We start from the raw sequence: 143,247 nt of genomic DNA, 5'->3' as shown, positions 1-143,247 counted from the left end.
TATTAACACACAGTATGTCAAATATTACATTAGAGGATAGTAAGGTTGAAAGTATTCATAGATAAAGTACAGAGATTGATAGTAATACATACCATTTTATATTATGATAAAAATCAATACAAGAGGGCCCAGGAAATCATTCAGTGAGTGAAGATGCTAAGTCAGATGACCTGGACTCTACCTGGTAGAAGGAAAGAATAGACTTCTGCAAGTTGTCCTCTGGCCTACACATGAAATAAGTAAATAAAATGTAATTTAAAAGCAATGGAAGAAGAAATACTGTTAGTAGCAGCAAGGAGACATGACCCAGCACAGACACCAGCAGCTTGAGAGTCCCCTTCCCCCTTGGGGACCTCCACTCAGGAAAAGATAATGTATTAAGTGTTTCGACAGAGTCACGCATAGGAAAAGGATAATACAGCCCTAAGAAATGGGTGTGGGTTTCTAGAGTCAGGCTTGGGTGTCTCTGTAATGGCTGTATATGACTGCCATTTCATTCTTTCTTTTAAATTGAAATTTCTATTAGGCATTTAATTACCTTCCTTCCTTCCTTCCTTCCTTCCTTCCTTCCTTCTCTTTCTTTCTTTCTTTCTTTCTTTCTTTCTTTCTTTCTTTCTTTCTTTCTTTCTTCTTTCTCTCTTCCTTTCTTTACTTACTTACTTTGTTTATTTGAATGTATGCCTGTGAACACCCACGTCACATGTGGAGATCAGAGGACTACTTGCAGAATACAATCTCCTCCTTCTACCCTATCTGTGGGTCTTGGGGATGGAACTCAGGTCTATGGGCTTAGCAGCAGGAGCCCCATCTTGCCACCTGATCCTGCGGCTTTCAAAGTGACATTCCTCAAAGGATGCAATTTACAAGGTTTAAAGATTAAGCAAAGCTTAAAGTTTAAAGAGTAAGTAAAAATACAGGTGTTGGCTTAAATCTGTTTCTCCCCTTAGTTTCTCTTTGTAAATGAAATTGTAAGGTGGTTTTCACGAGGAGTACTTTTTATGTTTAGGGATGAGAGAAGAGACCTAATACAGGAAAATTCAGGGCCACAAACACTCTCCCCCTAAGTAAGCATGGATCCATTGTCTTTAGCAGACTTTTTTGAGGTATAATTAGGCAAACACACACTATCTCTGGAGGTATGTCTTAGAGTTTCTATTGCTGTGATGAAACACCGTGGCCAAAAGCAACCTGGGGAGGGAAGGGTTTGTTCCTTCTTACAGCCCCTAAATCCACCACTATCGGGGAAGTCAGGGCAGGAACCTGGAGGGAGGAGCTGATGCAGAGGCCATGGAGGAGGACAACTTACTTTCTTATAGGACCCAGGACCACCAGCCTGGAGTGGCACCACACACAGTGAGGCCGGCCCTCCACACATCAATCATTAATCAAGAAAATGCTCCACAGGTCGCCCATAGACCAATCTGGTGGGGGCAAATTCTCAGCTGAGGTTCTCCCTTCCCAAAGGACCCCGGCTCGTGTGGAATTGACATAAACGAGCCAGCACAAGGCAATTTGGACTTTATAAGTGATGTTGAAGTTTCGTGGCTGTCAGTCATTAGGATAGACTGACTAGATCCCATGGCGAGGGTCCCCATTGCCTTCCCATGCCCCCTTCTTTGCCCCTCCTCAACAGGAGAACACATTTACAACACACCTTCAAACGCTGAGAGGCTGAGAAGCACATTGGTAATGGAGCCCGTGCTAGAAGCTTGGAGACGATCTGTCCCATGCAGGCCACAGCCAGACAAGACAAACAAGAGGAAGACGCAGCCTGTCCCCTCAGGCAAATGATTTCTACGGTGGTGAATGTAAAACAAACAGAAGGATTCAAGACCAGAATAGCATTCTCTTTCATAAACCTTGTTTACTATACCCTCACAGGTTCGTGTAAACCGCGTGTACTTCTTGTACCAAGAAAATGCTCTGCTTTCATTAAACAAAAAAAAAAAAAGAGTAGCCTGGTTCTTGCGAGGAAAGGAATTGTTTCCACATAGAAACTGTCACCTAGCAACCAAACAGCGACTCATCACACCTTGTTTCCAGCCCGTAGTCAGCACGGCCCCACCCTCTTGCAGGCTCATTCCTGTTAACCCACAAATCCGAAGGAAGATCTTTTAATGGTTGCTGTTGCTGGATTTTAAGTTTCTAGTTTAAAACACCAACCCGTGTGATGTTGTGCCAACTTCTCCTCATGCAATCCTGTCGCGCTTCTGGAAAAGCCAGGGCAAATCAAGAAGGGAGGACCTTTGGGCCGCGTTCCTTTTTCTGTCTTTTTCCTGTTCAGGTGTCACTCTTTGCTCTTCAGCCTGGGGGCTAGGGGTCCTTCCTCTGGCTTCCTTGCTTGGTACGGAAGTGGAATCTCACACTAATAGCATTCCTTTTTCAGAGTCTAAGCCCACGTCCCTTTCAGGGTCACATCCATCGTCTCACTGCCTGGTGCTACGTCAAAAATGAGTCGCAACCCATGTCCCTTTCAAATGTTCTGTGTGACAGAGCCGTTGGACACGATGTTTGGAAGTGAGTTGCTAACCAACATTCTATAGAACAGAGTGTATCCAGCGATGTGACTCACAGATAAAGTCACTTCACCCCATGGACCTCACACTGGGTGTGCCATTTGCTGTAGGCTGACTCAGGGCTTAACCCTTCCAACTCTGGGAAATTCCTCTCATCTTCTTTTTCCAAGAAGTCTCACACACGTCTGAGCGGCCCTGAGGGTATCCGTAGGAGGCAGAAACAGCCAGCCAGGGAAGGTGGAAGTGGTGGCTTGTGACTTGCATTGGTTACTCCTCCATAGGCTTCAGCTCTGGTAGGGACGCTAATGGAGGGGAAGTGCACATGTGAGTAGTTCAGCAATTAGGCCCAGCAATTAAAGAAAGTGTGACTCTCAATCTAGCCATGCAGGCAGATTTAGGTTCAAGAAGAGTTCAATATTCCCTGAGATTACACGAGTCATCCCACTCATTTATTACCTCTTTGCTTTGCCTTCCCATGTGATAGGCAAGCACTCTATCACTGATAGACACTCAGTCTCGATGGCTGTTTTTATTGCCATTGTCATCATCCTACTGTGTGTGTGTGTGTGTGCACGCACATGAGAGTGCAATATGTGAGCGTGCACGTGAGCATGCCTGTGCGTGAGCATGCAGAGATCATAAGAAGACATTGGATGCCTGCCTTCACTGTTCTTCCCCTTATTGCCTTGAGACTCTCGGCCAGGCGGCAGTGGTGGTGCACACCTTTAATCCCAGCACTCGGGAGGCAGAGCCAGGTGGATCTCTGTCAGTTCGAGGCCAGCCTGGTCTCCAAAGCGAGTTCCAAGAAAGGCGCAAAGCTACACAGAGAAACCCTGTCTTCAAAAAAACAAAAGTCAAGACCCACTCCCCTCCCACCCTCCTCCCGCCCCCAATAAATTTATCTACAGGCTAAGCTGATGCAGAAAATTCTTCAGCTGAGGCTCCCTGCTCAGGTGATTCTAAATTTTAGCAAGTTGGTATTTAAAGTCAACCATCACAAAAGGCTTTGAGGAGGCTCCATGCTGTGAGATGTATGGCAAATGTGTTGCTAATTAATCAATAAAACACTGATTGGCCGTTGGCTAGGCAGGAAGTATAGGCGGGGCAAGGAGGAGAAAAGCTGGGAAGTGGAAGGCTGAGTCAGAGAGACACTGCCAGCCACCACGATGAGGAACAGCATGTGAAGATGCCGGTAAGCCACGAGCCATGTGGCAAGGTATAGATTAAAGGAAATGGATTAATTTAAGCTATAAGAACAGTTAGCAAGAAGCCTGCCACGGCCATACAGTTTGAAAGCAACATAAGTCTCTGTGTTTACTTGGTCGGGTCTGAGAGGCTGTGGGACTGGCAGGTGAAAGAGATATATCCTGACTGTGGGCCAGGCAGGAAAACTCTAGCTACAAATGGCGCCCAACGTGGTGGCAAGAGTTTCCACCTAAAACCTGAAAAAAGATTCTAAAACGGAGCTAAAAACAGCTTCCTAATTGTCTCTCTCAAATGAGCGGCAGCTGCTGGTTTGAGCTATTGGCGGGTTCCTAGCTCGTGTGCTCGACCTGCAGTTTGGCGGGAATGAGGTCTCTGCAAATGGCACATTAAGCTGCGTGGTGGATTTAGCCTTTGCAGGTACAAAACAAAAAAAGAGGTTTTTGGGCTACACGCTGCTTGGATAAAAGCATAGACCCACGATAGCTCCCAGAGCTGGCGGTAAACGTAGCCATGTTGGGAAGCTGAGGTGGGCAGAGCCAGCAGCCACAGCTGATGCAGTTTAAAGCAATAATAGATTCACAATAAGACAGATTCAGATGTAATAGTTTACAATGTGTGTAAAATATTTGTAGGCTTGAAAGAGACAAAAAAGGTGATATATACAGTTATATAAAGAAATAAATAGTTTTTAAAAATAAAGTCTTTAAAGAGACAGTAAAGGTAGTATAAAAAATAAGCCACGTAAAAATGGATATTACACAGAGAATCTGGATTGTGTTGTCTTTGGGATTTTTAACTGCAGAAAAACATTTGATTATAAAAGATGTTGAGTTAAACCAATATATATATTTTAAAGATACCTTGACTTCAAAATTTGGATATAAGGATATGTTGCTTTGGAAAAGAGTCTCTTTTGTTCCCACAGAAAGCCAGAGGCTATGGATTTGTTCAAGATTAAGATACATCAGGTTTGACCAGCCAAGACCCCCTGAAAGGTCTCCGATGACACCATGGCCCAGATGATCCAACATCCAGAATGGTTTGAAGGCATCTGGCTCAGACGATACAGCCTCATGGACTATTCCATAATTCTAAAATTTTCTTTGTTTCCCCATAAGATACAGCGCCCCCTTCCAGCAGGAAGTAGTAAGAGAAACTACGCCCAAATTCCCAAATTATATGTAATTTTACTTTGTTAAGGTTAAAACCTTCCTTTTTGAAAAAAAAAAAGGGGGAAGTGCTGTGAGATGTATGGCAAATGTGTTGCTAATTAATCAATAAAACACTGATTGGCCGTTGGCTAGGCAGGAAGTATAGGCGGGGCAAGGAGGAGAAAAGCTGGGAAGTGGAAGGCTGAGTCAGAGAGACACTGCCAGCCACCACGATGAGGAACAGCATGTGAAGATGCCGGTAAGCCACGAGCCATGTGGCAAGGTATAGATTAAAGGAAATGGATTAATTTAAGCTATAAGAACAGTTAGCAAGAAGCCTGCCACGGCCATACAGTTTGAAAGCAACATAAGTCTCTGTGTTTACTTGGTCGGGTCTGAGAGGCTGTGGGACTGGCAGGTGAAAGAGATATATCCTGACTGTGGGCCAGGCAGGAAAACTCTAGCTACAGCTCCAGGGCAAAAATACACCTTTCTACCAGGTCTGTCAATGACCCGCCAAATGTTTAGTGGGCTGTGCTCAGATAAGGAGGATTATGAATCCAGAGCCTAAGCCTAGAAGAGTTCGTCATCTACCACGGCACACACGTAAGTGTAAACGAATCCTACCGGCAGCAAGATAAGTACGTAGGAGCAGAGGAATGTGCAAAATGCCATCAGCCGCACACAAGCAATGGAAATAGAAGGGCTTACACAGCTCCCCCAGCTCCCCGCCTCCCAGCAAGGACTACAGCTGGAGGAGAGAGAGAGAGAGAGAGAGAGAGAGAGAGAGAGAGAGAGAGAGAGAGAGAGAGACTTAATTTGCCCATTGTCCACCAGCAGAACAATTCATTTGATTTGGCTTTGCTGACTTCTGAGGAAGACATGAGTTGACAGCCCCCAAGTGCTGCCAGCTCTGGAGCAAATGGCACCCCTGGTCGTCCCATGCCCTAGTACTTGCCCCTCCTGTGCCCACCAGTGTCTCCCCCAGGGCATAATTCTTTCCTTTAGGGATGGTCTTTTGGCATTAGGTTCCCCAGGAGAGATGGACTGGAGTTCCCTAAATTCTCTGACTTGATTAAATCTGCCGTGATTTCTAACTTTCTTAAAACTGCAAAACAAGCCGGGCGGTGGTGGCGCACGCCTTTAATCCCAGCACTCGGGAGGCAGAGCCAGGCGGATCTCTGTGAGTTCGAGGCCAGCCTGGGCTACCAAGTGAGTCCCAGGAAAGGCGCAAAGCTACACAGAGAAACCCTGTCTCGAAAAAACCAAAAAAAAAAAAAAAAAAAAAAAAAAAAAAACTGCAAAACAAAACAAAACTCTTTTTAATGTTGAGAGTTTGTAGGCAGTAAGGCAATCAGAAAACTATGATAAAAGCTAAGCTTTCCCCTTAGGTTTTGGCCCACGTGATGCAGTTGTTTTCAAAATCTAGAAAACCAGGCATGGTGGCACAAACCTGTACATGGGAAGTGGAGGCAAGGAAGGGGACCAGAAGTTCAAAGCCATCCTTGGCTGGGTAGCAGGTTAGAGGTCGACCTGAGATCCATGAGACCCTGTCTCAAGAAGGAAAAAAAAAAAGGTAGAATTTCATGTTATGCCTTGAATTAACACCACCATCACCAACAACAAATGTCAATTCTAAAAGAAGCTGTGCAGGTGACCTGCAAGTGGACGGACGGATGGAGCCTCTTTGGTCACAAAGTCCGTTTCCTTAGGCCACAGCAGTGACTCCTCAGTAGGTCATCTCTAGAGTTATAGAGAAGCCAAATCGTCGTCGTCGTTCATTCATTCATCTCATCGATGCTCACAATCGTTGCTCACAATCATCACTCATTCACTCATCTCATCGATGCTCACAATCGTTGCTCACAATCATCACTCATTCACTCATCTCATCGATGCTCACAATCGTTGCTCACAATCATCACTCATTCACTCATCTCATCGATGCTCACAATCATCACTCATTCACTCATCTCATCGATGCCCACTGAATGTTTTCTGTTTGGCAGGAGCTGACTGAGGCCCTGGGGCGATGGCCAAGAATTCAGCAGGCAGGGGGCCTACTTTCATGGGGTGTGCATTCTAAAAAACAACACAGAGCAAGGACATGTGAGCAATTCTATGCTCCATAAGTCTGAAGGCACTGAAGCAGAGAAGGGGTCGGAGCTGACGGAAGTTGACCTGATCGGAGGAGCAGGAGCTTCCTCATTGATCTTAATCAAGCCAAGAGCAACATCATTTCATCTCAGAAGGCATCGACTCTTACTTCCCAGCTTTGGAATGGCTCATTGCAGCTACACGGGTTCAGTATGGATTTGTCAAGGCAGAAAAGTTTTGAATTATGTATTGTTTACACCTTATACTTTCTAGCATCTGGGATGTGTGTGTGTGTGTGTGTGTGTGTGTGTGTGTGTGTGTGTGTGTGTATGTGTGTATGTGTGTGTGTGTGTGTGTGTGTGTGTGTGTGTGTGTGTGCTGGGTAGAGAATGAATGGAGATAGATCAACCCAAGGAAATAAAATTTGCTGGATGGTGCCCTGGGAAGATTTTTTCGAAACAGACAAAGTCACTAAGCCTGGGCCATTTGCCTGGTGCCCCCACCCTACTCCCCCACACCCTGGCCCTAAACGCAGATATGATACTGAGGTCACAGCATTTCTCTTACGTAAAATGCTGTGCATGCCTTAGGCATCAACATTCCTATGATGATCCAAATTTACAACCAGGTCACAACTGGCTACAGTGAGCTATAATTAGTTGAGTTTTTTAAAAATTAAAATATAGTTATATTATTTCCTCCTTTCTTTTTCCTCCCTCCAACCCTTCCTGTGTGCCTCCCCACTTGCTCTTCTTCAAATCTGTGGCCTCTATCCCTCCCTCCCCCTCCTTCCTTCCCTCCCCCTCCTTCCCTCCCTCCCTCCTTCCCTCCCTCCTTCCTTCCTTCCTTCCTTCCCTCCCCCTCCTTCCCTCCCTCCCTCCTTCCCTCCCTCCTTCCTTCCTTCCTTCCTTCCCTCCCCCTCCCTCCTTCCTTCCCTCCCCCTCCTTCCTTCCCTCCCTCCTTCCCTCCCTCCTTCCTTCCTTCCTTCCTTCCCTCCCCCTCCTTCCCTCCCTCCCTCCTTCCCTCCCTCCCTCCTTCCCTCCCTCCTTCCTTCCCACCCTATTTCCTTACTTCTTTCCTTCCTTCCTCCCCTCCCTCCCTCCTTCCCTCTTTCCTTTCTTCCTTCTCGTTTGTCTGAGACAAGCTCTCTCGCTCTGTGGTCCAGACCAGCCTCACACTCACGGTAACCCCCTGGCCGCAGCCTCACCAGGGCTGTGATTCCAGCTCTGAAGCATCGCAGCAGACCCACTTAATTTCCAACCGAGCTTTCTACCATATGGCATTTCTTGGCATCACCAAGCTGACAGCTTAATACTTAGGAGACTATTTCTTTAAAAAAACAAATCCACCACCAAAAACACCCAGTAGAACTGAGTCTCTTTGGAAGAGCTAAGGAAGGCTGCTCAGTCAGTGTCTGTGCAGCAGGATCCCATCAACCACAACTGGGTCACTTGTCCAAAATTAGAGCTGAGGTTCCCTTCAGCTCACACAGTTCTTGGACAGAGACTGGTGGGTAGACAGGCAGTCCAAAGCAAACACTATTTCAGAAAGAGGGGGGAAAATACTGGTCAACAGAAAACAGAACATCTCTGCAGAGCAAGGTGTGCTCAGGACCTCTGTGGTTTGACACTGTTTCACCAATTTTCTCCCTCCATTCCCCACTCAGTTGAAAATTCTTTGAGAGAAGGGGATGGGATTCTTTGACTACAGCCTTTTCTGCCTCAGTTCTGTGTGGAGCAATACCTTCCAAGCACTTGGCTGGTTCTCTTTGAAGGGCTCTTGAATGAGTGCTAGTTGATACCAGCAACAACAATTACTTACAGCAACAGAGAGAGATTCTATTTAGAGGCCACCAGCTTTCTATTTGAACCACTTCTAAAGCCCTTGGTCCTCTTCAAGGGAGAATGAGTGTCTCAAGTGATCTTACCAGAATCGTGTGTCTCTAAGTTATAAGGTTTCTCTGTCTAGAATTGTTGTAGTTCGCACCCACAAAACATAGGGCAATTAAATTTGCCTATTTTTGTACTTAGTGACAGAAAATAGACAAGAAAAATAACAATTAACATTAGGGGATTATTGGTTTATGTTAAAAAGTGTACAATACAAAATTTGTCATCTTAACTCTTGTGTGTGCGCGTGTGTATGTGTATGTGTGTGTGTGTGTGTGTGTGAGTGTGTGTAAACACAAGGGAGTACATTGGCACTTGTGTATGCACACATGTGGAAGACAGAGGTCAGTCTTGAGCATTGTCCCTCAGGCACTGTCCACCATTTTTTTGATATAGGATCTCTCACCGAGTGGGCTAGGCTGGTGGCCACTCATCCCCAAGGATGGATCTACCTGTCTCCGCCTCCCCAGGGCCGGGATTACAAGTGTGTGCCACCATACACAGCTTTTAAAAACAGGTCTTAGTCAGTGTTCGATTGTTGTGAGGAGACACCATGACCACGGCAACTCTCATAAGAGAAAGCATTCAATTTGGGCTCACTTACAGTTTCAGAGGCTTAGTCCATTATCATCATGGTGGGGAGCGTGGACGCATGCAGGCAGACATGGTGCTGGAGAAGGAGCTGGGAGTTCTACATCTGGATCCACAGGGAGCAGGCAGAGGCAGAGAGAGAGACAGAGACAGAGACAGAGACAGAGACAGAGAGAGACACTGGGTCTGGCTTGAGCATTTGAAACCCCAAAGCCTACCCCCAGTAACACCCTTGCTCCACCAAGGCCACACCTACTCTAATAATTCCACACCTCCTAATCCTTCTCAAGTCGTCCCAATCCCTGATGACTAAGCATTTAAATATATGAGCCTATGGGGGCCATACTTATCCAGACCGCCACAGCCTTCCTAAACAGCAGCACCAGTTGGGTGCCAAGCATTCAAATGCCCATCTCAGGAGACATCTCATTTAGACCAAAACACATGAGGGTTATACAGAACATGCTATGGCAACCTTTTTTTTTGGGGGGGGGGGAGGTACATATTGTGGGGGTCAGAGAAGAACTTGTGGGGCTGGTTCTCTTCTTCTACCATATGATATGAGTTTCTGGGATTGAATTCAGTTCATCAAACACATGAGGATTATACAGAACATGCTATGGCAACCTTTTTTTTTTTTTTTGGTACTATGTATGGGGAGGTACATATGTGGGGGTCAGAGAAGAACTTGTGGGGCTGGTTCTCTTCTTCTACCATATGAGTTCCTGGGATTGAACTCAGTTCATCATGCTTGGCGGCAAACTGCTTTTCCCACTGGACCATCTCACCAGCCCGTGGTCTATATTTAACTGATAGCTACTTAACTTTAGCCCTCTACAAAAGCTCCCTCCCTGCATATTTCTCCTCTCCACTACTGTCCATATCATAAATTATATATTCTCATATTTTACATTTATTAACATACCTTTATGTAGTTATTTTTAATGTTTTAACTTTTATTCATTTATTTTTTTGACTGTCACAAAAGTTTATTTAAGCAAGAAGTTCCGTATGAAAATGTACATGATCCAATTCTACATCACAGTGAAACAGTCCCTTTGGGGAGAGATATGGACTCCTTTGCTGAACAGCTATTGTTTAGACTCTAACCAGGGCATCATCTTCCAGGTGTCTGGAGGTTCTTGCTGGATTCCCTCCCCCACAACACAAACCTAGTCCTTGAACTCAACAAAGACATATCCCAACCTTCCTGTATTCAAAAGTTGTAAGAGCTCAGAGCTTTGAATGAGTTGTTTTCTCTGTAGCTAAGGCTCTCTGTGGCCACACACTCCCGAGTCCTGTCAAAATGCCACACTTCTCAAGATCCTGCTGCAGTCAGCCCAACAAGCCAGCCACAGCCCTCTCTGTGCTGGCTTGTTCGTTCCAGAAATCACCTGAAAGACTTAAGCAAGCGGATGGCTTGAGTCGTTGAGTTGGAGGTTGGCCTAGATAACACAGTGGTAACAATCTCAAAAATAAATAAATAGAAATAGAAAGAAGAGACGGAAAGGAAAGGCAGAAAGGAGAGAAAAAAGAAAAGGAAGGAGGCTGGAGATGGGTTGTGGCCCAGTTGGTAGAGTGCAATTCACATGGAAAACCCAGCTTTCTCAAAGCTGAAAGCCATTATGTTATGCAGACAATAAGAAAATTTACGATCAATTTTTTTTTAAGTTTATTTCAGACCTCTGTGTTATAAACAAACACAAAGGCTTGGTGATAAAAATATATTGAAACAGTTTTTCAAAGGAGTTTCCATTCGAAATGTCACAGTGCAGCTGGAGAGAGAACTCAGTGGCGCATCGCTTGCCTAACATGCACGAGGCCCTAGCTTCAGTCTTCAGCACCAAACCCTGAAACACAGTGATGTTAAGAACTTTATAAGTATGGGCATCTACTAAAAGTTACATCTCACCCCTTGGTGCCACCCAAGGCACAGCTGAAGATTTGGATGCTTCTTAATCTACGAACTGAATGCTCCCCATAGCCTCTCATTGGCGACATTATGGGATGGCTTTTGCTCAAACTCTCCGGGCTTCTGAACTTTGAATCCAGCGTTTTTACAGCACTGTTTTGACTGCATTGATTGTGGAGTTCACTAGATAATAGCGTGCCCTGTGGTGCAGCGCTCCCTCGCCTTGAAAAATGCAAACACCTCAAATAGATAGAATACAGACATTTTTACCTTATTTTGTTTTTATTGAGGTCTCTCTCGCTCTGTAGCACAGCCTCATCCTGTGTGCAAGAGATCCTCCTGCCTCAGGCACCCAGCAGCTGGGGCTATAGGAGACTGGGAAACTGAAGACAACCATCGGTATGTGAGGGATGGCTTTCCTCCCAAGCTGCTCACCTAAGCTTTGTCCCTTTCCCCTTATCTGGCTGCATCTCTCCCACAACAGAAAGGGACTTTGGGAACACTCTTTATTGCCCTCAGGAATGTGCGCTCTTTATTCTTTGACCTCACCATACTTTGGACCTCTCTCAGGATTATCTGTGCGCATCTGTTCCTTAGCCCTCACTAGGTGGAAAATTTAAATTCAATAATAAACTTCCTATTCTCCAGGTGGATTTATGTTGCCTTGCAGTGGCATTTCAGAAATGTGTGGTTCCCCATACCATATTCTTTCCTTCAGTGTGTCTACGTTTTTTATTACATTCACTTATGGAGGAACACAAATGCCATGACATGTATGGAGGTCAGAGGACAACTTAGGGGAGCTGGTTCTCCCTTCCCACCATGTGAGTCCCAGGGATCCCACTCAGGTCCTCAGGCTGAGTAGCGAGCACCTTTCCTGTTGAGGCATCCTGTCAGCCCCAGTGTGAGATGACTGCTACCACCGAGGAAAACGTCCTATTCAAGGTGTAAGGAGAGTACATGTGGGGTCAGAGTTTGTGTTTAAGGAAGAAGCAAAAGACTTCAAGGGAGAGGTGAGTAACTTGGGGTGTTAATGAAGCATGGAAAGCTAACAGGTGACCAGTAGCAGATTAATACCAAGCCTTATTCCCTTACTTACTAATTCCCTTACTAATTATTTCCAGCAGTAATTAGTAAATTAGAAGATTACCCCCCCCCCTTCCTGGTTGTATCAGTGAAGACCAAGGTGAAGCTTGGGGAGTGCTCACTGGAGTCCTTGGCAGACTTTGGAAATGGACCATCAGTTGGCAACAACTGAACATCAATATTAACAGCTGGCATTTGCATCGGATTCTCTGATAGGGCAGATTTTATCAACCCACGCGACAGAATAGGACTGTTGTTGAGGTCACCAGCCACTCAAAGACAGATCCAGGTCTCTGATTCCAAATGCTGGGTCCATCCTCACCCCTTTCTGCAAGAGACTCTCAGTCTCCGCGGAGAGCAGGAAGGCTTCGAGCTGGAGAGTATACTTTGGTGCCATCTTGCAGTCCAGCCTGAGACACATTCCTTCAAAAGAATGCCTGGTTCTCCTGCCCCAGTTTTCCAGGCGCACACACAGACACAGATGACAGACAGACAGACAGAGACACACACACACACACACACACACACACACACGCACGCACGCACGCACGCGCGCACACACAGAGGCACACCTCACCTCTGAGAATAGACAATAGAGTGTGGAGTCTCTGCTTGTCCTTACCTTCACATTTCCACAGAGCCAGCCAGGATTCCATGCTGTGGGAGTGGGAACCAGAATCTCAGGGCCATCAAAGTAGGGACGGGCCGGTCACATAGCGACCTCAGGGATTCCCACGGTTCTGGAGATGGGAAAACATCCCTGGGGCTTGCTGGCCACTGCTGTTTCCTAAGAGCGCCAAGCAGCTGCTCAGGTGTTCCGCAGCTGCCCACCTAGGGTCAATTAGCGGGAGTGACAGACATTTAGTCACTGACACCTGTCGCATCCAGCATAGGACATCAGGAAACAGTACTCTGTCCTGGGGACTCGCTGCGCATGAATGGACGCTAATAAATACTACAATAAATCCAGGTACTGTGGTGATCTACAGCTGATAAAAGGCAGACTGCTTAGGGACCCTGCTCAAGTGAATACAGGGGGAAGGCAACTCCACATCTGTCTCGTTCCGAAGCCACCTGGCTGCAGTCAAGGACTTTGGTGCTGAGACGGATCTAGACTTACAGAACATAGTTAACTAAAACCAGATTGGGTGGTGGTTGAGGGGGTGCATAGGGAACTAGCTCAGTCAGTAAACCGGAGTTCAACCCCCAGAATCCACACACCAAAAATCTAGGCATGGCGGCACACACTCATAATCCCAGTGGCAGGGAGGCAGGGACAGGCAGATCCCTGGGACTTCCTGGTCAAACGACCTAGTCTTGGTGAGTTCCAGGACAGTGAGACAGCTGCTCTAAAATCAAAGTGGATGGCGACTGAGAAATGACACCTGAGGTTGTCTTCTGGCCTCTACACACACGTGCACACATGTGTACAAACATATCTGCATACACACACACACAAATAAGTAACTATCAGGTGTAGGCTTTTTTTTTTAAAAGAAAAACTTTTTTATTTTATGTGCATTGGTGTTTTGCCATGGGTGTCAGGTCCCCTGGTACTGGAGTTACAGACAGATGTGGGTGCTGTGAATTGATCCCAGGTCCTCTGGAAGAGCAGGCGGTACTCTTAACCACTGAGCCATCTCTCCCGCCCCGAGGTGTAGATTTAATTGTGTTGCTGGCTTAACCCTCAGGACGTCAGACTATGTATTTGGAAACAGGGTCACTGCAGGTGCTAAGGTGCTGTGAGGTCTCCCTAGAGTGCGTTCAGCCCTTAGTCCAATTGTTCTGACTTACAGAGGCACAGAAGAGAGGTACCAGTGAGCCGCAGAGGCAGAGAGTGACTGGAGCAATGACTGAAGAGCCCAGGAGACTTCTGGGGTTGCCAGAAGCTGGAAGAAGCTAGCCAGGGTCAATTCTCTCCTCCAGGTTTCAAGGGGAGTGTCACCTCCCGACTCATTGACTCCGGACTTTAGGCCTCCAGAGCTGGGAAAACATAGGTCTGTTGCTCAAGCCATTCAGCTTGTGGTACTTTGTTATAGCCATGCTGGAAAACTGACAGGCAGTAAAGATGAGGGGTGCCTAGAAAGAGCTACAGAGCAAGAGTGACAGGAACTTGGGGTGGCCAGGAGGACAGGCTACAGTGGCAGGCAAGATCTGGAAAGAGAAGAAAGCATTTGTCTACAAGAGCAGCCAGATCCTGGATGGGGAGAGGCCAGGTCCCACGGTGTGCAGAGCACACCTAGGTGGGGGAACGGTCCAGGAAAAGTAGAGCAGCTGGACTGTCCATAATGGCTGGGGAGAGGGAGGCTTGTGTGACTCAGACAGAGGAAGGGGGGAGGCCGAGAGACAGAGGGTAACAATGGTCACAGAGCCCTGGGCTCTCCACAAAGGACTCTGGCAGGACTAGGCAGTCAGTGGGCAGTTGTGAGGTTGTTTCCTCCTCAACACGGGCTGGTACGTGTTCACTGTGCCAGCTTCAGACTGGACTACCTCCTTTGGTTGCAAGACCTGTTCTGTTTGTTTGCGCTCTCTCTCTCTCTCTCTCTCTCTCTCTCTCTCTCTCTCTCTCTCTCTCTCTCTCTCCCCCCCCCCCCCCATCTTCCCCCTCCCTTGAATGGGAACCAAACCCAGGAGCTCACACATGCTGGTCAAGCAGTCTCCCACTGAGTCCATGCCCCAGCGGCAGGACCTGCCCTTCTCGAAGCCTGCATCCCTTCTGCTAGACAAAATGAAAACGACCCCTATTTAACCCCCATGAGGTCTGGGCTCCCTGCCTCCGCTGTGTTGCAGGGACAGCAGTGTGGTCCAGGGAAAGGCCCTCCATTCATTTTGCCAGTCTTCTCAGAGGGCCCACAAAGAGTCCCGCCTCTGCACTAGAGGGCTTGACCTTGACCCCCAGCCTATCGCTGAGCCTCTAGACACCACACAGCCGCATAGACCGCTTCCGTGTCTGTGTCCTTTGCAGACTGGCTAGGCCTCCATGCTTGTACTCCTTCAGTTCCTGAAACTCTGCTGGCCCTGAGCCTCTTTATCTCCGGGGTGGGGGTGGGGGTGGGGGTAGGGGAGCTCTCTATCTCCAGGGGGGCAGGCTCCGTTGCAGGCCCCGCCTCTTCCCAGCACCTGCCCGGCTAGGCTGCCCCAGCAGGCACTGGCCTGTGAGATATTACTGGAGATCAAGTAATATCTGCTGAATCAGGGCTGTTCTCAATAATAAGTCACATGGAAGCCAGGCCTGACCTAAGTGAGCTGCTTAAGGATATCTGTGGGTTAGATGAATGGATCAGGAGGGGGTATGGGAAGATTAATGTGGTTACCCAGGCAGCGGCGACCAGAATCTCCACATAGCCGATCCCCTTGCCGAGACAGTCAGGGTGAGGTGGGAACTTCAGTGGCTGGCTCTGTGATGGTGATAGAACCAAGGGCTTTGCTGATTGACAGGCTAGGTCCAATCTTGGCTCTCTTGCTCCTCGCCATGGGCCTAGCAGAAGTTACTTAACTCTGTGTCCCAAGAGATGTTAACATCCACCTCTCAGAGCATCCAAGGAGGGCAAATGAGGAACGGGTGACTTTCTGGAAGTTCACGGTGATCCGCAGTCGGGGCATGAGTCATCAGCTGCAAGGCTCTCACCCCAAACCCTGGTTCCTGGAAGAAGGGATAAAACGTAAGCCAGCATCCCCCAGTCTCTCAAAGCCCCAGGGCGCCTGGGGACTGGACTGACCTGGTACACACCCTTGTGTGGCCAAGAAAACCAAGTTCCCATAATCAGGACCATCCGGTACCTCGCACAGAATTGGCATCTAGTAAGAACGAGGAACACCTGTGTGAGAACCCAGGCCAAGAGGCATGAATGACCAGATCTGAGGCCCAAGGTGAGAACAGAGGGGAGGGCACAAAGGCAAAGCTGGGTCACCCTGGTGCGTGTCATGGGGTTAAGTCCCAGGTGTCAGGTTCAGGATGGTCCTTGGGGTCCTCATGGCTCAAGCTAAGGGATGGGGGTTTGGGTCTATGGCAGTCTGGGGAAACAGCCGTGAGGGAGGGGCTGGAAAGGAAGAGACATGAGTGGAACAGTGAGGGATCAGCTGGAGGATGTGGGTGGGAGAGAGGGGAGAGAAGCTGAGAACGACGCAGAATTGTGTAGCCTTCCTGAGTGCACAGCACCTACCTGTGTGCCTTTGGGAGTGACTTGGCTCTGAGGCCTGCTTGGCAGAGGCCTCGAAGCAGAAACAGGGATTCTAGTACACCTTGAGAGGCTGCACTCTGGACAAGCTGCATACATAGCGCAGGATGGGTAGGTACCACATGACTCCATCACAGGGTCTAACTGGGTGGGACCACTCAGCAGCACACAGGCCCTTTTCAGACAGCCCAGAAGGCTCCATTCACTTTACAGAGGTCTTCATTGAGAGTCTTCACAATCGTAATGGCCGAATAGAAACAAAATGGCACTCTGAATTCTACAGCAGACGCTCACAATTTTATTTATTTACAATTTTATTTATTTACCTATTTTAGAGACAGGGTTTCATGCAGCCCAGGCTGGCCTCAGACTCACTGCGTAGCTAAGGATGATCTTGGATTTCTGATCTTCCTACCTTCACCAGTGCTGGGATTATAGATGGACACTCACACATTTAAAGGCATTCTTCACACTTAGAGCTTAACCGATAATCATAATACTCCATAAAAGTATTATTTATTTTAAGACAAAAACCATCAGCTAAGCTGCTCGGTCTGCTCTGGAAGTGTCAGGGCAGAGAGCTGTGAGATCTGTTTGTTTACAGCGGGATCTCTGAGGATCCATACTGAAAAGGGGGAACAAGGGAGGAGGAAATTCTCCCTGTCAGCTTCAGATCGCCCTCCACAGAGCCATGGGCTGTAAAACTTCAGAGCAGAGCAGCAGGGGACAGAACCCAGGGACACAGGGGAACTTCAGATGCCACAGAGTGACACCAGAACCGGATGGGAAGGACTGGATCGTGGCAAATGGGCTGGGAAACCCCTGTGCAGAACAACAAGTGTGCTCCCTATTTAATTCCACGTGACGATGATGGGCTTAGAGTCCAAGATGAGGGACGCAGAGCTAAAAGCTAATAGAAGGGAATAGACAGTATCTTCCCACAATAGGGAAGGGAGAAAAATACTTCTAAAATTAAAAAACAAAAACAACCCTCCCCCCCCACCAAACTAGGGGGTTGGAGAGATGACTCTGCCATTAAGAGCATTTTTTTGCCGTTTTAAAGGATCCAGGTTCAATTCCCAGCACCCACCACATGGTAGCTCACAACCATTCATAACTACAGTTCCAGGAGATCCGATGCCCTTTTCTGAACTCTGCAGGCATCAGGCAAGCACATGGTATATATTCATACATACATACATGCAAGCAAAACACTCATACTGAGAAAAAATAAAACCTAAAGGCAAAAAAAAAAAAAAAAAAAAAAAAACCCAAAACACCAAACTAGGGATATTGAGATGACTCACTGGATAAAAGCACTTGCCGCACAAGCCTGACAACCTGAGTGCAATCCCCAGACCCATGGTGTCAGGAGAGAACCCACTCCCGAAAGTTGCCCTCTGACCTCTACATTCCCTCCGTGGTAAGTACCCTCCCAACACGTATACCATGTACACAATAATAAATAAATTCCAAATTTTAATACCAAACTATAAGCCAAACAAACCAATGAACTTGATTAGAAAATGTATGTGAGAAAAAACGCAGCAGGCAGAGATTTGCAACGACTGAAATTCACTAAAGACTCGTCACTAGAAAGTAGATGAACCTCTTGCAAATCAGTGAGAAAGTCCCAGTAGAAAACGGGACAAGGATCCAAACCATCAGGAAATCTGAATGGACGACAAACAGCAGAGATGGCAAGCCTGTTAGCAATCCGAGGAATGCAGAGTGAAACAACACAGAGCTTTACTGTAGCTGCCATCGGGCACAAAATAATAATGGCATGGGGCTTGGGTTTGGCTCAACCAGTCACAACCTTGCCTTGCGAGCTTGAGGACCGAAGCTCCATCCCCAGAAATCATAGGGAAAAAAAAAAAAAAAAAAAAAGCTAGACACCGTGTTAGGCTGGTTTGTAATCCCCACACCAGGGAGGCAGAGCCAGGCAGATCTCTGGGACTTGATGGCCAGGTAACCAGTCTAGCCTACTTGGTGAACTCCAAGCCAGAGAGAGACTCTGTCTCAAAAAGTCATGGTGGGGCTGGGGAGAAGCAAGGCAGATGAAGTTCTCGTTGTGCAAGCGTGAGGACTGGTGTTCACATTCCCAGAAGCCACATGAAAGAGCAGCAGGCATGGAGGTTCACTGCAATCCCAGCATTCCAGAGGCAGAGACGGGGAATCCCTGGAGGAAGCTGGCTAGCTGGACTAGCTGAAACAGTGACTAATGTCAACCTACAATATACACCGCCCCTCCCTGCCCTGCCCCCACTCACACAGACCAGGTGGACAGAGCCTGAGGAACAACAGCCACGATTGTTTTCTGTCCGAATACACACACACACACACACACACACACACACACACACACACACACACAGAGGAAAGGAAATGTGGTAAGATATGGAGACATGAGGTGCTATGGCCTGCTGAGGGAATGTCTCCATCAGTTTACACATGCTCACAGCTCTTTATCTGGGACAGTCTTTGTGTCTGCCTCTTGGTCTCATATTTTCTTTCACTCTGTTCTGGTTTCTGTTTTAAGTCAACTAGTTTCAAATGAGTAATCCTCCTGTCTCAGTCTTGTGAGTGCGGAGATAGGCCCTTGCCATCATACCCAGACTTGATGTAAGTTTTTATTTTCAAGACAGGCTCTCATTTGTCTCAGGCTGGCTTTGAGCTTAATAGATAGCTAAGGATGACCTTGAATGTATGACCCTCCTCTCTCTACCTCCCAAGCAGCACTGGGAATCCCAGTGTGCCCCACAATAATGGGTTTCTGTTCATAGCTTTTACCTTTATCATTTACATAAATCAAAATATGTGCATAAAATACAAATTGTAGAAAATGCTTATAATCAAAACAATCATTAAAGACATTAAGTAATTACAACATAAAGATCTGAATTCAATTTGAATAGGTGGGCTTTTCCAGAAAACATCTGAGCTTCATGCATCCTGGGCAAGCATTTACCAACAGAGAACATCCCTACCATCTATGATGTAATCATTAATAGTGTCCCCATTCACTCTCTAAGTTGCCCTTGTTTGAATGATATATGGCTATCTCTCCATGACCCATAATTTACTTGTGGCCATCCACTCTAGGGAAATTCTCAGGTCCTGAGAGACATGCCTGCAGAGATGGTCCTAGCATCAGTCATCAGGGGAGTTGGAGGTAGACCTGACTGTGGAACTGGGAGGAAGGACAGGTGAAGTGTCATAGGTACACACACAGAGGTTGATGCAGGTATGAGAAACAACGAATCCCATAAGCCCGCGGCACCATGGGTGGGCAATGAAAACAGTGATGAGTCAGGGGTGGGGAGAGCTGAAGGAGACATAACCCATTACCTTTATCATTTCTATAATCCAAAATATATGTATAAAATACAATTTGTAGAAGATGCATTAAGCAAACATGCATTAGATGCATTAAATAATTACAACATAGAGAGCTAAATCCGGCGTGAACAGGTGGTCTCTCCCAGAAAATATCTGTGGAAATAGACACTCCTGGGTTAGCCAGTACTCTATCTCAGTTGCTAATTCATGTTTGCTGTTTTGTTTCACTGAGTCAGGGTCTTGCTGTGTAGCCCAGGCTTGTCTACAACACTAGCTACTTCTGCCTCGGCCTGCCACATTGAGCTGCTGTTTGCTGAGAATTCTTGCAGCTATGAGGAGTCCCAGAGGAAAAGTGACCACAGTGATGGGCTGAAGAGGACGGAACCTTCTCTGCATCAGACACACATCTTCCAGGAGCCAAAATCTGCCTTGCCCTACAGAATCTCTGACACACGTCACTAACAATACACAGGGAGATTCAGACCAAGTAAATCTGGCCTGATAGGATTTGAGAGCCAGTGGAGTATTTAGAGAACAGTCCAGTGGAGGGAAGCTTGGCTCCTGAGTGGTATTTTAAGAGTGGAGAGGTAGTGCTGAAGGTGGTAGTCCTGACTGAACATACCACCAGGCGGTGGTGGCACACGCCTTTAATCCCAGCACTCGGGAGGCAGAGGCAGGCGGATCTCTGTGAGTTCGAGGCCAGCCTGGTCTACAGAGCGAGATCCAGGAAAGGCTCCAAAGCTACACAGAGAAACCCTGTCTCAACAAAACAAAACAAAACAAAAAACAAACAAACAAGATGCCAGAGGACAGGGAGGTGCAGAGGGGTCCTGGGGAAGCCAGTTTAGATAAATCAGAGATGAGACTCTGAGATACCAGAACATCTAGGTGAAAAGCCTTATTGTCGGAGAAAGTCTTGAAATCTTTAAGAAGTTTCTATTTTCTCTGGGATACCTTGGTTGGCCTATGGCCTGGACACAGCACTCGATGGGTAATAATCTTTCCTTCCAGCTCCTGGGTGAAGAGCCAGACAGAGGCGAGTGTGTGCGGTCGTTTGAAGAGGCGTAATAAAAAATGCTTCTCCCCGTGACGTCTCTTTTTCCATCCGGGCTCCGGGACGTGGCCCTAAGCCTTCACTGCTGATGCGGCTGCCACTGAGGAATGTGTGCAAAGGGACAGCCTCAGAACTGAATGGCAGAATGGATGAGGGTACCTCCCGGTCGGCGGCAGCCTTGATCTCCTGCGTCGCCTTGAGGGATGTAGCAGAGGGCTGGCACTATGAAGGCTCGAAGAAGCCAAGCAGTGCTGGAAGGGGCTAAGGGCCCTTGGTGCTGGCTCCAAAGGGTAAGGACAGCCTACAGGTGCCAGAGGAGTCCTCCACACAGCCAGCATGCTGTTCTTGTGGGCTCCTTCACAGTGAATAGTTCATCTCCCTGACAGGAGTGAGGTCTCCCTCAATTAGAAGGTCTTCTATGTTGCCAGTTCTGAGAGATGATAGATAGGCTGTAGAAGTGCTGGAAGGAATCGAGGCCACCAGAGCTTCAGGGTCCCATGACCCAGTCCGGCCACATTCCTATGGGCTTCTCTACCCACCAGTGTGTGGAGGTCCCATCACTGTCTGGGAGGCAGAGCAGGCAGGAAACCATTCTGAGATGCAAAATAGCCTTTTGTTTGTGAGTGACTTTTTCTTTTTTTTAAAGACACATATAGTCAGGCAGTGGTGGCGTGCTGTGGGATGTATGGCAAATGTGTTGCTAATTAATCAATAAAACACTGATTGGCCGTTGGCTAGGCAGGAAGTATAGGCGGGGCAAGGAGGAGAATAAAGCTGGGAAGTGGAAGGCTGAGTCAGAGAGACACTGCCAGCCGCCACGATGACAAACAGCTTGTGAAGATGCCGGTAAGCCACGAGCCATGTGGCAAGGTATAGATTAAAGGAAATGGATTAATTTAAGCTATAAGAACAGTTAGCAAGAAGCCTGCCACGGCCATACAGTTTGAAAGCAACATAAGTCTCTGTGTTTACTTGGTCGGGTCTGAGAGGCTGTGGGACTGGCAGGTGAAAGAGATATATCCTGACTGTGGGCCAGGCAGGAAAACTTAAGCTACAGTGGCGCATGCCTTTAATCCCAGCACTTGGGAGGTGGAGGCAGGTGGATCTCTGTGAGTTCCAGGCCAGCCTGGCCTACAGAGTAAGTTCCAGGAAAGGCACAAAGCTACACAGAGAAACCCTGTCTCGAAAAACAAACAAACAAAAAAACCAAAACAAAAAAGACACATATATATGTATATCATATAAATATATAACATATAAATATATGATATTTATGAGTGCTTTTTCTACATGCATATATGTGTACCACATGTATGCCACATGTATGCCTGGTGAGAGGGTGTCAGATCTCTTGGAACCACAGCTACAGGTAATGGCAAGCTATTATGTGGCTGCTAGGAACCAGAACTTGGGTCCTTTGCAGGAGCAGCAGTAAGTACTTTTTAACCACTGAGCCATCTCTCCAGACCCAACTTTATCTTTTTTTTTTAAAAAAAGAGTTTTCAAAATGAAAGCAAGCCTCGGGAAATGGGTACCTAAGGCCCCCAGTTTGTGATTGGTAGGTCTAGAAGGAAAACATGTTCTAAAATGCTTAGGTAGGCCCGCCTTGAGAAGAAGCAAGCTGCCCGGGGGTGGAAACTCTGCCACCCTGTGTGAGTGTATTGGGTGGTCACTGCCACGGGCTCTCTGAAGAGGTTTCATCGCTCTGCAGTGAGGCAGGTGGGTGGGACACACAGCAGTCCTGGGAGCAGTTATCCATCGAGGCCAGTCTGAGGACACAGATCAATTTGCTGGCAAGATATTCCTCCTCATGTAGAGGTGGAGCAAATGAAGGGTTTGGGCACGCAGCCCAGATGGAACCTGCCAGATTGGAAGACCCATGGCCAGCCGTTCAGGCTAGTATACACCACAAACGAGGGGAAATTCCATCCTCGGATATTCCTAGGTCTACGGCCTAGAATGACCAACAGTCTTTGTTCATGCAGAGAATGGAGAGTCTGTGTGCACAGGCCGGCAGCCAGCCTGTCATATCCCCACCTCCCCAACCCCCATGAGGAACAGCCCCTGCTAGTGGTATTGCCAGGGAGTGCCAAGCATGCCCTGAGAGACAAATGTTGGACCCAATCCACATGACAGATGCTAAGGCAAAGGATGTACACACAAACACACACACACACACACACACACACACACACACACACACACACCCCTAGTCTGTGCACATGTTTCATCTGGCTTGAAGAACGTTTTGAAGAAAAACCCAAAAAGGTTCAACTCACTGCCAACATTTAACAATTGAGAGATTTCATATTAAAAAAAAAATCATGGTTTCACGACTTTTTGGGGACATGGGACATTGGTAAGACAGGGTCCACATTCTAGCTTGACAACAGCCCTCCAGTCATCCTCCTCCTCCAAGTCCCCAGGCCCCTCAGTCCGCCTGCATCCTTGTCTGTTACCAGGCCAAAGTCTGAAGTGACTGCCAATACTCAGTTACCGATGGGGCAAGGGCCAGACCCAGTTCCTGGAGTCTTTGGGCTCCACCACCCACTGTCCATGCATTCCTGAATAAAAGTCCCAGGGTCACCTGAGGACCCAGCCTGAGGAATTGGCTTGGAAATACAAATCGGCCAAGTGACAACGGCAATTTCTTAGACATGCAGGGGAAATCTGGTAAACTCCAAACAGCCAGAGGCCAAATTGCAATAAAGTGTAGATTTCAGGGTCTTCTCCTTGTAGCTGATCCCTTGCTTAAGAAGAGACCACGTAGCCCAAAAATATTTGTCAACAAAATACGCGGTCATATTCAGTCATGTTTCAGCCTAGGTTAAAGCAGTGCTTAAGATGTTACAAAGAAGAACTCATTCTGGAGGGAGTCTTTAAGACCTAGCACAGCACACACAATACATACCACAGAATCTTATTTGCTGATGTGTCAAAAAAATTTTCTTTTGAATTAAAACAAATTTTAAACCTGGTGGTGGTGAAGACAGAGGCAGGTGGATCTCTGAGTTCAAGGCCAGCCTGGTCTATAGAGTTGAGTTCCAGGATAGCCAGAGCTACACAGAGAAACTCTGTTTTGAAAAGAAAAAAAAAAAAAAATTGGAAAACTGGAAAATCTCCAAGCCTGTATGTCAAATCTCAGGATCCAGACAGCTACATTATGACGCGCCATCGTTGGCATCACAAAGAACACACAGCTTCACTTCATCTTCACTGAGCTCTCTATCTTTTGTGAGGGAGGCTCCATCCCAGGCATCCAGACACCAGGACTGGAAAACGATGGCCTTTCCTTGGGGGTGGGGGCAGGAGAGATTCACGATTTTTTTTTTTTTTTTTTTTTTTTTTTGTTTGTTTTTTGTTTTTTGAGACAGGGTTTCTCTGTGTAGCTTTGGAGCCTGTCCTGGAACTCACTCTGTAGCCCAGGCTGGCCTCGAACTCACAGAGATTCACCTGCCTCTGCCTCCTGAGTGCTGGGATTAAAGGCATGCGCCATCATCACCTGGTGAGACTCATGATTTTAAAACGCCTAATGCTGGGGCTGGAGAGATGGCTCAGTGGTTAAGAGCACTGGCTGCTATTCCAGAGGTCCTGAATTCAATTCCTAGCAACCACATGGTGGCTCACAACCATCTGTAATGAGATCTGACATGCAGGCAGAACACTGTATACATAATAAATAAATAAATCTTTAAAAAAAATGCTTACTGTTTATGTTTGCAACTAAACAATTAATAACTTTTTTAAAATCTGGAAAATCGGTTGTTTCATGTAAACAGATTTCTTTCCATATGTATCTTTGCACAGTAAAGACAGGACGTCTTTAGACTATTGATTGTCCTGGTGAGGGCTAAGTAGGCTTTATCTAGAATACTTTTCTTAAATTCTGAAGATAATGGGATGAAATACTAATATTCATTAAATCTATAAACAGTGGGCACACATCTGTAGACTGAATTCCCTCCTGGAAACTTTGAAACATTAAAATCTTTACATAGCAAAATAGGGTCCGGAACGACGGCTCAGTGGTTAAAAGCCCTGGATGCTTTTCTGCAGGGCCCGGGTTCAATCCCCAGCACTGTCTGTAGCTCTAGTCCCAGGGGATCCAATGTCCCTTCTGACCTCCAAGGGCACTGCCTGCACATGGTACACAGGCATACAGGCAAGCAAAACACCCATACACACAACAACAAAAATATAAAAAATACATTTAGATGAAATAATGTATTTTCTGATCGTATGCAAGGGTATATGTCCTCGCTCTGAGACATCACCGCTGTGATTGTCAATCCACTCCCAAGCTGTGCTGCGTGCCCTGGGAGCTCCTGAGGAATGTGCCCGTGCCTGTGAGCCCAGGTGCCGAGCTCTAAACCCGTGTCTGTTTAGTATCATCGGCTGCCTTTGTGACCAGCTGTTACCTACCTGACACCTGGTCTTCTGGTCTGCTATGCAGCCCATCAAGCTTATTGGAACCCAGTGGTGGGGCTGGGACTGTAGTTAAGTTGGCAGAGTGCTTGCCTAGTGTGCAAGAAGCCCTGGGTTTAGTCCCTGGCACTCCATAAAACCAGGTAGGGTGGCACAAGCCAGCAATCCTGGCACCTGAGAGGTGGGGGGCAGGAGAATCAAAACCTCAGAAAGTCAGTCTCAGCTGTAGAGCAAGTTCAAGGCCAGCCTGAGCTTTGTGAGACCTGCCTGAAGGCCACAACAACAGGACAATCAAAACATGAAATGAGGATGGGGAGGCGGCTTCACGGGTAAAGCACTTGCCATGGGAGTGTAACGGCCTGAGTTTGGACCCCAGATCCCTGGTAACACTAGACAGAGTAGCATATATCTATGATCTCGGTGTTTCACAGGAAGATGAGAAATAGAGAGAGGAGATTCCCCAGAAGCTCACGGGCCAGCGAGCATGACAGAGGCCAGGGTGCACAAGAGACCACGCCTTGAACGAGGTGGAAGGTGAGGACCAACACCCGAGGCTGTCCTCTGATCCTCCTACCACGGCACAGCCACTCCTGTACTCACACTCCTGCACACACCATCATATACACACTCACACGCAAGGGCCCAAAGAAGCAGCAGAGAACACAATGAACACTGTAAGGCATGGACTTCAAGGGGAACACACATGTAAATTGTTGTTAGTATTTTGGTTTTGGGCAGCGCTTTGGGAAGTCAAGGTGGTTAAGGAAAAAGACTTCTAGGTAAACCATATCATGGCTAGTCATCACCCCAGCAGACAGGCGGGATGGCGTAAGGAAGGTAACCTAACCTGAGAACCCAGCTTTGGCAGTAACTAGTAGTGACTGTTCATTTGCTATGATACATTGCCCCAACATCTACAGGGCCCCAGGCACTGCTCCAGTGCTGATGGCCTGGTCAGCAAACCAGCCAGGCAGGAGTGTTGGCTTTTGTTGAGGCAAACATTAACAACTACAGAGTAACCATGAGCTGGAAGGGAGCCCTGCAGATGAAAAGCTGGCCAGGGGGGTTGGGGATTTAGCTCAGTGGTAGAGTGCTTGCCTAGCAAGTGCAAGGCCCAGGGTTCGGTCCTCACAAGTGCAAGGCCCAGGGTTCCGTCCTCAGCTCTGGAAAAGCTGGCCAGGAAGTGTTCCCCAGAGCCAGGCATTTAGGTAAAGACCTGGGGGACAGAAAAGGCAAGGCTGCTAGATAAGGGTGTCCCTGAGAAGGGGTAGGGGAAGGCTTTGAGGAATGGGGACCCCTTTGAAACAATCAAGAGCCCTGGGGAAACCAAGGTCAGAGTTGGATATGCGACCGAAGCCCTGGGAACTGATGAAATGACCTAGGAAGGCAGGCAGTGTACCCAGATAAGGGCCTGGTCTAGGCTACCCTAAGGTGGGAAAGGCTGGGTGGGGGGTGGGGGTGGTGGGATGAAGGCAGGGCAGAGAACACAGAAACCCTAAGAACAGAACATTTGGGGTGGTGTTCAAATGTGTCCTAGGCGAGGCAGGGAGGTGTAGCCCTGGGAATCAGCAAGCCAGACGTAAATGGCAGTGTTGACAAGGGAAGTCTGCTATTGGAGGGAGAACAATTCATTCAAGTCCTCAGCTTGCGTTCTCGTAAAACGGGGGTATCTGAACAGGTCTGGCTTGGGATTCCTCCTTCTCCTACTTGTACCACAGGCTAAGAAGCTAGACATGTTTCTTTTCAAGACAAAGGGAAAATGATTAAAAGACAAGAGAATATTATAATATCAGAAGACATGCTATCTGGGAGTTATTAGCCAAACAACTAGTATGATCTTTAGTACTTTTCCATAAAACCTTTAAGGATATTTATGCAAATTGTTCAATGAGAAAAACTGTTAAAACAGCTATGGGCAGCATTCTTCTTAGCAAGCTGTGCTGTCAAAACTGCCCCTGGGCCAGGCGGTGGTGGCGCACGCCTTTAATCCCAGTACTCGGGAGGCAGAGGCAGGCGGATCTCTGTGAGTTCGAGGCCAGCCTGGGCTACAGAGTGAGTTCCAGGACAGGCACCAAAACTACACAGGGAAACCCTGTCTTGAAAAACAAAACAAAACAAAACAAAACAAAACAACAACAAAAAAAACTGACCCGGACACACCCTGGCTTACTGTCCCGGAGAACTCCTTACCACGCTTTCCAGATGTAACACACAGCTGGACACAGCCGAGCGGCCCCCTTCGGGCTGCTGAGCCTGTGTAGTTTACCCACCCTCACCCACTTGCTTAGAAAGGACCCGTTGCCCTTCCAGAAGCAGGAAAGGGAATTTCAGTGCTATCAGGAATTTACAGGAGCAGACTTTATAAGATTGTGTTTCTCCAGACAGAGCTCCCTGTCTTTAATTTTCACGCAAGGTTAAACGCCGAAGGAGCACCCAGATTCCTGGTTGGCCAAGGGCACTCTACATAGATTTGTTTCCCTATCATTTATTGATTGTCCTTTCAAAGCTAGAGACTGGCAGTCTTGGCAGACTTGTCTTAATTGGTTGAGATTAGCCCAGCACCTGTGTGGAGACAGGCTCCCAGGTGGTCTGATAGCAAGGCTAAAGGGTATGTCAGAGGAAGTGACTTCTCAACCTACCCATGGCCAGGGAGGCCCGTCTGGTTTGGGTTAACCTTGCCCCAGGAACTCCAAGCAAGGCGCCCAGAGTCTTTCTCCTGGCTCCAGAGGAAGACATGTGATCATGCTCCCCTGCCTGGAGAGCAGAAGACCTAAAATATGGTTTCGGTCAGAGTAAATGGCCAGATGAAAAGCTAGCGGGACAATATCCATGAGCCCCGGCTACACCGCTTGGTTTCTCTTTGCCGTTAGAGACACTGATCATCCAGTTAGCAAAACACTACTTTCTGATAACGGGTAAGAGCCTCACAAAGGGTAAAGAGACATACAAGGTAAGCAGCACACATCAGGGTCCTTCTGTTAATACTCCCCAAGTCAGACGTTCTCAAAGTTACATGTGTATCGCCATCAGCGGGAGTGGGGGGTGGGGAGGGGTGATAGGAGGGTCTGCTAAAGACACAGCTTTCCAGACCACTGCCCTGGACAGTCTCATAGACTGCCTTTGTAGTTCAGATTCCTGCAAGGTCTGGGCTGAGGGGTTTTAAGTCGGAGAAAAAGAGATGACCTTTGAAACATCCTCCTAAAGAACTCCTTAGACGTAATATATGCGGCTTTATTGGAAGGAGGTTTTTCACTGTACAGAGACATCTAAGTGTAAGTTTTAGGGTTTATAGTAACGGGAGATGCGTGAGAAAACCATATACAAAATATGGCTTTGTGATGCTAATTTATGCGAGAAAGAGTGTGTATGTATACGTTGAATATACAGTGCTCTCCTTGTCTGACTCAGCAGCATAAGGATTCTACAAGATACGTACTATCACCTTTACTTTAGGGAAGAGAAGATTGGGTTGTATGGCTTGCCCAGTGACCAGCTGGAAAGAGCTGGAGACAGAATACAGCTTTTGTTGTTGATTTCTAAACCCTGTCATCGTTTTATTTTTATCACACCACACAGGCTATCTTTCAAAATTCCTCTGTAGGGCAAGGTTCAGAAAGGCTTCGAAAGGCCTCAGGCCACCGCTATTTCAAACTGTAAACGGAGTGAGATCCACACTGGATTAGATGCCTAGCTAGGCACTGCCAAGGTATGGGGGAACAAGGCAGCCAGCGAGGGTGTTAGGAGTCAGTCCGATGTGAGATCTCTTGCTGTAGGTAATTTGAGCATCTTCCATACTCTATTACTCATTTTAAGATTTTCATTTTAATAATAATAATAAAAAAAGGAATTCCATCTGTCAAGGGACTAGATTTTACTGATGAGAGGCTGTCTCAGCCACGGCCTCACTGGGCCAGGCCCCTGACATGCCTAGACATGCAGTTAGGAGCCACGTGACCCACAACTGCCTCGGTATTACTATTCATCCAGCACTACACTAATTTCACATGTGTATTTCATTGAGGTCTACAGCTGCGTAGGCGTTGCTTCTGCGGTTCCCTATTCTACAAATTAGGATACGGAATCCCAGAGGAACTTTTCTCGGTCACTGGTTATACTCTATCCCGGAATGGAGCTAAGTGCGTTTCACATTCAATCCCTCTAATCCTCATTACAAGCCCTCGGAACAGGTGCCATAAAATCGGGCAGTTTTGCCGATAAGGAAAGCCAGGCATCAACCCATCCAGTCCCCCACCCCCGCCCCAAGTCCGCACGGGGAAAGTTACTCCGGAGCAGCTCAGACCTCAAACCTTCACCCAACACCAACCACCATCTCAAGTCCCAGGTGGGGCTTAATGCTCTGAACCAGGCTTTGAGAAGCAGTATCTTAATCACAGCCCAACAGATTTCACTGATCACCAGGGTACACGTGCCCTGAGGTGTTACGGGGGGGCGCGCGGGGGGGGGGATCCCTTTGAGAACTATTAGAAAAAATAAACCTTCAGAAGTATTTCTTAGGTCTTCAGAGGCGACCCCCTCGGCGGGGGGGGGGGGCTTTTGCTAGACTAGTCGAGTAAAACTACAAATTAGTTAACAACTAAGGCACGCGGGATGGGGGTCTTCCACGCGCGGCTCCGTCTCGGAGGCTGCGCAGGCCACGTGCACGGAGACCGGGGCCGTGACCGGAGTGAGACCCGGCAACCCCACCCACGAACGGCCTGGTGGCCGCCGCCTCCACCACGTGGAGTTGCATTTGCTCGACTCCGCTCAGGACAGCGCGGAGCACCAGCACTGTCCCTCTCCGCGCTCGCCCGCTGCACCCGACTCGGCGGAGTCGTGAGCCGGGGGCGCGCGGAGGGAGGTCCCGGGGCCCGTCCCGTCCCGTCCGGTCCGGTCCCGAGCCCGCCGGGCCGCGGCCATCTTGGCGGGCGCACCGCGGGTCGTGCGAGCCTGCCGAGGGGAAGGGGCGCGGCCCCGGGACCCCGCCCTGCTCGGTGCACCGCCACGTGCGCTCCCCGGAGGGGCGGACCACCCGTGCACGGATATGGGGTCCCCACGCGTGGGGGGCAAGGGGGAAGAGTGGAGCTCAAGCCACTGTACGACCCTCTGCCCTGGGGCGGGAGTGGGGAGGAGGTTCCTTCCCGAAGCCGAGGCGCAGCGCGGGCCGCGTAGACACGCCCCCTCCCGGCCGCTCCCAGTTTGTGATGAAAAAAAAAGGGGGGAAAAAATGTTTCTCAAAAAAAAAAAAAAAAAAAAGTCCCGCGGTTGCGGTTTCAGCTCTGGGGCAACGGTTGCTACACGAAGTGAAACTCGCCGGTGCTCGGCCCCGCTCCCCGCGCGCCCCCGCGCCCCGCCCCGCCCCGCGCCGGGCTGGGCGGTGACTCACCCGGCGCCGCCCGGCCGGTTCTTAAGCTCGGGGCTGCGGGGCGCGCTCAGGGCTTCCCTCCGCCTGCCAGCTCCGGACGCCTCTCAGCTGCCGCTTGCACAGCCGACTTTCCCGAGGACCCACGCAGCCACCAGCCAGCCAAAATGCCCAAGCCAGTAAGTCGTCGCTGTCGAGGAGCAGGGGGGCGTGCACCAGGCTGGCTTCCCCCGGGGAGTCACCTTGCAGGGGCTGCTGCGAGGCAGTTCTTTTTTTTTTCTGGTGAAGGGCGCCGGCTGCCCTCTCAGTACCTGTTGACGCCTTTGTGGCAGTCTTTAGTCCCCTTTGCCAGTGTTTTTGGGTCGCTGGCTCCCCCCAACCCTCTCCTGGGTCTTCTGGCTGCTTGAAAAGTGTCTGCTAATGTAACTTGGAAGTTTCTTAACTAGTGCAGATCGCACGGAGACTGGGTGGCTTCTTATGACCTACACCTGCCCGCCCAGTTCCTCCGAGCGACCGAAACCACTTGCAACCCACACCTTCCTGGGCGATTTGAAGGGCATTTGAGAGAAGGGAGGCTCTGTGCCTGGGGTAGCCTGGTCTCAGCCCTTTCTGGAGAGGCGCGGCCGGGCTAAGCAGGGTTTTTGCTGGTTGCAGCAGGATCCCTATCTCGGAGAGGGTCAGCCATGGACCTGAATTGCAGATGAGGCAGTCCCAGAGGCTTGATAAGGAGGTTCAATGGGCCCTGGTCGTGAACTTGGGGCTAATTAACGTGCTGCGTGCTTGCCTCTCCGTTCTTGAATCTGATTGTGTTGAGATTGCTGGCGGGACGAGGTTGGGGGGTGGGGAGAAACAACTGAAAAGCAGGTCCTCAGCGTAATATATTCTACCTGCCTTAACACGGGGGGGGGGGGGGGCGCGGGGGGTGACTGGATAGAGGGAGAGTTTTATATCTATATTTTTTTTTAGTTGAGATGAAGAAAATAATCAAGATTAATAAAAACCACAAAGATGAGGAAATTATTCCTTCTCTGTTTTTACTACTTTTACCTTTTATGTTCTCTGAAAGGAGGGTCTTCCCTAGAAATCTTATTACTCTTAAAATGATAATAGATCCAGACATCAATATAATTTTTGGTCTGAGTAATTCATGAGAGAGTATTTTGACCCTACGCAAAATGCATTTCAAACTCAAAAGTGACTCATCCGCACAGTGCCTGTGGTATAAAACTGGCCCAGGATGTCTTGCTCAGGCGCCGCGCGGATGCTGGGGGGTGGTCAGTACATTAGTTCCGGGTGTGGTTTTCTTGATTTCATTGAAACACACAGAGATAATGCCCAGAAAAAAAAAAAAAAAAAGCCAGGCGCCTGTTCCCAGTCGCTCCTTTTTCTTCTCTCTTTACAAACTGTAGTTTCTCTTTTCTTCGTTTTATTTTCTTAATTATAAGATATACCTAGCATATAATTTATCTTTATAACTAGTTTTAAATGTGTAGGTGAGTGGCATTAAATATATAGTTAATCAACCGTCACCGTCCATTTTTCCAACATCACTCACGGTTTTACACCGCAACAGTCTCCCTTTCCCAAGACCCGGCAATCACTGTACTGTTCTACCTCTGGGAATTGAGTGTTCTGGGGACCTTATTGTGGGTGGAATCTTGTTATTTGTCCTGTCTCGTTTCCATGAAGATAAAGTGTTCATAATTCCAGACACTGCACTGTGTCAAAACTGCGTCATTTTTATGGTTCTCTCTTTGTCCCTCTCTTTTAAATGGCTGGTGTGTTTCAATTCTGTCCTGGTTTAAAGGTCTCCTGTGGTAAGAACCTCTACTTCTGAAGAGGTAGAGAGTCGATCAGCTGTCCAGTAAGCTGTGTGCCGATCAGCTTCAGTAACAGACTAACTTTTTTGAAGTCTCTGTTCCACAAAAGCCAGAGTTAACAATTTCCAGACTGCTGAGAGGGCTTCTTCCAGGTGCAAGGTGCACGCTTGCTGAAGGAAATCCCTTCCTGTCCCTTTGCAGCTGGGGGGGTAGGATGTTAGGGATGGACCGTTGATAGTGGCCATCTCTAAGGCTGTTAATGAGAAACCAGGTTTGTTAGTTTAGTTTATTGTTGTGGGGGTGGGGTTTGTTTATTTCCTGCCTGGGTAAATGTTAAATGAAGCATCCACCAGCAAACTGTAGGTATGTCCTTTAAACAAAAGGTTATTGATTGTATTTAAGCCTGAAAGGAGCCTTTGCTTGGGTGGCTTCAGTGAGACCGGACGCTCCACTGTTCTAAGAGGCGACTGAAGTCAACAGAAGACACATCTGAAGTAGTTGGTTTCCACCTTCCACGTGGTGGTTGAGTTCTTCTCCAGACTGAGCCAGCTTTGTTCATAAGAGAGTGCACATGACATGATAGTTAGACCCTGCTTGTTAAAAGGTTGGATGTTTGTTTATTCACTCAGCAGGCAGGGTGCCTGGCACAGAGGTCAACGTGGTCCTTTTCCTGTGGAGATTCACAGTCTGGTTCTCCAACTGAGACACAGACCAGAGCTTGGCGCTCCCGTACCGTGTTTTCAAAGAGGGAAAGATTCCCCAGTAAAGCGCAACAGTTAAGACAGCCTCTGGGTGGGGTGAGGCGCAGGGGAAACCTGTGATCCCCTGAAGAGGACCAAATTTTGACTGAATCCTGCTTGGAAGGCTTTTGGGGAGGGGGCTGGTATTCAAGGAAGGACAGCTGTGTCCTGTTGTCTGCTCTTGGGTTTTCCATGGTCACTTTGGAGCTCTGTCTGTTAGGACTGGTGGACTTCCAAGTAAGGCAGTCCGGTGCTCTGGAGTACACCTGGGCCTCTGCTCGCCTGCTGTCAGGACTGGATGCTGTGTGGTCTCCTTGGAGACCCAGGTGGGGTTGGGGTGAGGAGCCGCTTCAGGAAGCAGTTGTTGCACAGTCTTTTCAGGCAGGGTAGCCCGGGAGGGAGCTCCTCTCTTTCCTTCCCTTCTCTCTGTTCTCCCCAGCCTGCTATCCTGGTCTGGTGGGAAGCTGCCGGCTAGTCTCAGAGAAGGGTGTTGCCTTTCAAGCCACCATCTCAGATATCTCAGAGCTTCAAGGGGAACTGCCTCTCTGTGGCACCAAGATGCCTTAACCAGGCTCGAGTCCAAAGTGGTGGTATTGACCTTTCTAATGGAGAAGGTTTACCCTTTGTGTGACCTCGAAAGTGTGTTTGAATATCTATTGTGAACTAAAACTTTCTGTTTGGCCCTACTGCTAGGAGCTGAACCCAGGGCTTCATGCATGCTCCAAGATAATTTCTGAGACAACCTTTACCTCTTTGGGAATATTGCTTTTCACTTGATATTTTAACAGGGACAGATTTTTAATGAATATACCGGTAGGCTTTAAGTGCATATGTGCGTGCATGCACACACCCCTTCATTGAGAAGAGCACATGCATGCTGCTCCCTACCCCCATCCCTTTCACCCAGGACAGATGGTGAATTAGGTAGCTAAGGTTTTGGCATGGGGCAGTGAGAAATGCTGGCTAGGGTTACCGATCTGCCGTCATCACACAATAAGGCGTGATGAATATTTATAGCTCATCCAGGAGTTCAACAGACGTTTGCTAAGTTCCTGGGAGGTGTTGAGGCGCTGGATGGCAGACACAGACGTAACCCCTGTTATTGGGATTCATAGTCTGGTTTCGGGGCAGGCAGTAATCACAGGAAATGCTGAGCTGTGACTCTGGCAGTTGTGGGAAGGAGTGCTGAGCAGTGAGGAGCAGAGGGGGTACCGAATGGGGGTAAGCACGCACCCTGGCCCGGAAGTGGGAGGAATTAGGGTTCCAGTTGGAGCCTGGTTGCTGTGCCTTGTCAGCCATGCTCTGGCATTTTAATCTTGACTCAGGTTTTGACCTTCTGGCCGGAGCCACATGGTGAGTGGCATAAGAGAGTGTGGCAGCCTGGACCAGGGGAGGAAAAAGTGGAAAGCATTGTTGGTAGCTTTGGATACACAGGACCACAAGGGCTGGGTCAGGTGGTTCTGACTTGCACAGATGAATGCGTGCTGGGAAAACCAATGATTGGACGTTTGAGAACTTGCTTTTGTATGTGTTAATAAAGGTGAAAGAAAAACAAGTTTTATTTTTTTTAAAGTCTGACCTCGACCTTATATTGCCATTTTGGACTCTGGCTTGTGACTGAGGTGGGAAAGGGGCTTAGTAGGGTGGGCCTCTAACTCTAGCTAGCTCTGATGCAAGGTGATGCAAGCCAATGATTTGGCTTCTCTCTACATGGGGTCCAGGAGCAGAGCTTAGTTTGGCAGGGGCTCTTTGTTTTTGGGGGTGGTGGTGGGGGGAGGAGCCCTTATCCCTGTGAGACTGCCCCTTTCTCTCCTTATTCCTTCCCCACTGGTCTCTGTCGGTAAACCATAACATTGCGATTTCTCAACAAAAGTTAGTAGACTAACTTGATTTCTAGCTAGGGAGAAGAAGACAGCACCACCTAGTGAGTTGTCATTCTTAGTGTTTGAGACCGAGACTTTTGTGACTCTTTGGCCATCCCTAGTGTGGCTCAGTGTGCTGGGTCTCCTTAGTCATTGGATGAGTCCACTGTCCTGTATGAAACAGCTAAATTTCACAGTTTGCTTCCAAAATCACGAAAACATACTGAGTTTTCTTTCTTTTCAGCATTAACTACACGTGGACTTCCCATTGATTCTTAATTAGTTTTTTTTTTTAAAAAAATAATTTATTTAACTTTATTTTATGTGCATGAAGGAATCAGATCCCCTGGAACTGGAAATGCAGACAGCTGTGAGCTGTCATGTGGGTGCTGGGAATTGAACCCAGGTCCTCTGGAAGAGTAGCCAGTGCTCTTAACCACTAAGCCATCTCTCCAGCCCCTCTTAATTAGTTTTTAATTTGCGCTATCACTATTGAAATATGAAGTGCTTGCGGAAGAGCCCAGAGATCTATCTTGTCATCTTCCCTAACATGCTTCCCCGCCATAGCTGTTGGCCCCGGAGTAAAGACGGTATTTTAGATGTTGGTGGAGAGTTCTCTTGTAGCTCAGGCTGCCTAGAACTCACTTTGTAGCTGAGGATGACCTTGAATTTCTGCTCTTCCAGGTACTGACTGGGGTTTCAGGTTTGTGCTATCACACCCAGTGTATGCTGTGCTGGGATCAAACCCAGCGGTCTGTGCGCACTAGGCAATCACTCTGCCAACTGAGCTATATCCCCAGCCCAAGAGTTTTATAAATAACCACAGTAGGGCTGGAGAGATGGCTCAGTGGTGAAGAGCACTTGCTGCTCTTGCAGAGGACCTGGGCTTGGTTCCCAGCACCCAACATGGTAGGAAATGTGACAGCCTCTTCTGGACCCCCCGGGTACTGTATGATATGCAGGCTCATACATATATAAAAGAAAGTTAAAGGACCAAACAAAACCATTCTGTTACACTGTGACTTAGAAACTTTTGACTAAGATATTCAACAGATGGCTAATGTACATTATTTTCTAATAAAATGCAGAGAACCACAAAAACCTCAACTATACTGCTTGCTCTTAGACAAGACATTTAGCATCCATAGAACTCCGTTTGTCATCTTGAGTAAAAAAGGATTTAAGTGCAGAAGGTCTACTGAGGATACAGTGAGGCAAGACTTGTATCTGCGGAGTTCAAACAGCTAATCTCACATACTCCAAGCTTTGTGGCTCTTAGGTCCACTTCTGGGTGTAGACGGTCAGTGAAAAGTGGAGCTCTTGGTCAAGCTTGTCCATGACTTCACAGGGAAGAGCCGCAGGAAATGTTCAGTCAAAAAGCCGAACCCCCTGTCTCTCACATCGCCTGTTATCAGAATCCCCTGAGATTTCGGGTTCCTGGGTGTGGTGAGTTGTCGGGTACCACTGTGGGCCTGGTACAGGGGCTTTGCCTGGGAGAAGTTCTAATGGAGAAGGTGAATGTGGGCAAAGGTCATACACGGTGAGGTAGGAGAGTGACCAGGAGCACACGGGGCCAGGGTCCCCCCCCCCCTGGCCAGTTGCTAGGGGGCAGATAAGGGATCCGGGTTGAGGGCCGAGAACATTTCTGGCCTCAGGCTGGTTCCATTTCTTTCTTTTTTTTTTTTTTTTTAATTCAGTAAGGTCCAAGGAAAGGAAAACTTCATGAACATATTACCCTTTTAGTTTAGTGTATTTGAGAGAACAAACTTTAAAGCTGAAACCAAAAAAATTACTAACTTCAACTCCACTTTCTCTGATGGAAGTAAGGGGCGGACGGGTGTCACTGAGTGGGACCACACAGGTCAGCACAGGCACAGCAGATTTTGGCCTAGCTTTTTGGGAACTTCTGTTTGTTGCTTTTCTTTCCTTTTGCCCGAGAGAAAGTCACCCAGCCTTGCTTGGGGGATATTCGTCACAGTAAGTAGATGGTAGAGGTCTCTGTTTTCATTTAAGGAAGGCACAGGTGACACATCACGTAGAAGCCGGTGTTTTTTTCTGAGGTATCGCAGCTAAGAATGTGTTTAGGTTTCTGAAGCCATACGTGTGGACGCCAAATAAGGCCTTCAAAGCCCAAGGTATTTACCCTCTGGGCCTTTACAGAGAAAAGGGCCAATCCCTTGCTTCCAGGATAAAGGTAACTATTGTTGAGCTTTTGTTAGACCTTGTGTGTGTTTTATGACTAGGCCAATATTTGGAAGGAGGAACACTCCTTTTGCTTCTGGTTTTCACAAAACTGTTCTCGTAAAACAAAGACTCCGTTTTTGTCAGTAGACTCTCAGTGCATGTCCTGAGCACAGACCCCTGCTGGGAAAACTGTCATGGGGTGCAGGCAGGGTTGGGGCTGAAGTTCTCTTTCAGCGAGGCTGCTGTTCGTGACGGCCCCGTTGTTTCACAGGGAAAGTGGCCGTATCTTGTGTCACCTCCTAAGCCATTGTCTAATGACAGACTTTTGGCACATGCCGAGAGCAATTTGTACCTGATATTTGAGTTGGAAAGAGAATGTCTGTAAATGAGTTGCTTTTTTATCCTTGAAAACTTAAAAATGAAACCCAGCTGGAGCGACACCGACCCCTCGTCTTCCTCATTATATTTCATAGACCTTAGCTCTGCCCGTCCTGATGTTTGATACCTGTTTGTTTATGCCTTTGCTGGCTGTACAGTGAGAGGTCAGACGGTTTAAAAAACAAACAAAAGCATCTGCTTGCAGAAAGACCTTTACATTCTTGCATTATTGACTGCTAGGGAATGGTAGAGTCAGTAGGAGCTTGTCTCTCACTGGGTGCTTTCACTTCCTCTGTGCCTGTAAGCAAGAACCTACCTGCCGATTTATACGGGCCGGCTGAGGAGATAGGGGTGTGTGTGTGTGTGTGTGTGTGTGTGTGTGTGTGTGTGTGTGTGTGTCACATACTCGGCCTTGTGCCTGACCCTGGTGGGTTCTGCTTGCAACTACAGAGTTCTCCTATAATTGCGAGTGTCCCTGTCCCTCGATGCCCATTCTTTTCCCTCTGATTTAGAGAGCCCACTGAACTAGGCAGCAGATACAGTTTGCTTTTGCTCCTTCGCTCTCGTGGTCAGTACGGCTCACACCCCTCCAGCATACAGTGTTTGTCTACCGGGCCCGGGGTTTCAGGTCCTGGGAGTACACCAGCTAACAGTCACTGGCCCTCTAAGAGACTGGATCACTGTCGCCTTCATACCCCTACATAGTCACACATCACGGCTGACCAGTTTCCATCTGATGTGCATTCTAATGCCTTTCCGGAATATGCCCCACCCTCCCTCAGTGGCCAAAGGCCAAGGAAAGTTAGCATAGGCCTGAGATAGCCTTTGTGCCAAGAGGCCTCAGGGAGCAGTGGTCCCTCTGGCCCTCCCTAGGGGAAGACCTAGCTGTTCTCAAGAAGGGTTGGTACATGATAGGGGGCGAGGGGTAGAGAGGGGGAGTCTTAATAAGATGTGGAAAAGCAGACAGACAGCTTCTGCCTGTGTTCAGCTTTATTCATTTGTTTGATTTTTGTTGACCGAAGTGACCAGAGTGGGCAAGATGTGATGTTGTTTGTTCTTGTAAATCACTTCTGTTGTCAGTGAGCCTGTACAGAACACTGTCTTGAAGGACATTCCTCTAAAACTTTGTTTTCACGTAGATTTGGTGGTGGGTATACACCAACATCTTCTGGGTCCCCTGAGACACGTCTGTCATTTCTCAGGTGCTATGGGTCAGAGAGATTGGCTGAGAAATGTTTGCCTATGTCTCCATGGTGGCTCTGTAGGTTCCTCTTCAGTGTGTCTTGGCAGGGGATCCAGCCTTGCTTGGTCTCTATGCTCCTGAAGGGAACACCGGTCTGGAGATGGTCTGGAGATGACGTGGTCTGCACAGCCTAGAGTGGGATCCGTTGGCTGTTAGTGCTCTCACTGAGATGCTGCGGTACTGGCGTACACAGAGCATTGCTGTTTGGGTGAGCCTCCTCAGGAGGCCTTAGCCAGGGAGGTAGTGTTGGGACAACTGTGCCTCTTCCTAAGAAGCTGGCTGGAGAGGACAGTGTGGAAGTAGTGAGAAGCAGGGCAGCAAAATGTATTAGTTGGACTTGGACAGACCAACCATAAAAGGACCCATGGGGCTGCAGGCTGAAGTGGATGGGTGGACGGGATTGGAGGTGCTTAAAATATACAAGATTCATCCTCCCAGTAGGTGAAGCATTCTAGGGAGTCTGGTGTCACAATAGGAAGGAAGTGCATGTGGCGTCTCACTGTAGCTCTCCTTCTATTTGTTGTGACTGTTTCAGTTGTCTATAGGAGAGTTTACATCTTTACAGTTTGTTATGGGAAAGGAGGCAAGATGGCTCAGTGGGCAATGGAGCTTGCCACCAAGCCTGAGGGTCTGAGTGGAGTTCCATCCCCAGGTTCATTGGTGGAAAGAGAGGAGCAGTACACAAAACACGCATGCACACACGTGCACACACACACACACACACGCCTGCACACAGAGACACAAACAGGCACACAAAGCTTATTACAGATGCAAAAAAGGGGAGAATTCTTCACTTCATTTCCTCACAAAATGTATGCACCTTCTTCCAGTTGGAAATCCAAACAAGGTGACGCCCCTGATTTGGGGAGCCTTTCCCTGGCCGGAGACTCAGTGGTATGCTGAGGGGTTCTCCATGAAGTCTTGAAGAGGTGTCACAGTGCTTGGGTGACCTGTGTGTGCTGATCAAATGAATAGCTGATGTCATGGCACCTGGGCCTTCACCCTCCCCTCAACACACATGTTTTTAAGGTGATCTCTCAACAGAAATTGCAGTTGACATGGGAACCCACAAACTGTTGATTCCCAGCAATCCCACTGCTGTTAGTCTGTAGTTTGGAGATTTGGGGTGGGAGGGGGGTGTTATGGCCCAGGACGGTGTCTTTACCAGCAGCTTTGAAAATGAACATCATGAACTGTGAGGTGTGGCTGAGTGGAGAAGGGGGTGTCCTGGTGCTGGAGGCAGGACAGGTGGGGTGGGGAGGGGAGGGAGCACACCGGTGGTGGTGGTGGTTGTCAGTGGTAACAAGGGCTGAAAAGTGTACAACCCCGTGTTCTTACCCCCCAGTCAAGTACTTGTGCACATAACCCCTTTGTGGTATTTGGTTGTGACAACATGCAAATGGAAGAGTTTGGGTTAACCTAATATAACTTCAGAAACAGAGAAGTTTTAAAAATAGAAACTTTTTTGAAGTCTGTTTATTCAAGCAGATTTTACAAACATACCAATTTACAGTGGATTTTTTTTTTTTTTTTTTTAGAAAAGTAAAGCTGTTGGGAGACTGGCCGTAATTGCTAAAGGCTAAAGAAAAGACTTCATAGGCGTAAATTCAAATAACCCTCATCTAAGCCTCTTATAGGAAAAATGTTCTTTAAACTGCAAAATATTCCTGCTCATGTGGTCTTAGCTAGGGCAGATTTGTCTCAGAAATCACACTGGATTTCAGCGTGGTTGGCTTTATGGTCCGGTCCCTAGAACAACAGGTTAGCAAAGAGATCGCGGCGAGCTGACACTTCCATTGTTCCCCGGCCCCTCCTCCTCCGCTGGGTTGGAAAAGGAAAGTCTTCACAGACTTCTAAATTTACAAAGAAAATAGTACATTCCAGGTGGGTTTAGTCTACAGGCCCTTCGTGTCCTATGTTCTGTTCTGTGAGCCGAGAATTAAAAATCAGCGTAGCGTGTAGTAGCCATCTTGGCCGTCCCTACCTTTGTCTCTACGGGCCTCTCCAGTTTGTGTATCTAATTAGGCAGGTATTTCAGTGAGCTGCATCCGAGCCGAAGTATGTGTGATACAGCTAGTGAAACTGAAATCAGATGTCATGGGATCCAGACTCCTGGCTTATTAGCTAAAGAGAAAGTGCCCTTGAATGAGAACTTACATCGTCTGCCTTGGTGGGCAGAGGGGTGTGTGAGTTATTTGTGCTTCTCCTTAGCAGCAGGTAAAATCCTTTGCTTACTTCTCTCCCCTGCCCTGTGTGAGGTGGTTTCTGAGAATTCTTATTTGATTCCCATGGAAATCCCAGGCTGGAAGAAATGGGTACCCACTTACAGACAGGCACACACAAAGCGTGTGAGAAGTTACAGGTGCCGGGCACTAGGCAGCCTTGCCATAGACTCGGCAGTCCAGAAAGGGTCCTTTGGGTCGCTCTGCCCACGGTCCGTCTCTTCTCACTCTCTGCTGTCTGCAGGTCCGTGGGGAGGGCTCAGCACTCCCTGTTCCCAGCCAGGTTTTGAAGCAGAGGGAGCTAGCCCTGTTTTGAATGTGAACGCTCAGAAAGTTCCTTTCTGGTTCTAAGGTCAGATTTTTTCCCCCCTGATCATAATGAGTACAAACAGGACTGGTTTGTCCGCTCTTTGTGTTTGTTAAGCAGCCTTGGTCTGACAGGAAGTGGGTCTGGGGCAGGAAGTGGCTTACTTTCTGAGGCAGAAAGGAGCTATTGAGAAGAACTTGAGATTTCATTACATGTTCTCGAAGTTATGGGAAAGTATTAGTTCATCTGAGCTCTTCGCCATTTTCACTCTGGAGTTGAGTAATACAGACTTTTCTGTTCAGAAGCCTAAAACCGTTGGCCTAGAGACAAGCTTAGAAATAAAACATAAGGACTATACAAATAGAAGAAAAATTTTTTGAGTATAGGAAGTTGAGAAAGTTGCTTAAGACAGCTGGGGCTCAGTGGCCTCGGGTATTAAAAAGATTTGACTACCAGTCCAGGCAGGTGGTGTCTGCGTGCTGCCCAGGAGGCTGAGGCAGGTGGATTGGGACTTTGAGGTTTGACTAGGTACTTAAAGAGACCACCACCATCTTAAACAAAGAGATAGGCAGATATATGCCGATGCTCATGCATGTGCATGGGGGGTGGGCTGAAGGATGACAAAAAGACACATGCATACGCGCACGTGCACACACACTCACACACTCACACACACTCACACTGAGTGAGGTCTAGGAGTTCCTGGGCAGGAAGCGGTAGCCATTCAGAGTCACCTACAGAATAGTTAACCTTGTCACTGTTGTAGTGTAGTGAAAACACACACGTTTACGTTACAGGGTGAAAACCTGCCCGGCGAACAGTTACCAGGTAGTTTCCAGGCCCATCACCTATGGCAGTATATTAAGGATTTAATGTTGATAGTGTAGTCTAGTGGTGGCGGCAGGGTAGTGAGAACAGTTTGGAAAGAGAAGTGAGGAGGACGCTATGTTAGCTTTCGTGATCAAAGTTACCCACGGAGTTCCTTGAAGTGCACTTGGCATCTGTAAAGCGAGGGGTGTACCTGCCATGTTCCTGGGAAGCCACATCAGGCTGGCTGTGCACACACCAGGGATAAACAAGGCATGGCTTATTATGCTTCACACTAAATGGGGAGAAAGCTGTCCTAGTCATGTTGAAATATACTGTAAGTATCCAAGTATCCCAGGGTGCAGGTATATGTGTTTGTAGACAGCTGTGAATGTGGACATAAGCAGAAATGAATCTTGAAAAAAAATGTGTCAACTTCCATTTTGCCAGACCCGCTTGTGATTTAAAGTTGAAGGGATGGCTTTAGACGCTTACTTGATTTAGAATTTACACTCACATTTTCTCAACACTGAGGAAGAGCTGTGAACTGGAGCGGGAACTGCCTGCTTCTTCATGCAGTCAGGCTGGCTCCATTGGCTCTGACCTCTGTGGTCACCACTTCTCCTTAGTGATTAGTGCAAGGGCAGGCACTAGCCAAGACGCGCTGATAAAGAGGCATCAGCCTGGTGGTGGGTTAGCCTTAATCCATGCTACCACCAGGAAGTCTGCCCTTCCACACACACAGCCCCGCTTGAATCCCCCTGCCTCTTGACCTTATTATTGGGAAGCCACAGCTGCCCCCAAGAACAGAGTCTTCAGTGGAACTGCTGGCCCTGGCCAGTGCTCCAGATGTTGCCACCAGGTCTTAGTGACTTCATATTTCTGTGAGTGGGGTGACTGGTGCTCAGGGTTCCTGGGAAAGCCAGGCAGTAGAACTGCTGACCAGCACTTTGACCTCTGTGGACTGTGTGGTTGAGTGACAAGTGGACCCTTGTCAGCTCTGACATTGGACTTTATTATTGTTATTAGGCAAGAAAAGATACATACCCTAGTATCTTGACTCATCATACGGAAACAATGTTGTTATTCTGCAGACATGCATCCTAGTCAGATGTCTTTTGCCTTGCTTTGCTAGAGACAGTGATGTGTACAGATTTCCCCGCTTGCCTGACGGACGGTTTCTGTAGTAACTGACCCAAGGCTGAGCTTCCTTGTGCATACGGCAGTCTTCCTTCCTAAGAGCACCGACGGGGCTGCTAAAGCTCTTAGACTTAGAGATGGAGAGCTTGGTGTAAACGGACTGCAGCTTCTCCGAGGGGCTGTTTCATCCCTACTGTGTGATAGTCCTGCTGTCCCCACCTTCTGCACACAGCAGTGAGAGTGTTCAGGATGCCTGGCAGCAAGAGCTGGAGCTGAGATGTCTGCCAGCCTGCCTTTGAATGTCCGGGTTCAGCTCTCGCTGTGGGCAGGAGGTCTGGGGAAGAACCACACTGCCAAGGCTAGATCAGCAAGCACGTGAGCGTTGTAACAAGTGTGAGGTTCCTAAACAAACAGCCCTGTCTTCAGGACCCCATGTCGTGGTACTTCTTTTCATAATACTCTTACAATATTTCGGTCAACTCTGGTTCAGCATAGTAGTTCTTGCTTTGGCCCTCTCCAAAAGAAGGGGTAGCTTCATGGAATTAAGGTGGGGGGGGTATTACAAATAATTGCTTTCCAGAAATAGTAACAGTATAAAACACTGTCCCGGGAGTTGCCACTGCAGAAATTTTATAGACCTTATGCATATATAAACCGTAGCTAGCCCCAGTGCAGATGTGGGCAGTCATGTTGTTACAGATGGAAACAAGGTTATCTTAACAATTGGCCCTTGCCGGGGTGTGTGCGAGCGGGGAAGGTGGCTCTGTGTGTGTTGGGGGGGGGGGGGGCGTTGGCTCAGCAGGTAAAGGTGCTGTGCACAAGCTTGGCTATGTGAGATCACTCCCTGGAGCCTACATAAAGGGGGGGGGGGGTAGCAAAAACCAGCTTCACAGTGAATGGTCCTGTGACACTGTGGTGGGTCCGGGCACACATTAATAATCATAAATAAAAAACCAAAAACTTTTAACTAGCCATTGCTGTGATGGCTTCCGAAGGGGCTTGTATTCGGAGGGAGAAGAAAAATCCCAACTGTAAGCCACAGAAACGGCCCCCCTGCTGTGGGCTGCAGTCTGCCTTCCACAGGAGGGTGGTTAAGGTGTGCTAAGTTACTGGTAATGTTTTACAGAATTTGGTAACTTGTTAGTCAGCATTTGTACAAAATGGCCACTGTGTCTTAGCAGATGCTCCAAGATGACATTGCATTCGCAGAGACGGTAGTTTGTATTGAAGATGAGAAGGTACCAGAATCCCGAGGACTAGGATATGGGCCCCTCTGTCTCATCTCCCCCCCACCCCTTATGCAGATCATGGTTAGCAGGTGCTTTAGTCCCAGCTGAAGAAGTTGCAGCCTTCACCATGTCAAGCTCTCTCCCGTGAGCACGTCATTGACTTCACCCCTGAGCTTGGTAGAGGAAATAAGTTCACAGACAGCCCTGTCTCACCCAGGGCCTAGGAAGCAAGTGTTTCATTTGTTGAGCTAATACCTGCTACAATGTGGCTAACATCCCAGAGGAACACCCAGGTTAGTGTTCAGGTGTAGCTGGCCACACTTGTTAGACCATTAGGAAAGGTTGTGGCTTGGGTTTCCTCCTCAGGTCGGACAGAAAGTTTATTTCTGCATATCTCCTTCAGCAGGAGCAGGCCCTTAGGGGTGGGGGGTGGGGTGGGGGTTCTGTTAATATCAGAGTGTGATGTGAACAGTATCATTGGAGTGAGATACAGACGGGAGGACTGAGTCTTGCTTCTGTCTAGGGAGACAGGACCCAGGGAGAGCCTTTCACCTCTGCCCTGGAGGGCCGGACCACAGCTTAACAGCTCCCAGCAGCCCACTCAGTCCCAAGGGCTGACCCTGCCCACCGCAGAGGGTGAAGTGGGGTGGGAGTGGAGTGGGATTATATGTTGCTATGGTCAGGCCCGTTTGTTTGATAAACTAGTCTTGCCATCTCAAGAACATGGGATATTTTGATTTTAAAACTAAAAAAAAAAAAAAAAAAAAAAAAAAAAAAAAAACTTAATTAAATGTTTTAGTTTTTGAAAATCAGTCTCCTTTCATCTTTGTTCCGTCAAGCTGACCATACATAGTCTGGCTTGAGTGACATTGTGTTTTAGCTGTCCTGTCTGTAGTCATTAAAGCAACAGGGAACAGACTAACAAATAAAATGCTTACCCAGTCATTCATCAAGTGGACTGAGGAAGGGATGGGTCCACACAGTGGCACGCCATGTGGCAATAAAAAGGAATGAAGTACTAATACATGCACAACAGAGGTGACCTTAAATGTGCTGAGTGATAGACAGGAGATTTCATTTATCTGATATACCCAGAATAGGCAAATCATAGAGCCGAAAAATAGGTTATCGGTCAACAAGATTTGGGGGCTTAAGAATGGTGCGGGGCGGTGATGCTAATAGGCACCATCTTTCTTTTTGAGGTGGTTGAGAGCATTCTAAAACCAACTGGGTATGACAATGCACACCTGAAATCCTTGACTGAGGCAGGGGGATTGTGAGTCGAGGCCAGCTGTGCTACGTAGCAATACCTTGTCTAAAAAAAAAAACTAAAACTAAAACTTGACAACAATGTTTGTGTGTCATTCTGTGAATGATAGAAATCCCAAATTGCACATTGCAAATGGGTTGATTTTTTTTTAATGGCATGTAAATTATATTTCCTCAAAGCTCTTAAAAAAGCATTGACTCGACATGAAAATGAAAATACAGACCTGACTCCATTACCCAATCAAGTAGCCTGAAGCAGCAGGTGAACATTCATCTGACGTCACCTGTGACGCCCCCTTCCTCCCTCTGTGGGAGAATGTTACTACGTCCGCTTCCTATCCCGACAGTTTCCAAAGGTCCTCCCCAAGTATGTGCAGGTTGCTGGAAGTTGCTGAAGTGGCACTCCTGGCTGGAATGTTGGGAAACAGCGCTGACATTTGCATTGATAAGGAAGGCTGGCCTCAGCACAATCTTGGGCCGAGACGACAGGTGTGATAACTGGGTGCCGTCTTACCACCGCATCCCCTGCCTGAAATCCAGACATTCAGATACCACTTTCTGAATTTCCTTTCTGCTCCATGGCATTCCTGATACTTGAAGAGAGGTTCACCTGTAGTCTGCTCCCTGAAGGCTGTGTCACGTGACTGTGTGGTGGAATCAATCTAGAATAATCCCTTTGTCAGAGCTTGTATTGATGTGATTGCACTTAACTCTGTAAAAGTGAGTGTAGAAACTGGCCATGGTGGCACACGCCTTTAACCCCAGCACTCGGGAGACAGGTGCAGGCGGATCTCTGTGAGTTCGAGGCCAGCCTGGTCTATAAATCAAGTTCTAGGGCAGCCAGGGTTACATAATATAGAGATCCTGTCTCAAAAACCAAAACAAACAAGAGTGAGAGAGAAATCTTAAGCTAAGTTCAAGTCCCTCAGTGACATTACCCAAAGGAAACTTGAGCAACAAGATTGATTTACCAAGGCCAGAGAAAGCGCCAGGAGATAATTTGACATAAGTCAGACTTGGCAATTACACGTGGGAGAGAGAGGAGAGACCGTACAAGGTTTCACCGTCAGGTCCGTCTGCTTTTTCCCTTAGACTCTTAGAAAGTGTTTTAGATACCATTTTGATAATTAAACTGTAAAGACCCAGAAATGGTGTTTTTCAAAGTGCGTTCTGGAAAACCTTGCATCTTTGAGATGCCCCTAGGCAACAGAGTCTGGGAATACTAGCCTGGGCCATCGTGGAATTTTACAGTTTGCCTTAACTAAACAAAGGAAGAAGAAAATCACTCCACACTCACATGACCTTGGGACATGGCCCCATCCCCGTGTCTTCCTATTCTCTTTAAAGTCACATAACTCTCTAGAGGACCACACAGCCACTGACGTGGCCAGAAGATGCACAAGACATATTTCAGACTATGTGCATGGTTCAAGGTGGGGAACCCCTCTACGGGGGATGACCTTCTGACCTTTCCGCCCAGTGACCGAGGGACCAGTAAAGGGGAGGCGGGTTTATTTTTCTTTAACAGGGTAGCTACTACTGGTTTATTCAAAACAAAACCGGCTTGGGTTGGGTTGGGGGATTAGGTCTTTAATCTCTGAGGCACAGAAGCAGGCCAGCCAGACATGGATAGCCTGTCTGCCCAGAAAGGTCATTCTGAAAATTAAGTAGGTGTCCATGAACATGTTCCCCTGGCTGCTTGTTACTATCCTCTGTTGTTCGTGTCCTCCCTATGGTCAGGTGATGCTATTGGCTGTCCTGTGTTCCATCTGCATGCCCCAGAGAAGGCAGGCCATCTGCACCCCAGAGCCATGTCTCTAGACAGACCCTATTCCCCTGGACCAGCCCCAGCCAGCTGAGAACATCGACCTAACTTGGCATCTAGCCTTTCAGACCTAAGGGAGGCAGGACTCAGGACTGGCCTTTTTCAGATCAGGTGACTGAGGCCCAAGTACAGAGCATCTTCTGCTCTGGGTTCAAGGACTTGGTCCTTCGTTTTTTATTTTATTTTGAGATAGGGTTTCTCTGTGTAGCCTTGGCTGTCCTGGAACTCTCTCTGGAGACCCCCTGGCCTTGAATTTACAGAGATTCTCCTGCCTCTGCCTCCTAGTGCTGGAATTAAAGGCGTGAGCCACTGCCTGGCAACACCTGCCAGCACTCGAGAGGCAGAGGCAGGCGGATCTCTGTGAGTTCAAGGCCAGCCTGGTCTACAGAGCGAGATCCAGGACAGGCGCAAAAACTATAGAGAGAAACCCTGTCTCAGGGAAAAAAAAAAAAAAAAAAAAAAAGTCATTCAAAGTTCTTACAGCAAGAAGATACTGAAAGACTCCGTTATTACCAACCTAAAGGATGCTACATAGTTGGACTTACATGTACGTTTCCATCATAAGCAGTTAGTGTGATTATGTCAGGTTGTTTAGGGATTTTAACATCTTAGAACCCTAGGTATGAATTATCTTATATCAGCCTCACAGTTGTGTGGGGGGAGGTGCACAAGAGGCACCTGTGTGTCCCCCACCACCATCCCAGATAGGGATGATGCTTTAGAGTACTTTGGCACCCCTGAGGTAAATCCTTCTCTTTTTTGAATGTTGGGATTGGATTTTAAGTGACTGAGAGGAGTGTGTGTGTGTGTGTGTGTGTGTGTGTGTGTGTGTGTGTGTGAGATGCATGCATGCATATACAAGTGATTATGCTGACATCAGTCTTGGCAATTTTGGGATGTGTATGTAGGACCCCAAGTACTAAGAGCTCCGAGCTCCACTGCCGCCCTTCAGCATTGCTCTTGACGAGTCTGAGATGTAAATTATCCAGACAATAAGAACTGCCACAGGCCCTCTGCTCTCCCATCTTTGCAGGCAGTTTGGAGTTGTGAGTCCCTTGAGTTCTTTGTGGAACCGCCCTCCTGTCAACGGGACCACTTAGTTCTCCTTTATTTCTGTGACATCCTTGCCATTCAGGCTCCAGATGCATCCAGATCCTCCAAGTTCATTAAAAACCACCATTTACCATGCAAACCCATCATCGGGGACACATGGGGAAGCTGGAGTGGCTGCAGTTGTTGCTGATTTCTCTCAGGCTCCCTCCCATAATGTGTATGTGAACGGTCCTGTTAAGTTACTAAAGGTTGCATTTAAAGTTTGATGGACGTTTATGCTGCATTGCAACACGTTATTAAAGATTTATACACGGAAAACAATCCTGCTGGTCTTTCTAAACACGAAATAGTCCACTGTGCCGTAGACTAGGGCAGTGTGTGCCGTATTTTGGAAATGTGTGTCATTGGGAAGTAGTGCTTTTTATAGGTCCAGTGATGTGGAACGCATGTGCTTGGGAACTGGCTCCGAGGGATACCGAAGCATCTGTGGTGCTTGGGGTGGTCTTGTAGAAGGATCACCATGCTGTCCAGATGCCAGCAGCTTCCTCAGCTCCTGGGCCATGACTGGTGAGCAGCACATGCCCACCAGCTGAGAACAGTGCGGCCACGGACAAGGTCGGTTGTCTCGGTTGCTTAGCACGCCTGTATCGGTCTTATCAAGGTTGTGGAGACGGCACTGTGTATATGAATCTATACTTATTGACCGGGCACCTTTAGGGAGGACCTTTTGGTTTGTTGGCTTTGCTTTGTGTTTATGGTGGTTTTTAGAGACAGGGTTTCTCTGTGTAGCCCTGGCTGTCCAGGCTGGCCTTGAACTCAGTGATCTGCCTGCCTCTGCCTCCTGGGTGCTGGGATTAAAGGCGTGTGCCACTACACCTGGTTTAGGAAGGATTCTTAAAATCCTGGCGTATGCCCAGCCAGACCTAGGGATTGTCCCTTCTGATAGGGCTGGTGGAGAGCAATCACCTTGTCGCTGCAGCTTTGGAGCTTAGGCTCCTGCAGTGGAAGGTATGGAGTCACAGCTTCCCACAGACCTGAGCACGTTTAAGGAGTTCACGCCCCACACTCGACCGAGTGATAATAGCCTACGTCAGCAGAAGTACTTAGGGAGTCACTTGCTTTTACCTTTCAGAATTGTCTGAACTTTGGCTAGAATAAAACCTAATCAGAACCCAAAGATAGCACATAGCTGGGTGTGTTGACACTTGCCTAGAGTCTGGGCCGAGGCAGGAGAATTGCCCATGAGTTAGAGGCCAGTGTGGTCTGCATAATGAGTTCTGGTGAGACTACTATCTCAAAAAAAGCCTCAAAGGGGAGATGGGTATTACATTTTAAATTTCTAATAACGTGTTCCATGTAGTTTTCAGAACGGTTGGTATCTGCTGTGTGTGCGCGTACGCGTGTGTAAATGTGCCTGTAAATGCGGGTACATACATATGGATAGATGCACATGTGCATGTACGCCTGCTAAGGCCCGAAGTTGACGCTGGTACTCTTCGTGATTGCTGTCCTCTCTATTTATCGAGGCAGGCTTTCTCCTGGACCCCCAGGCTCTCCAACTCCAGCGGGTCTGGGTACCAGACTCTGGTCCCCACACTTTGTGTCAGGCACTGTGTCAACTGAGCCGTCTCTGCAGTCCGCACAGCCGTGATGCCAGCTCGCAATGCTCTGGGCCTCTGGGGTGTCCGTTAAAGCGACCCCTGGTTTGTCCAATCTTCAACAAACCTTCTGTTTTTTCCCCTCCCTCCTCCTCCTCTTCCTCCTCTTCCTTCTTCTTGGTTTTTGTTTTTGTATTTTAGAGGGGTGTCTCACTGTGTAGCTCTGCATGATGAAACTTGGTATGGAGACCAGGCTGGCCTCAGACTCAGAGGTTTGCCTGCCTCTGCCTCCCTAGTGCTAGGGTTAAATGTGTGTGCTGCCACGCTGGAGAGAAAGCAGACAGATTCTGTCTCTGGCGAAGGAACTCGCATCTGGCGTCTGCTCTCTACTATTATATCTAGTATCTACTGGATACTGAGCTGTGTGGACTAAATACTGTCCTCACGACAGGGCCCCTGTGCTGGGAAGAGACCCCTCTGGCCCTGTCTGAATCCCAGCCGCTGTGTGCTGTGGTCTTTCCCTGTGGGAGGGTGACATGGAAAAGCCACCGAGGTGGTTTCCTGTACTTAAAGCCTGGGTTTTCTCAAGCGCAAGGTGTGAGAACTGCCTTGACTTTATTTTTAATTAAAGTTTTTAAAGTTCTCACACACACACACACACACACACACACACACACACACACACACACACGCCTGGTGCCCATGGAGGTCAGAAAAGGGCATTAGATGCTCTGGAACTGGAGGTATAGCTGGTTGTGAACCACCCTGTGGGTGCTGGGGAACTGAACCCGGGTCCTCTGCGTGAGCGACAAATGCTCCAAACCGGTGAGCCACCTCTCCAGCTCCAACCTGTTTACAAACAAAGACGAAGAAACCCTAGCGGGGTGAGAGTAGAGCCTGAGGGAGAGCACCAGCCACTGCCTTCCTCTTACATCTAACACGTGCTAGCACTGATAGACTCCACACTGTTTGTCACGGTTTTCATTTTAGACGCCGCCGTTTTCCCTTCTTCTGCTTCCTAATTAGCATCTTAAAGGGCTGCGTGCTGTTCTGTCCTCCTTGGTTTGATATTTGCTCATTGTACCCTTTTCTCTCAGCTTCTAACGTCCCCCAAACTGTCCGGCACATGGCCCCTCCTCCTCCTCCCTTTTGCCTTGCTGTGAACCTCTGGCCAGTACCTCAGGAGCCCCGCCGGCCTCACCTGACCCTTGTGCAGACCTCAACACGAATGTGCTTTCTTGAGGCAAGAAGGCCGCCCGCATATGAACCCAGACCCTGAACTGGCTGAGGCTCCAGTCAGCTGTCCCTCATTTAGGACCTGCGGCAGGTGTTTTGTGATTGGCGCGAGGACAGATGTTACAGAGGCGTGTGTGCGCGCCAGCCCCACTGCCAAGCAGCTCTGGGTGTCGGTGGGAGGCCCCTCCGGGAAAGAAGGCACAGGGAAATTCAAGTTTCTCTTCCTGTTTTCCAGATCAACGTCCGGGTGACCACCATGGATGCAGAGCTGGAGTTTGCCATCCAGCCAAACACCACCGGGAAACAGCTATTTGATCAGGTGAGTCTACGACGCTGGGAAGGGGAATTGACCACTTAGGAGACGTCCGTCAGAGGCTGACCCTTTGCTCTTCTAAGTAGATTATCTTGTGTGGTTCACTCCGGGTAATGGATGAAAAGGGCTTTTGAGAAAGTAGAAAGTGCTGTTTTAGACCTCAGTCACGTCTACCGTGAAACACCCATGAAGTCGGGGCTTTTTGTTAAGTAGCTGTTCGTTGATAACACTCCCTAGATATTGGGGTTCTTCATAGCAACACTGCTCCAAATACAGTTTTGTTAAATGGTTCAGCCCTTCCCAAAGTGGGCTAGAAAACGTTATCAACCATTGTTTAACAACCATGTGTCACGTGTCAGCAAGCTCTTTCTGCAGAGGGCCAGATAGTCACTCTTGTAGGTTCGAAGACCATGTGGTCTGTGTTATAACTGCTCATTCTTTCCACTGTTACTGAAAAGCAGCCACAAATCCGTGAATTGTGAGCACGTGAATTGATGACCTTGTTCAGATAAAAAAAAAAAACGATACGGGCACCACATTTTAAAAGGGATTTCCTGAACCTTCAAAAACCAGAACCCTGTTCTTACCTTGGGCCACACAGGCAGTCAGCAGGCCAGATCTGGCATCCGGGCTATAGCTGGCCGCCTCTGCTTTATTTAGAATCCTCTTCTGTGGTTGAGACAGAAGCAGCTTTGCTAATGTGAGCACCATGACAAGGGTGTGGTGGAGCCATCTGACACCTGGGGTGGATCTAAGAGCATCAACCCTGTGGTCCCGCTTGCTTTCGTGAGGAAACAGAATATCCTATATTCATATTCTGTTTCTTAACAAAACACTTCAGGTAGCCAGCTCCAACAGGTGGTTTCATTGCAGAACACTTGGTTTTTGGAAAGCAGCTTTTCCAGAATGTTCTATGTGACTCTCACGTAGAATGGGGAGAAAGGGCACCTCTTGTTCCCATCTCGTGGTAGGTCTTGGAAAACCCTCCTTACCTCTTTGCTCTCTGCCCAACTTCATAGACTAGATGGGCCCAGACGATGGCGAGGGATATGTCAAAGATACCTGTGCCATGCTGGCCAGCAGCTCACCCTTGGCATCCAGGCCCTGAGTGGGGTCTGCACGGGCTTTGTCTGAAGGAAGTAAGGCAGGTGCATCTGTGTTCCTGTGCCTCCTGAGGCCTGAGGTGAATGGGAGGGAGATGAGAGCAAGCTCTAGATAGTAGACAAGGGTCTGGGGCACAAGGCCAGAGCAAGGTGAGTCACGCAGCACCTGATCCGGGACTTGCAGTCCCAAGTGGCCCCACCACCATGGGGATGGCACTCTGCATTCAAGGTCTAAGCCTGAAAATGAGCACTGTTGCTGGGGAAACCCGGGAAGGGGATCTCAGCACTCCTGCCCATGCTCCATCCAGACTTCTCTGGATAGTGAGCTCAGGGTGTAGTGCCAAGTGGCTCTCCCAGCAGCAGAACCCTGGCTGCCAGGGCGTGCCCAGACCTGTTCGGCAGGGCTGGCTGCCGGTCACCATTGTTTGAAGGTTGCTCTCTTCTAGTGAGATTTAAGATACTTTCTGCTCTGGGGTGAGGCTAGGTTAAGGATGAAATCTAAAGGTCACCCTGAAATTCCCAGGGGAAGCCGGACACAGCCACTGAGAGCCGAGTGGTGCCATGTCCAGGACCTTAGCCTGATCACTGTAGACTTCCTTACCAGCAAAGGAGTGGTGGGGCCACAGGCAAAATGGCTTCCAAAGCAGAGCAGGAAGCTGTACTGTGATCGGAGAAATGAGACCAGAGAGTCACAGGTCCAAGCACCCCCGTGGCATCACCCCACCACCCTGCCTCTGCAGCGGCCTCTTGCCTCTCAAGTCCAGGCTGCAGCGTGGCAGTGGACTCTAGCTGGAGAGAGCCATGTGGAGCAAGAACTGAGATTGGATGTTCTGTGGGGACTGGAGGGATGGGGCACAGCACTTCAGCTGCTGCTCGGTTGGCTGAATCAGGCACCCCTGTCCTGTGTCATAAAACCTGTCATCCCAACCCTTCCCAAGGCAGAGGCGAGGGTCAGCCCCCAAGCTGTCGAGACGCTCCTGTGGGTGAAGCTGAGAGGGGAATCATAGGACCTTGAAGGCAGTGGAAATGGATAGCTTTGTGGGAGTGTGGGGTTCCCCTCTAGGGAGGACCTAGGAGCTAGGGGGTGGCTTCAGAATGTACCGAGGGGAGGCTGTTTAACATGCCCCTGGGTGGGGGGAGTCCATTCATTGGGAACAGTAAGGAGGAAGTGGCGAGTCAGGGCAGTGGGGGCAGCTCTTCACTGAGAGAGGTAGCCTTGGCTACACGGGATGCTTGCAGACTGACCTGTCCATCCACACAATGCAGGAGAGAGGACTCTTGAGTGGTGGCACTTGGACGTCACTGGAAGCCTAGAGCCATGGAGAGGGAGGTCGAATGGACAGGAAGTTCTCACTAGGAGCTCAGGACCAGGCTGAGGCTGCCTGCAGTCGGGCAGGTGAAGGGGAAGGGTCAGATTAGGGCCGACACCCGCTCGTTACGTGCGTAGGACTTTGTTGTGCAACCTCGGGTCGCCTCGGACGATAAGGCGCTGGTTTGTGGAGAGTAGGAAGTCGGCAGGAGTGGACATCGAGTCCTGCTGCAGTCAGTACGAGGGCGTGGGCTTCACAAGTCCTAGGAGCAGTGTGTGGAGGAAGCCACATTTCCCTCACAGCATCCCGTGGTAAAATCCTGGATGTGGTGTAGCTCCACTGTTTTGTGGGGTGGACAGGGGGAGAATCGGCAGGGCGGCCCACGGCGGTAGAGACTGGAGGGGCAGCGAGCATCTGCCCCTCCACAGGTGAAGGCGACAGGCCTGGCCAGTGTTCCTTGTTGCCCTGTGTGTATATGGTTTCTCTTTTTAGGAAAGATGCCTTTAATCCCAGCACTCGGGAGGCAGAGGCAGGCAGATCTTTGTGAGTTCGAGGCCAGCCAGGGCTACAGAGTGAGTTCCAGGAAAGGCGCAAAGCTACACAGAGAAACCCTGTCTTGAAAAACCAAAAAAAAAAAAAAAAAAAAAAAAAAAAAAAAAAAAAAAAAGAAAGATGAGACATTTCACTGTGTAGCCTGTGATGGCCTCCGACTCCTACCCTTCCTGCCTTGTACCCCCAAAAGCTGGGATTTGGGGTCTACCATCAACAGCTGGCTTCCCATGTGGTTTCTGGTGTGTCACATGAAGCATCTCGGGAACTCTCAGGAGGACAGCGGTAACCTTTTTTAAAGGTTTAATGTTTCCTGTCGTGGCGTTTAAAATTCTAAGATTTGGAGACTTAGTTCTTTTTAGTGTGTGAGGGGTTGTGAGGTGTGTGTGGGGTGGGGTGGAGAGTGTGAGCGTATGTGTGTCGTTATTTCCGTGGGCCGTGTGTTGTGCCAGTTCTTTTCGGCCATCCCCCACCTGAGCATCCTGATGCGGGGCGGTGTGCCTGGACACTCCTGGAGGTGGGCTGTTGGTTCTGTGCGCTCATCACAGCCTGCCCCGCAGCCTGCAGTGAAGGGGGAGGGGTGAGAGTTCGTGGAACTTAGCGATAACCTTGAATCTGGTCAGATTCAGGCTAAAATATGCCACTTGTGCTTCGACATCTGTGGGTCACAGGTTAAGCTTGAGACTGCCTGTTTGCTGTACCAAGCAGAGGCCCAGTCTCTCTCTGGGGACTGCTGAGCACGTGGGGGGCCACCGCCGGCTGGGCTGCCGTTGCCCGTGTGAGGGTGTTTCTCATGGTGGCCTCTCACTCTCTCACAGGTGGTAAAGACGATCGGCCTCCGGGAGGTGTGGTACTTTGGCCTCCAGTATGTGGACAATAAAGGATTTCCTACCTGGTTGAAACTTGATAAAAAGGTAAGTCGGAGTTAACCATTTGCAGGCTGTTAACTGGGAGTGGATCCTCTCTGTGGGCACCAAAACCAGAATGCCTCAACTGGGTCTTTGTCTGCCTTTTTGTGCCTTGTTATTTGTGTAAAGATTTTTATAGACAGAGAGGCTGCAAGCTTCCAGGAAGGGAGACTGCGGACTAGAGTTAGATCCTCCATTCCTCCTCCGGCTGCCCTGTTGGGGCAGGTGATGGTTAACTGCCGAGTGGCCTGAGTTGTTGTTTTTTTTTTCATGAGATTAACCTAGAAATCATGAGTCACCCACCATATTGTCAGATCCTGCAGTTTTGTTTGAGTCGGCAGTAAATTATCTTCTAGCTCCGAAGATTGGGCAACCTCGCTCATAGTAATGAAAACACTGGCTGAGTGTGTTTTCTTCAGACCCTGGGCAGGCTGTGCTTTTTTCCCTCCGCCTCATTTTCCATGTCACTGTACGGAGGGCGAGAGTGGAGACATGGCCAAGTGTGGGGGTCAGTTCGTGGTCCGGGACAGGCTGGCTCAGGGCAGGTCACAGCGGGAAGGACATGGGGGTCCTTCCTAAATGAGTTCTCTGGGATCGATAGCACTGTCCCAAGAAATGGTGATGTGGCGATTGGTCCTGCGGTCCACTAGCTGGGTTTCCAGCAGAGCCAGGATGCTTTGGACTAACTTATTACATCACGTGCTACAATGATGAATTTCAGGGCTAGGGAATAATGTGCCTGAGGTGGTAGAATGCTTGCCTAGCATGCATGAAGCCCTGCATAAACCAGGCATGGTGGCTCATGCCTTTAATCCCAGGACTCAGGAGGCAGAGGTAGGCATATCAAACTCAAGACCATCCTCCAAGCGCAACAAGTTTGAAGCGAGCCCGGGATACTCAAATGATAACAGCAACACTTGTATAATGACTTTTGTATCACTGGTGTTCGAGGACGGCCTGGAGTTGGTACTGAGAACTGCCTTCTCTCGCACAGGTGTCTGCACAAGAGGTTCGGAAGGAGAACCCCGTCCAGTTCAAATTCCGGGCCAAGTTCTACCCCGAGGATGTGGCCGAGGAGCTCATCCAGGACATCACGCAGAAGCTGTTCTTCCTCCAGGTCAAGGAGGGGATCCTCAGCGACGAGATCTACTGCCCCCCGGAGACAGCTGTGCTCCTGGGGTCCTACGCGGTGCAGGCCAAGTTCGGAGACTATAACAAGGAGATGCACAAATCCGGCTACCTTAGCTCTGAGCGACTGATCCCCCAGAGGTGAGCCGATCGATCGAGGCCGGCCTGGGAGTGGGGAGTGGGGAGCAGGGAGCTCTACCAAGGTCACGTGCTCCCTGAGGCTGGGACTCTGGTACTTTCCTGAGTGCTCCTTTAGGAATGTTCTGCGTCAGCAGGCTCCTCTGATGATTAACTGAGACACAGCGGGGATGGCGTGTCTCTTCCTCATGGGTCTGATGGGCAGGCCTCTTTCTGACCTGCCTGCTTAGCTCTGCCTGGTAACCAGTAACCTGGCCTCTGGCAAGTCTGCCCTTATTCACTGACGGTGACCAAAAAAAAAAAAAAAAAAGACCCCTTTTGGAAGAAAAGTCATCTTAAATAGTTTTTAAAAACTTAGGGTGGGATTGGGGTCTTTGAAGGGCTACATCTCCAGGCTTATGCTCAAGAAAGAAAAGCAGAAAGTCAGAACAAAAGCCCGCCATGATGGTCTCGTTCGAAAGGACAATAGGGGTTGAATACACGAGGGAAATGGCCCCGTGGCTCACACATCTCACAGCCCTTGAAGGTGACAGTCCTGTATCTCTCCTTTTGGAACCTAGAGTCATGGACCAGCACAAGCTCTCCAGGGACCAGTGGGAGGACCGGATCCAGGTGTGGCACGCGGAACACCGAGGGATGCTCAAGTGAGTGCCGTGTTTTCAATTTACCTTCTCACGGACTCCAGGTAGCGAGCGTTTCCAGAGAGGTCAGCGTTCAGTCCTCGTGCTTGGTGACGTCCAGGACAAGTGGGGTTCCCTTGGGGAGAAGAAAATTAGAGTTTTGTTTTTTAAACAAGGTTCTTGCCTGGGGAAGAGAAGCAATTCAGTTTAAGCCTCTGATGCTAGCTCTACCCATCCCTTCAGAGGAAAGTCCTGTTGCCTACGCTCATTTAGCGGAGGGGAGCATTGTTCACCATTGCGTGTGTGTGTGTGTGTGTGTGTGTGTGTGTGTGTGTGTGTGTGTGTGTGTGGTCTGTCTCTTGTTGAGGATGCCAGTTCATTTGCTCACTAAGGTTATTGCCTTCAACACTACATAATGTAAGCATGGGCCCCAGGTGAGAAGGGCCGCGAAGCTTGAGGGACAGAGGCATGGGGGCTTTAGGATACTCAAATGAAGATTCCAGTCCCTGCCTCCAGCCTTGTTGTGCACACTACTTCTTTGCAGTGTGGAACTTGGAAACTGTGTGCCGCAGAGTCCTTGAGCGGGCCAGGAGCCTCTGAGAGTCTTATGTTGGGATCCCTGATTGCTCTGTGAATGCAAGAAACAGGGTTATCCCTAAAAAGGAAAAAAAAAAAAAAACTGTCTCCTTAGAAACCAGAGCAAATCAGTTAGTTCTACCTAAGAGAGTAGATAAGTTAGAGGGTTCAGGCTAGCACAGGCCCTGTCCGGGAGCTGCTTCCAAGCCTGGCTCATCCGTACCTCCCAGCTAGCTGCCTTTGGTTGCTCCTGGCCTTGCCTGCCCGTATGCCATGCCCCGCTCTGCTCTCCATGGCTGGCCGTTACTCTGAGCATCTGCAGAGGCTGTGTCTTTGGGTGTGAATGCTGCTAGCCATAACGCTGTGTTCTCTTTCCCATTAGGGACAGCGCTATGCTGGAGTACCTGAAGATTGCCCAGGACCTGGAAATGTATGGGATCAACTATTTCGAGATCAAAAATAAGAAAGGAACAGACCTTTGGCTTGGAGTTGATGCCCTTGGACTTAATATTTATGAGAAAGATGACAAGTGAGTGGAAGTTGATCATTGATTTTATCTGTGGGGTAGCAGGTCTGCCAAACCAATGAAGTACCAGGGTTTTTTGTTTTGTTTTTTTTTCTGTGTGTGTGTGTGTGTGTGTGTGTGTGTGTGTGTGTGTGTGTGTGTGTGTGTTGAACAGTGCAGTAGTAGCTTGGTGACCCAGAAGTCAGTTGTACTTCCAGTCTGTTCCACAGCACAAGGAGTCTGTGGCAAGGGAAGGCCCAGAGTGCACTATCCTTAGGACTCTGAGCCCCGTGAAACAGAGAGAGAGTGTAGCTCCCAGAGATCGTTCCCCTCCACAGCTATTCCTAGGCTGTTGCCTAGCCAGAATGGACTCCTAGCTCAGGGCTTGTGCTAATCCAACCAGGAATGTTGATAATGCCACCAGACACTCCAGGATTCCATAAACAGCAGCCGCCTGCATGTAGGAACAATTAGCTAAATCCCCTGAGCCCACAGAAGGTGTCTAATTGCTTCGCAGCCATTACATTGTCTGTCAGGCAAGGTCTCTGAGCGGAGCCAGAGGAAGAGAGCTGCCTGGCGCCGAGCCTCTTGCCAGCTGCCGGTGGTCACCCCTGAGTTTCCTTCTTCCCACCAGGGACAGTCAGCAAGCAAAGGTGAAGGAAGGTTCCTGGCCTGAGCGCAGGAGGTGGGCTCTGGCTGAGGAGGTGGGGGAGACAAGAGTGCCCCAGGATCTCGATGTCTTATTTGTGAAATGGAAGCCTGGAGCCCCGAGATGCAGCCAAGCCCTGTGAAGTGTGTCAGGATGCGATGCTCTCCCTCATCTCCTGTCAGCCCCCCATAGCTCACGGTCTCTGCAGTTACCTAGGAGAGTTTCCTGCTGATAATAAATGACTTGTACATAAAGAATCCAGCCAGTGGCCAGGTGTGGTGGCACACGCCTTTAATCCAGCACTCAAGAGGCAGAGGCAGGCAGAGCTCTGTGAGTTCAAGGCCAGCGAGGGCTACATAGTGAGACCCTGTCTAAAATATAATAAATAAATAACTCGTTCAGGACATCCGGGGAACCCGGAACCCTTGGAGTACCTAGAAGCGGGCTATGGAGGGCTTAATGCTTGCTTCTGCACAAGTGTGCATGATGCGGCATTGTAGAGAGGCAAGGGCGGTCCTTCCTCCAAGCCCAGAGTAGAGGCTGGGGGCCCTGAGGCACCACCATGCCGGAAAGCCCTGCCTGGTGTCAGAAGGTGAGCACCGGGTCCTGGACTTTGTGGAAACGCATGTGGGAAGCTGCCTGTCTTTAGCTCCATTTTTAAATGGCCAGATTTTGTAATGAGCCCTGGGAAGGGCTGTCCAAACAGGTTTTTCCAGCTGCAAGAAACAGCCGTGGGCAGGAACTTGCTGATGTCAGCCTGTAACCACCCTAGCCCACAGAATGGTTGCCTTCCCCCCCCCCCAATAAGTTTTGAACCGTGCCCTACTGGGTCGGCCCCTTCCCAGTGCCCGTAAGCCCCCCTCCCCGCAGGCTCCCACAGCAGCCAACTGTAATTCTCCCAGTGACCTTCAGTCTCCTACCCTGGTGGCAGGAGGCAGCTGCCTCCCATTGCTGTACCCTCTAAAGAAGGCACACGCTCCCTTCAGAGGAAAAGCCTGTAGGTAGACACTGAACCGGTCGACAGCAAAGTTCTTTCCCGTTTGCAGTAGCCACAAGAGATTGTTCCAGGCTCCAAGGGACCAGAGCTCTAAAGTCTTGGGTATTGAATTGCATCCTTCACCAATAGAACTAATTAATGGTGGGGATTGGATATTCTTGATACATTGTTAATAGGGCAATTTGATACACAAATAAACAGATATATCTTTATCGTAGCCTTTTTGAAATGAAATGGGTTCTGGCTGGGAAATGTCTCCCAGGGACCCCCTTTTCATGATATATATCATAGAACAGTGGGGGCATAGGTACTGGAAGCATTTGTCTGGCCCTCTTCTTTCACCCTTGGCTGGAAGGAGGGGGGCTGTAGGCAAACACCACCCCCCAATGGGCTGTAATTCCTCCTGGGATTCTCATACCAGGACTCGGTGACACAAAAATAAATGAAGACTAAGGACACCGAGGCTGACCCCGGGTCCTTTGTCTGTTGCCAGCACGTTTCCCCCTTAGCCCTCCCGCCCCACTCCATCATGAAGTAGTAGTTGACCCGGAGGAGCTTGGGGAGATCACTCCATCCACGTGGTCACTGAGGATGACTTGATAAACTGTCGTGTTTTCTAGATGGTAGCACCCTAGCAGGTGTGTCTCAAAGTGAGATGTGTCTCACTGTGAATTGTGGCATCTGTACTTGTTCCAAGAAATGAAAACGCCAATCACTTCCTAGGGCTCAGTAGGTTTACCAAGACATAGAATATTTACTATCTCAGCTGGGCCATGGTGACACACGCCTTTAATCCCAGCACTCGGGAGGCAGAGGCAGACAGATCTCTGAGTTTGAGGCCAATGTGGTCTACAGAGCAAGTTCTAGGACAGCTAGGGCTACACACAGAGAAACCCCGACTCAAAAAACAAAAAACAAAAAAAAGAAAAGATCATTTCCATTGCCACAGATTTTGGGTTAAAATTAAAGAAACAAAACAAAACAAAAAAACTATACTTAAAAAAATGGGTTTCAACTTAAGTTTAAAATGGTACAAAGAATTCCCATAACCTTTTACCCATCTTCCTCCAGCTCTAACATCTGTAGACCCAAATGTGACCCCCACAGTGGGTTTTGCTTCCGAAACCCGGCCAGCGTCAGCACCACCCTTAGCTGTCCCCGGGGTCTGGATTGCAGTGGTCTTCATCCTTGCTATCTTGGACTTTCCGCGGACTTCTTAGGAAGTCTTCGGCTCTGCATTGCCTGCGGTTTGCTTACAATCGGATTTAAGTTTGCCCTTGGGGTGAGAATCCCATAAAAGTGCCTCAGCGGCCCCCCACAAAGTAACATGTGTCAGTGGGTCTGTCCAGCCCCCAGTGGGAGAGTCAGTGCGAGCCAGGGGCCTCCACCGTCATACCTGTCCTTCTCTATAGTCGGTCGGCAAGTGTGTTTTAGGGAGACTCTGAAACTGACTTCACCGACACAGATCCTTAGACGTTCAGCTACTGATCCTGATGTCCGTGGATGAAACCTTCATGAGATTATTTCTGTGTCAAGAACTGGCAATCACACATAGACTAGCTAGAGGGAACCAGTTTCTTTTTTCCATTTATTCGGCTCTCTGTATTAACGTGAACTTGTGGGTATTTGTTAGCAGTGGTGTTCATTTTGTTACTCAGGCTGTTTGAGACCTTGGCATTGGTACCCGTGTCCTTTCCGAGTAACTCCATTGTGCTGAGGGTGTCCTTACCCTCTCAATCTCAAAATGCCCCAGTCCAATCCTGTACATGCATGCCCAGCAACCAGCCATCTCCAAATACTTCTGGTTCCGGTTGGTTGACAACCCCACATTGTCATTGGTCAGCCTCCTCCACTACCCTAGAACTCACAACTCTCCTACCCTGAGTGCTGGAATTATAGACATGCATCTCTCCCCACCCCCTTCTCAATGGGTGGCACATAAGGGCAGTTACAGTATAAATCCTGCGGCAGTCTTCTTGGTGGACCATGCCCATGCCCATGTCCTACGTGTGATCTCTGTTTGGACAGGGACAGGAAAAGAGAATCCTGGTAGGCTTTCATTCTCCAACCGGTTAAGAATTAAAGGAAGTCCTTTAACTCACAAGTGAGTCCCAACTACCATGTTTAGCCCATGCGTTTTGATACCGCAGTTATGCTTATGAGTGGCTACGGATTGTCACACATGTGAGCTTTCAAAACCTTAGAGGCCACGTTGGACCCAGCCTTTGGAAAACAGGTGCTTGCTGAGCTTGGAGGCCTGGCTTTTCTGGGTCAGAGACTAGAGGGACCTGTAGAGACAAGAGCTGTGGGACAGATCCTGGCCTCTTTGAGTTTTAGGAGCTGGGGATGTTGACCTGGCCGCCTGGCAGTGTGACTGTGGGCTGAGCAGCTGTCTCCTGGTGCTTAGCTCTTCTGTGACCGGCTTTTGTTCTTGGGGTCAGGAGCAAGTGCTCCGGAGGCTGCCGCTTGTCACTACTGTACCTTAGCTTTCCCCTGTGAGGCGGGGCACAGGCAGGAGATGCTGGTAGGCCCGGGCTGTGGCTGCATTTCAAGTGTTTTGAGACCCGTCAGCAAAACTATACTGCTGAAAGTTGTGTGTCCCATGCGTGACGATAAAGGGTCAGAACACATCGCATTTGAGTGCCATGACGCATGTTAGTGATGGGTTACAGGCGTAGGTGACAGCTGTAAAGGATGAATCCGTACAGTCCCTACCAAAGGCTTCAGCCATGAACCACCCTGGCCAGGGTCCTACATCGCTTCTCCAGCTGCCAGCCGTCATGCTTAGAAGCCCCCTTGTGGCCTTCAGAGGCCGCCTTTTGTTTCTGATCCAGCTTTTGCTGCCCAAGCAAGGCCCGCCCTGCCCATTATGTCGTTAGGCACCGAATTTCACCCCAAACCCCAGCCTTGCTGTGATCTGCTGAAAGTAGAAACTGTAGGAAATGCCTGGTTGTTTTCCTCCCCTCCTTTTAATTTGTATGTTAGGTATGTGTGGGACAGTGTGGGAGGTAGACGCACACGTGGGTGTGGGTGTGCGTGCACAGAAGCCAGAGAACATCAGATGTCCTGCTTGATCATGCTCCACTTTATTCCCTGGAGGCAGGGCCTCTTACTGAGCCGGAAGCTGGTCTGGTTGCCAGTGAAACTCGGCAAGCATGTCCCTGCCGACGTAGTGCCTTTTGTTGAGAGTTCTGTGGATTCGAACTCTGGTTTTCATGCTTGTGGAGAGAACACTCTTACCCGTGAGCCATGTCCCCAGCCCAGGACTGTTTTTTTTTTGGTTTTTCGAGACAGGGTTTCTCTGTGTAGCTTTGCGCCTTTCCTGGAACTCACTTGGTAGCCCAGGCTGGCCTTGAACTCACAGAGATCCACCTGGCTCTGCTTCCCGAGTGCTGGGATTAAAGGCGTGCGCCGCCACCACCGCCCGGCCCCCAGGACTGTTTTTGATGACAGTACTCGGACAGTGGTTTGAGAGTCTGTCCTTCCAGATTGCTGTTATTTCTGGTAAGGTGTTGGAGAGTAGGGTGGGGACATGGTTAAGCAAAGCAGTGGGGTCTTGACATCTCTCGATGGAAAAGCCAGAATTCAGCCAGTGATGTAGTGACATCGAGTAGTGAGACTGTGTAGGGCTTCTGTATAGTCTTAGAGCCACCCTGGACTGACTCGGGGGCAGCATCCAGCAAGGTTGGGAGCATGTATGTGCTAGGTGAGATCCAGAGGTGAGATCCAGCAGTGCGGAATCCGGCCATCCCTGCCCATCAGTCAGCGGCTTTTCTGGAAGGAAGGCCCATGTGGAAAGCAAGGCATGCTTTTATAAAGCTAAAAACAACATGGTACCTAAATAACCCTGATCTGGTTTGTGTTGGAGAGGGAAGGAAGGGGCCCGGGGGACAGGGGACAAGGAAGCGTGTTGGCCGCCCGGAACCCTGTCTTGAAAGTGTGGTTTGAGAGCTATAAGGCCACTCTTGAGTGAGTGAAAACCGTCGACATATCTGAAGAGAGAATTGGTTGGCTGACAGGAAACTAATCAGACCAGCAGAACGGAAGTGAGGGCTCTGGCAGTGTGAGAGCTTGGGTAGGGTAGACTTGTGGCGATTTGAGGCAGGAGGTTCCAGGCAAGGGTCGAATAGGACAAAAGGGTTTTCCTGATTAAGAGTCAGCATTTCCCACAAGACGACCAGGGTGATGCAGCACAGCTTCCTGAAACTGAGAACATGGCAGTGTAGCTGACCTGGGGTGCTAAAGACTGTTGAAATGTGGTGGGTTTTGTTTTTTAATTATGCTTCTTGGACTTGCTTTGTGTTTTAAAGCGAGATTTGATAAGGTCTCTCAGTCCAAGAACGCCTGTGTGGACATCTACTCAACTGCTGCTTTTCTTCTTATAACCTCAGGTTGACCCCGAAGATCGGCTTCCCTTGGAGTGAAATCAGGAACATCTCTTTCAATGACAAAAAGTTTGTCATCAAGCCCATCGACAAGAAGGCACCTGTAAGTTCAAGTATAGACCGGGCCTCTGCTTATGGTCTCACAGCTAGCTGGGCGTTCAGGGGAACCCTGTCCTGGGAAGGCAGTGTTTCTCAGAGTTCCCTCTAATGGATGCTCAGAGATCTTTGGGCCACGTGACTGACCACCGCAGTGGGAGGTTGTCATGGAGACCTGATGCGTCCATCCGTAGCTGGATGATGTAATCTCAGCCTTCACACAGAGGAAAGGACAGTTTTCAGTCATTGACCTTGACCAAGCGATAATAAGCATTTCCCAAAATGACACACTTCTGCTGTGGCACACCCAGCTTGCCCAATGTTCGTGTGGGCAGCCAGCCTACCCCTGATACCAACTTGTGGGTGCAGCGCATGCCAGCGTCTCCTTGGTAGCTGGTTGGAGCATAGACAATGAGACTTTGAAGTCCAAAGGACCAAAATTTGGCTTTCTGTGCCTTCTTGGGCTTACCAATTAAGAAGCGTTCCAAGTGTTTGAGAGCGTAGTGGATCCCCAGGGTTCCCATCCTGCCTCTCGCTTCTTCCTTCCAATTGAGCATCCCCGCTTCCCCTCTGGTCACCCTGGTCCATCACATGATCTTCACTCAGCCCGTGTGGGAAGAGGAGTGTAAAGAGCTTTGAGGACCCGTGTATTGTGGAACTGTGTTTGGGTTTCATTCCATCAGCATTTAAACTTTTAGCTGATGTTAGCTCAGGATATTGAAGACATAGACGCAACTGTAGTATGGTGGAAATGGCAAGGATTCTGTTTTCTAGTTTTGTTTATTTATTTTTTAATTGTAATTTTTTTTTTTTCCCCTTAGAGCTTGCTCTTTTTACAACAGTTACAGATTGGGAAAGACTTTGGGTCTTTTGTTCTCTAGTTCCAGTGGGAAGCTTAGAGAGGCAAACAGGGCCCTGTGGAGGTCTGTTAAGCCTCTTAGGACTCAGAGCTGCGTCAGAACGGCAGACAGGCTCGGAGCACCCCAGGTTACTGCCGACTGCCTTCCCCACACATGGGCTAGGCCATCGGAATTGTAAAGTCAGCAGGTCTCGACTTGGCTTGTGAAAGTATTTTCTTTATTGGAATGCTTCCTGCTGTGTGTAAGCTTGCGAGTCTTCTCCACAGGCACCCACATAGTTCTTTAAAATTAAACTGTGTGTAATACAGACTCGGGCTCCATGGTAACAGCTCCCATTAATATGTCGCCCCACCAGCTGAGGGTCAGAGCAGACCCATATTTTGTGGGCAGTGAGGTAGCGTGGCTAGAAAAACAAGACAATTACAAAGTAGATTGCTTTTTCAGTGTGGTTCCACTGACAGAAGAGCAGGTCTTTAGGGCTAGACTGTTGAAGACTGTGTGCACCCATGTATACATGTATGTTGGCGTACATTTTAGCTTTGGAAAAGCCAAAGGATGCTGAGGCAGTCGTGGTTGATTAGATCGCGTTAGTGCAGACATGTTCACTATCGGGCAGCCCTGTGGGAAGCTTCACTTAAAGAGATGGAGGTAAGGAGCTGGCTTCCTCAGTCAGGGGCTTGCTATACAGGCTTGAGGGCCTGAGTCTGGGATCCCAGCACCCACCTAAATGGCAGGTGCAGTTGGAGGCATCTGTAACCCCAGGGCTGAGGGGAAGGAGAGATGGACACAGGCGGATCCGTGGAGTGCATTAGCCAGCCAGTCTAGCCGAGCTTCTGTGAGAGACCCTGCCTCAAAATATGAGGTGGAGAGTGAGTGAGAAAGACTCCTGACAGTGATGCACCCCACCCCCCAACACACACACAACCATCTCTGGATGCATGCACCCCAGGAGCCCGGTGTTCCGGGATTGACCTGTGGCCGTGAACAGTGGCCATTCTACCTTGTGATGGGGAAAGTATGAAACCAGGCAGAGTAGGATTCTCATGGTGAATCTAGCTACCACTTAGATGAAAGAGAAGCAGGCTGAGGAGAGGGAAGGGATAGGTGGGCCTTTCAAATGTAGGCCAAAGTGGGGAGGCGGCGTTAGTCAGGGAGCTGAGGGGTGATGGAGGAGGCAGTGGCCTGGTGACTTTCTACCCCACCAGGGCTGCGGGGTAGCCACGCCTCAGTATTTTACCTTCGACACAGAAAGCCACGTTTTCAAGGTTAGGCTTTTATATAAAAGACAGCAGAAACCCTGAGGGTGAAGGAGGTGTAGGGTGGCTTCCTTGGTGCAGGCTTGCAAAGGGGACCCTGGGAAGTTACAGAACCTCTCTAGAGGACCAGACCGCCAGGCCAGGAGGCAGCTTCTTGCCCGCCAGCTCACAGCGATTTGGGGCCTCGTTTTGAGACTCGGGGAGGTTTCTGATCTCACCTCCCCTTCAGCCTGTCCAGGCAGCCTGCAAAGGACCAAGGCAGTCCCTTCTCTTCAGAACAGGCCCTCCCATTCCTGTAGCATCCGGGGAAAGGCAGGGATCTCTCAGGCAGCTGCTCCATCTCTGCTCAGCTGGTTGCTTGGGGCAACCTTCTCAGGAGCCCCTCTGACAGACCAAGACGGTCCTAGGACTGCACTATGGCCTCATGGGAGCTTCCTGGGAGTGTGGCAAGGCTGGTCGCTTTTGCCTGATGGGATTTGGGATGCCTTGGGCTCCCTTTGTTTGAGCCTCCTTGTGCCTGATGATGTCTGTTTTAGGGCACGGGCTGTCCATCACTAAGAAAGCTTCCCCTTGTCTCTTCTGTTTTGCATTAAGATGCACTTTGGGGACTTGAACTTGGAAATCTTCAACTTGGAGTCCTAACTGGCTCCTTTCAAAGGCATGGGAGAAATTCGCTCCCCTCACCCACCCACCCGCCAACTCTCTGAAGTGTTTTCTGGTAGTTTCTGGATCTGTTTTTTTTTTTTTTTTTTTTTGTAGGAAGGGTCGGGGAGTCTCATGTCCACCTGTAGTTCTGACTCTTGAGTCTTTGTGATTGGCTTCTTCGAAGGGGAGGTGGTGGTGCATTTCTTTGCACGTACCTGTGAGTCACAGTGGAACATTTTGGGGCTGTGTGCCTCCGAAGCCATAAGCCAAGGTTGTTTTCTCTTGTGTAATAAGAGATAGGTGGGTAATAAAAATTCCTGTTTCTCTTAGCTCTGTGGACTCCTCCCTGGGAAACCCAGTGAGTTAATAAGCAGTCTGTGAAACCAGAAGGGAGCCCCACCCAGGAAGTTGAGGGTTTCAGGTGGCCTCATGGAGACAGGGGAGCTAAACAGGCCACCCTTGGGCGGGACAGAAGCTGGTCCGGCACGCTGTCAGTCCCTAAGGTGGCTGTGGGTGAGATGCACACGGCTGTGTTTCCATCACCTTCCTCCCCGATGGCTGGAGGAAGCCACGAGGCATTTCCAGATAGACCGGGTCTCCCCTCTGTCACCCAGGCTAGTCCTGGAAGGAGCAAGAAGTTAGGAAGTAAAGGTGTCTGTCGTCATTGCCCTAAACTTCTGTAGTCACCGGTGACAGAACTTCCGAACACCATGCTCTATTTGAGAAGCTGCCTCCTCCATTTCAAGGACATAGAGCAGCTGGCACCAGTGGGTGGTCACTGTGCGTGGCAGCCAGTGTTTGCTGTTCCCAGGTACTACTTGAGTCCCAAATGGACATTCCCATTATATTGTCACCCTCATTCCCTGACTCTGAGTGATGGAGTAACTCACTTAGGGTTGTGGGGACCCCCCTGTGGTGGTATGTATTAATGGGCTGTCACCCAGCAAATACTTGCTGAACACCAATAGCTACTGAGTGTTGATTTGGTCCTGGGAAGAGAGATGAGTGGACAGCCCCTGCTCTTGGGAGGGAGCTGTGTCTAGGAGTGACGTACATAAGTGACGTGCTGGCATGGTGGCAGACCCCTCCGTCAGACACAGCAGGGACAGAAGCAGGACTGGGATCACTGGGTAGATTAGGCTGTGTGGCACCCTGAAAGAAAGGACGCTTTTGAAGGCGGCACGACAGTGCAGCTCAGGGGTTTGCGTGGATTGTAGGGCTGGCACTGGAAGGCTGTGGCGAATTCCTGGCTCGGGAATCTGGAGCCATGGAGATCAGGGCGGTGACCAGTGTGTGAGCGGTGACAGGCTCCGCAGGAGACCGGAAGGAAGCCCAGGAGTTCAGGTGTAGTGTACAGGCAGGACCAGGAAAGGCAGGATGGTGACAGGCCATGGGTCTGGGGCAGCAGACACCAGAACATGGTACACCCGGATGCTCGTGACAAGTCCCTCTGCCTTTCTCGGGGCCGGAGAGGGCTCTTGATAGAGCGCTGTAGGCAGAGACTTAGTGTGTACACACCCAGGCTAGGCAAACCACACATAGACCACAAATATGCAAGTGGACACACACACATGCACATACACAGACCACACACTCTCCCCACGGGGAGTGAACATTTCCTGGCCCCATCCTCTGTGGCATTTGACCTTTTCGAGAAGGAACTCCGCGAAGTGTGGTCTTGGTTGGGAAAGGAGGCTATTGGAGGAGCTGATGCCCACCGAGCCGCCCTGTTCTGCTCTGTAGGACTTTGTGTTCTACGCCCCGCGCCTGAGAATCAACAAGCGGATCCTGCAGCTCTGCATGGGGAACCACGAGCTGTACATGCGCCGCAGGAAGCCCGACACCATCGAGGTGCAGCAGATGAAGGCCCAGGCCCGGGAGGAGAAGCACCAGAAGCAGCTGGAGCGGTGAGTGGCCAGCGCCTGAGAGAATGTCACCATGTCTGGGGCGTCTGGGACCCCCGCCTGGGCAGAGACTGCCCCCGGGAACCTCTCCCACCCGATTTATCATAAACCATCCAGGCCAGCGGCTGTGTCTGCGGGTCCGGGTCCGGGTCCGCCCGCCTCACCCTCCCTTGGTGTCTCTTCCCTGTACCAGACAACAGTTGGAAACGGAGAAGAAGAGGAGAGAGACGGTGGAGAGAGAGAAGGAACAGATGCTGCGGGAGAAGGAGGAGCTGATGCTTCGGCTGCAGGACTATGAGCAGAAGACCAAGAGGGCCGAGAAAGGTCAGCAGCTGGGGTTGCCTGCCCCTTCCCACCCCACTCCCACAGCCACAGCCAAGAGGGCACCCGGTCAAGAGTGCTGTCTGTTTAACACAACCCCCCCAAAGTAGATGACGGTGTCGTCACTGAGATCAGAGAGCAGTCCTGTGCTGTATTAATGTCTGTGCCTGTCATATTTAATTTCCCACTACTTTCCTGAGACTGTTCAGTGAGGTAGAGTCAACCTGTAGCTAAACTCTAGTCAGGGGCAGAGTTGTGGGACACATTGCTTCCTCGCCTTTTAGAATCCATACCAGATCCACTTAGCACATACTCAGCTGTCATAGCCAGCTTGTGACAGCTCCACCATACATTCCTGCCCTCTGGGGACACTTAGAATAGAGGGGATATGCTGTTTGCTGGAGCTTGAAAGACACCAGCAGGCCATTTCTGTGTCTGAGTCAGTGTCCAGGTGATGAGTGGTAAGGGTGTGCTGTGGAATATGGTGCCATTAGGGTGCAGCAGGGTTAGGCCCAGCCCAGGAATGGGGTGTCTCTCCAAGCTGCTCCTCGGTGGTCTCCACACGCTAAGTTATCTTAGGAACAGCAGGAAAGAGCCCTGAGATGTCCCTGCTTCCGAGCCCAGGACTCAATCTAGGGCTTTGCGATTCTGGGATCAGTTGTCATCCATTCTCCATCAGCTCACTTTGGGATGGGAAGGCTGAGCCTCATTTCCTGCCTGCGAGTCTGAGCAGCTCTGACTCCATGTTCTCCGCAGAGCTCTCTGAGCAGATCGAGAAGGCCCTCCAGCTGGAGGAGGAGAGGAAGCGAGCCCAGGAGGAGGCTGAGCGCTTGGAGGCCGACCGCGTGGCCGCCCTGCGGGCCAAGGAGGAATTGGAGAGACAGGCTCAGGATCAGATAAAGAGCCAGGAGCAGCTGGTAGGATTGCCCGGTTTCAAGATGCTCAATTATGGAGAGGCTGTTCCTGGGGAGTCAAACAAGCAACACCTGCCTTGCAAAGCTTTCGGCTAAGGCTGTAAGCAGATCTGCTGCAGCAGCCGCAGGGAGCGAGCAGGGGGTGGGCTGGACTTGTCTGAATCCTCAGTCAGGGAGGTGGATGTGGGTGCCCAGAGCCCCACAGACACACAGAGAGGTGCAGAGAAGAGTCTCCTGACCATGGAGGAGGAGGAGGGGGCAAAGCTCATCACCAGGGAGGCCGTTCATTCTTGTGGGTGAATGTTGGGTCACCCATGGACTCTGCCAGGCGGATTCTAGAAACTGCAGTGCCCTCCCCTCTAGGCGGCAGAGCTGGCAGAGTACACCGCCAAGATCGCGCTCTTGGAGGAGGCTCGGAGGCGCAAGGAGGACGAGGTGGAGGAGTGGCAGCATCGGGTGAGTCCGACCCCAGAGACCTGCACGGCCGTGGGGACACCTGGGGCGGGGAGCATGGCAGAGGGCGCTAGCTCAGCTGCAGGTCACATCACAAGCTTCTGAACCCGCTCAGAATCCTCTGCAGATGCCTTCTGTTAATGAGAGAGAAATCCCCCAAGGAACGGCCTTGACCCTGTTGAAGAGGTAGACCAGCAGGCTGGCGTTGGATTAGCAGAGGAACAAAAGACCTACTTAGTCCTTTTCCTCCCTTTGTTTCCCACCTCCCACGCTCTTTCGACCATGATCAGACACCCCCGATCGATCGGGAACTAGATTTGATTCTAATTGCTTGGGTACCCCCTGTGATGGGGTCACGGAGCTTTGAAGCAGGATATGACAGAGTATACTGAAGAACCTTGGAGGTCCCCAGACCAACGTGACCGCCCAGGCTCCCCTCTGAGCCTGCTTCCTCAGATTGGGGCGGCGTCAGTGTGGCCTTCTGCCTTGTGTCAGTCAGGGTCCATCGGCTGTAGGTGAAAGAGGGCCCAGACCTCCACCTGTGTTCCCATGTCCCTCTCCACATGCCCTGCTTCTAGGAGTCCCTTTCTGGGGCTGCCCTGGGCCTGCATCTCCCAGCCATACCTTACATGTTTTCCAACCCATTGCAAGCAGGTGAAGAAAGCCATTTGTAGGGCAGATGAGGAAGGGGGTGAGGTGGACGAGAACACCACTCAGAGCGAGAGGCATGCACAGACACTGCATAGTTGGAGAACGCAGCCAATGAGTGTATACTAGGATCACAGGCAGAAAGAAATGGTGCTCTGAAGTGCCCGGCGTCTGGACAGGTGTGGCCCCACTGTTGCTGAGAGCCAAGCAGAGGCAGAATCCCTAGGCTCCCTGCTGGCAGACCACGCCACTTCTTACAAGACAGGCTGTGGGAAAAAGAGTTCTCATTTGACCAGCGGTCTCCTCCCCAAAGGCCAAAGAAGCCCAGGACGACCTGGTGAAGACCAAGGAGGAGCTGCACCTGGTGATGACGGCCCCCCCACCCCCGCCCCCGCCCGTGTACGAGCCGGTGAATTACCACGTGCAGGAGGGGCTGCAGGATGAGGGTGCAGAGCCCATGGGCTACAGCGCTGAGCTCTCCAGTGAAGGCATCCTGGACGACCGCAATGAGGAGAAGCGGATCACTGAGGCCGAGAAGAATGAGCGTGTGCAGCGGCAGCTGCTGGTGAGTGGGCTCAGCGCCGTGTCCCCCCCACCCCCAAAATCTCTGCAAACAGCCCTTCCTAGAACTCCACCACCACCCTCGTACTCTCTCCTGCCCCTTCTGTAGTCTCATGTCCCAGCCACTCCACGATGTCACTGTGGTAGCACCGTGACTTCACAGGGGAGGCAGGCAGGTAATGGACGCTTGCTTCGTGTTGCAGACCCTGAGCAACGAGCTGTCCCAGGCCCGGGATGAGAACAAGAGGACCCACAATGACATCATCCACAACGAGAACATGCGGCAAGGTCGGGACAAGTACAAGACGCTGCGGCAGATCAGGCAGGGCAACACCAAGCAGCGGATCGACGAGTTCGAGGCCATGTAAAGGCCCGGCCACGCCAGGCCACACCACGACCAAGGGTGGAGGGCGCCTCACAGCAGGGTGTGTCACACTTGGCTCTTTAGTACTCTTAAGTCTAGAAACCCCCTTGACAGGTTCCTGTCCCTTAAAGAGCAGTTACGGGGCAGCACTGTTCTGCACCAGGCCCCCGTGGAGCCCCCCTGGCTACTTCCACTTATACCATAGTGCCAAACAGGCCAGATTTCCATGACAGTTACTGAGTCACTTCCTGTTTGCAGCAGGATTGATTGCAGTGGATTCGGATGCCTCTAAAGTCTAAGGAACTTCAAGCTGGCCCGTGTGACACAGGTACATTATCATTAGGGACCACACTGTGGCTTACACATGGGTGCCATACTTTCTCTAGTTTTGAAATGAGCTCAAATCGATTATGTTCTTAATTTCTATGAAGGATCCATCTCTGTGTTTTTTTGCGGGGGGTTGAAAATGATTTTGCAGTGTGAGTCTAAAGCACGCTCCCCCGCACAGTTTTCTTCCTGCACACCACTGACCGAGTGTACGGCGGTCCTTCAGAGTGTACGGTACAGGACCCTCCGATACAAAACTGTTTTCATGCTTACTGTTAGCATACATTGTTGGACTTATATACCTAATGATTTGCTATAGAGAATAGTATTTATATAAGTGATAATATGGGTTTGTAACATTAGTTTTAAAAAGGGAAAGTTTTGTTCTGTATATTTTGTTACCTTTTACAGAATAAAAGAATATTAAGAACCATGTAACCGAGACACTTGATCTGACATGGGGCAGTTGGGAACTAACTACTGTAGTAATCGTATCTGTACAGAATGTTAGTGGGGTTTTTTTTGTGCATGTAAATGCACAGTTCAATTTTCTGTCAGTTTCTTATTTAAAGAAATACACGCCGAGAACATTCATACTCGGACCCTGAAGGGACTCTGCCCCGTTTGTTGTGAGCGCCTGTCCCTACCTGTTTTCAGTTCCTGTCTTCCTCAGTTGTGATGTCACAGCACCAGACGTATGCACAATAAAAGCTCTCCGAGGCCTTGTGTCTGCTTGCGTGGGGGATTTTCGGGACATGCCAGCGCACTAACCAGAAAGATGTCTTCCCAAGCTCCTCCTCCACTGGGAGACTTTCCACAGGAGATAAGGCAACACTCACCACACTTTTTTTTTTTTTTCTCTGAAACACAAAAGCTTAGAACTTCTGTTGTTAATAAATGCGGGGAGCGGTGGGCCGCTGTTGAGCATTTATTGAAATTAGGACATTTCCACTCCAGTCCGGAACCTCCCCCTGGCTGTGTAGGGAGCAGTCTTTGTTCTGTTCTCTAGCCAGAACTGCAGTCAGTTACTGGTGGTCCGGTGGGTCTGATTCTGCGATGATCTCACATCCCGTCGACCTCTGCGGGTAGGCAGTCACCTCGGGCCTCAACCTCAGTGCAGGACAAGGGTCATGTCTGTCCATAAGTTGGGGCTGGACAGGACTTTCTGCCACTGAAGCTTGGACTGTGAACACGAGTCCGTACAACCCGCAGCACCTCCCTCTGCAATGAGACAGAGGTGGTGGTGAGCGAGAACACCACTTTGCCCTCCCTAGCTTTTGAGCTAAGGAGAAGCCTGTTCTCTCCGTCAACTTGAGACTAAGAGGCACCCCACCCCTGCACAGGTGGGATTAGAACAGGATGTTGGGTTGGGGATTTAGCTCAGTGGTAGAGCGCTTGCCTAGCAAGCCCAAGGCCCTGGTTCAATCCTCAGTTCAAAAACAAAAAAACCAGGATGTACTTGGGCATTCCTCAGAAGGATGCCCCCAAAGCCTAGGATTCCATGCCCAAAAGCAGTGGTTCTCAACCTGTGAGTTGTGACCCTTGGGGGGGTCATATGACCCTTTCACAAGGGTCACCTAAGACCATCAGAAAACAAATACAATTCATTACAGTTCTGAAGTCGCAACGAAAATAATTTTATGGTTGGGGGTCACCACAACATGAGGGAATTGTATTAAAGGGTCACAGCCTTAGGAAGGTTGAGAACCATTGCTCTAAAGGGAGGGGAGGTGGACTCCAGACATCCACTTCTTCCCAGTGGGCATCATGGAACTTAATTCTGAGGCCGAAGGTGGTCTGGAGGCCCTGGTTTTTCGTGGAAAGGATGTCTCAGAGGAAGGGGTTGCTTTGAAACATGCATTCTAAGGAATGCAACTCCAAGTCCTGTTTAGTAATTCTTAGCTGGCAGTCTCTTGGAGAGATGTCTGGAGGTGGCTGGGGAGGGCTTAGGTGTCGGAGCCCTGCTGAGAACTAGTTGGGAATACAGAACCTGCCCATTCCCAGGAAGAGGCTGTCCATACGATGCCAGCAGCCTCTGGGTAAGCTACAGTGAATGGTGCCCTTGTCTGTCCCCTCGGTGACGTCTTTCCAGATGTATGTTTGTCTGGGTTAAGATATTTTCCTTAAGAAAATAATCCTCTTATGATTGACACCAGAACAAAAGTAAACACTGTCCCTTGCCTGTTGGGAACCCTGAAGCTTTTGTGTCTTTAGCTGATCCAAATCTGATTTAAATTGCTGAAATACTTGGCTGTATTATCTCTCTGTTGTAGAGTTAAACCTGGACTTGGGAGTTCCCATTATGACGGGACAGGGCAGTTTCAAAGCCGGCTGAATGGGTGGCACTGTACTCATGTAGGGCAATCACTAAGGACATGAGCCTGCGATTTTCACGATACACTCTGGGAGACATAGATCCACAAACAGTGAACAGACTTACTTGAACCAAGCCTGGCTCCCCCAAGCAGGCGGTCATTCATACCAAAGATGGCCTGGTCCCAGACAGTCAGCTCCAAGCTGGACTGCCTCAGCTGGGAGCTGCTGACACCATTGAACACAAAGGAGTGTTTCCATTGGGGACAAGCCTGCTTCTTCAGTACTGGGGACTTCACACGCAGTTTTTGCTGGTCTGGCAGAGTGAGACAGCTGAAGAAGGAAACGGGAACCTTGAGGCCACAGCCCAGCGTGTACCCCCCTTCCCCATAGGTACCTGTGGGTTAGTCAGCAGCACCCATTCTCTGCTGAACTGGGTTAGAATCTTGAGGCCTATCCATGTGCCTTCTCCCTAGAATTCCTATTTCCTTTTCAAGCTAGATCCCACATCAGGTATTGGGGTAAGTTGGAATTCCGTGGCATATGGCCCTCAATGTGATCGCCTCATGGCCATGCCGCCATTAAAATGAATGCCGAAGAGCCAGGGCTCTGTATGTACATGGCTTCATTTTGTCCCGTTCTCAGAAAATACATTTAGGAAGGCTAGCTTGCCCTAGGGCATACACAGTAGTAGCAAGGGGTTCTGTCCTGACAAGCCACCATTTTTTCCATGCTTCAGGAACTGGGGTTTATGCCTTTATAATTATTGGTGTTTTCTCTTGAGGACACTGGCATGCCTATGGTGACTAAGAATGGCACAGAGTGACCATTCGATGCTTAACGCAGGAGGAGGCGCTGAGCTAGGGAACTGCTACCTGAACTTTTTCATATTCAACTTCAAAACTGATTTCTGGTATATCAAGAACTGACAAGTCTGGGTTTCTATTTAAAATTTGCTACTCCCAGCCAGGCGGTGGTGGCGCACGCCTTTAATCCCAGCAGTTGGGAGGCAGAGCCAAGCGGATCTCTGTGAGTTCGAGGCCAGCCTGGGCTACTGAGTGAGTTCCAGGAAAAGGCGCAAAGCTACACAGAAACCCTGTCTCGAAAAACAAAAAAACAAAAAAAACAAAAAAAAAAAAATTTGCTATTCCCAGCCAAGCTTCTTATAACCAAACCTTGTTTCTTGGACTTCTTGGTTCTTAAAAATAGGCTGTATTTGATTTTCTTTTTTAATCTAATCACTTTGTATGTGCACGCATGTAAGAACAAGTGAGCATGCCACCCATGTGTTGGACACAGGCCAACTTGCAGAAGCCGGTTCTCCTTCCACTGTGTGGTTGGTTCCAGGGGACCGGACTCAGGTCATCCGACCTGGCAAGGGCCTTTATTCACTGAGCCATCTCACCAGCCCTATTTTAGATTAAATAAGATGAATTCAAATGGTCTACACTTTGTGGTGTTTCCTACAGATTTTAGACCACGCTCAGTGTATACTCACCGACAACATCTAATACCTACCCCTTAACAAATGAGTTTAAGGTACCATCTGAGCGCACGGGTAAATTCTTGGCTCCCAGCACAACCAAACAAAGTTGGCCATTAAGCGATAACTGACCTCCTGTCCCTGGAAGGAAAGTCGGAACTTGGATTAAACATGCTTTTCCTGATATGTTAGTATACAGTATCAACGGCCAGAAGGTGGTGGCCCCCAGAGAAGACCCACAGCCTCTTGGCCTTAAGAGAGCAGGAGGGAGAGGACCCACAGCCTCTTGGCCTTAAGAGAGCAGGAGGGAGAGGACCCATAGCCTCTTGGCCTTAAGAGAGCAGGAGGGAGAGGCACTGTTCCTCCACACCTTCACCGGCTTTGGCCACACACTGCCTCTGCAGCCATGCAGACGGACTGGAAGGAGCAGTCAAATGCAGGAAGGTGGCAGTTATCCAGAGTACTGGGGAAACCACAGGGAGAAAAGCCGTGAATGCTGATCATCGTAACTCATGGTTTGAGAAGGGAGCCGTATACGCTCGCTGCTGGTCTAGGGAGGCCCTTCCTAGTGACCTCTGGCAGGTGCATGCTGCCGGCCCTGGGAGCTCGGAATCAGAATGTCCTCCTATTCCTGCCAAAGTCACTAAACTACCCTTTGTCATTGAGAGTCTCCCCCCCGCCCCCCGTGTCCTTGTCTGCCCTCACCGTCCATGTACCTTGCATTATCTAAGTTAAACAGCTTGAGGATCTGCCCTTGGACCTGCTCCACCCTGATCTCTCTCAGCCTCCAGCTCCCAGTGCCCTCGAAGCATCCTTGGTTCCTGTACTCTGGATGCATGCTGCCACAGTGTCCCTTTTTTTCAATGGGGCCACCAGAGACTGTCCAGTCTAGACTTTAGGAAGGATGATGTGTGCACCGGAGGCCTCGCCTATTCCGGTCACCCATGTCCCCTCAAGTCACAAGCTCCAGGGACTGGAAAGTGTAGGGTCAGTGGGCAGTGGAAAATCTTTTGCCTACCTCAAACTGCCTGCCCTCTGGGCTTTGGGGACAGGGACACAAACAAATGCTCCACAGGGCTGGAGGTCACTAACCTTCTTGGGCCTCCTGGAGCTTTCTTGGCCCTGCAGGAAGGACCAGCTTGGCCCGAACAGCAAGTTCTCCATTATTCTGAGGAGTATTATCTTCGTGTTTCTCAGCCTGAGGGTGAGAGACAGAGCTCAGAAGCAGGATCTTTGCCCTGCACCTCCAAATGACCTGTGCTGTGTGGTTGTCCCAACCCAGTCCATAAATGCCCTACCCCATCCCCACAGACCCGCTCAAGGCCTAGGGATGGAATGGGGATGCCTGGTGAACTAGTCCTCTGTCTACACTGACTCATCCCCGTCATCCTTAGCCCCTCAGCATGGGAGGAGCAATTCACTGCCTTAAGAACATCAGAAGCCACTGGGCACAGCATGATCCCAGGGAAGCCTGGGCTTGAAAAAAAAAAAAAAAAAAAAAAACAAGATCCATCCCCAGCCACCAGCTCGCTCTAGGTCAGTAAGGATTGGAGCTACCCTTCCATGCCAATGCCTCCTTCAGGTACTGAAGGCAGAAAGGGTTGCAGACTGTGCCTAAAGCCATACATGTAGGCCATGGGTGTCCAGCCCCTGTAGGGACACCATTCACAAGTGGCTTCTCTGGTCAGGAGTGATGTTGTCAGAAAGTGAATGAAAAGCCCAGAGAGATGATCCTGAATCTGATAGACCTTCCATCCCAGGGTGTGGTAAAGTATGCTGGGAGGGAATGTCATGGCTGTCGCCACCAGAACTGAGAAGCTGCCCTCCGGGTAGCCAGGACTCCTGGAGGCCTGCTTGGGCCGGCTACCATCTACACTGAAGCATTCAACAGGTCCTTCGGTGCCAACTGGGACAGGGACACTTAGGTCTAGAAAGCAAGTCTCAGCCCAGAGTATCCTGTTGCCAGAGCCCCACGGCAGGCCTGAGGACGTTCATTTCCCATTCAGTGACGGGGTGCTGGGCTACTCTTAGCTGGCATCAGGTGGGGTGACTTTCACTTGGCACTCTGCTGCTACCCCATTCACCAAAGGAGGCTGGGTGGGACACTCATGGTTGCCAGCCAAAGATGTCCCAGCCATCTTCACGCTGCGAGAGAGAGAGAGAGAGAGAGAGAGAGAGAGAGAGAGAGAGAGAGAGAGAGAGAGAGAGAGTGTGTGTGTGTGTGTGTGTGTGTGTGGTGGGGGGCAGTGGTGGCTTATCCTCTGAAAAAGAAGTGAGTTCATGGTGACTGGGCACAGTCGGCCCCTGTGTAGTTTGAATGAAAAATCTCACTCCACAGGTTCATGAATTTAAAGGCTTGGTTCCCAGTGGGGGGTGCTGTTTCGGGAGCCGGAGCCTTGCTTGAGGAAGTGTGTCACTGTGGGTGGGCTTTGAGAGTTCAGAACCTCACCCTGCATCATCTGCCCTTTCTGCTTCCTGCTTGCCCATAAGGTGTGAGTGATCTCCACGCATCCTGCCCCTGCTGCTGTACCTCCCTGCCATGATGGACTCTATCCATCGGGAACCATACACCCAAACTACACACACCCTCTGTAAGTGGCTTCTGGTCATACTGTTTTATCACAGCCACAGAAAACTGACAAATATAGCCCCCCTGCTCCCCAAGACACACCTTGGCCCGAAGTGGATACCATCTTGCATTCTGTGTTGAACTGTCCTCAAAGTCCCATGTGGCCAGAGGAAGGATCACTTCTCCGAGGAACACCCTCTGGGCAAGGGTGCCCAGGTGCCACACAGAGACCTGCAGCCTCCGGGTCACCAGCTGGGGGAAGTCGACCTGATACTGAAGATGCAAGGACGAGACTGTCAGCTGGGTCTCCTAGAACCACCCCCAGGCCTGCACAGGCTGAGTCCTGAGCCTCGGCTGCAGCCAGAGTCCAGGTATAGTCAAGATGGGCCAGGCTAGACCTCGTTGCCTGCTTGCCAAGTGCCTTGAGCTCTCCCACAGTCCAGTTCTCATCCCCTTCCACCCCTATTCCTACCCAACACCCTCTCCTATCTTTCAGATGAAAGTCCTTACCTAGCTCTGGGAAACCAAACCAAGAACAGGACCACACTGCACCGAGCCAGGGTTATCCCAAATACTAAAAACCAGACTTGTGATTTTTTTTTTAATGCAGTAAGACCATAGCTGGGAATCAAAGATGTATTTGACACCCTTCAAGTCCTGGGACCCACCCCCAGTACCACAGTAAAACAAATAAATAAGTAAACAAACATAAATAAATGCAAAGTCCAAGACTCCACAGCCATATGTTTACCTTGGGTAGGAAAATGCATGTGAATAGAATGTGGGAACAGGGATCAGGAATGTAGGTGACACACGTCCCTTCTGAAGGCTGTGCCACACAGCACACTCCATCTCAGCCTCTGGGAGGCCAAATTTTAGTCTGTACACTGTACTTTTTCGATAATGAATACCAAGTGCAAGCTGCTGGGCCCTGTCTTGTAGCGGGCATCTTTGGCCTCCACAGGTACAAGTGAGGTCAATACTATGAGTCACTTAGAAGGTAGGTGTGGCCCCCTCAGGCTCCAAGCTATCAGCGCTGAGTGGCACTGCCACCCACGTACCCAGCCCTGAGCTCTCACTGCTGACCTTTGCACCATGCTGCCTACGCCAGCGTGGTGACATGCTGTAACCAGACACGCGCAGCCACAGGGGACCTACGCGTCTGGCTGGATTTTACATTCTCCTCATTCTTGCCACTTTTCTTGAGAGAGAAGATAGAAGGAAACAGGGATTGAGACACTGTGACCTATCTCCATTTACAGACCGAGAGGGGTGGTAGTGATAGGTGCCGTCCCCACCCTGCCCATATCCTCTTCCCTCTGGGATCCATGTGCCGTGGGTCTAAGCACTCTTGAGCAGCGCATGTTCCCATTCCACAGCCCTTGGTTCTGGTTTTCTCTGTTTTCCAAATCCCTGTTTGAGACAGGGTCTCACTACGTAACCCTGGCTGTCCTGGAACTCACTGTGTAGCCCAGGCTGGCCTCGAACTCACAGAGATCACCTGTCTCTGCCTCCCCGGTGCTGGGATTTAAGGTACAGGCACTGCACCCGGCGCCCCGTTCCATGTCGCCCTCTGTCAAACAAACAGCTAACTCATCCTGCCCCATCTCTCATGAGCAGTTGGTTAAGCTGACTTGCTGACCTCTGAGAAATAAGGCTGTTCCAAGAAGAGGGCCATGGTGCAGCGGGGTCACAGTGTCACCTGAGGGTCATTCCCTAATGGCTCACTCCGTAGCCCCTTGTAGGGCTCCCTGGGACACTCAGGACTGAGGACATTTCCTAGGTCCTCACTGGCTGCCCACCCTATCTGATGAGCAGGACTAGTCTCCTCCAGTAACTGAATTTACTGTGTCAAACAAGAACTGTCTTCTGCTGTCTCCAAAGCCTGTACCATGGTCTGAGGCTGGTGTAGACTATGGGGTCTAACATACAAACAGCTTCAGAGACCACGAGCAGACAAGGACCCAATCTGCCTTCTCCATTCCTTTCAGACTCCCAGAGAGTCTCAAAGGCAATAGAAACCTTCTTAGAGCCCAGAGGGCCCCAAGAAACAGTCTATCCAGAAAACGTTGGCAGTTGAATTTTAGAGCCTCAATTTTGTGTGTGTGTGTGTGTGTGTGTGTGTGTGTGTGTGTGTGTGTGTGCAGTATGTATTTGTGGTATGTGTGGTGTGGTAAGTGTGTATGTGTGTATGTGTGTGTATGTGTGGTATACGATGTATGTGGTGTGTACATGGCATGTGTGCATGTAGGGCATGTGTGTGTAGGGCGTGTGTGTGTGTGTGTGTGTGTGTGTGTGTCTGGTGTGGTGTATGCTATATGCAGTGTGTGTGTTATATGGTGTATGTTGTATGTGGTGTGTGTGATGTTTGTGTGTAGGGCATGTGTGTGCAGGGCGTGTGTGTACGTGGTGTGTGTGAGTGTATAGTGTGTGCTATAGTATGTTATTTGTGTAGGTGCATGTGCACATGAAGGCCAGAGATTGATATTAAGTGTCTTCCTCAATTGCTTTTCTTTTTTTTGAGACAGGATCCCTCAGCTGAGCCTAACGCTGTTAGGCTAGGCCAGCTGACCAAGGAGCCCCACGGACCTTCCTGTTCCTCTTCCCGAGCACTGAGGTTACACACACATGTCACAACTGTCTTTTCACATGGGTACTGGCTCCTCATGCTTCTGTGGCAGGTACCTGACCAGCTGGGCCTTCTCTCTAGCCCATGCCTCAACTTTAACACACACACTTTGGACAAGATGGTGTGTAGTCAGGATGGAATGGCAGTCACACTCCACCCTCATTACATCAACCCATGTTCATTTCTCAAAACCCACCAGAGGTGGTTCTCACAGCCATCTTCCCTTGGTTTTTACAAATCTCCTGGACACCAAACCCAGGGGGAAGGGAAGTGCTGGTTCCTATCACATTTTTAAAAAAAAATTGACCTGGGCCAGGCAGCGGTAGCACACGCCTTTAATCCCAGCACTCGGGAGGGGGAGCCAGGTGGATCTCCGTGTGTTAGAGGCCAGCCTGGTCTATAAAGCGAGATCCAGGACAGGCACCAAAACCACATGGAGAAACCTTGTCTCAAAAAAACAAAAGCACAAACAAACAAAAAGAAAATCAACCTGGAACTCACAATGTAGACTAGGCTAGTCTTGAACTCACAAAAGATCTACCTGCCTCTGTCTCCCCAGTGCTGGGATTAGAGGCGTGCACCACCATGCCTGTAGGAGTTTCCTCAAGAATAAGTTTGGCCTGTGTTAGAACACTACAAAATTAAGACATTATTCTTTCAAAGAGATCTAAAAAATTTGCTAAGACCCTAAAACATCCCTAGCAGACTATAGTTGTGATTTCTTTGAGATCTTGCATGTAATTTAAATAAGACAAGTAAGACTTTTAAATTGAACTCTATAATTACATACTTATCTAAAATAGTTCACATCTCATTTCTTGGGCCTCCTCAGCCTTGAATAACATACCTTATTGGACTTATGATGAATATTTCAATATCAACCTAAAATGTGCTAGGTAGCACATAACTTTCAAATGTCTCCCAGCAAGCGAGTAGCCTGCAGACCTCGCTGCAATGGTCGCATGTGGGTGGCCGGCAGAGTGGAGTCTGGGAACAGATCACGTCAGGCCCTGCCTACATCTGCTGAGTCAGAATCTGCAATTTAAAAACCGAACAGGGGATCCCTAACCACGGACTTTCTGGGACAGCCTCTCCATTGTGAGTTCTTGCTAAGCTTCTTCATCTCCCCAAGTCTAATTTCCCGTTGGCAGATGAAGGTTCTAATACCATCCTTGGTGCTTACATGAAGCATTTGGCCAGAGCAAAGGCCCAGGGAACAATGGCTATTATTATTATTATTTAATGAATTCAAGGCACTGTGCCAGCCCCCCACATGGCCCCTGACTGCTACTACTTGCCAAGAAAGGCAGACAAAGCCCTCGGCCCCCAGTGCCAGACAGCAGGGCTTCTGAGCTGCCAGTCATGGCTGGGGTTTCCACAGGTCCAGGCAGCCCATCTGGCTGGAGCAGCCACAGCCCATGCTGGGACTTCCTCTACCTCAAATGAGATGATGAGGCATAATCTGCTCTGCTCTGAGGCATAATCCTGTTCCTTAGTAGCACAGAAAATGTAGATTCAAATAATTCCTTTATATTTGTTTTGTCTTTGTGTGTGTGTGATGTATGTATGATGGGTGTGTATATGATGCATGTATGAAGGGTATGTATAATGGATGTGCAGGATGGGTGTGTATGTGATGCATGTATGAAGGGTATGTATAATGGATGTGCAGGATGGGTGTGTATGTGATGTGTGCATGATGGGTGTGTATAATGGATGTGCAGCATGGGTGTGGATATAATGCGTGCATGAAGGATATGTGTAATGGATGTGCAGGAGGGTATGTAGGATGTCTATCTGCACATGAATGTGAGTACATGTGAGTACAGGCACTTGCGTGGACACCTTTGGAGATCAGAGAACAACCGTCTACCTTGTTTGAGACGGGGTCTCTTGTTTCTCCACTGTGTCTATCAGGTGTCCTGCCGGTTTCTAAGGACCCCATTGTCTCCACCCCCATCTTGCTGTAGGACACAGTGCTTGAGTCTGACTTTATGTGGGTTCTGAAGACTTTACCTACTGCCATCTCCCTGGTCCTGTAAATTTCTTTTTATAAATTTTTTTTTTTATAAAAACTCTTTTTTATTAAAGAGTTATAAAAACTTTTTTATTAAACTTTTTTTTATTAAAAAGGGTCATGACCCTTTTTAATAAAAAGAAAAGAAACCTACAGGTTTCATCTATTCCAATAAAGAGGCGCTTCTGCAAAAGAGTAAAACCCAGTAGCCTCATTCTCAGAATCCTCTACTGGAGAACACCTCTCTGATGTTCAGGCAGATCAATCTTTAAGTCATTCTTCGCCCAGGTGTTAGCGTGAGATGTGCATTTTCCTAGGGATCATTAATCCAAAGCTGTGTCCGGAGTCTGGCAGAGTCAAAGGCTGACTTCTGCCTTCTATCAGCTCGGCACTGATTGACAGAGCCATGAAGAAACGTATCAGTGTCTACATTTATATTTAACTGACTCTGGAGTTTCAAAGAGGTACACTGACCTCTGACCCTAGACCCAGCCTGGGATAGGAAAGACTCGGGAATGTCTGACTGGGCAAATACCTTCAAGGTTTCCTCGAAAGTCGGGTCCAGAGTGTTCTTCTGGACTTGCGTCTTGCGTTTTCCCTGGGAGGACTTGTCCGGCAGCAGGTAGGTCTTGACATATCTAGTGGGCAGAGGCAGAAGAACAAGGAGAGAACTCAACATGGGGTGAACAGAGCTCAGAGCAATACAGTGCATCATCAATGGTTTCTTGCCCTGCTTCCCTGCTGGAGCGTGAGTTGACAGGCAAGATTTGCATTCTGACTTGAGTAGAGTGTGTGTGTGTGTGTGTGTGTGTGTATGTGTGTGCGCGCAAACATGTATGCACCTTCACATCGAGGCCAAAGGCTGATGTTTGACGTCTTCTTTAATTGCCCTCAACCTTATTATTATTTTACTATTATTATTATTATTATTATTATTATTATTATTATTATTAACAACACACGGTCTTCCATTGAACCTGGAGCTCCTCAGTTAGGCTAGGCTGTCTGGTCTGCATGCCCCAGGGCTCCTCCCTTCTCTACTTCTGCATCACTGAGATGACTGAGATGCAGTACCATGCACAGTTTTTTATGTAGGTATTGTTGGAATCGAAACTCACACTTAAAGAGCAAGCACTTTACTGACCAAGACATCTTCCTGTAGCCCACAACTTGAGCAATCAGTGCCATGTGAGTAACTCCTGACTCGCACAGCTTTGGCCGAGTGTTGAGCATGTAACCCTGCTGAATGTTCCTAAGACTGTGGGTAACCTTGACCTTACTCTCCCCTACTTCTAGAACCTGTCCCCGTTCCTCATCTCCCATTTGATGATGACGGGAACAAGATGTTCCAAATACGTGCCAGGCCCCCTCTTTCCACCTCCACCCATTGCTACCCTGAGCCCTCAGAACTAAGGAAGAAAATAGAAACTGACTCACACTTAGCTTTTGGCTCAGAGACCTCAAAGACTATATACTCTTTCCAATAAAAGATCCTGCCTTTGAACCCATGTAAGGAGAACTGCTCATCTACATCCTTCTATAACTCACTTTTCCCCTCATTAGCATACATTTGAGATTCATCCCCCCTGCATATGGCACTTTGATTCCTCCATTTTCCTCTATGTCACCGTACTGGATTAATTATCACAATTCATTAGCCTCGAAAGATTCCTTGTCTCAGTTTCTGCTGTTATAGTCTACGGTCCTGATATACACTTGCAGGGGTCACAAACCAGAAATGACAGCACATATGCTAACTGCATCCCCAGCCTGTATGCATGCTGTCAACTTTAATAGAGCAGGCCAAATCCAATCTCTTTCAAATGAAAGGGACTATTTGGAAGCCTGGCTTGGTGGCTCACGCCTTTAACCCCAGCACTTGGGAGGCAGAGGCAGGCATTTCTCTGTGAATTCAAGACCAGCCTGGTCTACAGAGCAAGTTCCAGGATAGCCAACAACAATTAAAAGAAATTATTTAGTCTTTCTCTAGTACTTTATGGTTAAGTTTTAAATAATTAATTTTCAGTCTTTCTTCTTTGTATACATAAACATTGTTTTGACTAAATTTTGAAGTGTGAGAGTCAGGGGGTGTTTTGGGAACCAGGACTATTCCAGATCCCTGGGGCTCTGGTGTCATCAGAGGAACAGAAGCTGGGACCAGACAATAAGAGGATCTTTATGGAAAATTGTAATTGCTATAGAAACTTGTATTTTGATGGGGTAGGGAGAACTGAGGAGCTATTGAAGGATTTAGAGTGGAGAAGAGTTTGATTAGCTCATTAATCCATTGCTTTTCCTACTATCACTTGTGAGAGTTAGTAATTGAAACAGTTTGGAGGGGAAAAGGCCTTGCCTTAAGCCATACCAGAAAACCAATTCTACTTCTAATATGAGGTGAACTAAGGTGAATATATATGATGTTCATATATATGTCACACACACACATATATGAAGAAAATATGTTCATGTGTACATAATTTCCAATTGGCATAGGAATTCTATACACACAAAAAAGCAGATTTTTAAGAAACTGTTGTTGCTAGAGAGATTTTTTATTTGTTTGTTTATTTGAAATAGGTTCTTGTACATAGTCCAGACTGTCCCAGAAGCCACTCTTGTAGCCTACACTGGCCTGGACTCAGAAGGCTTCCTGTCTCAGTCTCCCACATATATAATTTGCTTTTTGTTTTTGTTTGGTTTTGTTTTAGTTTTCTTTCTATCTTTTCCTTGTAGTGCTGGCAATTACAATCACAGCAGGGGCTTGCACATTCAAAGCCCATGCTCTGTCTGAGACCTGCCCTCAGAACCAGGGCCTTAAAAGGAAAGGCTTGGAGTGGTCTGTGGTGCCGAATGCCTTTAACCCCAGCACTCGGGAGGCAGAGCCAGGAGGATCTCTGTGAGTTTGAGGCCAGCCTGGTCTACAGAGCAAGATCCAGGACAGGCACCAAAACTACACAGAGAAACCCTGTCTCGGAAAAAAAAAAAAAAGAGGAAAGGCTTGGAAAATTTATCACATCAAATTTTCCCCAAGAAAAGGCATCACAAATAACCCCGAAAAGAAGCAATAGCTAGAATAAGTGATGTAAAAAAAAAATACATAACAGATGCAGAACTTTCAAACCCTATTTTAAACAGGGGATCCAGTCTATTTTAAATATGGTTTTAAACCATTTCCCTATGGCTGAGTTCTAGCTCAGCAGTGGAGTTTGTGTCTGGCATGCACAAGGGCTGCGGCCTAATCCTTTGCACCCAGAAACAAATTCCCCAGGGCTGGAGATGGACTGAAGGTATAAGCTCAAGGAGAGAGGGTATCCTTTGCATGAGGCCCTGCATCAATCTCTAGCTTCATACACACAGGCTCCTGCATGCATGTGTGTGTACACACACACACACACACACACACACACACACTCACACACACACACACACACAACAATAATAATAATAATAAAAATAAATAATAATAATAATAATAATAATAATAATAATAATAAACAACATGGGCCAAAGACATGAACAGAAAGTTCACCACAGGGGAAACCCAGGTATCTAATGCCTCTATGGGAACCTCTGCTTATTTCAGTTAGTTGTCACCTCTAAAGATTTATTTATTTATTGTGTATACAGCATGTATCCCTGCAGGCCAGAAGAGGGCACCAGATCTCATTGCAGATGGTTGTGAGCCACCATGTGGTTGCTGGGATTTGAACTCAGAACCTCTGGAAGAGCAGTCAGTGCTCTTAACCTCTGAGCCATCTGGTTGTCACCTCTAAATAATAGTGATATTTCTTTTTATATCAGTGGGAAAATTTTAAAAGTTACTTTATGAGAGGCTGGAGAGACAGCTCAAAGGTTAAGAACCCTTGCGGCAGGGTTCAGTTCCCAGCACCCACATAGTGAGTGGAACTCCAGTTCTATGGGATCCAACGCTCCTTTCTGGTGGTTTGAATGAATGGGCCCGCCTCATAGGCTCATAGGTTTGAATACTCGGTCCCCAGTGGTGGCACTGTTTGGGAAGGACTAGGAGGTGTGGCTGTGTTGGAGGAGGTGTGTCACTGGGGGCAGGCTTTGAGTTTTCCAAAGACTTGTGCCAATCCCAGTCTCAGTCAGTCAGGCTCTCCCTCCCTTTCTGCCTTGTGGATGGGGGGGTCAATATGTGAGCTCTCAGCTGCTCCCTTACTTCTCCATCATTGACTCTAACTCTCTGAAACTCTAAGATTCCTTGGTCACAGTGTTTTATCACAGCAATAGAAAAGTAATTAAGACACATGGGCACTGCACACCCAGGGTGCACATACATACATGCACACAAAGCATCCATACACATAAAATAAAATAGATCTTCAAAAAAAGTTATTTATGAATTGTGTGAGGAAGATGTTAATTTTGTTTTTCCTGTATAAAATCAAACTTCCAACACCCTTTAGCTCCTTGACACGCACTGAATGTTGTTGCCCCTAAATTTCAACTCCTGTGTTGGAACTTAACTCCCACGTAAGGATATTTGGAGGTGGGGCCTTTGGGAGATGGTTAGGTGTGAGGGTGGCCCTCGTGAATGGGATTTGTGCTCTTATACAGGAGTCCTCAGAGAGATGCCCTTCCCTGCTTCTCCCCTGGGATGACAGACACAGACGTCTGTCTGTGCACAGACGTCTGTCTGTGGACCAGGGAGCTGGCCCTCACCAGACACCAGCTCTGTCAGCACCCGGGCTTCCCAGCATCCGCAACTGCAAGGATAAATTTCTGCTGTCTCTTACCCATCCAGTCTCTAGCCGTCTGTTGACAGCAACTCAAATGGTCTAAAATGCCCCTTGGGCCTCCAAATTCCCATATATGTGAAGGTCTATAAAGTTAGACTTTGATTTTCTATTGACCTGTCTTTACCCTTGCATCAGCAACACTTCCAAGGACCACAGCTACCTGATGCCGAACTTCAAGTAAAACAAAACAACCCCCAACAACTTACGGGTTGCACTTCCTCTTCTTCTCCTCTCCGTAGGCCAGGTTCTTACAGGTCTTGATGTGTATTTCTAAAGAACGGCTTTGATAGCAGTAATGAATGGCAAATTCTATTTCTCCAGTGACGTTAGCGTTGTCAAAATTACCCATCTCCGTGCAGGTACTGTTAATGCTAATTAAGCTTCCCTGGAATCAATGGCAGACATAATAGGTTAACTCACAGCCAATAAGTTTATTTTGCAGTTCTGCTCTCGTGATCAATCACAGTTCACACAGAGCATGCATCCTGACTCATGTTAAGCTGATACACGCACCCCAGCATGCACTTTGCTAACCCAAGTTGCCACCTGGGGACCTCTCAGGCGGTGAGGCATCCTCAGCAGACCGTCCCTCCTTATGTCTTCACCGTGAGTCACCGGGGCGAAGTGGACTCGCTCATGCGCCATTCTGTAAACTTAGGTCTTGGACCAGATGGTATCCGTGGCTGGATGGTGTGTGTGAAGCAGCAGACAGTGAGACTAAGTGGCTGAGGCTAGAATCAGGGACAACTGACTCCAGGGCTAACTCTGCTACTCACTGGCTATGTCCAAGTCTAACAGAGATCAATAATACCGACCTCAGAGTTACACCAAGTGACTTAGGTGGACTGTGCGAAGATAACAATACATTATATTTGCACCTAAAATAAAAATAAAATTGCCTTCAAATATTAGAGCAGTCCAAGCATAAATGCTACATGAAGGTATGCATCCCAGGATGCCTGTGCCTGAAAGATTAAGTCATCGAATCACTGTTAAATTTCCTTAAATAACCGCCACCATTTGTGAGTAGTCCATGTCAGTACTGACTTTGTAGGAACAGTGAAGCCTAAATAATTTCTGTTTCCGATACCCAACGGGCTCCTCCGTACCGTAAAACCAGGAAAATCTACAGCAGAAAGCGGTAACTGGCAGAGAGAGATAAAAACCAAACCGACTCAAAGGGCCTGGGACCCGCCTTAACTAATGCCAGCAGCCAGCGCCGCCACACCCGGGCTCAGAAAAATGTCATCTGACAAACCACGTGACAGTCGGATTGGGAAACAACTTTGAACCAGTATACATTCAAAGACAGCGGGACGGTGAAGCGGCGAGGATGAGCAAGGGTTAAAAAGGAAGACTGGGGAAAAGATGTGGGGAGGGAGGAGGCAACGGAATGGAAGGAAAGGAAGAGCTCAAGAATTCTAGTCATTACAATACAATTTGTGCCGGGACTGTAGCCCAGTGATAAAGCACTTGCCCACAATGCAGAAGGCCCTAGGTTCGATGCCTAGGACTGGGAAAAAACTCAAAGGACCCTTTGCCTGGAACTCAGCCCAGGAGAAGTACTTGGCCCTCCACACGAAATTCTTTGGAGGTGGCTGATAACCTTTCCACCAGCTCCTTGTCTGGGACTCAGTTCTGATTTCTCTGGAGCCAGAACAGAACTTCAGAGCAAGCTGTAAACTTGAACAGTAACCTGAGTCAACCAAACAGTCCTGGCCTAGAAGAGCAAGCTAGATCTGATTCCTGCCAGAGCCAATGGGGCTGACGGCCTTCGAAAGAAAAGCAACTCAGGTCAAAACAAAGACCATCCACCCACCGGTGGTCAGGGACCCCCTGAAGGTCATGAGGTTACCTACTAATCACCTCAAGCTGAATCCTGGGCCTGTCTATATCATAAAGGCAGAAAAACTAGGAAAATTACAGCTATGATTTTTCTTTTATAAGTAATATATTGTTAGCCAAGAACACACGGAAAAGAACTACAGAGTGGGTTCGCCAGTGATAGGCGGACTTTCGTCCCCGGCTGAGCCCTGCTGGCTGTGTGATCTCCAGCAATTTCCCTCGGTTTCCTCATTTGTAAAACAGACTGTGTTGCCTCAGTGAGTTATAAAAACATAAAGGGTTAGAACCCCGGCCTGTGGGCAGTGCCCAAAATGTACATGTCTGTTGAAAACCCTGCACCTTCTGGACCCCTTTGCAAGCTGGGCAAACCCCATCCTTTGTTCTTGTCTCCTTCTTGGCTGTGAAACGTACACAGTATTTAAACAGCGCGTGTAATGCACAAGAGTAGTTCAAAAATAACTGCAAGGTTAACATCTATCCCCACCCCCATGTTAAGAAAAAGAACACTAGGTCTGGGGCGATAGATCAGCAAGTAAAGTGTCTGCCACGCAAGCACGAGGACCTGGGTTCGTAACCCTACCACCCACCTAAGCCGGACACAGTAACTCATCTATGACCTCAGTGATCCTACAGGCAGAGACAGGAGAATCCCTGGATGTTCTCAGGCCAGCTAGCCAAGTGTAAGCAGTGGAAACAAGAGATCCTGTCTCAAACAAGGTGGCTTGATGATGCTGACACACATATGATGTGACATGTGCATGCCTCTGTTCACACCACACACACACACACACACACACACACACACACAATGAAAAACATCACCAGGATCTCAGAAATGCCCTGTCTGCCCCTCCTTTAGTTAGTCCCTGCCCTTCCCTTCTGAGTAGAGGCTGCTTCAAAACTACCTGCTAATCAATTTTATTTTCCTTATGGTTTCATTAGTACTATCAACTCCCCTCCCAAATACTATGCCTTAACCGAGTGCTCACACAGTTCAAGAATCCTATGTGCCTATGAACCACGGCACATTTTCTGTTTGGTTGCTGCCAAATTTCCAGCATTAAAATCATTACAAGCAATGCTGCCCAGGACATCCATATATGCACATGGGGGCCAACATCCTGTCTGTTCAATTGTTCAAGAGTACCTGCGGGGCTGGGAGTGTAGCTCAGTGGTGAGGGATGTGTTCAGCATGCACGAGGCCTGTGGCAGAAGCAGACACCGCAAGGCTTTTGACTGTGTGCCTATACCTCTGGTTGCCCTCCAGGGAAGTTGCAACAATTTTCATTCACCATGTGGTTTTCAGATGCCTGACGCTCTGGGGCCTTGCCTTGCATTTTTTAGACGTTATTAACATCATCCCAAAATAGTAGTTTGCTTAAATTTTGCCCTGATTTCACTACTTGGGAGGTTGGATAATTGTCTCTATTTATTCCCCGCCTCTAAGTGTAAGTGGAGATTTCATAAGCGTTTACTAGCTCAACTCCTCGTTTCTCAGAGTTGTGAATTTCTCCAGGAAGGGTAGGTAACATCTTTGGACAAGAAATAACATAGTGGTTACTTGCCTTATGGAAGTTTGAATCCCTTAGGCAAATACTGCTTTAGTTTAAAAGAAGATATTACAGTTAAGGACAATCTAATCTCATTATCATAAATTTGAAGGGTACACACCACAAAAAAAAAAAATTAGAAGGGATGAGAATGGCGTGCCCTATTGAGTGTAAGCCAAGAAAAACTATCACAAGAAAGAAGGCCCACATGTCCTTCTCCTTAGCTCAGTGTCACGGCCCCAACTCTTCTTAGAACATCTAAAAGGGTTTTTTTGTATAAGATGTATATGTACAGGTATGAATACATGTTCCTGTGAAGGCACACATGCCACAAGGCATATTTGGATGTCAGAGGACAACTTTGGGTGTCTGTCCGTACCTCCCACCATATTTACACCAGACTAACTGGCTTTGAGCTTTGGGGGTATTCTCTTGGGATTTTAGACACGTTGAAAGGGTATAGGGCGCTGGTGGCTGGCGCTGGTTTGGTCGGCGTTGGAAAGGTCACAGTCATGACAGAACCCAGTGGTACCTTTTAGAGCTTTATTAGGAGAGAGAGAGAGAGAGAGAGAGAGAGAGAGAGAGAGAGAGAGAGAGAGCGCCAGAGAGATGCAGAAAGAGGCACAGAGAGAGGCAGAGAGCGTGGGGGTGCATGTCCGGCTTTTAGGCTAGGATGCAGTCGCCCGCTGATGACGTAATAAGGCGCTAGACAAGACCCCCCCCCCCAGCTGCGCATATACAGAATCCTTACACACATGCTACAACATCTGGCTTTTATAGGGTTGCAGGGATTTGAACTAGAGACATTGGATTATAGATTTACCCACTGAGCCGTTTCCCTCTGCCCAACCTTAATCCTTGAAGGTTTTCCAAGCAGGGATCAACTAGCTACAGGGAGAAGAAACAAGTAAGTAAAACCAGTTCATACAAGTGCTCAACAAGCCTGTGGGGCACATCTGATGGTCTATGGTCCCTGGGCTAGGTGACCCCACGTTCTGCAGGCCCTGTAGGACTCAAGTAAACCACCTGACCCCTGACACAATCAGGTTGGTTGATTGTGAAATGGACTAACAGTTGATAAAAGGCAGATAAGGGAAGTGGGTCTCAGGTAGAAGATGCTAAGCATATGATAAGCCTGAAGCAGATGAGTGAAATGGGAACAGACAGGGGCCTCTCTGAGAAGGAGCCTCCAAACAAAATTTCAAAGAAGTAGGGAGTGGTTTGGGAATGTCTGTGTCCTGGGGCTTGAGAGCCAGTGAAAGACCCTGTGGTTGAGCCGAGGGACCAATGGGAGCAGATGAGGTCAAAGCAGAATGGGGGCAGGGTGTACAGGACCCGTGGACTATCTCAAGTGTTCTTAGAGATGTATTGGCTCTGGAACTGTAAGAACGTGATTCTGGCCCTGTGGAGGAGTGTGGAGCCAACTCTAGTGGGATGCCAGGAACTGGGCCGACTCAGTTCCTCGGATTCTCTAGGAAGTGAGTTCGGTTTTGTTCTACTGGATCAGTGTCCTTTTGAGTCAACCTCAGGCTCTTGCTGGCTCCTTTCCAGAGCCTCCCTGCCCTCAGGCCACTCTCACTGCCTTGAACCCACCACAGGAATCCACACCAGAAAAGAAGGTTCTAGAGCCAGCCTTGCCCACCTGATCTTCACGGAGATGACGTGCACTGTTTTACGGGCCGAGGAAAGTCCTCCGGTCTTGGCCTGGCATTTCCCAGCTGCCGTGCAGCTCTCAGGCTTGAGCGGGCAGGACCCGGAGACCTAACCTCCCTACATGCTGGCAATATAGCCAACTTGCCAGTTCATTTCATTGCCTGACCTCCAGATAAACAGCAGATGCCATGGCTTCTATACTCCTGATTTGGCATGCCATCTCCCCCAAGCTCCTGGAACACCACTGCTGCAACCTGCCTCCTCAGCTCCCTCCAGGAACGTTGCTGAGATTTCCACCATGCGTGACTCCTGGTTCCCCCCTCCCACTTCGCCCCTTGTCAGCTTGAAGTAGTCTCGGGAATTCAGCGCCCTTGTTCCCCCACTTGCTTCCATAACTCATCTTTTTATAATAATCAAAACGGAGGAATGTTAATATTCTGACCCGCCCCTTGAAATCTGGCGCTGCCCTGTGTCCTCATTTTAAGGAAAAACCCCTCCCCTTCCTCTCTCTCTTCCGCACTCTTAAAAGCTTCCCTATCATGGGGTGCGCTTCTCCTCCTCTCTCCTCTTCCTCTCTCTTTTCTGTCTTTCTGTCTCCTTACCTCCCTACTATAATAAACTCTTTCCACACAGACGCAGTGCCCGGGTTGTGAGCAGCTTTCCATGCTGCTGTGTCAACCACTGCCATGCCCGCATGGCATGTCTGGCCCGCTGCCCACCACTGCATCTGCCCAGCATGCCAGCATGTTTTCCCTCGCACGTGGGATATCCTGGCCCAGCCAGCTGGGGGTCCCCCGTGCAATATATCACACCACTCTTGCCTTTCATCTTTCTAGACTATTCTGCAACATCAACAGCCCTGGGTGTTAAGCTATCCTCAAATGCAAGCTCTGAAACCTATGATATGAGGAGATGAGTAGGTCACGAGAGTGGGGCCTTCATGAGTGGGGTTAGCATCCTCAGAAAACAGGCCAAAGGGAGCTCCCTCACTGCTTCCACCAGGTGAGCACACAGTTTGACCATGCCCATCACCAAGCAGGAAATAGGCCCTGAACAGATTGAGTCTACCATCGTCTTGATCTTGGAATCCCATCTTCTAGAATCGTAAGTAAACTTCTATTGTTTTCAAATTACCAAGTCAGTGGTGTTTTGTGATGCCAACACAGAACCAATCAAAACTACCGTTAATCGAGGCCTCAGGTTCCCTCCCGCACGGGTAGCGTTAGGTTTTGTTTAGTAGATGAGTGAATAGGTGACTACAGATGCAGTCTAGAAATAGAACAGATTTAAACACTAGGAAGCCATTTGAAAAAGAAGAATAAAATCGAAACACCTACACTTCAAAACTTAAAGGAAAGCTACAAACAAGACAAGGTGGTCCTGACATCAGCATAGGCCTAGTGACCAGGGGAACAGAGTCCAGAATAGGGACCACGCTCATAAGACTTGATGGGACAAAATGATCTAGTCACTAGAGGAAAGACAGTCTTTTTAAAAACAAAGAATGCTGTATTGACTAAATAACCACATAAAATTAGCCTCAACCTGAGCATCGTACCAAACAAGTCAGAGTGCAGATGAAAACAGAAAAGGAAGATCTAATTAAAGCTTCTAGAAAACAGGACACTATCGCCACAGCCTGCAAAGATACAAACCACAGGAATACCCACAGAAGAAAATCTTGATAAACGAGACCATCAAAATTTAAAACGTTTTCTCTGGACATGGTGGCACATGCCTTTAATGCCAGCACTTGGGAGGCAGAGCCAGGCAGATCTCTGTGAGTTCCAGGCCAGTGTGGTCTACAGAGTGAGTTTCAAGCCAGTCAGGGCTACATACAGAGAGAGACTAGGTCTCAAACAAAACAAAACAAACTTTAAAACTTTTCCTTAAAGCTGGAGGTGGTAGCAACATGTCTTTAATCCCAGCTCTCGGGAGGCAGAGACAGGCAGATCTCTAAGTTTGAGGCCAACCTGGTCTACAGAGCGAGATCCAGGACAGACAAGACTACACAGAGAAACCCTGTCTTGAAAAAAAAAAAAAAAAAAAAAACCCAAAAAGAAACAAAAAACAACCCACTTTTCCTTGACACACACCATTATTCTGTTACTGTCTTACCCTGCTTTCTGATGCTATGATAAAAACCATGACCTAAAGCAACTTTGGGAGGAAAGGGTCTATTCAGCTTACAGGTCACAGTCCATCATGAAAGAAGGCCAGGGGCAGGAGCTCGAGGCAGGAACCAGGAGATGGGAACTGAAGCAGAGACCATGGAGGGATACTGCTTACTGGCTTGTGGCTTGCTCTGCTGGCTTTCTTATGTAACCCAGGACCACCACCTAAGGGTGACACCACCCACAAAGGGCTGGGCCCTTCTCTAGTCAGTTATCAAGAAAATGTTTAACAGACTTGCCCATGAACCAATCTGATGGAGGCAGTTCCTCAGCTGGGATTCCCTCTTTCCAGATGACTCCAGTTTGTGTCAAGTTGACAAAAAACCAGCACAATTAATTACTAGTTACTTTCTGAAGGTAGAAAATGTTCTCCACAATACAACATTTTTAAAAAGATGAACAGAAGCCGGGCGGTGGTGGCGCACGCCTTTAATCCCAGCACTCGGGAGGCAGAGGCAGGTGGATCTCTGTGAGTTCGAGGCCAGCCTGGGCTACCAAGTGAGTTCCAGGAAAGGTGCAAAGCTACACAGAGAAACCCTGTCTCGAAAAACCAAAAAAAAAAAAAAAAAAAAAGATGAACAGAAAAGCCGGCTTCACTGTATTTTGAGGCTTTCCCTAGCTCCAAATCTAAGTGAAAATCACCTCCACACTCAACTCTCACACTCCGTATTGACCACAAGACGAGAGTCTAGTCCTTCCTTGTGTCTTAGCTACTTTCCTATCACTATCACCATGACCAAGGCAACTTACGGAAGAAAGTTTATTGGGGGCTTATGGTTTCAGAAGGTGAGTCCTTGACCATCATTCGTGGGGAGCATGGCAGCAGACAGGCAGGTATAGCGCTGGAGCAGCAGCTGAGAGTTTACATCTGATCCACAAGCATGAAGCAGAGGAAGAGCTAACTGGGAATGGGATGAGCTTCTGAAATGCCACTAGGGATCCGCCTCCTCCATCAAGGTCACTCCTCCCAGTCCTTCACAAACAGTTCCAACAACTGAGGACCAAGCATTCTGAGCCTATGGGGGCCATTCTTATCTAATACACCAGGCCTTACCTACCAGGCCAGCTGGATAATGTCTGGTTGGCTTTCTTCCCTGGTGCTGGGGATTCAACAGAGTTGTACTGTGTACATGCCATGCCTGTGTGCTACTATTGAGCTATATTTCTAGTCGTTGATGTCTTGAAAACTACACATCTTAAAGAATGCTGGGACAAGACTCACATGTCTCAGGCCTCCAGAGAAGACAGTGCTGCGTGCTGGACTGGATGGGAGAATGTCTTGCTTCAAAACAGGGCTGGGAGGGTCTTTGGGATCTTCTTGATGGAACGCTTTCAGAATATCGGGCGAGCTGACCTTCTGGAGAGGGTAAAAACAAACATCATAGCCCACATCCCATGTGACTGAAGAGACCAGCAAGCCCAGCCTGCATCTGCGAAGTGATGTTTCTCACACACAAACCTCTGCCAGCTGAGTAGGAAGACACACTTGTGTTTGGATCAAGGCACACACCCCACACACCGGCAGGACCCTAGGGCAGAGTCATTAGGGACAGTCACAAGCATTGACAGATGGGCTGCTTTGTGTTACAGGAAGTGCTGAAACATTTAAGTTCTGGCTTTAATAATGATCATGACATGCAGTCATGTGAAATACAGTTTCATATTGGCAAACAATTTTACTTTTAGTGTGCCCATATAAAGGGAAAAATACATCTTTAAATTGTATTTATTCTCTTTTTCTTTGGCTAATAATTAGTATTTCTCCTATAACGTCACAGCTGTACTTCTCAATAGCCACTAACAACATGGGGATGGATTTAATCCAAATTAGTTGTAGTAAAATACAATTGATAAACTAGGTTCCCAGCTGTGCCATGCTGAGAGTGTGGCCACAAGAGGACATCCAAGCAGCGGAGTCTACACGGGCAGGGCCATCTATCCACAGCCTCTCCCGCTCTTCCTTGCTTGGATCCCTCCACCCTCACAGCTCAGACAACCTCTGGACTGTGATTGTCTGGGAGGCTCTGTCCCATGGACTCATGCTGCAGGGGAGGGACATGCCAAGGATGTCACGTGACACCAACATTCAGAATGCCAGGAGTGAGGCCAGAGGGAACCTGAGATACCCTGCATGGGGCACATTTCGCCCCAAGTGAAAAGAAAGCACCTCTCATGGCAGGAGTGGGGGAGGGGCTGGAATACTCCAAGTAGGCTTGGCCTCCTCCTTCTGAACACACTGGTCTCTGCCAACTCTCTACCCCAGTGTCCTCATCTTTCATGGGGACGAATCGAACAGAGCTGCTTTAAAGATAAACACCAACATGGCCTCTCTGCAGAGAATGATGCTGGGCATGCAGACAGCCCTCAGTGGGGGACACCATCAGACTAGCTTCACCTGACCTGGTAAGTGCTGAACTGCTGGGGTTCCCTTCCTTGAGCCCTCCTCCTTCCGGCCTTCCCTTGTCCTCACAGGGGAAACTGAAGCAGCCTGGAAATTAGCAACATCTAAACCCAGGTTCTGCTCCCGGCACCGTCGTTCCCGAGCTGTGAGCTGTTGGACGTGTTGGTTGGCTTCTGAGTAAAGCTCAGGTTTTTGACGATGGTCGTGGGAGTAAGTCTATTCTGTGATACAGCAGGCAACCAAGGCACCACCTGCCCAAAGTCCTTCGGAAGTGGACCTTATGCCAGCCCCCATCTGCCCCCTTGAAGAAAAGAGGTTGGCTCCAGGGAGCCACTGTGAGCAGACACATTCGCACTTGGGAACTCCAAAGCCCTCCTGAGCATATCTCAAATGTTTGAGACACAAGTCACTGGAGAACTGTCAGCATCAGCAACTGCTTGTCACCAGAGGCTCAATAGAAAGGCATCAGAGACCCCGAATATCATGCCCAGTGCGGACGCAGTGATGTGGGAGTCTGCATCTCATGCCCAGTGAGGACTCAGTGATGTGGGAGTCTGCATCTCAGACCCAGTGCGGATGCAGTGATGTGGGAGTCTACACCTCATACCCAGTGAGGATGCAGTGATGTGGGATTCTGCATCTCATACCCAGTGAGGATGCAGTGATGTGGGAGTCTACACCTCATACCCAGTGAGGACACAGTGATGTGGGAGTCTGCATCTCAGACCCAGTGAGGATGCAGTGATGTGGGAGTCTGCATCTCATACCCAGTGAGGATGCAGTGATGTGGGAGTCTGCATCTCATACCCAGTGAGAATGCAGTGATGTGGGAGTCTGCATCTCATACCCAGTGAGGATGCAGTGATGTGGGAGTCTACATCTCATACCCAGTGAGGATGCAGTGATGTGGAAGTCTACATCTCATACCCAGTGAGGATGCAGTGATGTAGGAGTCTGCATCTTATACCCAGTGAGGATGCAGTGATGCGGGAGTCTACATCCTATACCCAGTGAGGATGCAGTGATGTGGGAGTCTATATCTCATACCCAGTGAGGATGCAGTGATGCAGGAGTCTGCATCTTATACCCAGTGAGGATGCAGTGATGTGGGAGTCTACATCTCATACCCAGTGAGGATGCAGTGATGCAGGAGTCTGCATCTCATACCCAGTGAGGATGCAGTGATGTATGAGTCTGCATCTTATACCCAGTGAGGATGCAGTGATGTAGGAATCTGCATCTCAGACCCAGTGAGGATGCAGTGATGTAGGAGTCTACACCTCATACCCAGTCCTCACTCAGTGATGTGGAAGTCTCACCTCATCAAGAGCCTAGTGGCTCTCCTCCAGCCACAACTCACAACTCCAGAGTTCAGCCTCCAGACCAAGATGGGACCAGTTCAAACATAGGATTCCCATCTCCAGGTACGTAACTGTGGGCATAGGTCCTAACCTCTCTAAGCCATCATATATCCCTCAGTGTAAAACAAGGCTACTTTTAATACCCATCTTGTTGGGTTGATAGTCTGTGTAAAGCTCTCTGTACAGGGTCTAACACATCATAACAAAAGTTCAGAGATCTACCTAGGTGACCCAGATGGCAAGTTAGAGGCTTCCTTGTCTCTCTGGCTGCATACAGGAGCTCCATTCTGGGCAAACAGAGATTCCTACTGTTTTTATTTTTACCAAGGGGCATCCTGGACTCAGGTGGACATCAGCAGATGGAGGCCGATCTTGAAATTTCTAGAGCAATGGTTCTCAACCTTCCGAATGCTGTGACCCTTTAACACAGTTCCTCCGGTTGTGGTGACCCCACCACCATAAAATTATTTTCATTGTTACTTCATAACTGTAGTTTTGCTACTGTTGTGAATCACAACGTAAACATTTTTTTTTTTTTTTTGGAGACAGAGGTGTGCCTGAATACGGATTATATATAATTAGGTTTTCCTGGCTGATTAAGGTTTTCTATCAAACGACAAATAAGTACAGAGGAAAACAGGCCAGAAAACTCAGAAAAGATGACATGCGGGTGGCGGGTGGCGGGTGGCGGGTGGCGGGTGGCGGGTGGCGGGTGGCGGGTGGCGGGTGGGGAGGCCCAGCAGGCCTCAGTGCCTACCCTGGAGGTGACGTTGACGGCTGTGTCTGACTGGCTCCGCCTCTCCGTGTGGACCACACACTGCCTGGGATCCATAGCCAGAAGATGCTTCTCAGAAGACATGTCATTCTGGGACTTGGAGAGCTCTGGGAGACAAAGACAAGGGGTGACCCTTGGGAAGCACGGAACGTTGCCAAGACTTACAGATCCTCGGGGTCAGAAAGATGAAAAAGGTGAGCAGGCAGGGGTGACGGGTCCACGGTAGAACAAAGGGCACTAGGTGTGGCTGTATGCCAGAGGCAGGGAAGGGGAAAGGCTAGACCCTCCAGAGGTCCACACTGGCCCCGTGTCCCTGTGGGCAGCCGCTGTCAGGGTGGGACTCAAAGGGAACTTCCCACCCAGCTTCCCTGCCCCCCAGGCCATCCATACGATCAACCACCTGCCCTGAGCTATTGACCAGCATCCCCCTGTGACTGCTGGAAGGGAGTAAGGGTTGAGACAGCTCCATGGCTGCTTTAGTAACTATGCCCTGGAAAGACCACTTATTTGGATTTCTCGGCACAATAGGGTCCAAGCTTTCGGCTTCTGTGGGCTGTGCTGGATGAGGAACTGGCTTGGGACATGCATTAAAATAACAGTGAACAAAGTGTGAGGGAGGGAACCCCATGCAAGCGAAAGCTCTGTATTTCATCCAGACTCCTCCTCAAATCCAGCCCCCCTCCCTAGAGCTCCCCCTCAGCTATCTTCACGGCTGCACCGCACTCTCTACTTAGAAATGTGAATTACTTGTGTTATTCTAAAATATTTCCTTAACCACATTAACAGGTGACATTAACTTTAACTCTGCATTTCATTTAACACGACGTTCAGATTGTTAAGGTAGATTGTGAATATTAAAGTTACTTGTGAGATCACCAACTGTCCGATTCTCTGGACTCTAGGGTGTAGCTCACTCCAGCTGTGCTCTTGCAGAAGTCCCTTGGGAACTCATGAGCTCCACATCATCCCTCTGTCCACTGGTCCATGCACGGAGACATCCCATGCTTCTATTGCCTGCCGGCTGCCTAGTATTTGCACTGGGCAGGGAGAGCCTGGGAGGTCTCCTTTCCTCGACATCGAGGTCCCTGACCTGCTTCCCAAGCCCAGGGCACCCAGTTTTTCAGTCTCGCTTCCTAGCTGCTCTTTTCTGAGGGCCACACCACCCCAACATTCTCAGGTCTACCATCCAGAAGTATCTCGGGGGGCATCAGTTGATGTCAGCAACTGGAGACGACTAGCACATGGCGGAGATCCTCAATGACAGCCATCTCCCAGCAGCCTGGATGTGAAGGCTCCCCTGTCTGGCCATTGGTCGAAGCTGTCTGCCATCTGTCTGTTCACACTACCTTGGGACTGCACCTATGTGGTCCATTTCAAGGTTATGGCTCCAGGACAACAGAACCTGACAAGTTTGGGGTTCCGACAAGTAGCTTTCTACGTTGGTGGGGGTGGGGTGGGGCTGAAGAAGCAGAAACACAGATTGCTCCCAAATCAACCCCATCTTCGTCTGCTAAGGGGGCCCAGCACGTGACATCTACAGGTCTTACATAGGCCTGGAATCTCTTTCCTCTAGGTGCTTGAAACAACATTGGCAGACAGAGGGTACCACTCTGGGTCATCATTCTCAAATCCTCTGGTTCCAAACCAACTTTAGCATCCTGGGTCCCTGGTCAGTAGACTTGCTCTGGGCCCTTCCCAAGGCCCTCCCGAGGACCCCAGGCACTAATTCACCTTCCTCACCCCCAAGGTTGCTCTTTCCTCTGTACCCACTTCTGAGGAAAACAAAGCAAGGAGGACACACAAAGAATCGAAATGAAGAAATGGGAATCAGCACCGACAAACACTACACGTCCATTCCCAGGCCCCAGACAGGAGGCGCTAGCTGTCTCTGCCTGTGGCTGATGGCAGGCTGAGGGCAGAGGCTGCAGGTCGCAGGTGACTCCCCTATCTGAGGACAGCGGCTACCTGCACCCCATCCGAAGATTAGCTCTTTCTGTCTACACGGACAACTCAGGGCAGGGGTGGAGACAAGGCTACACCAGGTGCACCTGTGCATTCAGGGATACCTGCATGGAGGGCAAGTGTGCCGTGACACAGGTATCCTGCCTCTTTGGATTTGCGTGGCTGAGGAATCTCAGTGTTGGGATTGATTCTGAGGCACCGATTCCACAGAAGCCTTGGGATGAGGGAGTGGACTAGAATTTCCAGAAAGAAGTTCACCTGTGTTAAAGGTTCTGCAAAGCTGATTGATTAGAATGTCTGTAGAGAGCTGGAATGTTGCAGGTTCAGAGCCAGATTATCTTGGGCTCTCTTTAGTTCCCCTAATAGCCATGCATTGCCTACCCCTGTGTGTGACCTAACATCCGTCCTCATGTGACTATTAGGTAAATCCTTTTGGAAAATATAAACAAACTCCTAGCTTCCCTCAACCCAAAGGCTAAGAACGTCATCAGGTAACATCTGAGACAGATGTTTCTCTGACAGAAACTTCCCCAGTTTGCCGTAATCCAGCTCTTTGATGTTTCTACCGATGAATTTGAAAAGTGATCTTGATTCATGACTTTCCTGGTATTATCAGCACAAAATTTCCATGACACTTTTGCTGCATTTGACTGCGGGATTTGGGGTAACCTGACCCGCTCATCTTTGTCTCCAGAACAAACTCTCTCTTACTTCCTTTGAAATGAGAGCTGTGTTTCTGCAGTGATGGAGAATTCTCGGAAGCCACATGGACTTGGGGAGGGGTCTGATTTCGAAGGATGCCGTGGGACCATGGGACCAGCAGCGGCTGTGCAGAGAACAGACCACTGTCACAGCCAGGCTGGTGTCCGCGGAGGCGCCAAGAGGCCCATGAAAGTCAGCCATTTCCTCCTCCTGAGAGAGACCCAGGACAGCCCACCACTGATGGGAAGAGCAGGGCCTCATGGCAGCAGTCTGTGTGACGGGGGCTTGTGTGGAATACAGACGACTAATTTAAATTCAGTCGTACAATTGGCTCAGAGCCAATAACAATGAGACCATCACAGACAGAAAGGAGGCGGTAAATGGAAGACAAAAGAAAGGAGTAGAGAAAGAAATGTGTGCCCCAGGTCCATTTGGACGCGCTCTGTCACTGCCCGGGTCTGGATATCTTAGGAGGTGCAAGAAGCAGAAACAGGTAAAGTGTGTCTGAACGGAGGGAACGATAAAAGAGATGGGGTGCCAGGGCAGGGCAGGGTTAACTGCACTCGCGACTGGGACATTACTGCCACCTGTGGAAAAGTTTACCGGGGAGAAGAACAGATAGGGGGAAGATCCTGGGCTCCGCCAGCCAGAAAAGCCAGGGTTTGGGATTCATTGCAAGGTATTTTCCTGTTTTGTTTTCCTTCCTCTGGAATCCTTTGTGCTGCTGAGCTGGGCAGGTTTGGGCAGGACAAGCAGGAGTCAGAGTGAGGCTGATAGACTGAAATGGCTCCTGCCCTCCACAAGGAGCCAGAGGCTGCTCCATTGAGCCATGGTCTTTCCCATCTGGGGCTGCCTGGGCTGGCCTGCATGAGGCAGGATGGAAGAGCAACTTCAGAAATGTCACTTACTTTTCATCTGGGTGGTGACCGACAGAAACAAATTCTCCACAGACTTGTTAAATCCTCTGAAGTGACCAAGTTCCTGTAACTGAAACAGACACGGGACAATGAGCTGTGAGACCCACCTCTGCCTCCGGGCTGCCAGCCCCCAAACACTGCAGGCAGGAAGGGGTGGGAAGGTGTGCCGGTGTGGGTACAAGTGTGCGTGTCTGGAGGGATAGGGCACAGCCCCCAGGAAGGAGGCATCCCTGGCACTCAGCCATTTCCCTCTGTGTTTTGCAGCCTCATTAAAGGATGGAGCATTATCGACAGGTAGTTCACAAGATAACAACCACCTCTTAGACATAATGACTGACATTTCATTGGCTCAAGGATGGTACTCGGCTAATTATTGCTTGTTTGACCTCCTTCCTCCCCTAGCTCTACACAAATCCAACGTAGAAAGAACAGAATGCAGGTGACTAGCCTGGAAACACAGAGCTCTAGCTTCCAAAAGGGAACATAGGAAGGGGAAAAAGCAGCTTTGTTCAGGTCTCATCCATCCATCTACCCACTCGTTGGCTACTCCCCATGAAGCCGCTATTTATTTATCTATCTGTATCTGCCTACCCACTCATCTATCTACTCGTCTATCTACCTATCCATTCATCCATTTATATATCCATTCGTCCAGTGTCTATCCATCTAGCCATCCACCCATCCATCCAGTTTCCACTCGTCTGTGCACCTGCCTCACCATTCCACTCACCCATCCAACAATGCATACATCCAGAGACCACCTATCTTTCTACCCACTCACTGACTATCCATCTGTCCACCTACTCACTATCCATTCACTTGCCCACTTCATCAACCCATACAACTATCTTACCCACCCAACTATCCATCTATCCTCTGATCTATCTATCCACCCTCCCAGTGCCCATCCATTCACCGAAAATATGTCCTCAGAACACAATCACGGGAGAAAATAGAGTAGAATTGTGAGGTTCTGTGAACTCGGGAAACAATGAACATGTTTTCATCTCTCAAACAGACATGTATATTTTCCCCATGTAAGACATAATTGTTCCCCTTAATGCACAGATTGATGAAGACAATCAATGCCATACAACTCGGTGGCACGGCAGTTTCCAAGCACGCAGAGGCATTATCCTGCATGGGAGACAAGTCAAAGAATTGTTTCCACTTCTTAGGTGGAAAACCAAGGTAACTCTGAGGTCACACAGCTAAATTCTTTGGACAGAAATGGTTCTGGTCCCCCTAGAGCCTGCAAACAACATTGACTCATTCCCACGGGCACATCAGTCACACACCCCCACACAATCTGCTCTCTACACATGTCAGACCCACACACACCTAAAGGCACAGAACAGAGTCAGGGATGGAAGCTGGGGACAAGAGTCAGGATAAGATGTCTCAGGGTACAAGCAGAAGGAGCCGGCTGAGGCTGCAGATGGTCCCTAGCAATGGAACAAAAAGGAATCCACTCCAGCTCCAGGTAAGTCAGATCTGTCGGCCTAACTCTCCTGTGGCCTAACTCTCCAGCATCCTCAGCTGGCCTGCCTTCCCCACTTCCCACCCAAGGACCCTCAGAGAGACAAGTTACCCTGCCAGGGCTGCCGTGGCTCTGACTCTCACTGAGAGGTGGTGGCGTAGGAGGGACCACAGAGATTTTGCTGCCAAGAAGAGACACAATAATGGGTTAGAACTATGCAAGTTACTAGTGTACATATCTACAAACGTGAGTGTACCATTCAAGCTCTTAGCTTTGTTTGAGTCTAATTTCCTTTCAAAGAAAATGACCCAGCAGCGTGGCTTAGCCCTGCTTCTCTGAGCTGAGCGGGAGCTGCATGCTGGTGTCTCGGTAGGAACACATTCTGAAGCCACTAGGGGACCCTGGCTCTCCCCACTCAGCTTCTCTTGGACCCAGGCTTCTTATGTGGAGTCCTACCTAGACTCTTGTATGCTTAGTACAAACCACACCAGCAGAAGAGCCAACATGTGAAAGAAAAAAAAAAACAAAAACAAAAACACCTTTGGAGAAAATCTGGAAGCATGAGCTAAAAGGAGAACAAATGGGGAATGGGAAAATAAAACAAAAGGTGGATGTGGTCACATGCCTGTAACATCAGTGCTGGGTAGGCCGAGGCAAGAAGATTGCCTGACGTTCACAGGCAGCCAGGATTACATAGCAATAACCAGACCACAGGGCTACATAACAAGCTATTTCTAGGGAAGGAGGAGGAGGAGGAGGAAGGGAGGGGCACGATGATGGAAGGGGGAGGGGAAAAGGGGAAGGAGGAAGAGGAAGGGGAAGCTCTAAGTTTTGAGACCGAATAAATTTCATCATGAGCCAAAAAAAAAAAAAAAAAAAAGGCCCCGTGGGAACTGTCTGTAGTGCTCACTGAACTCAGCAGAACAGGCGTGTGCGTCCTGCTGCTCCAAGGCTGCCAGGGATTCAGAGTTCTGTGCAAAGATGTCAACATCTGTTCACAGACAACAGGTATTTTTTCCTCACAAATAGGTAGATGCCTGGTGCCAGGGAAGATGCCACAGAAGGGAAATAAAGTCAACTGCATGGTCTGGGATGTCTCAGACACTCAATCCAAAGTGGTATTTAATTTTTTACAGCATTTCAGGAGAAGCTGAGGAGAAAAACATTGAGTGTAAAAATGGGATAGCTAGAAAGTTCCTCAGGAACATCTGGAAGCTCTTCCCAAACTTTTCCAAGAACTTTACACTTAAAAAAAAAAAAAAAAAAAAAAAAGTCGTGGCCCGAGCAGTGACCTCTAGAGGTCAGGGACTCATGAGTTCTTTCGGAATGTCCTCTGAGCTCCTGCTGACGTGGGACACTCTGTCCTTCTGTACTCACCTCAGCTTCTGATAAGATTGCAGGAGCTTCGCCCCAGCAGTCTCGTGCCTGCCTGGAGGAGAAACGAGCCAAGGGCAGTCAGTACCGAGAACACACTGTGGGTGGCACAAACACAGGACCAACGCGGTGAGGTGGTTTTAATATTACTTCTTATGTTAGAAAAGGATCCTTTGGGGGGGGGCGGGGACAGAAATGCTCAGGAGTCAGAAGATGGGTGAGATGGAGCAGCAGGTAAAGGCACTTGCCACCATACCTCCCAACTCGAGCTGCATCCCCCAAATCCACATGGTGCAAGGAGAGAGACTCCTCCCCCAAATTGTTCTCTGATCACTACTCGTGTGCTTGGCACGCTCATGCACGTGTATGCACACATGCACACGCGCTCACACAAACCACTAATAAACATAGCGCTGGCTCAGCAGTTACGAGCACGGATTCATTTTTCAGAGGACCTGGTTTTGATTCCCAACACCCAACATGGCAGCTCACAACCATCTGTAACTCCAATTCCAGAGGATTCAAGGCCCTCTTCTGGCCTCGGTGGGCACACATGTGGAGCACAGACATGCATACAGACAAAACACCCATGCACATAAAATAAATAATAAACATAAAAATATAATTATAGATGGTGGGAATTATTGTGCAGCCTTCCAGTCCTGAAAAAAATCACTGGCTTGTTAATAGCAACCCCCAGCACCACACACACACATCCCATAATCCATCATGTCTGGGACTGCTTCTATTAGAAGCTGATGTTGAATTAGATTTTCTAAATCTGGGTAATTTGAAACAATCCTTTAAGTTCTCTAGTTCCTTCCCCAGGAAACACTGCATACAGAATGCCCCTTGTGATCAAGACTTAAGCTAATCTCTTTAAAAATGTAATCTACTTATTTCTAGTTAGAGTGACTAATAATTTCCTAAATCAGGCGGCACCCCCCATAGTAGCCCCTTTTGGTCTCACAATGAACTACCCCCTCCCCCAGATAAAATTCTGCCTGTCCATATTCCTGTGACCACAGTGGTTCTTAGCCACCAGCACGGTGATGGGTGGGGCTGCAGTGTGGTAGCAGGTTTGCAGCTCAAGGAGCTTTCTAGAACCTCCACGCAGCCCAACTCACCAGGGCTCTGGGGGGCGGGAGCACTCTTGTGCTGTTTGAAAGATTTTAATCCATTGCACAGATTTGGGTGTCCGGGTTTCCTAAGGACACACTGACAGAGTGGGATATTGAGGACACCAGGATTGGCAGGAGCGCCTCTGGGAGAGACAGACAACATTCAGAGTTAAACCCTGATGTCAAGTCCCAACCCTCAAAGCAGGATGTATCCCCAACTCTGGGTGTTTAGCTGGGCTGGCTTCAGAAGGCGCAGGAATCCTTAAAATCATATCTAAAGGATTTTTGTCTTGTTTTGTTTTGAAACAGGGTATCGTGTAGCCCAGGCTAGCCTTGAACTCCCTACATAGTCTGAGGAGGTCTTGAAGGTCAAATCTTGGTGCTTCCATCTCCCAGGGCTGGACTCACAGGTGTCCATCACTGCCCCTGATTTTATGTGGTATGAGGGCTCAAACCCAAGGCTTCCTGTTCACGAGGCAAGCACTCTACCAACTGAGTCATATCCCAGCCCACGTGTTTTGAGTCTCGATGTCTGTGTACATTTTGGGGGCTTCATAAAAGTATTCTAAAAGTGACCTGGGAGCATCCCCCTAGGCTGGTCCACTAAGAAGTACTTCCCCAAGGCAGAACAGAAGGCCTCTCCCAAAGGCTGTCAGCTAAACTAGTAAAACCAGAAGGCAACACATGGAGTCCCCCCATCTATAAGGGCTGCCTCGATGGCAGTGTCTGGGTAGGAACTGGGAGAGAGCCAACTCCACTGCATGGTGACGGTGGACACGGAGGCAGAGGAAAGGGGAGAAGGGGAGACGAGGAAACTGGCACAGCCGTGTACCCAACAGGACCCGGGCAAAGGCAAGGACAGTGAGCCCTGGGCACCCACGTCACGGCCCATTTCACCTCACTCACCTGCTTGTCCTTGGAGATCCGCAGCACCCAGCGCTGAGGCACAACCCCCAAGGCCACTGTTCTCCCACACCCCCAGATCCGATGCTATCATTCCGTCACCCAGTGCCTAAATCATGAGCCCTACACGGTGTCCCTTGCCTTGCCTGGGCTCCTCCATGCCCTACAGCCCTTTACAGTTCAAATAACTTACAGTTTCTTATTGCGTATCTGGTTTACCCAGGATGCAGCTGACCTCTGCCTCCGCAATTACTGTCACCCCCCCCCCACCTTGTCTCTTGCGGGTAGTTTCCCAGGCATTCCTACCCCAGACTGTTATCTCCTAACCCTCTACGAACCCCCAGTCTGGCCTCATTTTTTAGGCTCCCGTGGCCACAGAAAAGGGCCTTGCTGCTGTATGTCTGGCTCTCTGCTGCCCCCTGCAGGCTATGGCAAGCTGACGCCCAAGACCAAGTGGGAAGGGCTTCCGCTCTTAGGGCCTGTGCTTGGAAACAGCCCTGAGAATCATTAAAGGGTGCACACACAGCTGTGTTCTGACCAAACTTATATGATCACAAATATTAACTTTTTAAACCAATTGAAAATTCTAGGGGCTAGAAAAATGACTCAGTGGCTAAGAGCTCATGTTACGCTCACCGAAGACCCAGGTTCAGTTCTCAGCACCCACGTGGTGGTTCACAACCCTCTGTAACTTCGGTTCCAGAGGATTGGATTCCCTCTTCTGACCTCGGTGGGCACCAGGCACGCATGTAGTGCATGTACATACACTCACACACCCATACATATAAAAACAAATAAAACGTTTTTTAAAAAGTTCTTAGCTTACACCGTAAGCTTGCCTCAGGTCCACGCGCCGTATTGTGGGGAAACGGGAGGCTACCCAGAACCTCAGATCCACCCTCACTTGTGGATCAGAACAAAATGATGAGACCCCCAAATGAGGGTGACTGGGTGTACACAGCAATCAGACACACCGCCCGATGCATCTTTTATTCATCCCGTTCGCTCAGTTTCCCTTGCTCGTGGCTTCTAGTTCTTCAAAAGCCATTAAATCTTTTGTTTGTTTGTTAACACGTTTCTGATTCCTGTAGCCCTCTGAGGAAATGTGCGCAGAGGACACTCCCTGGAGCTCAGGGGAATAGGGAGGAGGAGGCCTGGAGAGGCCTGCATCCTGCCCAGCTGCAGGCAAGACCAGCTCCTGGATGGTACGGACTCCTTGGAAGACCATGCAGTCGGTCTTGAGGGCAGCTGATACACACACACACACACACACACACACACACACACACACACACACACTTTTTTAAAATTAGAGTTCTTTGGGCACACTACTTTCCCCTTCCCGAGTAGGTACCTGGCCACCCAGAGTGAAAGCCCAGGGCTGTATCTCCCTCATAGGGCTAGGAGTTCCCTGCATCCTGAGAGACTGCCCACCAAACCCACTCTGTTCTCACCTAGAAGAGGACATGGGGGAAACAGGGCTGCTAGGGGCAGATCAAACCAACCATCACAATCCTCATCTGGTAGGGCTGTATCTGTATAAAAGGGGAAATGTGAATCCAAGCCATGGAGACTATATGGAGACGGGAGGTAGCAATCAAGGCAGAACTGGGGTGAAGCTCCTAAAAGCCAAGGACATGCCAGAGGCTGCTGAGGACCACTGGAGGCTAGACCAACACGTGGAAGCATGGTCTCACCGTCACCTTGGTCTTGGGTTTCCAGCCTCTAACTAAAAATAACTCTCCATTGCTTGGAGCTATGAAAGCGACAAAGGCTTTGGCACTTTATGGTGGTGTCCTAGGAAGCCAGACTCTTTGTGAGGTAGTCATCACCTTCCTCTCCAGGGTCACCTGCTGCCACCACGGTCCCACGCACTTGGTCCCGGTCAGGTCAGCCTCCCAGACACACAGCGTAACTCAGCCGACACTGGACCTTGTCCGTACTTCTTGTTCATGTCTTTCTAATGGTTTATTTATAGCAGCAGGATGGCTGTTGTGTGCTGTCAGTTTTTAAACTGTCAACTTGGCACACTCTGGAATCACCTGGGAGAGAGCTTCACTTGTGGAGTTGACTAGTCAGGTTGGAGCTGAGGTTCTAGATCAGAGCATGTCTCTGGGAGACTGTCTGGGTTGTTAATTGATGTAGGGAGACCCAGCCCATTCTGGGCAGCACCATTCCCTAGTTTGGGGCTCCGGATTGTATAAGCCTGAAGAAAACTAGCTGGGTGTTGAGAGTCAAGCAAGCAAGAATGCATTTATTTCTCTCTGCTCTTGCCTGAGGATGTGATGTGGCAGGCTGGGTTCCTGCCTTGACTTCCCCTTGATGATGGACTGTGACCTGAAATTTTGAGCCAGATAAAGTTGCTTTTGGCTGTTTTATCATAGCGACAGAACTGAACCTGGAACAATGAACTGTCTGTGAGAGGCTGGTCTCTCACAGTGGCTACTGTACAGACCCTGTGCCTTTCCCATGGGAAGCTGGCTGTATGTTCATGTCCCCCATTAGACTGAGAAATCTCCAAGGACAGGAGCCTCATCTTCTAATCTCAGGTACCCAGGAGAAGGCATCCATGCAAGGGGCAGTGGTTACGATTATAATGTTAATAGGAACTGAAACAAGCTAAATAGTGATATGAAGGCTTACTAAGTCCCCCTGACCAACAACTCAAAAGAAGGAACCCCAAAACACATCCCAAAGTCATAAATATGGGGAGGGGGTGGGTGCGGATGGGGGTGTTGACAGAGTTGTGAAGGAAGTAGGAAAGGTCCTGGGGAGGGTAATCAGAATGCAATATATATGTGTATATATATATCTGTGAAATTGCAAAGGAACTAAATTGATTTTTTAATGGAAAAGAAAATCAAGATTACTACTTACAAACATTGAGTAAAAGCAGAAAGTTTAAAGGTCAAGGTTCTCACTTTATCTATTGATCATGAAAGCTGACTTGATTACCTCTGCTCTACCCAGCTTGGTTGGACCAGTCTGAAACTCAGGGGCCTGAGAAGCACCCAGGCTGCTGGGAGCATCACTTCTAGAGTGCACCATCCCCTCTGTGGTGGTGTTCTGTGGGCTTTCCTCTTAAGGAGAACCTCAAGAAAAAAGCAATCAAAAACAGAATCCCACCTTTTCTTCAATATAAGAAATAGAGGGCTGGAGATAAGGCTCATCCGTTAAGAGCACCTACTGCTCTTCCAGAGGACCCGGGTTCAATTCCCAGCACCCACATGGCAGCTAACAACTGTCTATAACTCCAAGATCTGACACCCTCACACAGACATGCATGCAGGCAAAACACCAATGCAAATAAAAATAAAAATTAAATTAAATTAAAAAAAGAAATAATTATTTTATTTCTGGAAAATAAATGTGATTTCACTAAATACACTAGCAGGAGTGTAAACTCACATGGACTGTAAGTGAGCTCTACAGAACCATCCTTGCCGAGTCTATCTGAGGAACGGGGTAGGTGGGCGTTCACTGAGTGAACAGTAATGGTCTTGAGCAGAGCTATACACATACTTAATGGAACCTATCTCTTTAAAAATTTTTTGTTTAGAGAGAGAGAGAGAGAGAGAGAGAGAGAGAGAGAGAGAGAGAGAGAGAGAGAGGTTTGGGAGTCACTCCTCTCTGTGTGGAGCCTGGAGAACAAACACAGGTCGTCGGAGTTCGCTGCTGAACCATCTCTTGCCAGCCCAGCTACTCTTTTGTCCTTTCTGCACAGGGGATGAAACCCTGTGCCCTGTGCATGCTGAGCAAGTGCTCTGCTCTGAGCTGTACCCCAGCCTCCTACTGCTCTTCATTCATGAGCCCGAGAGCTTCAAGCCCACACCAGTCTGGTTCTGTCTTCAAAATCCTGTGACCAGATGGGTACTGACTAAGTTGCCTGTGTAGAAGAATGAGACCCTTAAAAGTCATTTGAAAAATTAACCCTGCTTGCCCCATAAGGGGATGAAGATTTCTGATCCTCCATCATGACCAGATACAAAACTCACCCTGGTTTGTGATGTAATGGGCCCCGGAGACAGTTAACTGAGGGAGTGTGGAGGGCCAGCTTCCCTAATCATTTTATTTCCAGTTATTAACAATAGAGGAAGTCTGAGTAGATTATTTACATATAACATTTACTCTCTTTTAACTAGTATTAAAAGTACTGCTTGCTGATTTGTGTGTGTTTGTTTTTGAGACAGGATCTTCAGTGCTTTGGTCACAGATGTGCATACTGCCTGACTTTCATCTACTTTATGAAAACACACACACACACACACACACACACACACACACACACACACACACACACTACTCAAGGGGTCAGGTAGTCCAGGCTGGTCTCAAACTCACTCTGTACCCAAGATGACCTTGAATGTCTGATGCTCCTGGCCCTGGTGCCTAAGCGCTGGGATTCCAAGCATGCACTGCTGTGCTTCATTTTATACGGTGTAGATTCATTTTATACGGTGTGGAGGATCAAACCCAGGGCTTTGTGCACAGTAAGCAGATGCTCTACAAACTGAAGACTATTGAGGCATAAAAACGTCAAATTTGTAGAACAAAATAAAAAGCTACCATCGGCACCAGAGTAAACGTGCACTTCAGCAACCAGCCAGAAGGCGGCGCCCAGGGTCAAGGTGATTTCCAGTTTCAGATTTGCAATCACTAGTGAGGTAAAAAATCATCCATCATAATTAACATAGCCACTTTATTAGTGGCTCTGGAGACCCACAGTGCTCATAAAGAAGGCCCTGGCGACCTGCCTACAATGACTTGTTCAAGTCCCACCTCATCTGATGCACTCTCAGGGTCGCACTGTACTGCAGCTTTAGTGTGTGGAGCCAGGAGCTACACACCTGAACCAGTCCCGGCTGATCAGGAAGCCGGGGTCCCAGAAACCACATCAAAAGCCTTCTGCACACACCACCAAATGCTGCAGAGGGCCAATCTAGAGGGAACAATGCCAAGATGGCCAGGGAAGATTCCTAAAGACACTTCAGAGAAGTGAAACTCTGGGTGCACCACGACTCCAGTGAGAACAGATAAACCTCAACAACAACACTGCAAAAGCAGGGGCTGGGGAGATGCCTCAGCGGGTAAGAATACTTGCTGCTCTTGCAGAGGACCTGGGTTCAGATCCCAGCACCCACATCAGAGGCATCTTCAGTTCCGGGGGATCCAACACCCTTCTTCTGGCCTCCAGAGACACCGTATAGATGTTGTGCACATACATGCACACATACAGGCACACACAGAAAATAAACAATTTTTTATTAAACCCATAAAACTAAAAGGCTTAGAAAAATGTAGTCTATCACCAGGAAAAAATAAGTAAGCCAAAATAAATAAATTTTTATGCTGTTTTTGTGCAGAATGAGGGACTGGGGTTCATTTTTGCTTATTCTTACATCTTTATTACGCACATGGCCTATGTACATAGTGTGTGCACAGATGTGGCGGTGCGTACCTGTGCACACTCACAGTGTTGGCTCTGTCACGCTCCACCTTGAGCCAGGTTCTCTCACATGACCTGGAGGAGACTGGCAGCCCAGGAAGCCTTAGTGATCCTCCACCACAGTCCTGGGGCTACCGGCACATACGCAGTCACACTAGCTTTTTTATGTGGGTTCTGGAGATTTTGAACCCAGAACCTCATAACTGAGCAGTAAATGCGTTTCCACACTGAGCCACCCTGCCAGCCCTCTCAGTCTTTCTAAAGGTTGGGAAGTGGGCACAGTAAACATTACCACAATCTATCTCTATTATTCTTTACTGACTATTACTTCCATGTAGTCTACTTCCATGGAAATTTTGGTAACGTTTATCTCAAATGGTACATGTCTGATAGGACCATTAAGGGAGAAAAGCCAAGCACATAAAAGGGAAATTGGTGCTGAGGTAATGATCCCTGGAATTACGACTAAACATTAAACTTGGCTCTAGGTTTCCAATGCTAAAAAGAAAAGCACCGAACCTTAGCCTGAGGTGGGCACTCGTGGATATAACAACGCCTTTACGGTCAAAGAGCCCTGCCTTACCTGCTACCCACAATCATAACCTGGTGGAACAAATGATGGGACATTCTGAGGATGGAGGAGATGTGGTCGTCAGAAACCATAAGGTCCATGATGTTTAAGTAGCTGGAAAATGTTCTTTACCAAGTACCGCACAGAGAAAAACCGGGATAAAATTAAAAATAAATTGCTCCCAATCACACAAATATCATATGAAATTGTCATCAATCATTTTTATACCTAAGTCTCTTATGATTCAACTAAATAGTTTAAAAAAATTAGAACATTTTAATTTAGTGTGTGGGGGGCATGTCAGAGGACAACTTGTGGGAGTTAGGTCTCTTCTACCATAGGGAATTGAACTCAGGTTGTCAGGCTTGGCAGCAGGCACCCTTCACCCCCAAAGTCACCTCACTGGTCCCTAGTTTTTAAAATGGGAATATATGCACATGAGCACACGTATACACATGGGGGTGAGGCAGACATAATGTATAACAGAACAGTGGGGACTGTTCCCTGGTGGAACGGCTTGCTTTTAACATTGCCATTCTCTTTTCCTGCTCTCCCCTCCCCCTCCCTCCCCCTCCTTAGCCCTCTTCTTCTTCTGATGGCAGACTGAACCCAGGGTCCTACGCATGCCAGGCAAGTGTTCTATGAAGCCTTATCTCCAGTCAGCCTCACGCTCCATTTTTTAAATGAATCCACAGTACTTAACAGTCAAAACAGAAGCACAAATGGAATTTGATATTATGCTTCCTAGAGGGCTGGATCATGGAGAGAGGGCAGCTGGCCCATCCCGCCAAGCATACCAAATGAAATGCCCTCCCTAGAAGGTGTGTTGGCAAAATATCACAACCCTTTCAAGTGTTCCAGCATCCAACCAACCATCCTCCTTTTGAAAAACCTATCCAAGGGAATTACAGAGAACTGCCAAGGTCCCTGTACAAGATGTTCGCCACAGTGACCTGCCCCGTGAAAATCAAATAAAACGGTACCGTGCCTGTCAGTAGGGGAAGAGGGTGAACAAACTGTAGTCACTCTATTTGATGTATAAGGTACGAGGTCCCAAGAAGCCTGACCAAACAAAAATGGAGTCACCCATGCTAAAAGACCCTAACCCTGAGGAAGAGGAAAGATCCCCAATAGATTGGCATCCTGGAACAGGAGTCTACTTGACCCGAGTTGCATATGGAAGTCCTTAGAGTCCCTTAACAACAAGAAGGAACCCTTGCCACGAGTGTTAGCCCTCACTAGAGTAGTGAGCCGAAGTAACCCGGTGTTAGCCACTGAGCTTGTCCCGCCTTGCACACCCCACTCTCTGCCACTGCTTAGGGGTGACTGCTTAGGGTACACTCATTCGATTTTGTACACCAGAGGTCGCCTCGGTTTGGGGTGCTTGAGTAAAAGCCAGTCAGCTCTGTTACTGAAAACACTGTCATGTCATGTTTTGACAATTCCAAGACCACGACGGTTTTTTTCCCCTTTCAACCAAAAAATTCAGTGCCAGATATTTTAAAACTAGAAATGCTCATTTCACAGCAGTTAAAGTTTTAAGAGCGCTTACCTTCAGCTGGGAATTTCCTAGCTCGTTCCTCAAAGAACCATTCTCCAGTTTTGATTTTCACGTTTCTGAAAAGCAAACAGAATTGTCTTGTTGGGAGCAGGCCTCATTCTCTAGCTCAAGCTGACCTGGAACTCACTCTGCAGCCCAGCCTCACACTCATAGCTCCACTCCTGCCTCAGCGTCTCAAGCGTTTGAGATTCCAGGTGTGAGCAATTGTAACACCTTTAAAAATATTTATTTTTTCAACAATAGTATTATTTTTGTATGGGTGCTTCGCCTGCATGCATGTCTGTGTACCACACGCATACCTGGTGACTTCGGAGCCCAGAAAAAGGTGTCAGATCCGTTGGAACTAGAGTTCCAGGTACATATTAGCCACCTGGCCTGCCCCTGACCCCTCTCTATGTAGTCCATGGACACCCAATGTTTTGACTTCTCTGGATCAGTTGAATGAAGAATTGTCTTGGCCCACACATTCAGAAGTGTCCAACCTGAGGCCAGTTTTGAATATGGCCCACCATAAAATTGTAAACTTACTAAAAACATTGAGTTGTGTGTGTGTGTGTGTGTGTGTGTGTGTGTGTGTGTGTGTGTGTGAGAGAGAGAGAGAGAGACAGAGAGAGAGAGAGACAGAGAGAGAGACAGAGAGAGAGACAGAGAGAGAGTGAGTTCTGTGCTGTGATAAAACACTGACCAAAAGCAGCCTGGAGGAAGAAAGGTTTGTCTGGCTTCCGGCCCATCACCAAGGGAAAGCCAGGGCAAGAAGAACTTCGACAGGAGCTGAAGGAGAGACCACAGGAGAACACTGCTGACTGGCTTGCTCTCGCTCGATGGTTTGCTCAGCCTGCTTTCTTAGATCATATGGGCTTGGCTCTCCCATATCACTCATCAGACAAGAAAATGGGCCTCAGACCTGCCCACAGGTAGATCCAATGGACGCACTTCTCCAATTAATGTTCCCTCTTCCAAGGTGACTTTAGTTTGTGTCAAGAAGACAAAATTAGCCTGCACTGTCGTCTTTGTAGATGACAATGTTGTGTCCAGATGTCACTTAAAACAAACGTGCCCTTGCAACCTGAGAGTCACGGGCTGAACACTCCTGGAAGGTAGTCCCTGCCTGAGGGAGGCTGGAATTATAAACATCGAACACCTGGTGCTCACTCTGCTTCTCGAAAGCCCCAGCATCCATCTTTATGCTCTTCCACCCTGCTAATGCCGAATTAGCAAACGAGAGCTAACTGTTGAACGTGCTTTGCAGATTCCAGCACAGATGTTTGCTGTGGAGGAGGCTGGAGGGGCTTAGCAGAAAGCTGTTTTGACCACATGACTACGAGCAAGCAGCGAACTAAATAGACATGTAGGGGCACATCTTCGCTGTGCATCAGACCGCTACATCTGCAGGTGGGGATGCAGTTACATTTATGCTTTATGCGCCGAGAAAGTGGATGTGATGTCCCCCGAGACGCTGAAGGTGTGTTCACCGTTCAGCTGACAAGAGGTGGGAGATGGGTGGATCTGCATCCTCAGAATTCTTTGAATGCCTGAAGCGGCGCATCCCTGCAGGTCTGTTCTCTGACTAAAGCCCTGAGGGCGAAGAAGCCTGAAGGACACCCCAAAGAGACCCTGGTGACTTGCCAGATGCTCAAGATGCACGAATTCCGGATTAAGCAATGGACTGCTGTGAAACAGCAACAGGTTTCCTGCGTGGGCCAGTCCGGCCTTTAACTCCTGCTGAGAGCGGACTGCATTCACCCCGTTAAAAACTCTCCTTCAAACAACCCTGCAGCTAAGATGCTTTGCAGTGGCGAAGCAAAACAGTGTGGGTTTGTTTTGTCTGTCCACAAGCCCAGCTGATCTGCTTGCAACGTTGGCACAGGAAAACAGACAGATGTTTGTGATTAAATCCTAGGCAACTATGAGCAGAGTGGGCACTTGTGACGGAGATAAAGCAATGATTTTATCAGGCTGCTATCAACCCTTCCTGTAAACATTCACCATGTCCCTTCCCCAGGCCCCGAGTCCATCACAGCCAGAGCCACACTCACAGGTCCCAGCACAGTGTACTGGTGAGTAAATGAATATTCCTGCCTCTCCAGGGAGCACCCTGGGAAGAAAGGGATGAGGTGGGAGCCAAAGTGGATAGAGGCTATAGTGGTGTGCCCTCAAGGGGGTTCGTGTTACCAAAGGGACTGAGCACCAGGCGAGAAGCACTCACTATGGGCACAGCCCTCACCCAGAGGTCTGAGGAAACAGCAAAGAACAGCTGGCAAAATGCCACAGGCAATATCTATGGACCATGCTGAGCAAGCGTCACCATGGCAACTGGAAAGCACTAGCAGGAACCGGCTTTCAGAAACATGGCTGTTGCTGCTGCACAAAAGAACCCTAAACTGCAGCAGGAAGTCAGGCCAGAGTGAGGAGACACCGGGGCAGAGTTCAGGGGAGAGAGTGGGGGGTTTAGGACACTGACCAGGCCCGTGCACAGGGAGCCCTGTTGACGCTGAAAAGGCAGAACCAGCGGGCAGCGGCAGCAAATGCCTTTAATCTCAGCACTTGGGAGGCAGAGGCAGGCAGATCTCTGAGTTCGAGGCCAGCCTGGTCTACAGAGCAAGTTCCAGGACAGCCATGGCTACACAGAGAAACCCTGTCTGGAGAAACAAACACAAAAACAAAAACGGCAGAACCAAATGAGCTAAGTCCTGACTGAGGCTCAGTTCAGCTGCTTTCCCAGAACACAAAAGAAGGAAAAGACAGAAATTCAGAAGAGAATATAACACAAATGGAGTGTGAAGCCAAGCTGCTCACTAAGAATTATTCTCCAGGCTGGGGCTGTAGCTGGTGGAGCACTGGCCTAGCATGTGCAAGGCAATAAAGTCAATCCCTAGCAAAATAAAAGAAGGGGGCGGGGATAACCAAATTGAAGAGAAGAAAATGTTGGCTTAGAAACGGGCAAATTCAAGAGGCTGAAAAACCAAGAGTTCAAAAGTGTGCCCATTGGTCCGTAAAGATCAAGAGGAAAGACCCCCTTTCCCAGACACTTTTTAACTGTAAGGACTGGGAAGGGGGGCTGTGGGAGTTTGAATGTAATTGCCCCCATAAACTCGTGGGGAGTGGCACTATTAGGAGGTGTGGCCTTGTTGAAGGAAGTGTGTCACTGTGGAAGTGGGCTTTGAGGTCTCATATGCTCAAGCCATGCCCAGTGTCTCAGGCTACTTCCTGTTGTCTACAGGTCAAGATGTAGTACTCTCAGCTCCTTCTCCAGCACCATGTCTGCCTGCATGCCACCATGTTGCACCATGATGATAATGGACTGAACCTCTGAAACTGTAAGCCAGCCCAATTAAATGTTTTTCTTTATAAGAGTTGCCATGGTCATGGTATCTCTTCACAGCCATAGAAACCCTAACTAAGATGGGGATATTTCTAGAGCGTAAACAGCAAGTGATAAAACTCCTTCAGATGTCTCTGTAATATTACATTCCAGAAGACAAGGAGGCATTAATTGAACTTCTTGATTAAAAGGGCAAGACCCAGGATTAGAAAGCCAGTGAGGTCACCACACTGTGGGGAGGCCCCTAGAAGGCACACTCAAATCCACTGGCTTGGGAAATGCAGTCTTCCGGGTAATTATGGGTAACCGCGTGGAGAGCAGGAAGTTATGGGGAAATCGGCAGACCCAACTGCTTTCTTAGGAAAAGGGCACATTGTTGGTTTCTGAAAACCAGTAAGTATGCATTTGAATCAAAAGAAATTCCAGAATCTAATCCGACCGCCACCAAAGCACTTGAGCGTAGGTGGGATTTCAGAGCACAGCAGCCCAAGGTCAGCTGTATGACTGGACAGGAACTCCAGGGCAGCCCTCTTTCTGCAAAATAAGAGGTTCATTCACGACAATAGTGAAACAGCTGTGTCAATGGACCGGGCGGGAGCTGAGTCATCTGAAACCAGTACGTCGCGTATGACGTCTGCTGGTTTGGGAATACGCTCTGGTCTGTCTTGTGGACACGCATAAGTTATTACGGAAATCCTCATCAAAGCATAATGTGCGGAAATAACCACCTCCGCCCACTTGCCCAGACTCTCAACTCCAGCCCTCTGTGACCTTGAGTGTACACCAGGGTAGCACATGACCTGATTACCATGCCAAGTGCCAGCCCGGATAAACGGCCTCCTAGATGGTGACAGGCTCCAGCTGAAGTAAGCAGATGACCACGGAGAGTACAAACCAAAGACATCATAAAATAAAAAGCTCACTAATTCTCCAAAGGGTTTTAAAGGCAAGAACTGCAATCAAGTGTTGACCACAGAACGAGCCCGACCTTCCACAAGAGTGATGCACACAACTGTGTGGAAGCATTCTCTTTCTGGGGACGCTGGCATGAGCCTGCTAGTCCTACCACTCAAGAGGTGGAGGCAGGAGAATTCTGAGTTTGAGGCCAGCCTGAACTACCTACTAAGGCCCTGTCTCAACAATGTGTTCTCTTTAGTAAGCACCAAAAAAAGTATTCCAGTGCTGAGCTCAGTGGACACAGTCTGTGTCACAAGTCTCAAGGTCTGAGTTCTGGTCTCTAGACCCCACATAAAGTTAGGTGTGACAGCAGGAGCCTGTAATTCCAACAACGGCCAGATGGGAGGAGGTGGAATTCTCGAATTCTCAGGAGCTCGAAGGCCAGCTACCCTGGCATGCACAGTGGTGACCGTCAAAGAGATCCCGTCTCAGACCAAGGTGGAAGACAGGCCTGGAGAGCTGGCTCCACAGTTCTGAGTGTGTCCTGCTCTCGAAGAGAACCCGAGTTCAGTTCCCAGCACTCATGTCAGGCCGCTCACAGCTGTCTGTAACTCCGGCTCCCAAGGGATCTGATGTCCCTGGCCTCTGAGGGCACCAACACGTATGGGCACATACCCTAAACATACACAATTAAAAATAAATCTCTAAAATAAAAAGGTGGAAGGCGAGGACCAACACCTAAGGCTGTGTCCTCTGAGTTCCAACGTGTACCACGGCACACACGTGCCCTTGCTTAGACATACACACATGCACACATACACAAACATGCACCCTCCCAAGTCAGACACACAAAGGCATCCTATCATTTTCTGCATTTTTCACTCTCTGCTTGGGCTTCAAGACTTCAGAGAATATTAAGAATCTTTACTCTCTTTTTGTACGTGAATAAAATATCATAATCTTGTAACTAATTTCCCTGTTCTTCAGCTGAGTAAACACATTCCCCATGAAATGGCATGTACCACCCCTCGAGGACTAGACAGAACGCTGCCTGTTAGGAATTCTCCCTGGCTAATGCCTGACTATGTGAGATACTTTACACAATATATCGGACTTGTTTACGCAGCATGAGAAACACACAGATCTGGAGAGGCAGCTCCATGGAGTCCTTGTTCGGTCACTAAAATCGCTGGGTTCCACCCCCAGCACACCGCCCCCAAGCAGCATGCACAGACGCCATTTCCATCCGCAGTGCTAAAGGTGAGCTCTAGATAAAAGCCTATCAAGTTCGAAACAGAGGATGGGCAGTGAAGAAAGTGAACTCTAGTCTCAGAACCGAGTGAAAGCCTTCCTTGACATTCTCGGCTGTCACTCTCCTCAGTCTTTCAGATGGCTGGTCCTCTCGTCACAGAAGCACCATGCTCACCAACAACAGCGGATGTGAAGTATTTCACTTTCACAGTGGGTGATCGGTCTTTGTGGACTGAAAGCGGTAACTCAGGATTTTGTCTAAACAATGCAATTATGGAAATACTGAGGGTTAGTCTGGAATTTAGAGATTTTTCTAAACTCCGGGAAGTTTTACTTCAATAGGAAACATATTTGTTGCAGGACCTTTGTTAAAAAATCATTTGATTTTCAATAAAATTCCTCTCATGCCATGCAGAAAACACATCCATCTTGTAAGAACATGTTTACATCCAATCCAACTCCCAACCCGCGTGATGCAGACGTGGACTCCCTATGGGAGAGGCTGATGCAGGAGAATGAGAAGCTCAAGCCTGGTCTACAGAGCAAGTCCAAGGCCAGGTGAGGCATCTTGGGCAAACCTTGGCTCAAAATGTAAAAATAAACAAATAAGATGGTGGGCATTCTAGCCAGTGAGGGAGCACTTGCCTAGCATGGTCGAGGCCCTCAGTTCCCCAAATCCTAATCTAAAAAGTAATTTAATCAAGGGCTCAGTGGGCAATATACTTGCCACAAAAAAGCCAAAGTACTGCAGTTCAGTTCCCATCACCCACGAAAATGCTGAGTGGGCGTGATGTCTCCACCTATAATCCCAGAACACAGAGGTGGAGAGAGGGAATCCAGGCTGGAAGAAAGCTGGCTGGAATAGCCGAGTTTATGAGCTCTGGTTTCAGGTGAGAGATCCCTGCCTCCACGTATAATGTGGAGAAAGACAGCTGGCCTCAACCCCTGCCCTTCACATGCACATGCACACACGTGCATGCACACACCAAAAAAGAGAAAGTATTTCAAACCAAATAGAATCCCTTCTAATAAACTCCAGAATCTTGTGTCAATCATTTCTGCTCTATAAGGGGTAACCTGAGAGCGTGGTAATCAGATGCCCAAGGTCAACTTTCAACTGAACTCACTCAAACTCCACTGGCATCAGGGATGGTGCGTTCGGGACATTTGAGCAATCCGAAACAGACCCCTAAAACATCAGTAGCATCTGCTGCAATCTGGAACTTTCCATCTCAGACTCAGGGTGACAGCTAGTTTTTTGTCAGCTTGACACAAGCTAAAGTCATCTGAGAGGAGGGAGCCTCAAGTGAGAAAAAGCCTCCATAAGATCAGGCTGTGAGCAAGCCTGTAGGGCATTTTCTTAATTAGTGATTGATGGGGAGAGCCCAGCCCTTGGTGGGTGGTGCCATCCCTGGGCTGGTGGTCCTGGGTTCTATAAAAAGCAGGCTGAGCAAGCTACTAAACAGCACCCCTTGTGGCCCCTACATCAGCTCCTGCCTCCAGGATCCTCCCCTGTTTGAGTTCCTGTCCCGACTTCCTTGATGATGAACAAACAGTACTGTGAAAGTGTAAGCCAAACAAACTCTGTCCTTCCCAAGCTGCTTTGGTCATGGTGTTTCATCGCAGCTATAGTAACCCTGACTAAGACACTTGGCTCTAGTTTTACAAAAATCCCAGGACACACTTATTATTCAAATACTTTCAAACTTGTATAACTCCCCGAGTTTCAGGTTTGAATCTATCCAGCCCAAGCAGAAGTGTCCAACCTTTTGGTGTTTAGCAAGACATTGTCATCTACAAAGTTCGTGCATGAGAACCATACACACACGCAATGGAGTTTTTGTTTGTTTTCTAAGTAAAACAATTCCCTAATGCTTTAAGCAAACAGGATTTGCTGTTTGGCCATATCCAGGGCTATCCCTGGTCCTATGGGGCTGGGATGCAGCTCGGTGGCTCATTGACTTTCTGATGGCTGACAGCCCACTCCCAGTGTGAAGCAGGAGCAAATACCCCTTGAGGCCATAGGCATGCAACTTCTGGAGGGTGTAGCTCGGTGGTAGAGGGCTTGATCAACATGCATGAGGTTCTAGGTTTGAGCTCTGTTAGCAGGGGGGAAAAAGTGTATGCATATAACCCCAGGTTCCATTCCCAACACTACAAAAGACCCTGAAGAAGCAGAGAGTGTGAACTCACAAATACCCAAAGAATAAACGGCTTCTTACGGTCCCAGACAATTACAAGGCAGTAGACAAGAGCAAACAGTTTGAGGACGGGAAGGTCTGCCCAAGAGGAACTCCTCAGAAATCTGCTTTAGAAAAGTGAGTAGGCTTCTTTCGGGTGCCAGGGATTTGATTTCACTTCTTATACTGTTCTAAAGGGGGAAAAAAAAAACAAAGCAAATCGCGGCAGCTTAACTTCCCTGACATTTCCACAGTTGTTACCTTGGACCACTTCTCGGCAGAACGGTCTACGTCAACCAAAAACCAAGGGTTGGCGGCCGCTGCTCGCTCACACTGCTTCCTTCTGCTCACGTGTGTTCCTCTGACTGAAATCGCCTCCTTTTAACTGTGGGTACCCTAGTCCACAGTATCACCTCTCCCCAGGGAACCACCCCTGTTAGGGAATATTACTTTAAGGTGTGTTACTTTTGTTTATGCTGCATTTGTCTAACTCTGTGAAGCTGGGTTACTGTGCCTGACTAAAACACCTGATGGTCTAATAAAGAGCCGAACGGCCAATAGTGAGGCAGGAGAAAGGACAGGCAGGGCTGGCAGGCAGAGAGAATATATAGAGGGAGAAAACTGGGAAGATGGAAAAGAGATGGAGAAGGAGGAGCAAGAGAAAGAGGAGGACTCCAGGGGCCAGCCACCCAGCCACCCAGCCACCCAGCCACCTAGCTACCCAGCCACCCAGCCACCTAGCTACCCAGCCACCCAGCCACCTAGCTACCCAGCCACCCAGCCACCCAGCCACCTAGCCACCCAGCCACCTAGCTACCCAGCCACCTAGCTACCCAGCCACCCAGCCACCTAGCTACCCAGCCACCCAGCCACCCAGCTACCCAGCCACCCAGCCACCCAGCCACCCAGCTACCCAGCCACCTAGCTACCCAGCCACCTAGCTACCCAGCCACCTAGCTACCCAACCACCTAGCCACCCAGCCACCCAGCCACCCAGCCACCCAGCCACCCAGCCACCCAGCCACCCAGCCACCTAGCTACCCAGCCACCCAGCCACCCAGCCACCTAGCTACCCAGCCACCCAGCCACCCAGCCACCTAGCTACCCAGCCACCTAGCTACCCAGCCACCTAGCCACCCAGCCACCTAGCCACCCAGCAAGCCATGGAGTGAGATTTACAGAAATAACAGAACAGGAAAAGCCCAGAGGCAAAAGGTAGACAGGATAATTTAAAGTTAAGTAAAGCTGACTAGAAATAAGCCAAGCTAAGGCCAGGCATTCATAAGTAAGAATAAGCCTCTGTGTGTGATTTATTTGGGAGCTGGGTGGTGGGTCCCCAAAAAGAGTAAAACCTTCAACAACACACTCCTTTCCATAGAATCACCTTTACTGTTGAAATCACGGCATGCTTCCCACGGCATCTCGCTCTTCCTTGGGAATCAGCCCCTCCCATTGGAATCCCCTCTCTCCACCTGGAGTCACTCCCCTGTCGCTGGAATCACCCCTTCCCATCAGCTCCTGCTGACGACCATACATCCTTCCTCACTCCAGAAAGCAACTTCCAACAGATGGACCAGACCCTCTTAAGTCCTTCCTACCTTGTCTTTGTCTACAGAAGTCTTCCTGTTGCTTCCTCACTTCTCCATTTCTCTCTGCTTTCCGATACCCTACAATCCACCTCTATGAGCCATGCTATCTGACAGACCCAGGACCACGCCTCCTCCTTCCTTCCTTGGCTCACTAGAGCCCAGTCCCCTTTTGAATGACTCCTCAAGTTCCCTATCATCCCTGCCATCAGCCCCCTGCATTGCAACAGTGTTTCTACTACACTTTTAAAAAATTGTACTGGGTGTTGACCAAAGGCTGTGAACATACTAGGCAAACACTCTATCACCGCCATTCTTACTTTTCACATTGAGACAGGCCTTACTAAGTTGTTGGCCTTGCATGGTTAGACATGGCACAAGCCCCCAAGGCTGGTCTCACACTACAGCCCAGGCAAGCCTTGAACTTGTGACCCCCATACCTCAGCTTCTGCAAAAAGTAGAATTAGAAACCCACACTTCCAGACCCAGTTCCTGTTGCTCATTTATCACTGTCTTCCACTTCTTCAGGCCAGCAGATCACACAGCCACGGACCTTTTGGCTGTAGAGCAAAGAGTATGAACTTCAACACCAATCCCTGTGGCCTAGCACAGAGGCTTTCCATATGCCTCTTAGGAGGCTGGCTTCCCAGGACAAGTCCAGCAGGCAGGCCAGGAATGAAGAAGGGGAGCCTGGGCTCCAGGCTCTACACTACTTTACACCGTCCTCTGCTTCAGCATCCGCTCTGAAGTGTGAACAGCAGTAGTAGCCACTCTTAAGGGGTGCTTTAAAGAAGGCTTGAAAGTACTCTCCCACCGTGATGGTCCGGGGGTCACTGCCAACTGAGACAGCCTGGCTCCCTCGTCTTTCCCTGCCCTGAGCTCTGGGGCTCTCAGCACCAGGCAGGTCTCCAAGAGAAACCTTGCCCTGAAGGAAGATGCCGTCTGCCAAATGTCTCCTGGGGCCCCAGCAGCCCCAGCCAGCACACTGCACAGGCCTTCTGCTCGGCAGGAATCTAAGTTGTATGTCGTTTTTAAAAAAGAGGGTCTCCATATGTAGTCCTCCTGGCTGTCCTGGAACTCAGAAGTCCACTGCTCTGGCCCTTCTTCATACACTTTTCATGGGTACCCCCAAGTCTCCCTCTTTCTTGATTTGAAAAACCTACTTTCCTCATCCAGTTCTTATTTTTTACTGAGGGAAAAGTAGGGGAAAGAAATATGAATGGACTTAAGACCCGTTCCCAGGTCCCACTCTGTGATATGGGGAGAGCGGGGGGAACAGTTAAGCTTGGCAAGGCCTCCGGATTGTTGCAGCCCAGAAACTGGACGGTGGCCCCGTGTGGACAAAGCTGGAGCCGGGAGTGCGGAGTGTGAAGTGGGCAGAGTGAAGTGGGAGAAAGCGTGAGTTACTGTAAACTCTCTTCTAACACGGCTTCCTGCACGGATCCACCTGGAGTGACGCAACTATCACAGGTATTTTGAGAAACATCCTTATTTCGAAATAAGGAAGCTGGGGGTTATAGAAATGACATTTTGTGTATTTAGTGGGTCAAGTTACAATGCCAGGCATGATGCCGTGTAGGGCAGAGATTTCAACACAGTGCCCTCCCTACGAGATTGCCTCAGCCCAGACCCTCTGCTTTGGTTTTTAGTTTGCAGTTAACTATTAGACAGGAAAACATTGCTAAGCATTTATTATTTCCTTGATTAGGGTTGATGAAGACATCAAAGCCAGGTGCCTGGCTGAGAGGGGAAGAAAGTCCTTGGACCTGTCTAGAGATGGCTCAGAATCCATCCCTTCTCCAGGCCCACATTTTTCTCTAAGAAAAGCCAGAAGGGCTGGGCGGTGGTGGTGCACGCCTTTAATCCCAGCACTCCAGAGGCAGAGGCAGGCGGATCTCTGTGAGTTCGAGGCCAGCCTGGGCTACAGAGTGAGTTTCAGACAGGTTCCAAAGCTACACAGAGAAACCCTGTCTCAAAAAAAAAACAAAAAAACAAACAAACAAACAAAAAAAAAAGCAAAGCCAGAAGGACAGTGATTCCAGCAAGCCCAAGAAAGGAGGGCAACCGATCCAGAACAGGGAGACATGGCACTGGGCCAAAGGAAGGGACTGGTTCAAACACAGGGCGGAGCCACTTGCTTATTGCAGGGAGAGTGATGTGCATTCAGCCTTGCAAGGGGACAGGAAATCTGGCATTGCTGTCAGGGTAACCAGGGTCAGGGTGACCAGGCAGACAGCCCCTCCTGGTTTAGGAAGGGAAGCAGCTTCAATGCTGCTCTGTGTTCGGATCTCCCATGATCTGTTCCAGGGTCCCCTCCAACACCAGCAGTGATATTACAGGTGCTTTCAGACCAAAGTCTCTGGCCACTCTCCAGATTCACATCTTCGAATTCTTTCACAGATTCCAATCTGCCTCACACTTCCCCCTTCCTGTAAGTCCTGTGGTATTCTCTATGTGTGCTCTTCCTTCAAGTGGGTGTGCCCCTCCATGTCTCAAAGAACCCATGACCTGCTCTCACTTGGGACAGGAGGACTGCAGGTCAACTATGCTAATTTTCAAAATGACTTGTTCAAAAACACCACTTTCTGTGTTAAAAGCCTCACCATCAACCAGGTGCTGTGGTACACACCTTTAGTCCCAGCACTGAGAGGCAGAGGCAGGTGGATCTCTGAGTCCTAGGCCAGCTTGGTCTACATAGTGAGTTCCAGGCCAACCAGAGCTATGTAGAGAGACCCTGTTTCAAAACCAAACCAAACAAAAATGCCTCATGAGAGATGGCTCACTAGTTAAGAGCACTGGCTGATTTTCCTGAAGACCTGGGTTCAATTTCCAGTATCCACATGGTGGCTCATAACCATCTCTAACTCCAGTTCCAGGGGATGCAGCATCCTCTTCTGGTCTACTGGGTACCAGGCATGCATGTGGGGCACAGACATACATGAATGTAAAATACACATAAAAAAATTTAAAACCCTCAACATCAAATAATTAAAATGGATGCAGACTCAGTATATAACCAATAGTCACCATCTATTTGTGTATCTGAGCCCACTTCCTTCAAAACATCCTCTGGGAAAGCAGTTCAGGACCCTGCTTGCCTCCCTGCTCTCATCCCCTGCCACTTTTCCTGAAGGGGATAAGGTCTAAGAACACCGAGGCAGTGGGCTGGGTGTGCAGTGGCCCTGCAATGTCAGTACTTGGTGGAGGCTGGACGATCAGGAGTTCAAGATCAGCCTCAGCTACATAGATGGAGTTTAAAGCCAGTCTGGGCTTCACGAGACACTATCTTTAAAAACAAAAAGACTAAGGCACTAGTCGAGAAACCCAAATAAATCGTTAAAAATTCTGAGTCAGGACATCATCAGTCACCAAACACATTTTATGGCTGGACATGAATGGCACACTGCTTTAATCCCAGCACTCAGGAGTCAGAGCTCTGTAAGTTCGAGGCCAGCCCGGTCTTGTATCAATCTGTAGACCTTCCAGAGATACACCTGTCTCAAAAAAAAAAAAAAAAAAAAAAAAAAAAAGGAGATCCACCTGCCTCTGCCTCCCAGTGCCAGGATGGATTAAAGGTGTGTGCTACCACCACCTGGCAATAAAATCATTTTTTAATTAAGATATCTCCCTCCCAAGCAGAGGAAAGCGGCTCTATCCTAGGCAGCCTGAAAGCATCTATATATCAGACTGGGTATGATGCTTTCAGGAAGCATCTATTGATGACTAGGTATGATGCTCTCAGGAAGCATCTATTGATGACTGGGGCGTGACGGCTACACCTGATGAGCTTGAAGCCAAGATGGTTCCGGACCATCCCTGCGTCCTGGGTCAGAGGAGGAACAGAACACTCATTTGTGTGCCCGTATACACACACTCACATACACACCCTACCCACCATGCTTACCTGTCCTCAAAGCACACTGTGCACTTCCATGTGCGAGTCCTCCGCAGGAATACGCGGCACTCGGAGCACACGCGGTAGCTGCAGCCCTGGCACACGGCCCCGCGGTTCAGCAGCAGGCCCAGGGCCCGCTGGCAGCGTGCACAGCACTTCTCCCGGTATTCCCGGCTTGAGCTCTTCGCCCCTTTCCACCGAAGATGCTGTAGGTGTGTTTTCAGTTTCCTGCAAGCCAGGGAGTTGAATAAGGATTGGGTGGTATGATGGTTGGCTTTAACTGCCAGCTTGGCATAGCCTTCAGTCACCTGGGAAGAGCCTTGACGAGGATTGTGTACACCGGGTTGACCTGCGGACCTATCTGTGGGAGGTGTCTTAAGTTAATTGATGTGGAAAGAACCAGCCCACTGTGGGCGGCACCATCCCCTGGGCAGGGGCACACTGTATGAGAACGGGGAAATGGAGCTGGGTGGGCAAGCAAGCACACATGTACGTATTGGTTGCTCTCTGCCCTAGGCTGTGGATGGTGTGACAGGTTGTTTGAACTTCCTACCTGGACTACCACAATACTACTACCACAATAATGGGTGGTAACCTGGGATCATAGGATAAAATAAACCTCTTTCTCCCCCAAACTGCTTTTTGTCCGGGTAATTTATCGTAGCAACATAAATAAAACTAAGACAGACATGGACAGCAGACTACAGACAGGGGCCTCCACAGACCCGCCATATAAGGCAAAGGGCTTTGGTATCTGACAAGGCTGTATGAGCTGGTCTCTTGGCTCAGGGTTTTCTGTGAAACATCGTCTTATCTCCCATGGTGGCTGTGAGGATTACATGACAAAAGATGGCAGTTTGTTCTCTGCTCACCCTTTCAGAACAGAACCCTCCTCACCAGTATCCACAGACCCTGTTACTATTCCAAATACTCTCTCTTTAAATCACCAAAGAGATTTGAATCATTTAGTTGTTTTCTCAGCCTATTATTATTTCAATGAATTAGACTTTACAAGTATATTTAAGGGGTTTTTGAAATAAAGGAGGGAACAGGTGTGGTGATACACACACTCCCCCCTTTTTATTTCGTTTTATTTTATTTTATTTTATTTAGTTTTTTTCAAGACAGGTTTCTCTGTGTAGTTTTGGAGCCTATCCTGAACTCTGTAGACCAGGCTGGCCTTGAATTCGAAGAGATCCTCCTGGCTCTGCCTCCTGGGTGCTGGGATTAAAGGCGTGCGCCACTACCGCCGGCTGACACACCCCTTAAATCTCAGCATTTGGAACACAGACGTACACAGAGGCAGGCAGATCTCTGTGAGTTCAAAGTCAGTCTGGTCTACACAGGGAGTTCCAGGGCAGCCAGGGCTGTATAGAGAGATCTCGTCTCGATAGAGAGATAAATAAATGAATGAATAAAGAAATAAAGGAGCATGGAAAAACAACTTTGTGTCTTTGGTTAATCACACAATTTCCCTCCCTCTTCAAACATTTGACTTCACACGTGTGGTGTTTTTCTATGCATATGGCTGTTTTCACCTGCATGTATGTCAGAGCGTCACGGGCTTGCAGTGTCTGTGGAGGCCAGAAGAGGGCGTCACGTTCCCCTGGACTGAAGTTACAGAGGGTTGTAAACTACCATATGGGTACTGGGAATCGAACCCTAGTCCTCCGGAAGAGCAGTCAGTGCTCTTAACGGCTGAGTCATCTCTCTAGTGACTCCGAGAAAAGTTCCCCTCTTAAAAGCATTGGCTTGCCCCCTCCTTGGTGCTAGGAGTGACCCTAGGGTTTCTTACACACTAAGTAAATGCTCGATCATTCATTTGCTTACTTTCAAACATGCCTAATAACTAAAAGGTGATCTTGAACTGTTTTTTTTTTAATTAAAAAATATTTCGATTTCTTTCAATTTTATGTGTCTGAGTGTTTTGTCTGTATGCATATATGTGCACCACATGAGTGCCGGGTTCCCACAGAGGCCAGAGAGGGCACTGGATCCCCCTGAAATGGAGTTACAGATGGTTGTGGGCCACCATGTGGATGCTGGAAATTGAACCCAGGGTCTTCTGCAAGATCAAAAAGTGCCCTTAACGGCTGAGCCATCTCCCGAGCCCTGACCTTGAACCCCTAATCCTGCCGTTTCTACCTCCCAGGGACTGAGATTTCAGGTGTGCCCATGAACTCGGAAAAACAAGCCATGTATTTACAGAGGGAACCTCCCAGCTAACAGTGGGCGGTTCTGCCATCCAGAGCTGCCAGTAAGTGCAACCTCAGACCAAACAGCCAGGCCAGAAAAGAAGCTTCTGTTGATAGAAGGGTCAGGGAACAGGCTGAGCAGGTTCACCCTTCTTCCAAGCCAGCCGCAAGGCAAACGTGAACAAAGAGGAAAGGCAGAAATGGATTCCACCGGTTTTCTGTTTCTGACCCTCCTCCTTTGTGCCTCCAGGTACCACGGAAAACACGGGAGGGGGGCTTAACTGGAAGTTTTCCCTTGAGGGGGCTGCCAGAAGCCTGCTGGTGTTCCTCTATTATTCTCACAAAGTGGGCAAGCGCACAAGGAGCAAATATCACAAAGGCACCCTTTCCAAAGAATTGTGGAATTATTTTAGTTCTATTGCGAAAATAATCCCCACCCCCACCCCTTCCCTGGGACCCTTCTGGGTTAGAAGTTCAGCCCCGAGCTAGGAAGCCAACAAGCCACGGCTCCAAACAGAAAAAACCAAGCCCCATAGGACCGCCTAGGTCAAAGCATGGCTTACCGGACCCTTTCCTCTTCCATGCTTTGAACAGCCTGATCTCGGTAGAGGACCCCGAGAATGACCTCCCGTTCCAACTCCTTGAAGGACTCCAGGTCCACTTCATGGGCCATTTCGTCTCCCCAAGACGGACAGAAGAGATCCACAGTCCTGTGGAGACGCCGGAGTCCAGCTGCTTCCCTCGATCCTGCAGGAGCGAGCCCCTTTCTGGTTTCACCAGTGACCGTGTTTGACTTGGGACTCTTGCTTCCTTCCGAACTGGGTCATACTCCCTCGGAGAAGCAAGCTCCGCCAGGCCGCCCCACTGCCACCCGAGGGGTGTTTTCACTGGGCTCTGCCCGATGAGACAAGAGCGTATCTTTTTCTGAGGTTTTGCCAGAGATTGTTATAAATGATGCATGGTTGCTGAGCAGATAATTTCTGTAAAGCGCAAGTGATCTCCACCCTGAGGAAGTTCACAAATAGCAAGGGGAGAGCAAATGTTCCCCAGAAAAAAAAATGTGTCCAGGTCAGCAGAAGCGACAACCAAAAGTCGAGACTGTTTGAAGCCTTAAAACCTGTTGGAAAAGACAAAGAGAACAAACAAAGCCAGTGTTAGTGGCCCTGGCTGGGCACCTCTGTGGCATCACTTCTGAGGACATAGCTTTGCATTTTAGACTGCGATTCAAACATTATTAAAGAAGACATCTTTCCAACACTTCTTATAATTTCCACACTTGGATTTTCCTACCAAGAATTCTGGATCTTCAGCTGTGAGAGGACAAGGAGCCTGGTTTGATGTCCTGAGAGATGGGCAATGATTCTGTCACCACAAACATTAGAGTTCACCAATTCAGTTACAGAGACCCAGGTGGTCTAGCCTGCTGCACACCAGGCTATCGGGATGTGCGTATGATATAGCTCACTGCCCCTGGAGTGATGAACAAGACCATAAAAGATCAGGTCAAGCACAGAGAAAATGAGGCAACCAGAGGCGTGAAGGGTACGGTGTCTGAGCAACAAAACCCAGCAGACTGCCTGGCAGTGAGTTTCTTTTAAAAGTAGAAGACAAACCTGATAGAAGACATTTTACAATATGGAGGCCACAGAGTGAACTGTTTGGGAAGAAGGAGGGTCCAAGTTCAATCCCAGAACCCAAGGAGAAGTGCTGGGCACGGAGGAGGCTTGCACTTCTAACCCAAGTGTTGGGGAGGCCAAGACAGGCAGATCCCTCCGGCTTGTTGCTCAGCAAACTTAAGCCAAATGACTGGTTCCAGGCCAGCCAAGGACCCTGTCTTAAAAAAAAAAAAAACCAAACCAAGGTGTGTGGTCTGTGGGACAAGAGCTCGGGTTGTCACCTGGCTTCTGTAAGTGTGTTCCTACACACACAGGAGCAAATATAACACACACACACACACACACACACACACACACACACACACACACAAAATGTGGTGTGGTGGGGCTGTGGAGATGGCTCAGTGGTTCAGAGCACTTAAATTGTTCCCAGCACCCACACTGGGTAACTCACAACTGCCTGTAACTCCAGCTCCAGGGAATCCAAAGCTTTCTTCCAGCTTCTGTGGGCATTCCCCTGCACAAACACACACTCACACAGAATTAAAATAAAAGTAAAAAAAAAAAACCACTATGTTCAATGCATGAACATGTACCATGTTCATTTATCAAGTATCGTCCACGCACATATGGTATGTGCTATTCCAGCCATGCTCTTACCAAAACCATCACAAACATGCCCAACAAGGTAAGAATTTCCCATCTCAGAAATAATCTTATTGGGCCATTATGGTATATATGTTATATAATTGCTGACGGAAGTGTCTTTACTGAGCACATGGCAAACTTTACATCATCTTAATTGAAAATACATTAGAGGAAGGACGGCCTCAGCTGTTGGCTATTATTTTTACAAGTATTGTCCAAAAATATTGTAATCAATTAGGGGAATGTGAGTAACTACAGCAACCTCAACTTATCAATTATTTATGTCCTGTAATAGCACTACGAGCATCATTAGGTATCGGGCCCTGTTTCTGTTTAGTTCAAGTCAGAAGATTCTGCATTCATCCATCTAGTAAGAACATGTAGACGGTTCAAGCAGTATGCTTTCTGTAATGCCATTTTAATTTTCCAGCCTAGTGGACCCCTTAGTAATAAGGAGTCCTTTCGGTACTTCGGCAGCTACACTCCTTTTGAATTCATGAATGATAAGCAACAGACGCTATGGCATATCCTTCTCTCTCAACAATGCTCTTAGCTCGTCTTCATCAGTAGTCTGGGGAGGTCTCTGTATCTCAATGCATAAAATAAAGTACATTGGGTTATAAAAAGAAATTGATCACACTGAACTATTCAAAAATTGTTACATAGTAGTGTGTGTATTCATTAATACATGAGATAATTAAGGTCTGGCAGTTATTTAATGAGTAGCATAATGTCAAAGTGGCAATGATATAAACAATGCTTTGAGATATCTATGGCACATGACGTCATAGGAAAATACTTGTGATTTCTATTGGGAACAAGGTTTGGCTGACTTTACCTTGGCTTTTTCTTATATTCATAATAGAAGGAAATGCTAAATTTTAATTAAGATTAGTGGAACTAGGGTCTGGAGAGGTTTCTCAGTGGTTAAGAGCACTGACTGCTCTTCCAGATGACCAGAGTTGGATTCCAACACCCACATTATGGCTTACAGCTGATCCCAGGGGATCCAACACCCTCTTCTGACCTCTGAGGGCACCAGGCACACAAGTGGTGTGCAAATATACCCATACACTATATGAAACAAAACAAAACACATTTTTCAAAAAGATTAAAGAAAATAAAGATATGCTTCCCCTAGACCAAGTTTATGGGCCTTGCAGGCTGAGGGCTGTGGCTTGAAAGAGTCTGTGTTTGGTGGGTTCTCCAGTGTAAGATGAAGTTAATGTAACAGTTGTGGGGGTTCCATGGACTGGGAAAGTTAGAGGTCTGAAAAGGGGCTGCTTGGCCTCTGGTCCCCAGTAAAGCACCCTTAGGTACCTTGTCTTAGGGTTTCTATTGCTGTGAATAGAAACCATGACCATGGGAACTCTTATAAAGGAAAACATTTAATTGGGCTGGCTTGCTTACAGTTCACAGGTTCAGTCCATTATCATTATGGCTGGGAGCATCGTGATGTGCAGGCAGACGTGGTGCCGAAGTAGCTGAGAGTCCTACGTCTTGCAGGCCACAGGAAGTGGTCTGAGACACTGGGCAGTATCCTGAGCATAGGAAACCTCAAAGCCCGCCCCCACAGTGACACACTTCCTCCAACAAGGTCATACCCACTCCAACAAAGCCACACCTTCTAATAGTGCCACTCCCTATGAGATTATGGAGGCCAATTACGTTCAAGCTACCACATTCCAAAGAAGCTGGTACCAGGGACTGGGGTAGATCTGACCATGTTTTTGTTTGGAGTAATACGGACTTTGGGACTGTGGATTAGAAACGCAGTTGAAAGCGCTGCTTAATGGGCCAGACTAGTGGGAGCATGGAAGACAGTGGTGCTGAGGGTGATTTGAACTGTCAGGGGCTCGCTCAGAGGTTTCAGAGGAGAAGACTTTTAGTATGTTGCCTAGAAATCATTCTTGTGGTATTTTGGTGAAGAATGTGACGACTTTTTGTCCTTGTCCAAAGAGTCTGCCTGAGGCTGAAGTGAGGAGTTTTAGATTAATTTCCTTGGCAGAGGAAATCTTAAACCAGCTAGTACAGACTCTGTCGTGTGGTTATTAGTGGTAACTCTGATGAAGATTTATAATGAAAAGGAGAGAGCTGAGTAAGGAAAAATATTTGAGGAGAAAAAGAGCACCAGAAAGTGGACTGGAGCTAAATTCTGTGTTCAAGGAAATAAACAGATTAAGAAACGGAATAAGCCGGGCGGTGGTGGTGCACGCCTTTAATCCCAGCACTCAGGAGGCAGAGGCAGGTGGATCTCCATGAGTTTGAGGCCAGCCTGGTCTACAGAGTGAGTTCCAGGAAAGGAGCAAAGCTATACAGAAAAACCCTGTCTTGAAAAACCAAAAAAAAAAAAAAAAAAAAAGAAAGAAATGGAATAAATGTAGTGGTGACCTCAGGGCAAGATCTCACTCAGTTAAGTTTCCAACTTGTGAAAAGGAACTAAAGAAAATTAAAGAAAAGCTTAGAGCCGGATATAGTGGTACGTGCCTTTACACAAGCCTGGTCTAGAGATCCAGTTTCAGGACAGCCAAGCTTAGGCAGTGAAGGACAGAAAGCTGGTAAAGGTGTAACTGAACAGGGGGACAATGTTCCAGCCCCAGCAAGCAGCAGAACTTGGCTTTAGAGTCAAGGATAGAAGGAATGGGTTATGGAATTTGCCTCTGTGCCTAAGGGAAGTCTCTGAGGCCAGGCACGTGTCAGGGGTGTCCCTGAATGGAGGCCTAGAGAGGCCCAGAGAGGCCATTGTGTGAAGCTGTGAAGTTGAAGCCTGGATTGCACTGGAGACCCCAAGATGTTGGAGATGCCAGAGCTGTGTGATACCTGCTGAGGAGGGCTGCTAACAGGGAGTGAAACCAGCCCAAGAGAAAGAAGTGTGTTGCGGTCAACAAAGATGAAAGGAGATGGAGATCTGAAGAGCACTTTGACATCAGACATGGAGATGCAGAGTTTGGAGTTTGCTCAGCTGGTTTTCAGTCTTGCTTTGGTTCAGTATTTCCTCACTATGCTCCCTTTCCTATGTTTTGGAATGGTAATGTATATCCTGTGCCATTATATGTTGGAAGTGTGTGATCTGTTTTTTTATTTTATTTTTATTTTATAGTAGATTACAGTTAAGAGACTGCATGAATCTCAGAAGAAACTTTGGACTTTAAAACATGGTTGAGACTGTGATAGATTATGGGGACTTTTGAAATTGGACTAAATGAATTTTGAATTATGATATTGTTACAAGTTTATGGGGGCCAGGGAGTAGAATGTGGTAGTTTTGAATGTAATTGGCCCCATAATCTCATAGGGAGTGGCACTATTAGGAGGTGTGGCTTTATTGGAGTGGGTGTGGCCTTGTTGGAGAAGTGTTCACTGTGGGGATGGGCTTTGAGGTTTCCTATGCTCAAGATACCGCCCAGTCTCTCAGACCATTTCCTGTTGTCTGCAAGATGTAGGACTCTCAGCTACTTCTCCAGCACCACATCTGCCTGCATGCCACCATGCTCCTCACCATGATGATAATGGACTGAACCTCTGAAACTGTAAGCAAGCCAAACCCAATTAATTATTTTCCTTTATAAGAGTTGCCATGGTCATGGTGTCTCTTCAAATCAATAGAAACCCTAACTAAGACATATCTGTTCCGGAAAGGCTTCCTACCTAGGCAGAAAGAAACACAGGGTGACAAGGACTCCAGACCCTGGAGCAGCCACCTCACATGTCTCTGTGCCATAGCCTTGGGTCCCCTTGTTCCCATTTTCCAGATGGGCAAGTGAACTAGCAGATCTCTGTTGCAGAGCTCTGAGTCTCCAAGGAAAGGAAATTAATAGAAAAGATTGTGGTGGTGGCTGGGAGATGGCTCAGTCCATAAAGTGTTTGCCTTGCAAACATGAAGTCCCAAGTTCAATCCCTGGCATTCACGTTAAAAACCCGATACAGTGGGACAGCTGGTAATCGCGACACTGGGAGGTAGGCAGGACAAGTGAGCCAGCTTAGCCTCATCAGTGAGCCCCGGGTCCCAGTGAGGGACCCTGACTCAAAAGACAAAGAGACAGCACCTGAGGAACAGCAGCTGAGGATGGCCTCTGGCTTTCACGTGCACACACACACACACACACACACACACACACACACACACACACACCCTAGAACAGAGTGTGACCAAATGCTATAAAGAGCGTGTTTCCTGTCACCAGCTTCTCAAGTGTAGCCTCCTGAGTTCACCGCAGGCTCTCTCTTCTCATTTTTGCGTCTAGTAGACATACTGCTGAGCCCAGTACTGTTTTGCTTGAGTCTCAGTTATTCTAAAGGAATGTTTTGTGCACGGCTAAAGCACTGGATGTGAAGAGGAACAGTTCTCTCTTCCTGGTTGGATGCACTCTTCTCCTGCATGCAGAGTTTTCCTGTCCCGACCACCTGCTCCCAAATACCCGACAGCTGTTTCCCAAATAACTGACTTGGAGACTTAATATCAATTTTAAGTACTGGGTAAATAGCTCAGGCTTGTTACTAGCTAACTCTTACATTTAAATTAACCCATATTTCTTATCTATGCTTTGCCATGTGGCTCATGGCTTGTTACCTCATTTTCTATCCATCCTGCTTCCTCGGTGGCAGCTGGCTGGTGTCCCCCTGACTCTGCCCTTCTTCCCATCATTCTCCTCGATTGGTTGTCCCGCCTATAATTCCTGCCTGGCTCCCACCAATCAGCGTTTTATTAAACCTGATTTGAGTGACAAATCTCCACAGTGTGCTAGAGGATTATTCCACAGCATTTTCTGGCTTGGGTCTCCAGCTTCTCGGTAAAGCAGGGCCTCAGTGAGTGCAGTCTTGGAAGGATAGCAACAGGGTTTCCACAGGAGGAGCCCATGGGTCCCCAGTGCTTACTCAACAGGTGTGTTAAGTCATCTGTGTTTTAGGAATACAACTATCTACAAAACACTACTCTATTCCATCCCCGTTCTGGGCCAGCATCAAGAAGTGGGAAGTACCCCGTCTCAGAAGAAGGCGAACTCTGGCTCCCCCTTGTGGCAGAAGAGTGGAGTGCATCTGCAAGATCTAGCCATTGTTATTGACTATTTATGGAGCATCTTCCAAGAGTCAGGCACTATTCTGGGTGCCTCCATTTGCTATGTATACCATTCTTATGATGGGATTATAACAAAAGCCAGAGAGATGTCAACAGCAAGGAAAAAGGGGCTGGAACTTCTTCCAGGAAGCTAGGATGAAACAACCACTGCCCTCAGCAACCAATAGACTTCTGACCTTCTTGTCACCAAGGCAACCCAGGACAATGCAGGAAATCCAGAGGGTGTATACAGTGCTAACAATCGAAAGAAATGCAGAAGGGCATCCTCAGGCCATGGTACGCAGAGACAACTGATCATGTCCACAGCGGTTTGAGAGCAGATGAGGAACTATGAGCCACATTTCATTATCATACAAACTCAAAGCCGAGGATGTAACACAAACTTTTCATTCATTGAGAGGATTTCAAACAGAGGCCACGTGGCTTTCTGGTATCCCCAGAAGACACCGAGACAATGGTCGGCTAACTCCAGCTGTGAGCATTCCGAATCCATGTCCCTGTGGCTAGTCTCGACTCTCGGGGGGCTTGGATCCCGACTTTTCTATACATTCAGCCAAACGGGAGACTTTTTTATTTTCATTTTATAGAATTTTAGTATGTCAGGTGCGTGGTCAGCAGAGACAGTAAGTAAAGCATTGTTGTTTGTCGTTATTTTTTTTTTTATCTTAGAGGGCTGTCCTGCCCAGATTTATGCCAACTTGATACCAGCTAGAATCATTTGGAAGGAGGGAACCTCAACTGAGAAAACGCCTCCATAAGATCTGGCTGTAGGGAATTTTCTTAATTAGTGATTAATGGGGGAGGGCCCAGCCCACTGTGGGTGAGGCCATCCCTGGGCTGGTCCTGGGTTCTATAAGACAGCAGGCTGAGCAAGCCATGATGAGCAAGCCAGTAAGCAGCGCCCCTCCATGGCCTCTGCATCAGCTCCTGCCTCCAGGATCCTGCCCTGTTTGAGTTCCTGTCCTGACTTTCTTCATGGACTTCCTTCCTTGATGGACTGCCATGTAGAAGTGTAAGCCAAAAAAAACCAAAAAACAAAAAAACAAAAAGAACTTGCTTTTTTGGTCACGGTATTTTATCGCTGCAATGGAAACCCAAACTAAGACAAGAGCCCACTTCAAGAGGAGAAAAAAAAAGCCTTTCAGTATAGTGACACCAAATATCATCCCAAGGTCATTTGTGAGGAGTTGAGAGAAGGCAGGGATTGGCAGTGCACACTGACCCATTAGCACCTCCACGTCACGTGCTCAGGGTCAGGACAAACTACACACCAAGACCAGTGTCAGAAAATAAAAGGGACTAGAACAGGCCAGGGATGTTTGTTCTTCGGTTGCTGAAGTCTCTTTATAGTGCCACGCTGACAGGCTGGGCGGCTTTGGACACTCTGTTCACTGATTGAGCACTACAGGCCTGCCCTGGGGACAGTCCCACACCTGGTTTAGAGATGTGTGGCTGCTTCTGTTACTATCCTGGCAAAGAGCTGTGCTGAAATCCCATACATGTGTTGACTGTCTTACCCGGTGACCTACTTATGGGGTAAGAGTAACTCACTCCTGGCGGTGGGAGTTCACTCTTAGAAACACCAGAGATGTTTTACATGCTCTGGATTTTCAAGGAAAGCAGCTACTGTGCAAACTGGAGGAAAAGAAAACTCTGACCATCATTTACCGTCTCAGAAAGGCATCCCTGCTTACAGCATTTGAGTCAATAACATGATAGGCCAGCAACAGTGTACCTGTGCAGATACCACCATCCACAGACATCTGGTTACCTCCTCTGGCCACTGCTGTTCTTTTTATAGAGAACTTCATGTCTCATCATTACAACTTATGTCTCTTTATCATGGCAATGGCATTGTATATTATTACTGTTATAATCATGGCGTGTATCTGTCAGTTATGCTGTGCATGTATTAACTTCAGGATAGAAAGTGAGGCACAAAGCAGTTTCTATAACAACCACTGAATCCTATTGGTTGAAGAACCACTGAACTAGGGTAAGGACCCATCACTGCCCAGATCAATTCTAAGCTAATTACATTACTCTCTTGTCCATTTTTCCAATATGCCACTGGTTTACAGGAGCTTGGAGCATAGAAAAATAGAGTACTGGTTGGTTACTGTTTGGGACTTATAAACTGTTTTCGAGTTTATTTGATTGTGAACTAAATTCTGTCCGATTTCTGGGTTATAATGGAGTTTGTGGTTGCTCTTTCAATGTAAATCATTTAAATGACATCAGCTATGTGTCTCCAGTCCTCTTGAACTTTCTCTTGCCTAGGTTGGCACTGGATTCTTAGGAATCATTTACCAGTGTGGAGATTCTGCAGTGTAATTCTTCCGCCAAGTTACTCAGAACCAACGCCTGCCAGGACAGCGGCATGCTCCTGAAATCACCTCTATCTGGGAGGCTGAGGCAGGGGACTGCAAGCTCCAGGCCTGCTGGGGGGCCTCAGTGAGATCTGTCTAGGAAATAAAAAGGTGGGCTGGGAACACAGTTGTGTGTGGCACACTTGCCTAGGATGCACAAGATCCCAGCTTAATCACTGGTGAAAAAAAACAAAAAAAAAAGGTTTATTGAAACTATTCCTGGTTGATAGTATACTTTTCCACAACAATTTCTTTATTTGAAACATTGCTAATAGAATTATTCCTAGTCAGACAGGACTTCTGTTAGACAGAGGTAATTAGAAAGATGCATAGGCCCACAGTGGACACCACACTTACAGTTCTAGCAAGTTACAGCCGGGCAGTGGTGGCACACTCGGGAGGCAGAGCTAGGTGGATCTCTGTGAGTTCGAGGCCAGCCTGGTCTACAGAGTGAGCTCCAGGACAGGCACCAAAACTACACAGAGAACACTGTCTCAAAAAACAAAACAAAACAAACAAACAAACAAACAAACAAGAACATAGTTACAAATTTGATTTCTGGTCATGTGTACTACATTGGGGTTTTTCATGTATATTAAAAAATATGCACAAAACAAACATACTTGTCTCTTGGATGCTTTCCATTTTTGTGATGTTTTGGAATAGAACAAGAAGGAAAAGTAGTCCTGTGAAAATCACCTTGCACGCTCTTCTCACTAGCTCATGGGCCACACGAGGGCGGGTCTGTGCTTTTCCATCCTCAGTAACCCTGAGAATGCTTCCTGCACCCCAACTGAACTCACTTAAAACCATTCACACGAGGCAAGGAAGATGGTTCAGGGGATAAAGCACTTCGCAAGTGTGAGGACCTGAGCTTGGAGCCGCAGAGCCCAAGTAAAAGCTGAGCAGCACTCTATAGTGAGATGGGCAGAGAGTCAGAAGAGGTCCCCGGAAACTTACCGACATCGAGACCCTCCTCAGACAAGCTGGAAAGTGAAGACTGGTACTAAGGTTGTACTGTGACCTCCATATGTACACTGTAGCATGAACGGTCTCCCTCTCTACCCCACCCCTGAAACCACAGACTAGTCCCGGAACCCATCACATACTCTTCCATTTCCACATAATTTCTCAACTTTTCCTTCCTGCCAACTCATTTACTCTGAGCAACTGAAGGCAGTAAGAGGTTGTTGTCCTGTAAGTAGTCCTGTCCCTCGGCAATTTATGTAACTTCACTCACCCAGGACTTAGTATCCTTACGCACAAATTAGAGTGAAGGCCAGCCCACTTCCTAGGCCGGTGGCCAGTGGTGCTGATACCCACAGAGAGCTCAGAGCACTGTGCCAGCCGATATTAGTAACAGTACTTGGAAGAGGACCTGCACTACTGTTGTGT

At 48.6% G+C, this 143,247-nt stretch overlaps 2 protein-coding genes and 1 long non-coding RNA gene across 3 annotated transcripts; 1 reads left to right on the top strand and 2 right to left on the bottom strand.

Annotated features, from left to right (window-relative positions):
- Positions 1 to 55: 55 nt before the first annotated feature.
- Positions 56 to 2,545, bottom strand: LOC131918319 (uncharacterized). The gene is made up of 3 exons (XR_009380946.1): positions 2,164 to 2,545; positions 1,655 to 1,794; positions 56 to 181 (listed from the first exon to the last, which is right to left on the bottom strand). It is a non-coding gene; the product is annotated as an uncharacterized LOC131918319 (long non-coding RNA).
- A 28,306-nt stretch (positions 2,546 to 30,851) lies between these two features.
- Positions 30,852 to 73,976, top strand: Ezr (ezrin). Its single transcript, XM_059272823.1, has 13 exons — positions 30,852 to 30,985; positions 51,955 to 52,038; positions 55,813 to 55,908; positions 56,897 to 57,171; positions 57,729 to 57,812; positions 58,747 to 58,893; positions 64,907 to 65,003; positions 69,501 to 69,664; positions 69,855 to 69,985; positions 70,739 to 70,899; positions 71,260 to 71,352; positions 72,311 to 72,562; positions 72,762 to 73,976. Exons 1-13 carry the CDS (start codon positions 30,974 to 30,976, stop codon positions 72,924 to 72,926), a joined length of 1,761 nt encoding a protein of 586 aa, XP_059128806.1. The 5' UTR covers positions 30,852 to 30,973; the 3' UTR covers positions 72,927 to 73,976.
- A 287-nt stretch (positions 73,977 to 74,263) lies between these two features.
- Sytl3 (synaptotagmin like 3) lies at positions 74,264 to 133,255 on the bottom strand. Its single transcript, XM_059272397.1, has 15 exons — positions 132,706 to 133,255; positions 129,957 to 130,175; positions 116,808 to 116,872; positions 107,218 to 107,269; positions 105,952 to 106,021; positions 104,352 to 104,430; positions 100,762 to 100,886; positions 97,465 to 97,599; positions 89,227 to 89,405; positions 84,796 to 84,898; positions 79,717 to 79,887; positions 78,138 to 78,243; positions 77,081 to 77,186; positions 75,690 to 75,895; positions 74,264 to 74,470 (listed from the first exon to the last, which is right to left on the bottom strand). The coding sequence occupies exons 1-15, from the start codon at positions 132,813 to 132,815 to the stop codon at positions 74,361 to 74,363; spliced, it is 1,836 nt and encodes a 611-aa protein (XP_059128380.1). The 5' UTR covers positions 132,816 to 133,255; the 3' UTR covers positions 74,264 to 74,360.
- Positions 133,256 to 143,247: the final 9,992 nt, after the last annotated feature.

The sequence above is a fragment of the Peromyscus eremicus genome, chromosome 8b (genome assembly GCF_949786415.1).
Source record: "Peromyscus eremicus chromosome 8b, PerEre_H2_v1, whole genome shotgun sequence".
In the NCBI taxonomy this organism is placed as follows: Eukaryota; Metazoa; Chordata; class Mammalia; order Rodentia; family Cricetidae; genus Peromyscus; species Peromyscus eremicus.
The sequence above is the reverse complement of the archived record's forward strand: the minus strand, read 5'-3'. Positions and strand labels throughout refer to the sequence as shown.

Coding starts and splice junctions, on each gene's coding strand:
- Ezr (XM_059272823.1), top strand. Junction 55,909..56,896: donor GGTTGAAACTTGATAAAAAG/GTAAGTCGGAGT, acceptor TCTCTCGCACAG/GTGTCTGCACAAGAGGTTCG. Junction 71,353..72,310: donor TGGAGGAGTGGCAGCATCGG/GTGAGTCCGACC, acceptor TCCTCCCCAAAG/GCCAAAGAAGCCCAGGACGA.
- Sytl3 (XM_059272397.1), bottom strand. CDS start 132,815: ATGGCCCATGAAGTGGACCTGGAGTCCTTCAAGGAGTTGGAACGGGAG. Junction 89,406..97,464: donor TCTCTGGAGGCCTGAGACAT/GTGAGTCTTGTC, acceptor CATTGATTCCAG/GGAAGCTTAATTAGCATTAA. Junction 74,471..75,689: donor GGGAGCCAGGCTTGGTTCAA/GTAAGTCTGTTC, acceptor GTCTCATTGCAG/AGGGAGGTGCTGCGGGTTGT.